A 143,832-nucleotide genomic window follows, 5' to 3' on the forward strand; every position below is an offset into this window, starting at 1 on the left:
TATCTGGGGTTCAATTCCTGTGTATACCAAAAACTGAATGGTGTCTTAGTCTGATGACAAAGAGCTATCATCATGAGTAAACACCACAAGTTGAAACTCTCTTAAAAAAAAAAATATATATATATATATATATTAATAAGTTCAAGATTAAAACTTTAATTTAAAAAACCTAATTATTACCAAAAAAAATAAAGTTTAAAATTAAAATTTTAAACATTAATTAGGGATAAATTATAAACATGTAATTACATTCCCCTTCTTGAGATTTGATGGAATGATCCAAAACATAAGAAGGGAAAAACACTTTTTCCTTAACATCCATTTAACCAAATTATATGTATTAAATTGATATTAAAAATGTTGTATATTAACCAGTCCTTAAGGCTTTTAAAGTTATCATTTATTTCAAAATTAAAATCTATTATTTTAAAAATATTAAGTATGAGTTTTAGTTCTACCTTCTCTCTTTTTTTCTTTTTTTTTTCAAAGGGTTGTGGATAGATTTGTCTTTTCAAGTCTTTAGAGATTTAATAAATTTTATTACATTTTTATTTTAAATTTATAAATTATATTTTTATTAACCATGATTAAATTTTAGTAAAGAGAATTTTATAGGAATCTAAAATATTTTATTATTAATATTTAAAAAAATTGTTTTATTTTTTTCAAACCTCGGGAAGTGAGCTTCGTTAACCCCAAACAAAAGGTGATTGCGCTACTTGAACGGTTTTAGAAAAAAAAAAAAAAAAAAAAAAAAAAAAAAGCGCACCAACTCCGAAATCTCCTGTATTATTTGTTGTTTGACTTTTCATTGTCTCTCCCACCATATTTTTGTTCTTCCTCACTCTCTTTGCAGCTGAACGCCAAACCCAAACCCAATTCAATTTCAACCTCACTCGCTTTCATCTTCGAAGATAGGCCCGTCAACAGCTCTTCAGTTTTACGCACTGAAAACTATTTCTTGTTTCCTTTTTTCTGGTTATCTTTTAATTTGGTGGGTTTTTTTTTAACCGGCGGGAGTGACTGAAACTTTTGGTCATTGATCCAATTGCTTCCATTTACTTCTATGGAAACTCAAACAGCTTCCTCCTCCTCCTCCTCCTCCTCTTCTTATTGGAAATACGATGTGTTCCTTAGTTTTCGCTTTAAGGACGTCCGCATGGGTTTTATCAGCCATCTCTTCGCTGCTTTGGAACAAAAGGGTATTATCAACTACAGAGACGACGAAAACCTTCCGCGTGGAAAATATATTATACCAGAACTCTTAAAAGTAATAGAAGAGACCAAGTTTGCAGTCGTCGTTCTCTCAACAAACTCGGTGTGGTGCTTGGCTGAACTAGCAAAGATTGTTGAATGCATGAAACAGAACAGGTTGACAATTTTACCAGTCTTTAGCATGTGAATCCCTCTGATGTACGGAACCAGATGGGTATTCTTGCTACACGGAAACGGACTTTTGCTGAAGCCTTTGCTGAGCATGAAAGAGATCCCAATGTTAAAATTGAGGATTTGCAAGCATGGAAAGCTGCTTTGAAAGAAGTCGGCAATATATCTGGATGGCATGTACAACAACACAGGTAACATTTTACATTTGTATTGACTGCTTTGTTCACATTATTATATCAATATCGTAATTTTCCACAAAATTACTCCGATTGAAAAAGAGAAAATTTTTAATTTGTCCATGAATATTACTATGACTTAGGAAATTATACGCTCAAGTTGGACTTTGGTCGAAGAACCTTTGCTTAGTTTGAGGCATGGTAGTCTGTTACTGAATTAACATTTATTTTTATTTTTATAATCATATAAACTTTTGTTGATAAAACAAACTTCAAGACCTGAAAATATCCAGTACAGAAGCCAAGTCTTGAGAAATGGAGAGAACAAAATGTGGGGGACCTCTTAGAGGATCAAAACAACCCAATACAAAATTAAGCAGAGACCAGCAAGCTAGAGCATGTGCTGCTCTAATGGTCTCTCTGCTTCCCGAACAGAAAGATACAACTTGGTATACAATCTGCATTCTATAGTGAATTGCCGAGTCAAGGAAGCTTCGCTTTTTATAGTAGGCCCTAGTGCCTGAAGTCAAATGCTTGCCTTCCTTCAGCTTAGAATGTCTAATACCTATTATCTGAGAAGTGTAGCAGGAGTCAGACTAGGCCAGTATCAGGACAATGCGTTTAGACATATATTTAATCAATAGGCTTGTGATTTCCAAAGTTCGTAATATCCAAGGTATAATCCCATATATACTTCTTTTTGTGCTAGATATCTCATTCAGTCATACCCATATCATTTTTAATCAGCACTTTTCTATTGTTATCAAGTGACATTATTAACAAAAATTAGATATCAACAAGCTAAATATTTCCAAAAGGAAAACTCTGTGAACACCTTCTCTATGAAGAAACTTCTAGTCATTTTACCTCGAGAATAATCATTGGCATATATTTGGAATAATAGATGCATCTTTTTTTTTTATTTTTTTATTTTATCATCTGGGTCTATCTTCATAAAAACTTAGATTTTCTAGAAAAAAAAATACCTCAAACATGAATACCTATTACCTCCAAAGTTAAATAGAATATGAGTCAAATCAATGGTCAAGATAAAAATACCGTACTATATAAGGTAGTGTTAAAACTAAGAATATAATAAGTATTTATAACAAATCAGGAATATTGTAAAATTTGAGGTCAAATCACATTTTGGAATTAAACAAATGGGAGACACTTTTTCAAAATTATAAGTTTTGGATTTAGGGTGCGTTTGTTTTGCATTTTGGAGCGCAGCGTATGCATCTGGCTTCTTTTTTTTTTTTTTTTTTTTTTTTAACCAGTGCCTGGTGTACTATTCATAGGACATGAATAATTCATCAAGGCAAATGAACAGAAAATGGAATATATTTTTTTTATTGTTTTCAGTTTTTAGTAAAATAAGCAGTATTCAAACGCATACTTAAATGGATATTGTTATGATTTTCAACCATCCATGTCCATGACTATGACAAATATTACTATGACTAACAATGACTAATCTTTTTAACCTCAATTATTATCTCACTAATTTACATTTCTTGTAGAATTTCTTTGGCGAACGATTAAAATGTTTTGGACAAGTAAATAGGCCATAAGCGTAAATATATAGTAAATAATTCAATTGGTGCATTTGTTCCTTTTTCCTATTGTGAAGATTAAAGAAAAAGGGGAAAAAAAGAAAAAAAGAGTATGAAAATTAAATCCAAGAAACATACAACAAAAGACTTATTAAAATTAGGCACACTCTCAACTCATTAAACTATTATAGTTAGAAGGAAACATGTGGTTCTCACTTGGACTGTATGACACCAAACAAATCAAACCTCAATTACGATGCTATATTAAACACTTTTCAAATTTCCCATTTGCTACTGAACGAATCTAAGATTGTATTTTGAATGTTTTGTCTCATGTATTTATGCTATACTATACTGTCATCAAATTTATTGTTATGCTATCTTCATTGTAGTTCTGAAGCAGAAGTTATCCAAGAAATTGTTCAAAGGGTACTTGGAGAATTGAATCTTATATTATCAAGAACTAGTTCCAAAGATCTTAAGCTTGTTGGAATAGAATCCCGTGTGAGGGAAGTGTTGGATTTATATGTAGATGAAAGGTCGGGTGGTGTTCGCTTTGTAGGAATTTGCAGGATGGGTGGAATTGGTAAAACAACTCTTGCTGTAGAAATTTTTAAAAGAATTTCGGGTAGCTTTGAAGCTAGTAGCTATATTGCTGATGTAAGAGAAAAAACTGAAAATCAACATCTAGTTTCATTACAAAAACAACTTCTTTCTAATATCTTTATGGAAAGTGAAATAAAGATATGGAATGTTCATGAGGGGGTCAATATCATAGGGAATAGATTACGTGGTAAGAAGGTTCTTATTGTTCTTGATGATGTTGAGGACCAAAAACAATTAGAAGCTTTGGCTGGGAACCTTGATTGGTTTGGTCCAGGGAGTAGAATCATTGTAACAAGTAGAGATAGCCAATTGTTGAAAATATGTGGTGTGAATTACATATATGCAGCAAAGGGTTTGAATCCAGATGAAGCTTTGCAACTCTTTAGTTTGAGTGCTTTCAAGAAACCCCATCCCAAAGAAAATTATGTGGATTTGTGTATGTATTTTGTGAATTACACTAAAGGCCTTCCTTTAGCTCTTAAAGTTTTAGGTTCTTTGTTATTTACCAAAAGCATTGATGAATGGGAAAGTCTCATAGATAAAGTAAAAGTGGAACCTGAAAAAAAAATTTTGGACATTCTTCAAATAAGTTTTGATGGGCTAATGGAAACCCAAAAAGAATTATTTCTAGATATTGCATGTTTTTTCAAAGGAGAGAACAAAGATTGCATAAGAGAGACATTAAAAAGTTTTGGTTACCATCCAGACTACAATATTGGTGTTTTGATGGACAAATCGCTCATAACCATTAATGAAAATGGAGCTTTGTGGATGCATGATTTACTACAAGAAATGGGTCAAGATATAGTTCGTCGTGGATCTAAAGAGCTTGGTAGACGTACTAGGTTATGGCTTTATGAGGACGTCCTTCATGTATTGAAGAATAATACTGTAAGTTGACTTATCTAGACCTAAACTTAGAAAAGTACATATATTCTTACAAATTCTTCTAAGGATCTCCAATTATTCTAATTTCATTAATCTTGGTTATTAGGGAACAAAGGTAGTTGAAGGCATAATGCTAAACGCACCTATTCAAAAAGAGGAGCACTTGGGTGCTGAAGTCTTCTCAAAGATGAAAAAAATGAGATTGCTTAAAGTGGGTGATATGGGTAATGTGAAACTTCCGCAAGGCCTCAATTGTCTTTCTAATGAGTTACGCATTTTAGAATGGCATGGATATCCTTTGAGTTCCATGCCAACCAACTTCCAACCTAATAAGCTTGTTGAATTGAAAATGCATTGCAGCAGCATCAAACGAATATGGAATGGAATTATGGTAAGATTCACTTATTCAATTTTGTATTTTATTCCTTTTCATTAAGGCTTGAGTTTATTTAATTTTTTATTGGTTTATAACAGATTTTAGATGAGTTAAAACTCATTGACTTGCGTAACTCTCAAAACATGATTGAGACCCCAAATCTAAGTGGAGTCCCAAATCTTAAGCAATTGATTCTTCAAGGTTGTACAGCACTGTCTAAGATTCATCCATCTCTTGGAAATCTCAAACAGCTTATTCGATTAGATCTGTCTGGTTGCAAGTGTCTTGAAAGCCTTCCTCACAAGATCAACTTGGAATCTCTTGAAGTTATTATTTTTTCCGGCTGTTCAAGACTAAAGAAGTTTCCAGAGGTTGTAGGAAATATGTCATGTTTGTCTGAACTTTATTTAAATGAGACTGCTATAAAAGATCTACCATTGTCAGTGGAGCGTTTAACTGGCCTTGTTAAATTGGATCTAAGAGACTGTAAAAACCTTTCAAGTCTTCCGAATGCTTGTTATAGTTCGATGTCTCTAAAAGTTCTCACTTTATCTGGCTGCTCAAAACTTGAAGAACTACCAGAAAATTTGGGGAATCTCAAATGCTTGGAGGAGTTAGATCTGAGTGGATCTGCTATAAAAGTGCTACTTACATCCATCAAACTCTTAAAAAATCTCAAAGAACTGTCTCTTCGTGGATGTAAAGGGCTATCATTTAAATCTTCAAATAAACTCTTCAGGTTTTCTTTCATGCAACCGAGAAGAAGTCCAGATCTCATGGCCATGTTAGAGTGTTCTTTATCAGGCTTATGGTCCTTGACCAAACTGGACCTAAGTCATTGCAATCTTCAGGCAATTCCTGATGCTTTTCATTGCTTGTCGTCCTTGTCAATATTAAATCTAGAAGGAAATGAATTTATTTGGCTTCCTAAAAGTATGATTCAACTATCAAATCTACAAGATCTTTTTCTGCGTGGTTGCTCGAATCTTCGATCATTGCCAAAGCTTTCATCAAACATTAAGTATATTGATGCAACACAGTGTACCTCACTGGAAACATTATCATTAGGATCAGAATATGATTTCGGCCAGCACTTCAGCTTCTGAATTGTGTCAAATTGATTGAGAATCAAGGCTACGGTTACATGTCAACAATGCTAAGTCGTTATTTTATTAATGACAAGGTCTCTCTCTCTCTCTCTCTCTCTCTCTCTCTCTCTCTCTCTCTCTCTCTCTCTCTCTCTCTCTCTCTCTCTCTCTCTCTCTCTCTCTCTCTCTCTCTCTCTCTCTCTCTCTCTCAGTTCCAAGCATCTTTATTTGCATATTTCAGTCTTGTGAAGTTCTAAGCATCATTATTTGCATATTTCAGCATTACTATGGGCAAGACAGATTGGCACATTATATCTATGTTCCTGGAGCTGAAATTCCGAAATGGTTTAGACACCAAAATGTGGGGGCTTCAGTGAGTCTGCAAATGCCTTCAGATTTTTGTAACAAATTGATGGGAATTGCTATGTGCATTGTTTTCGTATTCCGCCAACATAGTCCATTTGAGTCATTTGACCAACTTGATTTTGAAGATTTGGGGCATAATAAATATACACATAAACTTTCATGTTCCATTAAATTTAACAATTACGAAATTTTTGGAGTGGCCGATGGTTTTTCCGAAGAATTTGGTAAGATTGAACCGTATCACCTTTGGCTGCAATATTTACCCTCTCAATTCTTTCACAAGGATTGGGAAAAAGCATCGAGTAAAAGCGATACTAATGGATTCAGTGATATTAAGATTGAATTTAAAACCTGGGGTCTAGGATTGGAGGTTACAAAATGCGGGGCCCGTTTGGTATTCAAGCAAGATGTTGAAGATCTCAAACAAACTATGGTTGGGTCTAGCAGCTGCAGCATCACTCCTTACAAGGATGATTTTGACGATTCAGCCAGAGATACCATAATTAAGGGAAGCCATGATGACTATGATGGGAAGGGGCTGGAGAAGGCACCGCACCCAAAGTGGATACAGTAACCTAATCTAATTGAAAATTGGATTGGGAATTTCAATTCATGCACACAATAACAAGGAAACTCAGACAAAGAGGCCAATGGCTGTGATGGTGATGGAGTGGAACTGGGTTCAGCAACTCAAAAACTGAAAGATTCCAGGAAGGTCACCAGAAAGTATGTTATTTTCAACTATCTACTTTTCTCGGGTGTTTTCCTTTTCTTTTCCCAGAAACTGTCTTTTTTTCTTCTTTTTTTTCTTGGTACACATTTTTTTCTTGTATGTGACTATTTCTGTGTCTGGCTGCAAGGAAACTTAAGGAAAATTAATGTAGAAAGGGTAAAGAACTTTTGAATTCTATCTTGTTTTGATGTTTTAGTTTCGGGCAATTGTAATGCTTGACTAATATGAGCTGAAATAGTGGCGCCAGACTTAGTTCTTAAGTTCTCAACGCTCTGGGTTCCCTTTGGAACATATAAATTTTGTTCTCTTATCCCATATTTTTCATAGAACCTGAAAGAGTGACAAAATGCTGGTGATTTTTTCCTATGGTTTTGTTTTCAGAACACATAAGCACGGCTTAAGCAAGCCAGTTGTGTTTGACTTTGCTGGCAATTTCTTTCCTTGGAATAAAATGCATTTTCCCCCAATAAAATAGGAGGAGCTTATTGTGGGTTATGTTGTTTTGTATAAATGTTTTCTAAAGGTACCAGTTGGAGCTAAGCCAGAAAGCTTTGGATGAGAATATAATTGTGTATTTGGGAAGAGGTTGTGGTAAGACTCACATTGCTGTACTGCTTATACACGTGCAAGGTCACTTGATAAGGAAGCCCCAAAAGAACATATGCGTCTTTTTTGGCCCTATTGTGGTTCTGTTTTGGCAGGTAAGCTAATTTATCTTTTTTTTTGTAATTTAATGTTCGATTTTTGGTAGGATTTAATTTGAGACATTTTTTTTAAGCTTATATGGCTGGAACATTGCACAATAACAAAGTGGTGTGCTTTTTGGCTTGGCTGTAGTGGTAGGTGTGTAGGCTGTGAAAAGGGGGTTGGGCTGTTGGTTTTTAGTGCCAATGTATGCAATTTCTCATCATGATTCTAGATTTTAAGATGGGCCTTCTTGATTCTATGTGTTTCTAGTTCACCTTGGGAAGGAGTTTGGCATTTAATAAATAGAGTGTTGATTATTCTTTGAACTCATTTGTCCTTGATAGTGCAGAAGTGTGGGCTTACTCTTCTAATGTTATGTAGAGTTTAAGCAAACAATAAGGCATTGGTGGCCTCTTTATTTGATAATTGAGGTCTCTTTTGTTAGTTAATCTATATATATATATATATATATATAAGCAAAGACCTCATGTGGAAAAGCATGAGATTCTGCCATGTAGAGCTTTGAATAAGTAGTTTCTCTACAATAAAAACATTAATTGTCATATTTACTCTTTCCACAACCTCTCCTCTTCAAGTCTCTTAGGATGCCCGAATGTCTCCTCAATTACACAAACTCATAGCTTTTTACCTCTTGCTCAATTCTTTTCTGTTTCAATATCCTCTCTTTCCCATACTTCTGGTCATATTCTGCCAAAACCCATATTGCCATAGTTCAATCTCAGTCTTAAAGGAATGACTTCAATGGGCAGAAGTTTTCTCCACAGTTGGCATCAATTTCACCAGGTCCCGAAATCCCTCCGTCCCTCTTCTATAAAACTTAAAAAAATGTTATGCTCTTCTCTTTCTCAATGTGTTTTGAAAATAATAATAATAATATCAGATTATGAGCTTTCAGAATCTCAGGGACTCCACTGGGGAGGCTTTTCTGTTGTACGTCAATGAGGTTTTACTCAATCTATATATATTACTACCTGTATTCCATGTTTGTTTACATAGAAAGTGGGCACCTCATTTTTGCTGAAAATTTTCTATGTAATCTTTTAATGTTGTGAGTGATTCTAGGAATATAGGACTGACTCAGAAGATAAGCCTCAAGCCAAATGGTCGACTTGACAAGGTAAAAAAAGAACCTACGTTTAGGTTTTTTATTTTATAATTTTTAATGGTATATATATATATATATATATATTTTTTTTTAAAGTATTCATTAAGAAGCTTTTTTGAAACAAAGAAACACATTGTTTGTTAATATGCAAATCCACATCCTGATTTCGGTAAATACAAACGGATTGGATTGAAGCCTAACACACAATCTACTCATGTCGTATAATAAGCTGAGATTGTGGGTTGTTGTGTACTACTATTGTGTAGGGGAGATAAAAATTAACTGAGGAACCATCAAACAAATATTAAAATTATCAGGAAAGATGTAAAGGTTCAAGTTGAGTATTTTTGTTGGGTAGTTGTCCAAGGCTCCAAGCCTTGGCAGTGAGCCAGTGATCTGCTCAGTATTTGAGTGGGTTAATTGTGTTTTTGTAAATACATAATATGTTCATGCCATAAAATCAATTTTTATAGCCAAAATAGAAATTCCATTCATTTTATGATACATAATAATCCATAGATAGAGTTCAATCTTCTTCTACTTCTTTCTTTTTTTCTTTTCTTTTTTTTGAATGTCCTAATGCCTCAAATCCTGGATCTCCTTAAAAAAGACAAGATGTAGTTCATGCTAATACTGTTCCATGTTTTGACACAATATTTATGCATAGAATATACTACATGAGTTTTCCCTTTTGTTGAATAGTTACCTTATTTCATCTGTATGCAGCAATAGGAATAATTTTTATTAGTTTTCCTTTACACTAAAACACTCTTACATGTCTTGTAGCTCTTTTTAAACATCATTTGCATGTTGTGCCCATCATGAAGTGATCAAACTTTACAACATTGGTTTTATTACACAGGTACACATTTCAACACAAAATTAGTTTGTAAATGAGTACATGGACATAAGAGGCAATGAAGTTTTTGTATTTGATGGTGCACGATGTGACATATCTAGCATATATCATACTAATAAATTTAATGGTCTAATTTATCAAGGACTTCTTTTATTTATTAATTACATATTACTTTGGAAAATTTCATAAATCCAAATTCGTATTTTCATCTCTCTAATGTGTTCTTCTAAAAAATAAAACTCTCTAATGTGTCAATTGTTATATAAGACAAATCTTTTTCAGTATCTCTTTTTTGTCCCCCTTTTTGGCTATATAGGGTTACTAGATACATGTGTAAGTTTCCACTTTTACAAATATATGAAAAAGGTCTTCTTTGTAAAATCTAGAACTTTGCTAGACACTATACAACATGATTTATGAAAGAATTTCTAATAGACAAGTATACTGAAAAGAATGATCACAGTTCTTGGTTTTTTCTTCATTTTTTATCACGTCTCTTTTTTGTGCTTCAATCTCAATAGTTGAATCTATGTAGTTCTTCCTGAATTTTTATGAGTTCTAAGTATATCTTTTACTGAAATGAAAGAACCTGTGTTCCTCTTTGCACATAATGTATTGGGAAGTGCCAAAAAGGCAAGTAAAAGAAATTGATGGAACAAATTGGCACTTCACTTGGAAAATGTGGTATAACTATCTGGTTGGTTGGAAATTATTTAGTTCTGAAATCAATGGGGAAGGTGGGACTCATAATGGGAAACATCCGCATGTACAATAAATTTGGGAACACCTTTCGATACAACTAGATTGACAATTTCTTGGGTTTTTGAAGGAACATTTGATAGAACACACATATTTTTGCTAAATAAAATTTGATAGAATATAATTACTGCTTAAGTGTGTGTATGATTGGCATAGCTCTGAGTTAAGGCCGTAATATGGTTGACTATGAAAGAAGCTTATAATGGGGTTAATGTGAATGATCTTCATTCTATGTATCTTGGGTTCGTGCTTACTATTTTGTTACTCTATATGTATCTTGGGTTTTAGGGTCGAGCACACCACACATGCTGAGAAGTGTCCAATGCAACAAAAACGGTCCAAGGGTAAGAAGAAAGCTAAGAAAGGAGATAAACTTAGTGAGATGACAAAGGCTATCCAGAGCTTTACTGAACTACCAAGGGCGAAGTTTATAGCTGGGCAGGCAAAGGCAAGTGGTAGCACTAAGCACGTGGGTGAATCTGCTGGCACTGATGATAAGGTCTCTCTTGAGAAGGCTATTGCCACACTCCATGGGCACAAAGACCTCGACGATATGACCTTCTTCAAGGTACAAAAGAAACTCTATAATTGCGAGGCTAGGATTTTCTTCATGACCGTGCCAGATAATAGGAAGAAAGCCTGGATGGAGTTCATTGCGAAGGAATCTGATTGAGTTGTGGTTGTGCTCGATGTGGTGTTTGTTTGTTTGTAATAACTTGGAGACATTGTTTGTAGTTGCTATATGTTTACACAACAATGTTGTGCTTTGGTTGTGATTCTCTTTATGTGTGTTTTGTTTTCAGCCTCTTTATGTTTGTTTCCAGATAATTTTGTGTAACTACATATTTGTTATATGGTTCACAGCAGATTATGTCAGACAACTCAAATTGGTGCAACACTGAATGTATGTAAATGTATGGTATTATAATGGTAGTTGTAACCTGTGTTTGAGAACTTACTAGCTGATGTGTAATTATTGTCGCTACCATGTTTTTGTATATTGTAGGGCATAATAACCTGGATGAGAGTGGTTATAAATTGCTTTCAATATTCAACTGAAATTGTCCAATGGCGAGTCTGTCGAGTATTAAGGGCAGTTCATGTATTTGAGAACATTATAATTAAGCTAGATGAAAATGCACATGAGCTCCCTCAAGAACTTGATGTAAAAGAAAAGTACTATCTATGGTTCAAGATATAGAAGCATTTTATTATGTATGTCATAATAGTGTCACTATGTTTACTATTGTATTTGGTTATGATAGGACTTCAACTACATTTTGTTATGTTATTGGGCATGTATAGGAGATATCAATGGTACCCATGACAGTGCTTGGGTTCCTGCTGTGAAAGCGATGTCATGTAGGAGAAGGAAAAATGAAATTATATATAGTATGTCGTGTGTGCATGTAATTTTAATATGCAATTTACACATGTTGATGTTGAACGGGAGGGTAGTGTTAAGTTGTTAATGACTCGAGAGTGATCCTAAACATGGCACGAGTTTAAGTTCTTATATAAAATGACATTATTTTATATGAATATAAAAGTAACTTTGTTCCAGGGGCGGAGCCACGGGGTCGAGAGGGACAACTGCCCCCTTCCCCCCTCCCGACTCCTCCTAAAAGACCTTATAGTTGCTAATATTCAGGAATATTCTTCTCTATTCGAATGCTCTTTTTTTTTTTTTTTTTAGTGAAATCTAGTCACCTGTTTAGAAAAGAGAAAAAAGTCAGCAGCAATTTTGGTGTTTATATTTATTTTTTTTTAATTTTTTCACTCCATTTTTTATTTAGTCACAATATTTCAATTGATGAGTCTTATATTTCTTACACAAATTATTATTATTAAAAAAAGCCTTCATGGTACCAAATCCATAAAGCCTCCAATGTCTTTTTTTTTTTTTTTGGTTCTATATCTCTTGTAAATTCAGTTTCAAAATCTAGATTTCTGTTTTAAATCAATCACATACATTACTATATCAATTTTTGTAAGTTTTATGTAGTAAAACTTGTAGTGTTTTTAGCAATTTTTCTAATTTTAAACACTGTGAAGCCAAATTTTAAAAACAATCAATGTACTGCAATGTGTATACAATTATACAATACAACTTTGCACGTATAAATATTGCTATATTCTTAATACTTTTAAATTGATTTATTTCTCTCAATTTGTTGAGGAATCAAATTAGATGTCTAAGCTTAATATATTTATACCAATCTCTTACTTTGATTATTAAAAACTATGAATTGGTTAGTTTTGTTTCTTTAGTTTAATGATATGAAATATATACTTTTAGTGAATTGAAATTACAGAAAATCCTAAGCGCAATAATAAGTCTAGATCAAATTTTAATTGAAATTAGGTAGATTTTGTATGACAATTACATTGGTTTATCTATTTTGTTATTAGTATAATTAATATTTTTCAGGTTTTTTTTTTTTTTTAATATTGTCTTTTAATCTTGCTCCCCTTGAAGTGAAATCCTAGCTTTGCCACTACAGGTTGTTCCATGTAGGATCATATTACCTTGTTGATTTAAGGTTACCCAATGGTACATTTCCTCTCACCACACAAAATATTTAGGTACCATGTTTAAGAATATCGAGGGAGGAACAGGCAACTTGCCAATAATGCTGTTAAAATTAAATTGTTCAATTATAGACGCTCTTCAATAGGAATGGTTATTGCATGATGCTTTGAGGTGCTAAAGGCACATTTTCTTATTTTAAACGCAATCCTCTGTTTTAAGCCAATAAAATTGCCTCTCATCATAAGTTTTGCATAATTTTGTATGCATATATAACCGCTTAGATGTTTTGCTTATGTGTGGGAAAAAGCTTAATGAGGGACAAGCAACGATCACAACTTATTGTTGAAAATTCTTTTGATGCAATGCTAATAAGAGGTGAAGGCGTGTACAAAACTTCAATCAAGAGGCATGTAGAGAGATGGGCTAGTTAAAGGATGACATCACTGAGGTGATGTGATACACTTTGCGTTGTCACTCTAATCTTGGAAACATGAAATTTGTTTTTAAAAAAGTAATGCGTTGACAAAATTTTCATAATTTTTTCATAATAAATCATAGATGGTAATTTGTTGATTCTAATTTGAATCTGTAATTGAAATTACTTTTTTGCTTATTAGTAATAGCCAATAACAATCTATTGCTATGGATCTATTTTGAAAGTATTATAAAAATGTTGTGAACATAGAATTTCTTTTGTTTTTTGGATGATGCATCACAATATAGTTTGTATTCACCAATTTTGTACATGGAACTTTTCTACAATTTGGCTCGAATGCACATTTAGAGCTATGTTTTTGTACATGGACCTTCTGCAAACAAACTAATTGTGCATTTCTAATCTACTATCAATAAGGTGAATGAGATAAATGAAAGTTAGTTTTGCATAACCATATTATGCTTAATATTGTACATTATTAGCAATTTAGGTCTCAACAAAAACCATCCATCTTGATTTCAAACATTTTGAAAATCAATTACCATAATCAGCTGACTATTAGTTTGGTACTGCGATAGTTATTTCCTGTAATCATTCTGAACTAAACTCTAAAACACAAGCTATGAAGATGAAAACATAAGCTCTATTATAATTTATAAGAGTTCTAAACTAAAAAATGCGGCTCAAGAAATTTAACCTAGTCATTCTCGGAATCAAACAAAAATAAAAAATAAAACTAAATTCATATTTTCAAGAGCCAAAAGACAAGTTGCTGTTCCAAAATGAGTTATATTTATACATGACTCGGAATAATTATTCGATCAAAAGAGGATCTAATATTTGCAAAAGTTCAAACCATCAAAGGATCTCAAGGGCGCGTTTTTGAACCAAGAACCAAGGATTTGGAACAAAGGAAATTTGGGCTTTCATTTATTGATTGAACCCAGAAAATTTATGCCCTTGAGTATTTATTCAAGGAACCTGATAGGTCATACCAGCACACCTTGGGTCACAATTTATGATTCTCCATTTTAATTCTCGATGGTGGAGAATTTAATCAGCAATCTCGTGCCTCTTACTTTAGTAGCTGATTTCTCAGCCTTTTAAGAGACTATGCTTTGGGTGTCAAGTCTTTATGATGTCTATGCCTGAAACATAAGACACTTGCACAAGCATATAGGAAACTTCAGGCATTCATTGACTTAGATTTATAAACAAAGTTGATTAGATGCATTAGTTAATTTTTTTCATCTTTATTCTTTGTTCTATATGGTATTTTATTCTTTTTATACGGACAAATTTGCATACATTGTGAATCCTGAAATGAGCCTACCATATGCTTCAATTTTTTTCCGTCTACATTGCAAGTAGAATCTGTCGGGATTATTGCTTCTGATCTGCACATCAAATTTGCAAGATCTTCGAAAATATTTGGCTGTCACTTGTTTTTAGTGCACAAGTTTTGATGAACTATGTTTGAATATTCTCTAGCTTCCTATGCAAATGCCATTGGCCGACATTTGCTTGATTTGTTATGCAATAAATTTGCTATTTCTCTAATACTGAATGGATTCTTGTGTGGTAATTGATAATTTATGACCACCGTGCTGGCTTGATGCTATGTTGCTTCTATCCGGTGAATATAAATAATTGGTTAGTTAAAGGCAGAGGAGAGCACTAATGAGAAACAAAAGTCAATTAATTAAGAGTGGTGTGGTGACGATTTGTGCGTACTAAGTGCATTAAGTAAGTGTGTAATAGTCTTTTCCAATTAATTAATATTCATCACGTGTGATATATATGATTGGTTAGGGAAAGATGTCGATTTGCTTCGAACCACACAACAGTGTTACAAAAAATGGGTACTCTCAAAAACTAAGGGAAATTTTCTATAACTTGGTGACCAAAGCCGACTGCCTAGCTAGCTCTTCGTGCAGCCGAGAAAGACATGGTGGCTTGATCAAGTAGTTGCTTGGGAGAATAGTGGAGTAAGCAAATTTTGTTGTTTATTGAGATTACCAATAGAAAAAACTAAAATTGGTGGCAATGACTAAACAAGGAGTAATAATGTCATTAAAAATCTTTGAATCTACATTGATATAGAACACAAAAAGAAAATTACAATGCTTGTTTTTTTTTTCTAAGAACAATTTAGAGAAAAAAAGCACACACCTTGGTTCTAAATTACATTCTTCAAAATGTAAAATTACGTAAATAAATAATAATATAGAACTGATAATCTAAGATTAGGGGCTATCTTATGGAAATGGAAAGTGATTACCCACCCATTTCATCCGATCAAAAATCAGTCTTTTATGAACATTTTTTGTTTTTCTTTGTAAAAATAAAAATTATATATATATATATATATAGTTAGGTTCAAGTTACACCTAGTGTAACTCTAAGTAATGTTACATCATCCAATAGCTTGTTATTGAATTAATATTTTGAAAATCCAACCGTTGAATTACATGTTTTATATGTTCTTAACATGCATGCCAATTTTCATATTAATTGGATGATATTTACCGTTCGATCCATAAACTCATATTTTATGCATTATTTTAAACTACAAAAATTTGAATTTTAACAATTAATTGATGACATGGATATTAATTTTTGATTAACTTAAAATTTTGCAGGCATAAAGAATACACAAAGATAATGTAATCTAATAATGTATTTGTCAATATTTGCATCCAATTAAAAAATATTGAGTGGTGTAACATTGTTTAGAGTTACATCATGTGTAACTTGAACCTAACTCATATATATATAAATATATATATATAAAAGAAAAGGGGAAATTACACTTTGCCGACCTATGGTTTGCTCTAAAAACACTTTTTCTACCTGTAATTTAAAAATTAACACTTTGCTCACCTAAGGTAAGCTCTGTTTGTCTCTCGTTACTTATCTCTGTTAAAAAGGCATTATTGCACTTAAAAAGTGCATGTCCCATGCCATATGTATTTTTAAATATTTTGTAGAAAATAATCTCATGTGTTATATATAGATTCTCAATATATATCTGATCTTATAAAAAAAAAAAAAAAAAAAAGATTCTCAATATATATAAAAAAAAATTATATATAATGCTTATTCTATGTCATAATATTTTGAAAAAAAAAAAAAAAAAACTTCAATTGTTATAAAATTAATATTTAATTATTGCAGATTGTTAGAATTAATATAATCAAGAAAACAAACCAACTACTTGAGTGAATTGATAAATATATAATTATTTTCATTAATTTAAATAAATAATTATTTCTTATTAGCTTATAACTTCATATATATGCATGTGATATATTTGCACATAAGCATAATTAAATGCGTATTAAAATTTTACTGAGTTTATTTAAACAAATGTATAAAAATTTATTTAAATTGTTATCAATGAAATTCTCAACTTTAGTCCAACCACTATTTGTATAATAATAATAATTGTAGGGATAAGGGCCCAAAATTGTATATTAGGCCTTGGGTTTTGGCCGAGGACGTTAATTGGTCCGAGGACGAATAAGCAATGGTGAGAGTGTTAAGTTCAAAGTCCCATAATTAACCTGCAAGTGGAAAGGTTGGGAAAGGTGGTCCGAGGAGGATTGTTTCCTTGGATAAACGAAGCACAGATCAAATGTATATTCTATCACTCAAAGTGACCTTCTAGGAAATTCCACTGAGAGTGACGTGCATTATGAATGTACTGGAAGAATGAGAGTTAGGAAATATCTAAGGAACATCTGCTGCCACCGCATTGAATGCCTTACAGCTAATTTTCTGGCCGCATTTATATGGAAAAGACCCCTGAACAGTGTTGCTTTGACTATCATAACTCACAAAAGGCCTGAGAGGGTATCTGATGGGACAAGTACTTAAGTAGTGGCTCAAATGATCAACAAGTGTAGGATCAAGATCGTCTAAAAGGAACTATATAATGTAAAATATTCTCCACGGATTGGGGATCAGAAATTTGTAATAGAAAGCACTGTAGCAACTTGAACCATATATGTAACAATTTTCAATCAATATATACTAGAACAGGTCTTCTCGGATTAAGCCAAGGACAAATTTACTTAGAGTACTCCAGTCCATCTCTGTTTAATTATCTTATGCAATCTATTTAACTGTTATCACATTCATCAGAGCTTAGTTTTCTAACCTACTCTCTACAAATTCATTGTATTGGGTTTATTAGGCTTGGATCCAATCATACTTTGGGTTTAGGGTCCAAAACGCGCCCTTACAATTTTTTGGGCTACATGGTAACTCACGGGGGAATTGAGGTTAACCCTGATCAGATTAAGGCAATTAACAGTTTACAACCACCTCGGAATCCCAAGGAAATCCAGAAGCTAACTGGAATGACTGCTGCCTTGAACTAGTTTATCTCTTGGTTAGCAGATAGATGCAAACCTTTCTTCCTGTTGATGAATAAGTGGAAGGGATTTGAGTGGACCGAGGAGTGTGCTTTGGCCTTCCAGCGGCTTAAGGAATATCTCTCTCGACCACCTATCATGTCCAGTCCTGAGATGAATGAGGTCCTGTTTGCTTATATTATCGTGGCCCCTAATACTGTAAGCTTGGTGTTGGTACGAGTTGATAGTGGCATACAAAGACCAGTTTATTATGTGAGCAAGTCATTACATGAGGCCAAGGTCCATTATCTACCACTGGAGAAGGCCATTTTGGCGGTGGTACATGCTACATGTAAACTGCCCCATTACTTCCAAGCACACACAGTTGTTGTCCTAACTCAGCTTCCACTCAGAGCTCTGCTCCAAAGTGCTGATTACACAAGGAGGATTGCCAAGTGGGGTATGATCCTAGGGGTTTTTGACATCAAATACATGCCTCGTACCTCTGTTAAGGGCCAGGTCCTCGTAGATTTGGTGGCCAAGTTCGCTGAATCCCTATTTGAGAAAAAGGTAGAAACACAACACATGGATGGAAAATCAGTTGGTACAATCACCTTGCAAGAACCTTTATTCTGGAAGGTATATGTTGATGGTGCAGCGAATCAAAGGGGATTCAAAGTGGGGGCTAGTTTTGGTCTCACCTGAGAAAATTACCATTGAGAAATCACTAAGATTGGGATTCTCGGCCACAAACAACGAGGCTGAGTATGAAGCTCTACTGATGGGAATGACCATGGTTCAAAGAATGGGTGGAAAAGCAGTAGAGATGTTCTCAGACTCAAGATTGGTTGTTGGCCAAGTGAGGGGAGAATTAGAAGTGAGAGATGAGAGAATGCAAGGGTACCTGAGTCAAGTTAGACATTTGCAATAAGGGTTTGAATCTTTCAGCTTATTGCATATCCCTAGAAGTGGAAACACACATGCTGATTCCCTAGCCACACTTGCAATCTCCTTAATGCAGAGCTTACCTCGGATCATCCTGGTAAAGGACTTGTACAAGCCCACTGAGGTAAAGAGAGAGGTGGTCCATGTTCACCAAGTTAGAGTAGGGCTTAGTTGGATGGACCTCATAGTACTATTCTTGAAGGAGGATATCCTGCTCGAGGAGAAATTAGAAGCTGACAAGGTACGTAGAAAGGCCCCTCAGTTCTGGCTGTCTGAGGACCAAAAATTATGCAAACGCTCATTTTCTGGGCCATACCTACTATGCACACACCCTGAGACTTCAAAACTACTCCTTGAGGAGTTACATGAAAGGATTTATGGAAGCTACATTAGAGGCAGATATTTATCTCATAGAGCCATCATTCAGGGATATTGGTGGCCAAACATGTAAAAGGAAACACAGGAGTATGTAAAGAAGTGTGACCAGTGTCAAAGATTTGCACCAAACATACACCAACCGGGGGGAGTTCTTAATCCTTTGTCCAGCCCTTAGCCATTTACTCATGCTTGGACATTATGGGTCCTTTTCCCAAGGCGGCAGGGAATAAGAGATACTTGCTAGTCGGCGCGGACTATTTTACTAAGTGGGTTGAAACTAAACTCTTGGCAAATATCAGGGATGTAGATGTCAAGAAATTTGTTTGGAAAAACATTGTCACTCGTTCGGGGTCCCTCGTACCCTCATCTCGGATAATGGCCTTTAATTCGATAGCAAAGCTTTCAAGAGATACCGTTGCGATCTTGGAATTACGAATAGATATTCCACCCCAGCTTATCCCTAAGGGAATGGACAAGTCGAGGCTGTCAACAAAGTCATAGTAAACGGACTCAAGAAGAGGTTGGATAATGTGAAGGGAAAGTGGGTGGAAAAACTCTCACATGTCCTATAGACATATCGAACCACACCTCGCAGGTCCACAGGGGAAACTCCCTTTTCAATGACTTACGGAGTCGAGGCTGTTATTCCTTTAGAGACTAATTTCCCAACAATGAGAACAAGTTCTTTCAATCCAAGCGATAACAACGAATTGCTAGAAAAGAGCTTAGACTTGATTGAAGAAAGAAGAGAAAATGCCATGGTTCAGTTGGCATATTACCAACACAAGCTCAAGCAAGGGTATGATGCCAATGTGAAGCTGAGACTACTAACACCAGGAGACTTGGTATTAAGAAAAGTTTTGGGTACTGCTAAGAACCCAGTCTGGGGAAAGCTAGAGCCTAATTGGGAAGGACCATATCGCATCACCTTTGTGATTGGTATAGGAGCATATTTTCTTGAAGACCTCAATGAACATGTGATACCATGCCGTTGGAATGTAAACAACTTGAAAATGTATTATTATTAATAAAAATTTCCTTTGTCATATTCTCATTTATTATGAAATACATTGTACTTCCCATTATCATTTATCTAAGTGTTAAACAGAATCTTAGTCATGCTTGGCTCCTTGGACCACATACTTTGGAAAAATTAACACTTTATGACATCTTTCTAAGTATTAAGCAGAACCTTAGTCATGCCGGCTCCCCGAACCACATGTTTTGGATAAATTAATATATAATGACATCAATCTAAGTGTTAAATAGAACCTTAGTCATGCCTGGCTCATCGGACTACATGCTTTGGGTAAATTAATACTTCATGACATCTATCTAAGTGTTAAACAGAATCTTAGTCATGCCTGACTCCTCGGACCACATGCTTTGGGTAAATTAACACTTCATGACATCTATTTAAGTGTTAAATAGAATCTTAGTCATGCCTGGCTCCTCAAACCACATGCTTTAGGTAAATTAACATTTCATGACATCTTTCTAAGTGTTAAACAGAACCTCAGTCATATCTGTCTCCTCAGACCACATGTTTTGGGTAAATTAATACTTTATGACATCTTTCTAAGTGTTAAACAGAACCTCAGTCATGCCTAGCTCCTCGGACCACATGTTTTGGGCAAATTAACACTTTATGACATCTTCCAAAGTGTTAAACAGAACCTCAGTCATGCTTGGCTCCTCGGACCACACGCTTTGGGTAAATTAACACTTTATGACATCTTCTGAAGTGTTAAACAGAAACTTAGACATGCCTGCCTTAGTCATGCCTGACTCCTCGAACCACATACTTTGGGAAAATTAACATTTTACGACATCTTTTTAAGTATTAAGCAGAACCTTAGTCATGCCTGACTCCTCAGACCACATGCTTTAAGTAATTAACTCTTCATGACATTTATCTAAGTGTTAAACAGAACCTTAGTCATGTCTGGCTCCTCAGACCACATGCTTTGGGTAAATTAACACTTCATGACATCTTTCTAAGTGTTAAACAAAACTTCAGTCATGCCTGGCTCCTCGGACCACATGCTTTGGGTAAATTAACACTTTATAACATCTTTCTAAGTGTTAAACAGAACCTCAGTCATGCCTAACTCCTCAGACCATATGCTTTGGGTAACTTAACGCTCTGTGACATCCAATTATTTTCTTAAGTATCAAAACAGATCTCAGGTCCTACCCAACTCCTCGGATCACTGGTTTTAACTAAGTTAAGGTTCTTAGACATTTATGTAAGTGTTGAACAGAGTGAAGGCTGTTTGCCCTGTTTACTTTTTACAAGGAATATTATTCATCTCCATAATACGTAGTCTTCCCTATAGAAGGTCCAATTCTCAGTAAAAGTATGTCATCATGCTCTTTATTACTGGTACTTGTTTGATTTATATAAATTATCAATAATGCGTTACTATTAGCTTCTATTAAAGAAAGAATAGCAACAGTTCAACGTTGTGTGCAATATTATCAAACTTGAAGACATGCAAAGGGAAAGCACATATAGTAAAAAGTAGAGTCTTTTCATTGATCAAAAGAGGGTACATTATAATCAATGGTGAACACCACAACCAAAAATACACGGAAAGATGAAGTTAAAAAAAAAAGAGGGGGCCCTATGACTGTGACTTTTCTCGGAGAGGGTATTCCTTGTGATTAACCGCCCTAGATTTAGTATCCCCAGCCTTGGACTTGGACTTTGCTCATTTGGCTTTGGAGACCACATCCTTAATGGTGAGAGCATCCTCGAAGGGATTGGCTTCGATTGGTGGTTGAACCCCCTTGTCCTTACCCTCATCCCCAGGCCGAGGACCCCCTATAGCATCCTCCTTATTCTTAACAGCTCCTGTTGGGACCTTAGCACCCAGAGAGGGGGCTTAGATGGTGAGGGGCTGCTTAGGAGTAGGAAGGGGAAGGGCAGCAGGAGGAGGGAGCATTGTTGGATATTCTCTGATATCCTTTGGGAAGAAGATATTCTCCGCACTCCTCAGTTCAGAGGTGGCAGGAACTCCTGCTTGGTTGAGCGCTTCTACCCATACCTCAACGCAGTAATCCCTGCACACCCCAGCCACCTCCTCATCCAGCCTTGTCTCTGTGTCTAGCACCCCACGTTCATAGGATGTTGCCTTTTTAGCCTCAGCAATGTCCCTGGCCACCCGAGCTACTTCTTTAACCTTTTGCAACTCAGCCCTGAGATCCAATACTAGCTGTCTCTGAATGGCCAGATTTATCTCAGTTATATAGAGCAGTTTGTGCTGGTCCTCGACCTAAGTCTCGGCATTCTTCAGACCTGCCTTAGCACTTAGATGGTCCCTCTCTGAGATAGTCACACTTTTGGTGAGCTATTTATTCTGCTGTACAGCAGCCCTCAATTTCTTATCGGCCTTGGCATGGAGATTACCTTCTACTTTAGCCTTGTTCCACGCTTCCTTGACCCATTCTTCGGCCACGGCCACCTCCTGAATAGCTTGCACATGGACAATAAAGGGATAAGTAAAAAAAAAAAAAAATTATTTATTGTTAATAAAGATTACCAAGAAACTTACCATGCCCAAACCCCTCCTCAAGGATAAGAAGAGCTCCGGCCACCTCATGCGCCTTAGAGCATCCATATCCTTGGGGAGAAGGAGAGGATGCTCCAACACCTTAGCTTAGGGTTCCAAGCTGAATGGCGCACCTCAGCTGAGTGCTCAGCTCCCCTATCTTTCGCCAAGAAGGACCTCCCTCTCTCCCTTGTCGTCTTTTATAGCTTAAAGCCCTTCTTAGGGAGCAGCTCCCCCTCCTCCACAAGCTCTTTTTCCTTCCTCTTCTTCTTCAAGTCTGGGTTAGGAAGTAGGCCGAGCGGATTTGGGAGTGGGGGAAGGGGAGCATGGGGAGGAAGCTGGGTTTGTGGGGCCTCTTTAGATGATAACCCTTTATTTCTCCCAGTTACTAAATCTTTTTAGGTCTCTCCTCTGATTTAGGGCCATCTTTTCCTCTTTTTCAGAACTGGTTTCAACCAAGGCATCTACAAGTCTTGGAGAATTGGCCGCGGAGACTCTATCAAGCTCAGCTTCAGAATCTGAGGGCTTCACAGGCCTTTCTAGCGCCTCTCCTTCCTCAAAGCAGAATTGGTCGAACTCGGTCTCGAGGGACAGACGCGAAAAGGTTGTTTCCTCCCTTGAGGTAGCTACTTCTCGAGGAGAGCGTTGGAGGGGTAGTTCAATTGGTGAGAGGTCTCTCCAAGCTAAAAAGCCAGGCACAGAAACGTCTATGCAGACTAATCTGGGGTCACCGGCTCTTATTGCTTGGCTCGCATCCTAGTATGCTCTTGACAGAGGCTCGTAGTTGAGAATCAAGTGGATAGCTTACAACTGCCTGCCTTCACTTATAAATATCTCCGACCTTAGCAGCTTGTTAAGACCCGGAACGTTGACCAGGCTAAGTCTCAGAGCAACGTGCCCTTTATCTACAAAAACATCCGAGGAGGAAATTAGAGTTAGATCAATAAAAATTAATGTCAGAAAAAGGCGAAGTGCTAAAGCTGAAAGGAAGTAAAGCTAGAAGGGCTAAATCCCTTGCCGAGGGACCTAATCCTAAGATACCCCACCTGGGTCTCCCTCCCGAGTTAGGCAGTGAAGATTGTCGTGCCAATCCCGGAGACGATCAGGTAATCATCCTTCAAGCCTTTGTTGGACTTAGGTAGACATGATACCATTCTAACAGTGTCAGGCCGGGACTTGAGATAAAATCTCGCGCTGGCAAGGAAATGACACTCGTACATGTGAACAACGTCGTGCCATGTGAGCCCTAAATTCATCTGCTCTTTCAAAGCATCTACACTCCCTAAAACTCTAAACAGTTTGGGAGCACACTAGTAGGGGACACAATCTGTGGTTGATCAAGTAATCTCTGGTTACCCTACCCATGGGAAGTGTCATTCCTCCCTTTATGAAAGCGATCATAAGAATGACAACTTCACCCTCTCTTCTATCTGTAAGAATTTGGTCTGGGGCACAATATTGCAGGGCTACTCCCTGCAAAATGTGGTACCTAGCCCTAAAACCTTCCATACCGGCATCAGAATCTACCAGGTGCTTAAATCTACCCATCTGGTTAAGCTAAAGGAAAGTGGGTGAAGTTTTTGAAGAAAGGAGACGAAGAATGGAGGGCCGAGGAGATTGGCCGAGGAGAAAACAACCTAAAAAGTAAAAAAATAAAAACTTATGGGAAAGAGAACGAGTGACACTATGGGAAGTTCTTGAAAGATTGAGAGTTCTTGAGAGTTTGAGAGTTCTTGTAAAGTGAGAAAGAATGAGCCCTTCAGGTGCCTTATATAGGAGGAGAAATTCTGCGTAAAAGTCGAAGAGAAATGTCCATTGTAGGATCTACTCCTCACCGTTGGATGCAGGGAACAAAGCGCCGCCTAGAGCAGGTAATGACGCATCACGGGCTTCAAAGCGTTAGTAACAATTATAGGGCATGCAAAACGGTCCCACATGTGTAAACCAAAGAAATGGATGACCTTAACTCTTAACAAATCAAAACCCCACTTTTTCTCCTTGAACAAGAGGAAAAAACCTAAGTTTTAAGGGGCTATTGTAAGGATAAGGGCCCAAAATTGTATATTGGGCCTTGGGCTTTGGCCGAGGATGTTGATTGGTCCGAGGACGAATAAGCAATAGTGAGGGTGTTAAGTTTAGAGTCCCATAATTAACCTACAAGCGGAAAGGTTGGGAAAGGTGGTCCGAGGAGAATTGTCTCATCAGATAAATGAAGCACAGATCAAATGTATATTCTATCACTCAAAGTGACCTTTCAGGAAATTTCATTAAGAAGGATGTGCATTATGAACATAACGAAAGAATGGGAGCTAGGAAATATCTAAGGAAAAACTGCTGCCACCGCATTGAATGCCCTGTCGCTAACTTTCAGGCCGTATTTATATGAAGAAGACCCCTGAACAATGCTGCCTTGACTACCACAACTCATGGAAGGCCTGAGAGGGTGTCTGATGGGACAAACACTCAAGTAGTGGCTCAAATGATCAACAAGTGTAGGATCAAGATCGTCTAAAGGGAAATATATAATGTAAGAGATCCTTCATAGATTGGGGATCAGAAATTTGTAATAGAAAGCACTGTAGCAACTTGAACCATATCTGTAACCATTTTCAATCAATATATACTAGAACAAGCCTCCTCGAATTGAGCTGAGGACAAATTTACTTAGAGTACTCCAATCCATCTTTGTTTAATTATCTTGTGAAATCCATTCAAACTGTTATCTCATTCATCAGAGCTTAATTTTCCAACCCACTCTCTACAAATTCATTGTATTGGACTTATTAGGCTTAGATCCAATCATACTTTGGGTTTAGGGTCCAAAACGCGTCCTTACAATAATAATAATAATATATAAGAAAAAATTGATAGCAAATGTTACTAATTTCTTATTATGCTAAAGCTTAGTTTATGTTGATTTAAATTTGGTCTAAATGGGAATGAAACATAAACTAAATTCTAAGTCCAACATAAATATAAATTCTATTTTTATTATTATTATTTTTAATTTTCTCCAATTCTCATTGTCAATAATCACATCAATATCTTGTCAATCACAAACAAACCTTTCTTTCATATTTTTCTATTTTTTAATACTTTTTGACTTATGCACTATATTGGTCACATAGCCAAAAATTAACCAATCAATCCAATTTCACATAGAAGTAATACTTATCCTGATACACCACGCCTAACATGCATGAATCCATGACAGTATGATTCACATAACGTCCTATACCTAAATGAGTTTTGGTGGCAAACTTCGAGCTTGTTTGGTTATGTTGTTTAAACACAGTTTTAGTTATTTAAATAATACAACACGTATTTTTACAATATTTTTTCACTCACTCGTATTTTCACAACTCTTAAACAATGTTATTAGAACAACATTACCAAACGAGCCCTTCATTTTACCACTAGAGTGATTCATCAAAAGAGGGTTTTGAAGCGCAATTGTGCCAGAATGTCTTGTCACAATATTATGGGGAAGATATGAAATATAAGAGCATTCACATCAAAGAGAGAACTAGAGGGAGGTGAAAGCATAATTGATAAGGATTAAGAGCTGGCGCACCAGACCAATGCCCTGGAAATGGAATTTTTTTTCTAAATAACAATAAATATTAAAAAATTTAGTTAATTGTCATATTTCAAAACAATATTGAAAACTAGCATCTCGAGTGTCTAAAACTCGAGTTCCAAGATAAAAATCGAGTTTTTAAGTCTCGATTTGTATGTGAATTAGTTTAAAGTGGGAAAAAATTAAGTTGAAAATCGAGTTTTAAAGACTCGATTTCCATAAATTGAATAAAAACGCCGCTATAGGTCTATAAAACGTCACTATAGGGCTTAAAAACGCCACTATAGGACTCCATAAATCTGTACTTAAGAAAAAAAAATTTCCAGGAAAACGCCGCTATAGGGCTTTAAAACGTCACTGAAAGGCTTAAAAACGCCACTATAGGTGAAATTTTTTTCGCATGAAACTCGAGTCTTAAAGACTGGAGATCTATGAGGCCTTTTTCTAATATGGATCTCGAGTTTCTAAAACTCGAGATGCTACTTTCCTTTATTGTTTCAAACGTTGCCTAACTAACTATATACAATTCTTTTGCATTGCTGTTTTGCACATTACCTCCTTGGAAATGCATTCTAGTTTTGATTTTTTTTTTTTTTTAACTTACTTTTAAAATATTACAAGTCAATTATGACTTTTTCTTATACACAAAAAGACACAAAATGTTTCTTAAATTTATAAATGGACAAATTACAATTTATTCACCTGTAATTTGGCCGAAATTTAAGTTATTTACTTATAGTTTGAAATTTGACATTTTATCTTCATAAAGTTTAATTGAAATTTAATTTACTTACCTATTGTTTAAAATCTCATTATAAAAGTATTCTGCTAGATATTTTTGATCTTATATTTTTATATTTTTTGTATTTTTGGAAGAAAGATACGTAAAAGTAAAGTAAAATTATATATTTAACCATATTTTTAACATAATTATATTACGAAACTATGTATACTACAATACTCCTTCAAATGGGTAAAATGTTAAATTTTTTTTTAAGAGAGTTTCAACCTATAGCGTTCACTGAACCTCAGATATCTTTTACAACCATCAATAATTTTATCAGTTGAGCTAACTGAATCCCGTTAAAATGTTAAATTTTCAAATAGCTAAAGTGTTACTTAAATTTCGGTCATTTGAACTCTTTAAATTTAAATTTTGTATATAGAGGTTCGAGGTTTTGTTTGGTAAGTAAAAAGCCCTTTTGGAATCTTTCATTCCTTAAGAGTTCTTGAAAACACAAAGACAAAGGGTTGATCGTTGAATTGGAAAAAATGTGGATCTAGAATTCTGCTCAGACGTTCACCATCATCTCTTTTTCACATCCAGTCCCCATAATTTTCAACTGAACGTCAGAGCAGAGGTAGAAGAGATGTGGGATCGGATGGAGGAGGGTATTAAGCAGCTTTAAGCCACGGATTTTATGGAGGAAGGGAAAATCTCTTTCTGGAGCTGAATGGTTTGAGTTGTGATTTTGTAAGAGAGGTAGGACTTTTTTTTTTTTTTTTTAATGGATAAACTGTTTGGGTTTGAGAGAAATGAAAGAACGGCAATTTTATTTCTGTCGTAAAAAAAATTAGTAACTTTTCAAATTAGTTTTTCTTCTCCAACCTCCAACACAATGCTTTCTTAAAAAATTCAAATTAAGAGAGATGTTGAAAATTACTTTGCAATTTAATAGAGAGAATTCTAGATGATAATAGGCTTGTTGATATTTTCAGGACTGGTTATTTGTTTTTAGAATGCTAGTTCTGTTCAACTATAAATATGTATTGCTGTAAGCCTTTTTTTTTTTATCAAGAACCAAAAATGATAAAAGTCCTGTATTTTGTGTAGGTGCAGCAGTTATCTAAAATTTTAATTTCTTGCATACCCATCTTACTTACTGCAATTGCCAAAGTCTTTCACCATGGGAAGAAAAAGCAAATCCCATTCCGACCCAACAACCAGCATGACCAAGAAGAAGGCCAAAGCAGTAAAAGAAGATGAAAAAGTTGGCGGCACTGACATTATCTCAAAGCTACACCCAAATATTGTGACAGACATTCTGTCACGACTGCCCTTTAATACCGTATTAAGCTGCAGGTGCGTTTGCAAGACATGGCTACATCTTCTCGTGGACCCCAGTTTTGCTCAATTGTATCACACAAGAGCACACCCCTGCATCATCCTCCAACCCACATATAAACCCCGTAAGCAACACCTCTACGCTGTTCATTTTGACAATAGAAATCGTGTGCGTAAGTCTAGCACTAGAGTAAAGTTTGCCACCAAAACTCATTTATGTATGGGATGTGATGTGAAACTTAGTTTGCTTGATTCATGTAATGGGTTGATCTTGCTAGGTGATCAGTGTCATTATCATGACTTTGTGAGATTGGATCAATTCTATGTGTGTAATCCTATAATGGGTGAGTTTATCATAATTAAGCATAAGCCTGGTATCAGCCTAGCATCCTGTTATGCGTGTCCTTGTCTTGGCTTTTGTCCCAAAACTCAAGTATACAAGGTGGTTCTATTGTGCAGACCGTATGAAGTTGAAGTTAGTAACAGCATGCTGTCTCTTGTGTACACACTTGGAGTGAAGGGTAATGGTCTTTGGAAGAGTGTTAATGTTGAAGATGATTTGCACTATCAGCCAAGAATTACTACTTTTCTCAATGGAATTATTCATTGGGTTGTGGAATCCATTTCTGTAACTCAGTTTATATATTCCTTTGATGTGGAGGATGAGTGTTTTCGATTGGTTCCACCACCTCCTGAGTTTGTGTCACCTGAGCAAACTATGTGGCCAAAGTGGAATATTAGTCTTGGGGTGTTGGAAGGTTGTCTTGCCATTTGTGAACATGCTAATGATGTGTACTTTCACATATGGGTAATGAAGGACTATGGTGTCCAAGCGTCTTGGACTAAGGCATACACCATTGATGCGGGAGATGAAAGAGAATTATTATTTAATATTATTTATGTTTGCAAGTCAATTGTATTTTTATGTTTTAGGTCCTAGTAGTTTATTGGGCTTTTAGTATTTTAATTTAGAAGTAAGGTTATTTTTGTAATAAGGCAATTAGGGTTTCCTAGCCAGCAAGGGTATTTTTGTAATAAGGCAATTAGGGTTTCCTAGTCAATTAGAACTAGGGTTTAGTAATCCTTTATAAGCAACCTATTGTACTCCTTGAGGAGATAGTTGATATTTTGATGAATGAAAACAATGGCCGTTTGGTCTTTCTTTGGTCTGGTGCTGACTCCAGGTCTACCCTAGGTGCTGACTCCTAGTGGTTTCCCCGCTTGGTGCTGACTCCAAGCAAGGCCTAGGTGCTGACTCCTAGGTCATATCTTTTATTTTTCCGTTATTTCAATTTTGTTCTGGTTGTCCTGCGTCAGTTTTGGTATCAGAGCAAACACCGATCTGTTGAAGCATCACCACCGCAGGAAAGAGCCAGAAAATATCACCCAAAAAAAAAAAAAAAAAAAAAAAAAAACCAGATTTTGAAGCCAACCAGAAACCTCTAGTCCAGAACCCACAATCAAGTTTCCAAATCCCTTGCAACCACAAAGAGAGAAAAAAAACCACGTCAAGACCCATCGGCAACCTCGACTCACCACCGTTGAGATTGACCCACCAGCCGCCGAAACCCACAGACCAGCACTTAGCCGCCGCCGACCCATCAGCCACTGCCGCCGAAAACATCTTCACCTTCAACTACCGCCACTGAGGACGTTGACCACCACCGATGCCAAGACCCAAGACATCGCGCCGCCACTCCTCTATGATTCAAGCCGCTGCTGTCTTCCCTGTCTTCGCGCCACCACAGCCGTTGATCCCTAGCACCGCGTCCATCACCAAGCCTCTTTTCAGTTTAGAGAATGTTGTCTCTTTTCGTTCCTATGGTTTCCTTTTTTTTTTAAAGTCTGTCCTGTAGTTTGCGTTCTTTTTAAGTCTATTGTTTGCTTTCTTTAAGTCTGTAGTTCCTTAAGTCCAGCAGTGTATTTTATTATTTTGCAAAAAAAAAAAAAAAAAAAAAAAAAAAAAACCAAGCAGAGTCCAGGCCTGTGACAGACCAGTCCAAGCCCAGTTCCAGCACTACCTGTCCAGAGAACATCACAGCAGCCCAGGTTCTTGTTCCAGCTCCAAACTATTTTTTGACGCACTATTTTAGAGAATCATGGAAATATTAGAAGCACCTTATTTTGATGGTTATGAAGCTTATCCACGAGATTTTATCAACTGGATGAATGGGATGGATCAATTCTTTGAGCGGGCAAATTTTGCAGATAACATAAAGGTTAGGTATGCCAAGTCGAAGTTAATAGGTAAAGCACAGAGGTTTTGGGAGAATCTTGAACGTTTCCGTTATATGGATTATGAACCTGCCATTACTGTGTGGGAAGATATGAAAGAAAGGCTTTGTGATGAGTATTTGTCACCATACTATCGAGCTAAGTATCTACCCCGATCTCAGTGTGGTACTTTTCAAGTTGAAGCAAATGCGATGACTCCTCATCCTCATCCCATATCATGTCCTCAATGCACTTTTGAACAATCTACCAAGGAATTATCTACCAGGAAAGTAACGGAATTAACTGTAAAGCTCATGAAAGAGATTCGAGACAGGACTGCTCAGATGAAGCAAATGAAGACTCAACCCGATTCAATTGGGAAACCAAAGATAATTGATCATAATGAACTTATTACTACCCCCATAGAAGAGAACATTGATGGTGATATCTTGGTCGTGGAGAATCCTCCAGCAACACCAAAGCCTAATGTTGACATAGACGTACATGCTTCGACAAGTGTTGCTTTAACAAGCGTGCAAGGAAATGAATCTATTGAAGAACAGCAAGGTGAAAAGATGGCGCCTAAAGAGAGTATTATGTTAGAGGGTGCACATGATGTGAAAGTTGAAGTTGTTGAATGTGCTTCTAATCAACCCTCCACAGTCCTTGAAGATCTACATCTTGGTGAAGTTGAAGAGGTTGAAACCAAAGTGCTTCCTATGACTCATAAGGTTCAAGAAGAGATTATACTGATTCCACACATTGATTTTGTTGTTCCAAATGAGTTTGATGCGGTGGAATTCAAGGTTTTTCTTTTCCCTATGCTCCCTAAGGTGATTTCAAACTTGAAGCAAGTGTTGTTTGTCAGCATCCTAATCCTTCAATGCTTTAAAACTCGAGGTCGAGTTTTCTCCAACCAGAGGAGAATGATGCGGGAGATGAAAGAGAATTATTATTTAATATTATTTATGTTTGCAAGTCAATTGTATTTTTATGTTTTAGGTCCTAGTAGTTTATTGGGCTTTTAGTATTTTAATTTAGAAATAAGGTTATTTTTGTAATAAGGCAATTAGGGTTTCCTAGCCAGCAAGGGTATTTTTGTAATAAGGCAATTAGGGTTTCCTAGTCAATTAGAACTAGGGTTTAGTAATCCTTTATAAGCAACCTATTGTACTCCTTGAGGAGATAGTTGATATTTTGATGAATGAAAACAATGGCCGTTTGGTCTTTCTTTGGTCTGGTGCTGACTCCAGGTCTACCCTAGGTGCTGACTCCTAGTGGTTTCCCCGCTTGGTGCTGACTCCAAGCAAGGCCTAGGTGCTGACTCCTAGGTCATATCTTTTATTTTTCCGTTATTTCAATTTTGTTCTGGTTGTCCTGCGTCAACCATGGACATCACGATGGAAAAAATAGCGCGTTTATTGCCCATTTCACAAATCCTAGGGTTGTGCCACAATGGTGACATCTTATTCACATTTCAAAATAGGAATTTGGTTTCTTTCAATCCAGCAAACTCAAGTTTCAAGTTACATAGGATTGAAAACCTATACTACTTTAATAATGTGCTTCCTTATATTCCCAACTTTTCTTCACTTAGGGATATAGCAAGAGGAGAACCACTGTTCAATGCCACATTGAGGTAATAAACACTTTCTATTTGGTGTGTTCAATTGGGATTATAAAGCAGTCTAACTAATTGCAACCCCTAATTTTATTATACTTGTCTTGTATTGTTAAGAAAATATTTGTGACAACTTGAAAGATTCAAATTTTCCTATACAAAAATTGCATAATTGCAAAAATGCAAGTTTGTTATTTATTTTTTGGCTAACTAAAATGCAAGTATGTTTTTCTATCTTTTAATCCAAAAAAAATGCGAGTATGTTTGGTTTGCTTCTATGTGTGGTGAATATAAAGTGCACTAATAGGCACAATTTCGACTAATTTATTTTCAAACTGTAGAGATTCGGACTTATTTCTTTTATTGCTCTAGATATATCTTTTAACTGAAAATAAGAACTTGAGAATGATATGATTTGTTTGATGGGAACACAACCACATGTGTAGATTATGCCCAAACAAGTAGGAATATGATAAATTCATTTTTATTGCAGTTCTCAGTAAATTTTATCATATATATTTTGTACCATTCTATAACTTACACTGTTGATATGCATTTAAAATACAGAAACTGAAAATGTAATTGTTTGGTCAAGCCCTAAACTAGACAGCAATGCATTTAAGATTTTGATGTGCTGCCATATTCAGCTTCCACCTTAAAGTGCTTATATGATTTGTGTTCTCAATCAATGATTTGTACTCAAATATGCTTTCCTTGGTTTGGCAGAATTTAATTGTATCAGTAAGCTATGGTCTTTTTTTCTTCCTTGGATGTGTTTGCTTTCAGAGCGTTACTAAGATCATAATTTTCTATTGGAAAAAAGGTGAGATAAAAAAAACGTAACTTTTTTTTATAAGCAAAAAGAACCTGGCATATTAATGATGATTCTAAATTTAGTTTTGTAAGAACACAATTCTCAAAGTAGAAAAAGGCTACCATGTACTATAACTACTTAACTAGCCACTTTTTTGATAGGTACCAGGTAGATAATGCGGGAAGGGGAAGTGAACTACTTAACTAGACACTCATTAGAACATTATTCAATTGATGAAATTCATCTATACAACTGTGAGGGTTTACATTTGAAGGATGAAGATAGAAGTACACAGTATAGCACAAAGATCAGTAGTTCTTTTTGTTCCTCTTTATACATGATTATAAGAATAACTCAAACAGCATTCTGCTGGCTTTAAAATTTGTTTCACCAACCTTTCAAGGCTTCAAGGGGCATTAGTAGGTTATGATGCACAAGCTTTGGTCTGTAAGAACATACAGCCACTACAGTCTATTTTCTTGTCAAACTTGTAATTTTTTCAACTTATAAGATAGGGTGGTGACAGGTTGGGCTGGTTGGAGCATATCAACACCACATTGACGAGTCTGTTTAAAGAATGACGCAACCTTCTAACACATTGACTGAGTTTGTGTAAACACATGTCAACTGGTTTAAGTCTTCTCTATTTGGCCAGTTTTACATTTTGTTGACAAACTAGGGAAAAAGCAACAAATTAGACAATGATCTAATAAGTTAATATTTAATCTTTATGGGTAAATTTTAGTTATCACTTATCATTTTCATTTTGGTTTTCTTACCCCCATGATCTAAAAATTAAATTATTTGAGTTTATTATTATTTTAGAATATCAATGATCTAACCAGGCAATTTAGTACAACACCTCGTATCCTAACCCAACCTACCATCGTTTCTACTTTGACTGCAACGTTGTTAGATTTTGGGGGGGGGGGGGGGGGGGGGGGGGGTTTAAATTTCATAATAAGGATGTTTTGGTCAGTTGACATATTTGAATAGTTTACACTCAAATTTAGCTGATGTTTGGTTACTCTGGCTTCTATTAATGAGCTCCAATATGGGATTTTTAAATATGGATGGGCCTCCTAGCATGATGGAGAAAAGAAACTGGAATTGTTATATTACTTTGGTTAATTTTCATATTTGGTTGGTCTAGTATCAAAGTTAGTTAATGTTTGGTTATGAATCCCGCACTTGATTCTTGTTTGGGTTTGGTGTGAATCTTCTTTAATTTTAGAAGTTATGGTTCTTCCATGTTGTTCTTGGATTTTGTTCTACATAAGCAAGTCTTGTTAAGACAAATGTTGAATATCTTTTGTTATTGAAAAGTTATTCATGTTATCCTTTCCAGGTGAGACTCCTAGAAGACCTTAGTTAGATTTAAGGATTTGTAATTCTTCCTCTTCTTTTTCCTTGGCACCCTGTAACCAATTTTAAACCCCATCAACCCTTAAAATTCCCATATACTAAACTCTTAAAATTCTGGTCAGACTTTCTTTTTTCTTAAACCTGGGGTTTCTTTCTTTATTGTAAGCTCAAACTTTACTCTTTTTGTTAATCTTTTAAAAACCTGAATACAATATATTTTTGTAATCATTTCCTGCCATTATGGGGTTAGGAGGGCTTGAGCTTTCTCAGACCTCCAGCTTTTTGGAGAAAGCTTCGGCTGCTTTGAGAAACAACCCAAGGCTGATTCACAAAATCTGCCTAAAAAGTCCAAGCTGTGTTACAAAATCAGCAAACAGCTGAAATGCCCATGGGTTACAAAACAGCCTGCAGATAACTTCTTTTTAAAAAAAAAAAAAAAAAAAAAAAAACCCTTAAGAACCAATGTAGAAGCCTCAGGAAATGAAGCCGAATTCCTCACCCAAGCTCCTCCAAAACCCCAAAAATAGCTGCTTTTCAAAGAAGTCCTACAGTTGTTTCCTTTGAAATTTGTTTGCAAGTTTTCGGCCTCAAAGTTGATCTTTTTTCACCCTAAATTTAAATTTTAAAACATACAAACTCTCTATCCACCATTCAGAGAATAAAATCATAAATTTGGGCCAAGTCTAAACCACTTAATTGATTAACCTCTGATTTTAAGGCTTTCCACCAACAACATCTTTTCTGGCATATAATGCACCAGATTTAATACAACACACTTTTTTCAACCAAAAAATCCAGGCTTTTGTAGCTAACCTTTGACTACAAACCACTAAAGTATAGGAGTTTTTATAAAGTGCTTATTTTGTTAAACAAAATCCTCCCAACCAATGCTTGGAGAAGGATCTCTTTTGGACAAGATTAAGAGAAATCTGCTTTTTGCAGCAGGCAGCCATTCTATATAATCTTCACCATTTATTTTCAGGTGCGCCCTTTAAACAGCTCCCCAACCTTCAAAAGCATCATAAAAGGAGCTGCATGTTGGAATATCTGCTATTCTTGCTGATTTAGCATTCAATAATCCCTAAATCCTTACATAAATGGAAGCTGTCATTTCTTAGCTTCAATGGTTTTCCCCTTGTGCAAATATCACTCATTTATGGGTGTCTGCATATAATCTGTTTTTAAGAAGCACTTTGTGGACCTTTTGACCACTAAATAAGGAGCTTTGATAATCAATAGTTCCAATTCAATGAATTTTATTACCTGTAAAAAAATCAATAGTTACATTTTAAGAAGTCCCATCCTATATTGTGCAAAAAATTTATCCTCTTGAAATAGTAGGAGCCTCATATTTGTGGTCAGACAATCCAAGGTTTTGCATATTTTGTAATGAGTCCAATGTGTACTATTGGGGTATAGGTGCATCGGTGATTAGGTGTTATTCATGTAATCTTATAGTAATTTTTGTAAAGAATCAAGAGGTGTGTAGTTAGTTAGTTAGTTACAAGATTAGCTAGTTAGTTGTAAGATTGCAAATGGTGGAGCCAAGTTAGTTACAAGTTGTTAGTTGGTTATTTTGGTCAATAATCCTTGCAAGTAAGTTGAGCCAATATTCTCACTTTTGTCTCCTAGATTCTCTCCTCTCCTTTCACTTCCTCTTTGAAGGTGCCTACCTCAAATTAAGTCAATTCAGTAGGTTCATTACATAATATTTTCTACTCTTTTTGTCAATTCTTTGGAAAATTCAAAAGGAAAAAGAGCAAGACATCATCAACAAAACATCAGATACTAAGGCCCAATTTCTTGACTGTTGGTGAAATTTAAACCTTACTTATGTCTAGTGCCCGATATCAAAATTGTAGATAAGTATTCCACTCTCAAAGCAAAAAGTTGAGGTGATATGGTTGACCTTGTTTAGGGCCCTTCCACCCTTAGAATGTCAAGCTTCATTTGATTGAAACAGAGCCACAATGTAGTTGCACAATATATGATACAAAAATATGTGCCCTTCAGTATTTCTTCAATGAATTCCCATATAATGGAGTCATAGCAGCATGCCATGGAGACACAATCTTCTTGTGATTTTCCACGCTAACTCTTGATGATAAAGAATTGTATCAGCTATTTTTGTGGCTCTTACAATGATGCTTGAGCTTCAGCATCTGATTTCTCTGCCTTTCAAGAGTGACTCAACTTTGGGCCTTTGGTGGTCAAGTCTATAGGTATTAAAAAAATATCATGTTGCTTCTTTTTGTTATGTCTTCATCTGATACATGGGAAACTTCAGGAATGAAATGACCCAAATTTATAAAAAAATTTGATTGGATGCATTAATTAATTTTATCATTTTATTCTTTAGTTCAGTATAGTGTTTTATGTTTTTTTATCCAAACATATTTGCATGGACTGTAAATCCTGAAATGAGCTTATCATATGCTTCAAGCATGAAATTATTTGTACTATATATATGTATTCCCATTTTGTATTATTTGATGCCAACCTTGAACTATTTTGGTGGAAGGGATACATGTCTGAGGGCTAGCGGAGCTTGAAGCCATTTTTGGTAGACAGGATTTGGGTTAGTATAAATGTATACATGCATAATGAAGATTGTGAGTATGTTAACAACATAATAATTTTGGTTTAATAGAATTCACTGAAGGTAACAAACTTTTTATTATATTAATATTGAAAAAAGATCAAAAACCAGGTTACACTAGATGTCTATATACCTGGAGCAACAAGAGCATAAAATAAAACAAAAGACAGAAAATACAAAGTTAATAATATCTCAAAGAATCCAAGGAATCTAGGATCCCCTCAATAGAAAATGCCATAGATGATGAAGTCCATTCAGAAAGAGTCCTCATCAGATAATACTACTTCAACTTCCCCACACTTGAATCCATTCCCTCAAAGCAACGAGCATTAAGCTCTCTCCAAAGACACCATATGAGACACAAGGGAGCTGCTTGCCAAATCCCACCAACCCCATACCTTCCTATCCACCCTCTCCAACATGCAAGCAAATCATACACTGCCCAAGAGACAACAAAGATACCAAACAACATAGACTACTTCTTCCAAGGCACATGATAATGTAAGAATAAATGATTCACATCCTCCCCAATCTTCTTACACATAACACCACCTCATAACAATGATGCCCCTTCATCTGAAATTATCAATTGTTAAGACCCTCCCTAGAGCCACACACCATGAAAAGAGAGCCACTCTCAGTGGAACCCGAACTTTCCAAATGCTTCTCCACGGGAACGCTACACTCCCCCCCTCCCCCTCTCTCAAAACCTTATAGAAGCTCCTCACTTGAAACCTTGTAGTGGGTGAAGGTGTTCACACCAATTCACCAGCCTCTCCAAGTCTAACCTTAGTGTCATAAAGATCCTCTAAAAATTGCATCACAGATTCAACTTCCCAGTCTTGTATTGCTCGATTTAACACAGGATTCCAAGAACACTGACCTTTAAGAATCTCCTTATAACCTACGACTGTGACTTTTTATTGTTTCTCGAAAGTAAAAATAAATGGGATGTCTCTCCTTAAACTAGTCTCCACTCTCCCCCCTGCCATCCATCATGCCTGAAACGCACTTTAGTATCCATACCACAGAAAAACCACATTAAATTATCCCAACCATGCCTAATATGCTTCCACAACCCCACCCCATTTGGCCCCCACACCTCACCTGTACACCAGTACCATCCATTGACGCCATATATGGATTCTATAACCCGTCTCCATAATGATGCATTTTCAATTGCATAGCACCATAGCCACTTACACGAGCCTGATTAAATATCATCATCTTCTTTATCCCCAAACCCCCATGGCATATAGATGCACGACAGGTATTCCAATTGGGGAACAGCCTATTTATGAAGATGAAATCTTCCTTGTTAGAGTTTTCTTGTAAGTTGCGTCAACTCTGTTGCCTATTTTTAACATTTGTAGCAAACAATTTTATCTTTTTAATCCTCTGGAGGATTTTCATCACCTTGCTATTTGATTTAAGTGCTTTCTGCAGTAATTACAGTGAGATAAAAAGTTGCTTTTATTTTGACAGCATATATAATCACATTTGTAGTTGAAAATGTGTGATTGATGAATTTTAATTATTTACGTCTTAAAATTTTTACTATGCATAACAACACTACTCCGATGGTGATGGAAAACATGACATTTGGGTTGTAAAGGTAAGTTATTCATTTTCTTGTGTTTGTGTTTATGGTTTAATCTTCTTGACAAAGGTTTCAAGGCATGAGTTCTGGATCCTAAGTTATGGAATGGAAACACTGTTTTCAATTTGTCTGGGTTTAGTTTAGTTGGTTTATATAAAAATGTAGACTGTACTCCTCTAGATAAAAGGGCCTCCTTTTCTTTTTTTAATTTTATTTCATAGGAAATTTTAATGAAAAAATACATGAATAATTGGTTGGGCTGCCATGTTTTTACTTTTATTTTTCCTATTTGTTTTTCTTTATTCTTAAAGTTTCTGCCTACTTGTAGGTAGAATCTACGAAGATTATCAACTTCTGATCGCCACATCAATTTGGAAGATCTTCATAAATATTTTGCATCACTTTTGGAGCAATATATTTTGTTACAGTATATGGATACTCTCCAGCTTCCTGTGCCAATGAGGCAATGACATTGCCAGACACATGTATGACCACTGTGTTTGCATGAACTCAATGCTAAATTATGCTAATTTGGATTAAATATGACATCTATATAGTTTCTTTTGCTGTAATCATTTTCAGTAACTCTCGATTTTCTTATGTAAATGAAAATAGCATGCAAATCCATATTATTTATGAGATGTATTTTGAGCTAGTCATATAGGTGAGCTTCATCACTGTGTTACCGGATTCACCGGCTAAGAAAGAAAAATTCTGCACTGAATCGCCATTTCACTTTCAGTGTCAAGTTTTAGATACTTCCTAGTTCCTATAGAAGGACGCTTGGTAGAATGATGAGAAACAAAAGTTTTAGATACTTTCTACCCCATGAATATAATTGATTGGTTAAAGGCAGAGGAGAGCACTAATGAGAAACAAAAGTCATAGTTGGTTAATGTGCATTGTAGACTGGGTGACGCTGACGTATATGCTTGGTTAGAGAAAAATGCCCATATAGGTATTAAAGAAACTTTCAAGAATGTGGTCTTAGAGAAAATACTCACAAAAAATTTAATGCATGTGGAATATACTATTGGTGATTTGTTGTGATGGTTTGCACAACAGGGTGAGACCAAATTTGGAAGTGACAAATTTATGTACAATCGCCAAGTCTCACACTTTGAAACCTATCTTTGAAATTTCAACAAGACTTAGTTTATTTGTATCAAGAATGCATGGTGATTATAGTCTAGTAACTTAGCATTATAGTGTGATCAAATGAGAGTTGAAAGTCTAAAGGTTGATCACGACATAATATGTGGTCGCTCAGACCTCTTGCTGGTTATATCGCTTTTCTCATGTGAGGAAAAAGACCAAATTTATTTACAATGGCCACGTAAGCTAGGTTTTTCACTTAAACTTTCATTCATTCTTTTCTCTTTTCCTTTTCCTTTTTCTTTTTTTGGATAGATATGCTAGATTTTTAATGTATGGCTACTACTCCATGATAATTGTTCTTTATTATTAGATATATTGATAATATAAGATTTTATCAATTAAGCTAACTGTAACCTACTTCTTAATTGCACCATTCTTCTCTCTTTCTAGTTCTTCCTGACATGAATTTCCTTGTGGGTTTCTTTAATCTCTTTTCTCGCCAACTTCAATTCCAAATTTTATTTATTTCACTCATTCTGCTCCACCTTACAAGGAGTGTTTTTAACTAAAGTACTAAACAAAAATATAGGACTCCCCCCTCTTTCAAGATTATATTAATTTTTTTTTTTTATTATAGTCATTTTCTATGATTTAGTTAGGAAAAAGAGTTAATTAGACTCTTCCCAAGCAACCATTTCTTTAAAAAAAATTCTAAATTAATGGATAAAAAATCGATTCTTAAATAAATATTAAAAAAAACTAACTAACTAACTAACTAACTAACTAACTAAAAAGGTTGGTAAAACAAAGTAATAGATATTGTAGGGTCACGTTCCGCGACGAACCGCAGTAGTGTTGGGTTCGCACGTGAATGGGCCCAAACAATATCATTTGTAGAGAGTGGATTCGAAAGGCTAGGCCTTAGTTACCCAGCGGTGGTTTTGGTGGTGTTCATATGTGATTTAAGTGCTTTCACCCTTGGAGTCTTTCTTCTGGAGGTAGACTGGAAGCCCTTCTTTTTTGGCCAGTCATCCCAGCCCCCCCTCCAGATTACTTATTTTTTCTTTTATACTAGCCTGCGTTCACTTTCCTTCGTCCACGTGTAAGGTCAACCTTTCCAAGACTAATACTTGTCCCGTCAGTCCAAGTCCAAAGTTGTTGGGAGTGGTTGATAAAGCTAAAGGATAAGGCTCTGTTAGGCGCAGAGCTATGCATGGGGAAGGTAGTAAGGGCAGCCTTTCCTAGATATTTTAGATTTCCTTTCAAGTATGTCCCTTTACCGTTTTGTCCCTCCTCTTGGTGGATCTTTGGGTCAGCCAAGGACTGCACTATCCTCGGCTGCTTCTCCGGGCCAATTGGGCCTTATTATTCTTGAGCTCGGGCCATGACCTTTTTTCGGCTTAGGCCTTTGAACTCCCCATCAGCAAGTGGGCCTGGCCCATTAATTATTGGGCCTCACAATAGCCCCTCAAAACCCTGCTGTCCGATATCCTGGTTGGAGAGGAGGGTTTTGATAATACCGAGCATTTATTATGGCTCATTTAATTCAGCCCTTGACTAACGCTGGCGACTCTTCACCTGACCAGGGAATGTACCGGTCTGCAAGAGATTCCCCTTAATTTGCGCATGATGCTCTTATGCCGTTTGGTTATACGAAGCGCGTCTTTAATATCTTCCTTTTACGAGACTTCCCAGATTCAACGGTTTTTGATGGCGTGGGGGAATGAAACGGACGCATTCATGTTTGCAGATTTTCTTGGAGATCTGAACACATTAAGTACTCTTCTCTTCGTCCCCTATATAAAGAGAAGAAACAAGGGTTGTTTCTCCCACAGATGAATCCCTTTAACCCCGCCAAAATTTAAAAACCTCAGATTCCTTCCTGAGTTTACTTTTACTCTCCGGTCATACTTTAACCTGAAATATATTCTCCATAGAAATAAGCAATGAAAAAACCATTCCCCTCCCAAAAACACCGTGTTCTAATGAAGCTCGAAATGGCTCGGTCAGGACAAGGATGGCGGAGACTCAAAATTTGTCTCGCCTTTCTTTCAACCAAAATCCGAAGCAAGGACTCGTCACGTCACACTTTCGGCGTGACTGAACCGAGGACACACATCATCATTACTACCCGCTCTCTCATAAGCATACCTAATATGGCCCCAGTGTGTTAGGAGTCAGGACTGGGGCAGGGACTAAGTGTCCCTGCTTCTTCCTCTCTTCATTCACTGGCACCTCCTTCTGCCTCTCTTTCTCCCTTCTCATCTTTTCCCTCTTCTTCTCCTCCTTCTTTTACTCATGTCCTCCATCTTCCTCATTCATCTCCTCCATCTTCTGCTCATGTCCTCCATCTTCCTCATTCATCTCCTCCATCTTCCTCATTCATCTCCTCCATCTTCTTCTTCCTTGTCCTTCATTTTCTTCTTCCTTCTCCTTCAACTTTTTCTAAAGAAAGTTCTTCTATCAATAGGAGCAATACTGCGGCAGAGATTGGAGGGACTTTGAAGACAAGTTTAAAAGACACCTGACTGTTTACTTATCTGTATTGCAAATACTATTGTTGCTTCGGTAGTTTACCTTTTGTATAGGCTTGTTTAAGCCCCTCTTTGTACGTTGTAATAATTTTTCATATTAATAAAAATTGTTGTTGTCTTACTTTGCATATTCTGTTTTTATGTTTTTACAAGTTTACAAGCGCTGCTCGGCACAATAGTATAGCACTTGAACCAATGACAACTAAGGCCGAAATACTTGCTAATAAAAAGATGTCACCATAACTTTAATAGCATTATTTGACACAGCAATGCCTATCTGGGAATAACGATACTTACCCAAAACAATGCCGACATTAGAACTGGATGCTCTATGTGGTGTGGGATATAATCATCCGAAGACATATTTCCCGCAAGAATGAACAACCCCCGTAGGCTACCAAATAGTGGGGTGTCTCGCCATCATCCTAACACTTTTATCGGCCTTAACATTTTAAAGTATTTGAGCCGAGGGCTTTCCCCATTTGAGTAGTGGGCGTCCCAATAGGTTTGAGTCCGAGGACTTCACAACGCCTTGGTTCTGTCCAAAACCTAGTTTTGTCACCTAGGCAGTTGGTTTCCCCATTGGCTTGAGTCCGAGGACTACACAACGCCTTGGTTCTGTCCAAAACCTAGTTTTGTCACCTAGGCAGTTGGTTTCCCCATAAGCTTGAGTCCGAAGGTCGTAGTTCAGTTTCTCCCTCTCCTCAGGTATTTCGCGAGGTACCGAGCAGGAGGCTATCCTCGGCAACGGTTATTCCTCGGCGTGGGCCATTGTCCCTGGGCCCCCATGCAGAATGGGCCTGGGCCGCAAATTCACTAGGCCCATAACTTAAAGGGTATTTGTGTAGTTTTTGGTCACGCAATACTTTTTGGCGTCCCAATGTTCGAGGTGCACCTTCCCGAGACTCCTTTAATCCCATGGTTGCAGGTGGCGTTGGAGATTGAGCCAGAGCCATCTTGTCTGTAGCGTTCCTTGGGACGCTGCGTGAATTAAATGCCACCACCTTATCTCTTTAAATAAATAGGAGAGAAAGTTGCTTCACCTACGCACCAATTCTTCAGTTTCCTCCCAAATCACAACTCTCATATCCAGTGCTATCCCCCCTTAGCATAACATGTTTGAGGCGAGGGTTGGGGAGAAGAAACTCTCTCCGCCACAGAGGCGCCGTGTCCTCCTGAGACTCAGAATGGTGAGGTACGGGCAAAGGAAGCATAAATTTAAGAGAGTACTCCACTTCGACAGAGGGGAAAGGGTGTTTCTCCCTCTTCTAGTCAAAATCCGAAGCAGGTTCTGTTCATGCCAGAATTTTGGTGTGTCAGAAGAAAGATTCTCCGCCATCAGCGTCTCTGCCCTGTCGCAGGCAAATTTTTGGTGAAGGCTTCTCAACTTCCAGCTCCCTGCACCTTTCCTTCAGCGGTGTGAGGCTCAAGTTGGGTTTCTTTTGCTGCCTGAGTTATGGGCATATAAAGGCATTGAGGAAGAACAAGGTCTTGGAGCAGTAGCTAACCTCTCCTCTGATCCACTTCCTCAGCTTTATCTTATTTTCTTGTATCTTTCTTTCTTTTTGGTTATGTGGTTAGCTTTAGAAGCTAACCTCTCGTCTGTACTGCCTCTTCTGCTTTGTTTTATTCTCTTGTATCTTCCTTTCCAATTATGTAGTGAGCTCTGACATAAGCTGATTCCAGCTTTTCATTGTACGCTGTACTGTTTCTTTGTTTTAGTGAAAATGGAAACTTATTTACTTGTTTTGAATACTGTTCTTTTGGCAACACCACTTTGTGAATGAGTGTGCTCCATGTGTTTGTTTCTTCTCGGCGATATTTAAAGCAAGAACCCGTGAAAAACAATCCAACTAATTCTAATTTGCCGACACTACCAGGCACAATAATAACAATTCATAGTAAGTTGAACTTAGGAAACTAACCGAGATAATGGTTGAACGTTCTGTAATAAGTGCGAGAATACTGTCTAAGAACGACAAATTCTAAATAATTCATCCAAGGGGGTGACCGAGCATTGAATGACTTCGCTTATGCTTTTGGAAACATGTTGCCCCATTCCGTACTAGTTCCTTTGGTGTTGAGGATCTGAGGGCAAACTAGAGAATCCATGTAGCTCAGGAATTAACCCAATTGTTAATGGAGAGTTTTCCTCGGGGAGATTCTAAGGTCCACGTAACGTAGTTTTTCCTTTTAAATAGTTGGTTTCCCCAGAGGCTTGGGTCTGAAGACCATACAAGGCCTTGGTTCTGCCCAAAACTTGTATTGTCTTTGTAAGTAGTTGGTTTCCCCAGAGGCTTGGGTCCGAGGACCATACAAGGCCTTGGTTCTGTCCAAAACTTGTATTCTCTTTTTAAGTAGTTGGTTTCCCCAGAGGCTTGGGTCCGAGGACCATACAAGGCCTTGGTTCTGTCCAAAACTTGTATTTTTCTTGTAAGTAGTTGGTTTCCCCAGAGGCTTGGGTCCGAGGACCATACAAGGCCTTGGTTCTGTCCAAAACTTGTATTCTCTTTTTAAGTAGTTGGTTTCCCCAGAGGCTTGGGTCCGAGGACCGTACAAGGCCTTGGTTATGTCCAAAACTTGTATTCTCTTTTTAAGTAGTTGGTTTCCCCAAAGGCTTGGGTCCGAGGACCATACAAGGCCTTGGTTCTGTCCAAAACTTGTATTCTCTTTTTAGGTAGTTGGTTTCCCCAGAGGCTTGGGTCCGAGGACCATACAAGGCCTTGGTTCTGTCCAAAACTTGTATTCTCTTTTTAAGTAGTTGGTTTCCCCAGAGGCTTGGGTCCGAGGATTATACAAGGCCTTGGTTCTGTCCAAAACTTGTATTTTTCTTGTAAGTAGTTGGTTTCCCCAGAGGCTTGGGTCCGAGGACCATACAAGGCCTTGGTTCTGTCCAAAACTTGTATTTTTCTTGTAAGTAGTTGGTTTCCCCAGAGGCTTGGGTCTGAGGACCATCCAAGGCCTTGGTTCTGTCCAAAACTTGTATTCTCTTTTTAAGTAGTTGGTTTCCCCAAAGGCTTGGGTCCGAGGACCATACAAGGCCTTGGTTCTGTCCAAAACTTGTATTTTTCTTGTAAGTAGTTGGTTTCCCCAGAAGCTTGGGTCCGAGGACCATACAAGGCATTGGTTCTGTCCAAAACTTGTATTCTCTTTTTAAGTAGTTGGTTTCCCCAGAGGCTTGGGTCCGAGGACTATACAAGGCCTTGGTTCTGTCCAAAACTTGTATTTTTCTTGTAAGTAGTTGGTTTCCCCAGAGGCTTAGGTCCGAGGACCATACAAGGCCTTGGTTCTGTCCAAAACTTGTATTCTCTTTTTAAGTAGTTGGTTTCCCCAGAGGCTTGGGTCCGAGGACCATACAAGGCCTTGGTTCTGTCCAAAACTTGTATTCTCTTTTTAAGTAGTTGGTTTCCCCAGAGGCTTGGGTCCGAGGACCGTACAAGGCCTTGGTTCTGTCCAAAACTTGTATTCTCTTTTTAAGTAGTTGGTTTCCCCAGAGGCTTGGGTCCGAGGACCGTACAAGGCCTTGGTTCTGTCCAAAACTTGTATTCTCTTTTTAAGTAGTTGGTTTCCCCAGAGGCTTGGGTCCGAGGACCGTACAAGGCCTTAGTTCTGTCCAAAACTTGTATTCTCTTTTTAAGTAGTTGGTTTCCCCAGAGGCTTGGGTCCGAGGACCATACAAGGCTTTGGTTCTGTTTGGTTCTGTCCAAAACTTGTATTCTTCTTTATTTATTTATTTTCCGAAGGTTAGCCTGATGTTTGAAGCCCCTAGACTTGTCCATGCCATTGACACTGCAAGGCGTAGCCCCTAGTGGGAACTTATGTTGGCATAACAACACTGTGTCGTCGGTCATAAAGGCATCCTCATAGACCCTTGTTCGACAGAAACTCAACTTCACCACCGCTCGAGCTAACGCGCAAGCCTTCCCCACAGACGGCGCCAATTGTAGGGTCACGTTCCGCGACGAACCGCAGTAGTGTTGGGTTCGCACGTGAATGGGCCCAAACAATATCATTTGTAGAGAGTGGATTCGAAAGGCTAGGCCTTAGTTACCCAGCGGTGGTTTTGGTGGTGTTCATATGTGATTTAAGTGCTTTCACCCTTGGAGTCTTGCTTCTGGAGGTAGACTGGAAGCCCTTCTTTTTTGGCCAGTCATCCCAGCCCCCCCTCCAGATTACTTATTTTTTCTTTTATACTAGCCTGCGTTCACTTTCCTTCGTCCACGTGTAGGGTCAACCTTTCCAAGACTGATACTTGTCCAGTCAGTCCAAGTCCAAAGTTGTTGGGAGTGGTTGATAAAACTAAAGGATAAGGCTCTGTTAGGCGCAGAGCTATGCGTGGGGAAGGTAGTAAGGGCAGCATTTCCTAGATATTTTAGATTTCCTTTCAAGTATGTCCCTTTACCGTTTTGCCCCTCCTCTTGGTGGATCTTTGGGTCAGCCAAGGACTGCACTGTCCTCGGCTGCTTCTCCGGGCCAATTGGGCCTTATTATTCTTGAGCTCGGGCCATGACCTTTTTTCAGCTTAGGCCTTTGAACTCCCCATCAGCAAGTGGGCCTGGCTCATCAATTATTGGGCCCCACAGATATTACTCAAAACAAAAGTAAAATATTATTTTGGTTTTGAAACTTTACTAAAAGTTTGTTTTTTATCTCTAAACTTTAAAAAGTTTTTTTTTCATCTTTAAATTTTGTAAAGAATTTTTTTTAATAGTTTAGAGACAAAAATAGGATGAAAAATAAACTTTTGATAAAGTTTTTTAAAAAAAAATTTAATAGTTTAGGGACAAAAAAGAAAATTTTCAATAATTTTAGTACGAAAAACGAACTTTTAAAAGTTTAAGGATAAAAAACAAAATTTTGATAAATGTTAGGGATCAAAATATTACATTGCAAATATATATATATATATATATATATATATAAAAATGCAAGTGTACGCCTACAACTCATAAACAGGGCCGGCTGAACCTATAAGCGACTTAGGCGGCCGCCTAAGGCCCCCACTTGTAAGAGGGGCCCCAAGTAGTAATAACATAGTATATAATATTGTGTTCTCATCTGAAGAAAAAGAAAAAGAAAAAAAAAAAAAACCGTTTCTCACACTGAAGTCACCATATCTTTAGGTTGCAGAAGAAAAGAGGCCCGTTTCTCATTTAAGCCGTTTCTCACTGAAGTGACATGAAGGCTAATGCAGTCACCGTATCTTTAGTTTGCAGAAGAAAAGATCACAAAACACCCGTTTCTCATCTTGAAAAAAAAAAAATTGCCCGTTCCTTACATTGAAGTGACATGAAATCTCATCACCAAATCTTTAACTTGCAGAAGAAAAGATTACAAAAAGCAAAAATCTTTAGCTTGTAGAAGAAAATATTATAAAAGGCAGAAAGAAGAAAAAAATCGCCCACTCTCTGACTCTCTCCAGTCTCCATCTTGATTCAAAAAAACAAAAAACACTCTTTTTTTTTTTTTTGTTGACTTACTCATCAATTGGTGTTGGCAACAGACTTGATGTGTTCACAGATCTTCATTTCAGGTTCCTTTTTTGTTTTCTCCTCCTTTGCCTCTTTCGTCTTCTTCATAGTTTGCTGTTTTTTTTTTTTGGTTGAAGAGGAGTTTGCTCAGCTCTGCTATTGCTCATTGCTGCTGAGTAAAGAGCACAAGCAGTTGCGGCAAGAGAACAAACAAAGAGACTAAAGGATTTTACTTTACAAAAAGTGAAAAAGAGAAATAGATATCTCTAGAAGGATGATCCGGACCCTTAAGATATCTCTAGAAGGATGATCCGGACCCTTAGATTTCACTTTACAAAAAGTGAAAAAGAGCTTAAGTGGCTTCTAGAGAAAGCCTTACACGTTTTGCTTTTTGCTTTTTGCTTTTTTTTTTTTTTTTTTTAAGAAATCAGATTTTTTTAGTGTGATGCCGTGATGAACTTTTAGTCTTAGTGAATGAGTAAATCAAGTTGAGTTCTACATATTTTGTTAGTGGACTAGTCTTAGTGGATCCAATCAAGTTAAGTCTTACACATTTTGCTAAAAAAAAGGTTTATTGCTATACAAAAAAAAGAGTATTGATAACAAAATTATAAATTTAGAATAATTTACTTTGTATTAATATTAATTTTAATTTTTTTGTGCAGGTTTAAAGTGTAAAGTGATCATATTAAGTAAAGCTACAATTGTGCTTTTTATAAACCAGGTTCTATTGTTTTATACATTAAATTTATATTATTCTAGTTAAATTGTAATTTTTTTATTATTATAGATTGTATTTCATTTATTCATAAATATTTTTTAATTACAAATATCTACTAGAAAATATCCATCCGGATATGAAAAACTAAAAAAGAAAAGACAAAGAGAAGAACTAATTGAATCTCAAAAAGGAGCTATGGACAAATTTATTACTAGTAAAAAACAAAATCTTGCAGAAAATTTGAGTGAAAGTTTCATAAATGAAGAAGAAATTCATCAAAAAGAGTTAGAAGATAATGAAAATATACAACAAAATGATAATAATGAAGGTGGTCATGATAATGTTCAAACATGTAATGTCACCATTCTTGATAATGAAGCTCAAAATAATTTAGAGGAGAGTGAAAATATTAATGATCAACCTAATTATATTCCTACAAATATTTTTGATCCAAGTCAATGGAAAACTATTGATATAAAATTAAGAGATTTGTTAGTAGAAAATGGTCCAATAAGAGTTGATGATCTAAACTTTCCTATAGATAAGAACTCTAGACATTTTTCTACTATGCATTATATTCGAAAATTACCAAATGGAGAGAAACATGATAGAAAATGGTTAGTGTATTCGAAAGACCTAGATAAAGTATTTTGTTTTTGTTGCAAGTTGTTTAATTCAAAATCTAATACAAATCAACTAGCTAATGGAGGAACTAAGGATTGGAAAAATATTAGTTCTATTCTTAAAAATCACGAAACAACCAATGAGCATATTACTAATATGAATACTTGGATTGATTTAGAACTAAGATTATTGAAGAATAAAACAATTGATAAAAATGTCCAAGAACAAATTAAGAAAGAGAAAGATCATTGGAAAAAAGTGTCATTAAGAATAATAGCGGTGGTAAAAAATCTTGATAAAAATAATTTGGCATTCCGAGGAAAAAACGAAAAGATCTATCAAGAAAATAACGGAAATTTTTTAAGTATAATTGAAATGATTGCAAAATTTGATCCAATAATGCAAGAACATGTTCAACGCATTCAAAATGGTGCAATCCATAATCATTATCTTGGACATAATATACAAAATGAAGTGATACAATTATTAGCAAATGAAATTAAAAGTAAAATTATAAAAAAATATTAAAGAAGCAAAATACTTTTCAATTATACTTGATTGTACCCCCGATGTAAGTCATCAAGAACAAATGACTCTCATACTAAGATGTGTGGATATTTAAATAAGTCCGATAAAAATAGATGAACATTTTGTGGAATTTTTAAAGGTAGATGATACTTCTGGAAAAGGTCTTTTCAATGAAATTATAAATGCAATAAAAAATCTTGAACTTGATATTAATGATGTACGTGGACAAGGATATGATAATGGGTCTAATATGAAAGGGAAAAAACAAGGGGTACAAAAAAGAATTCTTGATATAAATCCTAAAGCATTTTACACACCATGTGGTTGTCATAATCTCAACCTTGTCCTATGTGATATGGCTAATTCTTGTCCTAAAGCTATTTCTTTTTTTGGAGTAGTACAACGAATATACACACTATTTTCTTCTTCCACAAAGCGATGGAAAATTTTACAAGATAATGTGACAGGTTTAACTCTTAAGCCATTGTCACAAACACGTTGGGAAAGTCAAATTGAAAGTGTGAAAGCAATAAAATTTCAAGTTCTAGAAATAAGAGATGCTTTGTTACAATTGGCAAAAACAAGTGAAGATCCCAAAACAAAAAGTGAAGCTGATTGTTTAGCAACATATGAGATTGAAAGTTTTGAGTTTTTGCTAGCTGTGACTATTTGGTATGATATATTATTTGCTGTTAACTCTGTTAGTAAAAATTTACAATCGAAAGACATGCATATTGATGTTGCTATAGATCAATTAAAAGGTCTCATGTCTTTTTTAAAAAAATATAGAGAAGATGGATTTACATCTGCTATGAGTTCATCTAAAGAAATTGCAAGCAAAATGGAAATAGAGCCTATATTTCGTGAAAAACATATAATTCATAGGAAGAAACAATTTGATGAGAATGTCAATGATGAGACAACACAATCCGCCGAAGAATATTTTAGAATTAATTATTTTTTATATATAGTAGATCAAGCTATTTTTTCAATTGAAAGTAGGTTTGAACAATTTCAAATATATGAAAATATTTTTGGTTTTTTATTTAATTTTGAAAAACTAAAATCACTAGATAATGATAGTTTGAAAAAAAATTGTCTTAATCTTGAATGTTTTCTCACACATGAAACTTATTCTGATATTAATGGCTTAGATTTATATTCAGAACTAAAAGTTTTAAAAGAAGTTTTGCAAATAAATGATAACTCTTCAATTAATGTACTAAATTATATAAAGAGGCTAGAATCTTTTCCAAATACATGTATTGTTTTTAGAATATTACTAACTATACCTATTACAGTTGCTTCCGCAGAAAGAAGTTTTTCAAAATTAAAATTAATAAAATCCTATTTAAGATCAACTATGTCACAGGAAAGATTAAGTGGATTAGCTATATTATCAATTGAAAAGGAAATGTTAGCGGAACTTGAATGCAAAAATTTAATTAGTAATTTTGCCTCTCAAAAAGCAAGAAAAATAAATTTTAATTGAAAAAAATATATTAATTTATAATAAAATGTCCCGTTTAAAACTTTCGCCTAGGGTCCCCAAATTCGTTGAGCCGGCCCTGCTCATAAAGCCAACAACTCAAAGAAATAGTATTTAATTAAGACAACGTCGTTCCGTTTAAAGACACTTTAGAGACATGCGTTTAACAACAACACCATTTTTGTGTAAAGAAGATTGATATGAGTTATGACAATGTCGTTGTGTATACAGTTTGGGATCAGTAATTACTCTCCACATAATTCGGATATTTGTTTTGGGTTTTGGTAACTAATTATTAAATATTTTGGAGCGATTTTATAAATACATTTACCTTTTTCATTTTTCCCTCTCCAAACTTTCTCTCTTAGATTACTTTGTTTTCTTACACTTTCTCTCTCTTTTTCAGTTTCTCTCTTACTTTCTTGCTTTCCTTTTAGTTTCATCAATAGCCCTTTTTTTAATTTTTTTTTTTTTTAAGGTTAAACTAGTTTGGGTTTGAGAGAAATTAGTAACTTTTCAGATTAGGTGTTTTTATTTATTTGTGTCAGCACCTAATAATGTATTTAGGTTGCCTACATATCTTTGGTGGGAATCAAGCTAATTCGTAGTTCTCAAATTGTGGTTTTAGATTTAAAATCCTCAAATATGATTTTGTCCACTTTGAATGGTAGACATTTAAGTCAAATACTTGGTATTTAATTAAGCATTGACTTAATTTTATTTTTTGGTGAGATAATTTATTTTAATCTCAAGGATAAGTCAAGGACCCATGTTTTTATGGAAATTGAACCAAAGACTCTTTTTGAGAAATTGAATGTCCAAACAAATTTCTTTTTCTTTCATTGCTTCTTTGTAGGAATTTTAACAAGTAATGATATTTTGATTGAAGTCCCAAAATTAATTAAGGGAAAGAAAACTCATTTGAAGCAATTTTATCTTTATGAACATTTTTAGAGATTGAGAATTGTAAATTTCTCTCAAATTAATTTTATGATCATTTTATTTTGGGAATTCAAAGTTCCAATTTTGGTTGAGGAATTAGGAATCCCAAATACTCCATTGAATTAATTTGAAGGAGTTAAAAACTCCACTCTTATTTAAAATAATTTGGGATGTCAAGAACTCTATTAGATCATATTATTTTAAATTTGTGAAGTCAAGAACTCCAAGTTGTTTAGTTGGTGGAATCAATGACTCCCTTTGAATTAATTTTAAGCAATTAGAAACTCTTCTCCATTAATAAAATAATTGATAACAGTGGAGTGGAGTCAAAAGATTCCATTAACTGTTTAAATATTGTTGAAGAGACAAAGACTCCAATATTTAATTTGGTAGAGTCAAGGATTCTATTGAATTAATTCATAATAGTAGAATCAAGGATTTCACTAATTTAATTTAAAATGGTAGAGTCAAAAACTCCATTTGTTTGTTTGATTTGTAGAGTCGAGGACTCTATTAAATTAATTCATAATGGTAGAGTCAAGGACTCTATTAATTTAATTCAAAATGGTAGTGTCGACGACTCCATTAAACGAATTTATAATGGTAGAGTTAAGGACTTTATTAATTTTATTCATAATGGTGGAGTCAAGGACTTCATTGATATATTTGACTTGGTAGAGTCAAGAACTCCAATATTTGAATTGGTAAAGTTAAGGACGTCATTGAATTAATTCATGATGGTAAAGTCAATGATTCCATTGATGTATTTGATTTGGTAGAATCAAGAACTCTAATATTTAAATTGGTAGAGTTAAGGACTCCATTATTTTTCTCTTTTTAATACCTTTTTTATAGGTTGTGGCAGACAACTCCACATATTTTGAGGTTTGGTTTGGAGTTTGTTTTATATACTTTATTTTAATTTTTTTTTTTTTTTTTTTAGTTTCAATACCAATTGATGAGATGATGTTGATATCCCAATTCAATATTGCAAATCGATGATGTCCTATACTTTACCTAAACCAATTCAATGTCAATCAATGTTCAATTGTAAAATGTCAATCAATGTCCTGTAAAAAAGTATAGGATTGAAAAGCTACGTTGCTTCCGGGCGATTCCTTATATTTCCAACTTATCTTCACTAAAGCATATAGAAAGAGAAGAACTTGAATAAGATTGAAAAATTATATTACTTTCGGGCACTTAACTTATATTTCCAACTTATAAAAGTTGAATTAGTTCAATGCCGAGATATCCTATACTTTACCTGAACCAGTTCAATGAAGGATTATGGTTTGTGTACGAGAGTGTTGGACTAACGGATACACCATTGAATTCACGATGATACTCTGGAGCATTTCGTGCATATTTCACGAATCCTAGGGCCGCACCACAATAGTGAGATCTTGTTATTACTTGACAATGAGAATTTGGTTTCTTTAAATCCAGCAAACCCAATTTGCAAGTTTCATAGGATTGAAAAACCATATTGCTTTTGGGAACTTCCTTATATTTTCAACTTATCTTCACTAAGGGATATAGGAAGAGGAGAACTTGAACCAATTCAACGTCAATCGAGTTCATAAGCACTTTCTATTTGGTGTCTTCAATTGGGATTAAAGCAATCTAACTGACTGCTAACCCTAATTTTGCTATGCTTGTCTTGTATAGTTAGGAAAATATTTTGGACAAGTTGAAAGATAACTATGATTATGATTGTCCTATACAAAAGTTTTGTAATTGCAAAAATACAATTTTTTCTTTCCCTTACTAAAATGCATGTATATTTGGTATGCCCTTGTGTGTGATGAATATAATGAAGGCGAAAACCACATTTTCATGTGATTTTTACTTTGGTCTCTATCTCTTATTTTCACCACTTTTAGTCCCTATTTAGAAAAATGCGTTCTGTTTTAGTTCCTACCGTCATCTTACTTACAGAAAATATCTACGTGGCAAATGGAGTGTGTACTATTAGCACACTAAAAGCTTACATGATCATTAAAATAATAAAAAGAAAATTTATTTGCATTTTTAAAAATACCACGTCAGCAATTTAATTTTAAAAAAAGCTACATCAGATAAAAATAAGAAAAAAATTTCTAACCTAATTATTTTTTTTTAAAAGAAAAGAAATTAGTTAATTTTTTTTTCTTTTTTTTTTTGGAAGAACATGAAGAACTTAGAACTCAGTGGTCTTCATTTTCTTCCCCAACTAAGCTTGCCCAAAAAATTAAAAATTTATTTTTCTTTTCTTGCATTTTCTTAGCCACTAAACCCATAAAATCACTCAAATTTACAAAATAAAAAGACATGCACATAAAAATTTACAAAACAAAACACAGAGACATTCAACAATTACACAAAGCCATTCAACAAGATTTTCTTATGCTTTGAAACCAAACACAATAAGAAAACACAAACCAAACACAAAACTCAAACCAGACTCCCTTAATATTCTCAAACCTTCCTCTCTCTCTTCCAAAACTCTCACAACTCTTTCTAACTCCATGGCCGGCCTCTCTGATCATCTCCACTGCTGTCGCCACTAAAACTGATGGTGGTTTATCGCCTCACCACCTCCAACGGACCCACTTTCACGATTCGCTCAAGTCTCTCTCTAACCACCTGTGACCAACCCACTCTCACGAGTCGTTGTCTCTCTCTCTCAGATAGGCAAGTTTCTCTCTTTCATCTCTCTATCTCTCAACTCAGTGGTGTAGATCTGGGTTTGTGGGTTGTGGGCTTGTGAGTTTTGTTGATCTGGGTTTGTGGGTTGTGGGTTTATGAGTTTTGCTGATTTGGGTTTGTGGATTTATGGCGGATTGGTGTACTTATCTGTGGCGGATTTGTGGGTTCATGGGTTTGTGAGATTTGTTGATCTAGGTTTGTGGGTTTGTGGCAGATTGGTACACTGATCTGTGGTGGATTTGTGGGTTATGATTCCAAAGGCTGGGTTTGAGAGAATGGTGGGATTTGGAGGATGGTGGAGATTGGTGGGTTTCCAAGTTGAATCTGATTTTGTGTTTCGATGGATTGGTGGGTTTCCAACTTGGAGATTGGTGTTGATTTTGTGAACAAAGAGGATGCAGGTCTTTTGATTTTAGTGGGTGTATGTTGGGTTAAAATTCCTGAATATGCAGATCTGTTTCTGGGTTTGATTGTTCGTGTATGTTGATTTCTAGGTTTTCAATTTTGGTGGGTGTATGTTGATTATTGTTTGATCTAAGTGTTGAATTTTGATTTGTTTGGTTACAAAGAAAGTATTGGAAAGGCAAAGAAAAGAAAAGACAAGAAAATAGGAATTAATTTACTAAAAACATGAAGAATATGAACTGTAAGAACACGAAGAACACAAAGATGATCTTCCAACAAAATAATGAAAAGAAAAGAAAATTTTATTTTAATTATTAATTATTATTTAAATAATTAAATAATAACTAAAATTTTATTTTATTTTAAAATAATTAAAGAAAAGAAAAAAGAATGATGTGGTTTTTTAATATTAAAATGATGATGTGGCATTATTTAAATGCCAAATTAAAATTTATTATTATTATTTTAATAGACACGTAGGCGTTTTGAGTACCAACAGTGCATTCCGTCTGCCACGTAGATATTTTCTGTTAGTAAGATGACGGTAGGGACTAAAACCGAACGAAGATAGGGACCAAAGTAGGAATTGCATGAAAATGTAGGGACAAAAATGTAGTTTTTGCCTATAATGAACATTGAGTATTGAATCCCTTGGTGGTTATGTAGCTTTTCTCAATTGAGAATGAGTTGAAGCATTTTCTAGGTATTAATTGTCATGATTCAAGAAAATATTAGCTGCATATATTCTAAAAGGACTACTCAATTTACAATTGAGGCTCTTCATACAATTGAGAATTTAACAAGAAATAAGTTGGAACAACAACAATCTGATGCCTTCCCTTGTTCAATTGTTCTTGTTTACCTATATGATATATTTTTTAAAAAGTGAACATCTTTCATAGGACCAAGCAATATGAAAGGTGATTTCACCATAGCAGGACCTATCACATTGATGAGGAAGGACACTAGAAAAATATGAGATTTTTTAATGTTTGTATAAGAATTATACATGGCGTGCCTTTATACATACATATAGTGAAAGGACAGAGTAGAACCATACAATAATTTTACAACAGTACAAGGTGAGTACAGTGTATATATACACGAAATCTAGGCAACTATAATTTGGGGCTTAGCTCTTTGACTTATTATATTGTAATATTTTTTATTAGAATAGTTTTTTTTTTTTTTTTTGGTTGCCGAAATGTCTTAGGAAATGATGAATATAATCTTGTGCTAAATCTAGCAATAGATCTAAGTGTCTTAAAATCAAACAATTAGTCATTATCAATTAAAACTGAAGTTGTTTCTCCAAAAATAAAAATAAAAACTAAAACTGAAGTAGTGCATGCATTACCAAAAGCATAAAGGAAAAATCAATGAAAAAACAAATAATGTGTCATTATGCGATTTTGCTTTGACACAGGTCACATGGTACGAAAATAAAGAAAAATAATAATCATGTTATTCATTTTATTTTGTATAAAATTTAGCTTAGAAAAGATGGGAGAAGATAAAGGAAATTGTAGCAGGTTACCGCAACAAGGGATTTGCTCCCTCACAAGTCACAACTAAAAGATAATTATTTTTTAAGAATCAACTACAATATAATTCAAGCCAATTAAAATAATAACAAAGTCATATAATAAGGGGAATTGCCCTTGCAAAAGTAAATGAATGAATGAAGTCGATTAAGCAAAAGTGAAGCTCATAATTATCATATTTATTGTAACATTACTCTTTTTTTATAATTTATTTATATCAAAAAGATAGGAAAAACCCTCCATTCATAAAAATAATAGTAATAACAAGAAAACCCCGAAAATATAACAAGTAATTATGAAATACTATTTTTCAAAGTAGATAGAGTGTTGAATAATCTGTTAGATATAATAATTAGGATAAATTGCAAATTACACTCCTAAAATTTAGGAGTGTTTGAATTTTACACCCTAAAGTTTCAAAATTTGGATTTTACCCCTTGAAGTTTAGGGTGTTTGGATTTTACACCTTGATATTTTAAAATTTTAATTTTACCCCCTAAAGTTTGGGGGTGTTTAGATTTTACATCCCCAAATTCTGAAATTTTAGAGTATAATAAAATCTAAACACCCTCAAACATTAGGAAGTAAAATTCAAATTTTGAAATGTCAAGGTATAAAATCCAAATACCCCCAAACTTTAGGAGGTAAAATCCAAAATTTAAAATTTCAGGATATAAAATCTCATTACTCCCAAACTTTAGAAGCGTAATTTGCAATTTACCCAAATAATTATTTATATTGTGAAATTAATAAAAATACGAAATGAATATTCTCATTATGATATATATCACATTCTTACGTCTTCACCAATAAACATTTGTCTTTTGATTCTTTTAAGAAATGATAGAAAAGTGAAGAATGCCTTCGCTTTGATGAGAAGGAAGATGAAGAGAAATGAATAAGTATAGAAATATAATTTTCTATTAATTCCCTATTTTCATTGATATAAGGTGAGGAGTGAGGACTAAATAACACCACATTTCTTCAGCATATATTACATAATTAATAATTTTATATTCAAAAATATTAATGGATGCCTAAGAACATTAATGGTTTATGAACTATTTTTAAAAATAGTTTATAAAAAAATGATAAAACAATTTGTAGGGATGATAGGCCAGTATTATATATTGGGCTAGGGGCCCGGTCCGAGTACGCCTAATAGTCCGAGGACGGGTAAACACTATTATAGAAGTCGGCATAGGTGAATAAAGAAAGGGGTTTGGTCATGAGGGTCCAAGAAGGTGGTTCGAGGAGGAATGCTTCCTTGACTGAGCAAAGCAGAGGTTAGAAGGTGCAGTCTGCCATCAAGAGAAACGTTCCGGGCAATTCCACTGATAAAAATAAGTATTAGGAAGGAACAGGATAAAGGGAAGTTATGAAATATCTAAGAGAAAGCTGCTACTATTGCATTGAATGCTCTACAGCTAACTCTCTAGCCGTATTAATGAGGAAGTGATACCTGAACAGTAATTTTCAACCTGAACAGTAATTTTCAGCCTTACAGCTATTACCAAAGACTTCAGGAATGTGCTGATGGGACAAAGATCAACATCAGCAATCTAATCTATATGTGGAGGGTGAAGATACAAGGGAGAAGAGAGTATAAAATAGAAGGGAGGCCCTAAGAGAAAGGGATCGGAGATTTAAGAGAAGAATACAGTAGCAATAAGAACTATACTTGTAATCAAATTCAAGAATTATATACAAGAACTGATCTTCTCGGATTGTACCGAGGACGATTTTCTTTAGATAAAACCAGTCTATCTTTACTCTATTGTCATTTGAATCTACTATAATTGTTACCTAACTCATTAGAGCCTAGTTTTCCAACCCATTCTCTACAAATTTATTGTATTGGGCTCTTTAGGCCTAGATCCTTTTACCTTTTGGGCTTAGGACTCAAATTACGTCCTTACAATTAGTGCCATCTATGGGGAATTCTTGTGTTGTAGTGAGTTTAACGTTCAATTATGGTAGGTTCAAGTCCGAACTGAGAGGAATCCACGGGGCTCAACATCAAGATCATTTCCTTAATCTTGAGCAGAGAAGGGACCAAGAAATTAGTATGCATATCACCCATACCAGTAGGAGCCACTCTCGAAGTGGGAGTCATGTCTCTCATGAAGAAAACACTAGAGCCATGCAACTAGAGATTGATCGTTTGAAAAGGAAGTTGCGTTGCGAACGACGAAGGCGAACTCCCTTCAATTCTGATTTTTCTTTCGATGATAAGGAGGATGGTAGTTATAGACCTAGGTTAAGGACTCCCCCTAGTGAATCTTTCTCGTGTGATGAGGATTACCACCGTGAGCGTATGAATAAGAGCCCATCTTGCAAAGGCCTGGGAAACAACGTTATAAGCAAGGCGTTAAACCAAATTTCCAGGTCTCCTTTCACACGTAAAATTGAAGGAGGAAAACTTCCTCGACAGTTTACTCAGCCAATGTTCACCGTGTACAATGGTCAAACAAACCCTGTAGAGCATGTAAGTCACTTTAACCAAAGAATGGTTGTCCACTCCAGGAATGAGGTCTTAATGTGCAAAGTGTTCCTATCCAGTCTAGGGCTTGTGGCGATGAGATGGTTTGATAGCCTGGGAGCAGGTTCTATAGATTCCTTTAAGAAACTCACCTGGGCATTTGGATCTCGTTTTATTACGTGTAGTAGGGTTCCTCGGCCTTTAGATTCCCAGTTATCTATGACCATGCGAGAAGGGGAGACCCTGAAAACACACTCAGACAAATACTGGGAGATGTTCAATGAGGTAGATGGTGGCTTTGATGACGTGGCCATAAGAACTTTCAAGGTCAGCCTACTTGCTGAGCATGGTTTGAGGAAGTCTTTGACTAGGAAACCTATTAACAGTGTATGTCAACTTATGGACCGAATTGACAAGTATAAACGGATCAAGAAGGACCAATAACAAGGGAAAGGGAATGCTAAGTTTATCCCTTAGAAGGGGAAGGATTTTAGGTTGGACAAATATAATAATAATCGGCCCCGAAGAGACTTTGCTAGTCAATCGGGGTTGACCACTATTCAAATGGTTAGCACAGTGTTCCAAAAGCCAGTATACTAAGTCTTGGAAAATATCAAGAACAAGTCATTCTTTAAATGGCCAAATAAGATAGGAGGAGACCCTATAAAGCGCAACCAAAACCTTCATTGCCAATACCACCAAAACCGATTTCACACCATTGAAGATTGTAGAACTTTGTGGAGTCACCTGGAGCAGCTGGTCAGAGAAGGGAGGTTAAAACAATTTTTGTATCAGCCCAATGGGCAAGGGGGCCAGGCAAGATTGGGATCTCGAAGAGATGTTCCTTCGAGAGCCCCTTTGGGCACAATTAATGTCATCCTCGCTGCTATAAGGAGGACTGGTTCTCATCCCTCTAGAGTGATGTCTGTGGCTTGGCCACCTACCGAGGACTCTATCCATAAGCCGAAGAGGGCTAAGGTGGAGATCCGATCAGCATTGAGCTTCTCAAATGAGGACAAGATTGGAACCCATACAGCCACATGATGATGCCCTGGTGGTCACCCTCAGGATAAGGGGGTATGATGTAAAGAGGGTGTTGGTGGATCAGGGTAGTGGGGCAGAGATTATGTACTCTGATTTATACAAGGGGCTAAACTTGAAACCTGAGGATTTGACAGATTATGATTCACCTTTGTTAGGCTTTGATGGGAAGGTTGTTATTCCAAGGGGCCAGATTAGACTACCCGTGCAAGTAAGTTCAGAGGTGGTGGAGGTGGATTTTATTATGGTTTATGCTTATTCTCCCTAAATAGCCATTATAGCACGACCTTGGCTTTATACCATGGGGGCTGTTTCTTCCACCCTCCACTTGAAAGTGAAATATCTGTCCGGGGATCAGATTGAGGAGCTAGTTGGGAGCCAGTTTGTGGCTAGGCAGTGTTTGGTAGCTGTAATTATGCATCAGCCTGAAGCCGAGTCCTCGGCCTTTACTGATAGGGGTTTATAGCAATTAAGGACTCCAGTGTTACCCATGGATGAGACAGCAGAAGGGCCGAAGTGTGAGGAGTTGGAGAAGATTGTTGTATATGATGATTCATAAAAGTTTTTTCAAGTCGGAGCTTAGTTGCCTCCTCAGGAGAAGGAAAAGCTGATAGAGTTTCTTAAGAGGAACATTGACGTGTTCGCATGGAGTGCTTACGAAGCTCTTGGAGTGGATTCAAACTCATCTGCCATCATTTGAATGTCAATTCGTCCGTTATCCCCAAAAAGCAACCACCTCGGCGATCATTTAAAGACCATTCTGATATTGTCAAAAACGAGGTGATAAAACTTAAGCAAGTTGGGGCTATTAAAGAGGTGTTTTACCCTAAGTAGCTAGCCAATGCCGTGGTGGTGAAAAAGAAAAATGGAAAGTGTCGAGTATGTATGGACTTCATAGATTTGAGCAAGGCCTGTCCAAAGGATCTTTTCCTTATGCCTTGGATAGACCAGCTAATGGATGCAACTATAGGCCATCCTCGGATAAGCTTTTTGGATGCCTTCAAGGGATACCACTGAATACCACTAGCTCTAGGTGATCAAGAGAAGATAGCTTTTTTCACTCCTACTGGAAATTCCCACTACAAAGTAATGCCTTTTGGATTGAAAAATGCAGGGTCTACTTATCAGAGGATGATAACCAGGATGTTCGAGCCACAATTGGACAAAAATATTGAGGTTTATATAGATGATATGGTGTTGATGAGTAAGGTGGTGTCCGAGTATGTAGGAGACCTTGGGAATATGTTTGAAATACTAAGGAAACATAAACTGTGTCTTAATGCATCCAAGTGCTCCTTTGGCGTGGGATCAGGAAAATTTCTTGGCTATATGGTCACTTATCGTGGAATTGAGGTCAACCTGGTCAGGTTAAGGAAATTCACAGTTTACAACCACCTCGGAATCCTAAAGAAGTTTAGAAGCTAACAAGAATGACTGCTGCCTTGAACCGATTTATCTCTAGGTCAGCGAATAGGTGCAAACCTTTCTTCCAGTTGTTGAATAAGTGGAAGGGATTTGAGTGGACCGAGAAGTGTGTCTTGTCCTTCCAGCAACTTAAGGAATACCTTTCTCGGCCACTTGTTATGTCCAGGCCTGAGGTAGATGAGGTCTTGTTTGCTTACATTGTTGTGGCTTCCCATGCGGTAAGCTTGGTGCTGACACGAGTTAACAATGGTGTGCAAAGGCCAGTTCACTATGTAAGCAAGTCATTGTATGAAGCAGAATTTCGTTATTTACCACTAGAGAAGGCTATTTTGGCTGTAGTATATGCTACACGTAAACTCTTTCACTACTTCCAATCCCACACAGTTGTTGTTTTAACCTAACTTCCGCTTCGATCACTACTTTGGAGTGCTGATTTCACAGGGAGGATTGCCAAATGGGGTACTATCTTAGGGGCTTTTGATATCAAGTATATGCCTCGCACCTCCATTAAGGGCCAGGTCCTCGCAAATTTGGTGGCCGAGTTCGCTGAATCCCCATTAGAAGAAGAGGTAGAAAAGCAGGACATGGATGAAAAATTAGTTGGCATGGTCTCCTTGCAAGGACCTTTATCCTAGAGGCTATACGTTAATGGTGCAGTGAATCAAAGAGGATCTGGAGTAGGGCTAGTTTTAATATCTCCTGAGAAGATCACTATTGAGAAATCCTTAAGATTGGGCTTCTCAACCATAAACAATGAGGTTGAGTATGAGGCTCTATTGGTAGGATGACCATGGTTCAAAAAATGGGAGGAAAGTCCGTGAAGATATTCTCAGATTCAAGATTGATTGTAGGCCAAGTATAGGGAGAGTTAGAGGCCAGGGATGTGAGAATGCAAGAATATTCAAATCGGGTTAGGCACTTACAATCAAGGTTTGAATATTTCAACTTGTTGCAAATCCCTAGGAGCAAAAACACGCATGTTGATTCTTTGGCCACTCTTGCAACCTCTTTAGCATAAGGCTTACCTCGGGTTATCCTTGTTGAAGACTCGTGCAAGCCTACTGAGATAAAGAACGAGATGGTTCATATCCATCAAATTAGGGTGAAACCTAGCTGGATAGACTCCATAGTACTGTTCCTTAAGGAGGATATCTTGCTCGAGGAGAATTCAAAAGCTGACAAAGTGTGAAGAAAAGCTCCTTAGTTTTAGCTGTTTGAGGACTAAAAGTTGTACAAGTGCTCTTTTTCTAGGCCATATTTGCTATGCATACACCTTGAGACATCAAAACTACTCCTAGAGGAGTTACATGAAGGGATTTGTTGAAACCACACCAGAGGCATATCTTTGTCTCACAGAGCCCTCATTTAGGGATATTGGTGGCCGAACATGCAGAAGGAAGCACAAGAATACGTGAAGAAGTGTGACCAATGCAAAAACTTTGCCCCAAAAATTCACCAACCAGGGGGTGTCCTTAATCCTCTGTCCGGCCTTTGACCTTTTGCTTAGTGGGGTTTGGATATTGTAAGGCTTTTCCCTAAGGTAGCAGGGAATAAGAGGTGGTTGCTGGTCGGTATGGATTACTTCACCAAATGGATTGAAACTGAACCATTGGCAAATATTAGAGACGTGAATGCCAAGAGATTTGTTTGGAAAAATATTGTCACTCGATTTAGGATCCCCCATACCCTCATTTCGGACAATGGTCTTCAATTTGATAATAAGGCCTTCAAGAGGTACTGTTGTGGCTTGGGAATTACGAATAGGTACTTCATCCGGCTTATCTACAGGGAAATGGATAGGCCAAGACTGTCAATAAGGTGATAGTTATTGGACTCAAGAAGAGGTTGTATGATGCAAAGGGAAAATGGGTGGAAGAGTTGTCGCACATCCTTTGGACATATTGGACTACACTTTGTAGGTCAACAGGGGAGGCACCCTTTTCAATGACTTATGGGGCCAATTGTTATTCCTCTGGAGACTGGATTCCCAACACTGAGAACGAGTTCTTTCACTCCGAGTAACAATGATGGGCTGTTAGGGGAGAGCTTAGAATTAATTGAAGAGTGAAGAGAAAATGTCATGGTCCAATTGACATATTATCAACATAAGCTCAAGTAAGGGTATGATGCTAATGTGAAGCTACGGCTGTTAGCGACTGAAGACTTGGTGTTAAGAAAGGTCTTGTGTATTGCAAAAAATCTAGCATGGGGAAAATTAGGGCCCAACTAGGAAGGGCCATATCGCATCACCTCGGTGGCTAGAATAGGTGTGTATTATTTTGAAGATTTAGACAAAAATATTGTACCACACCCCTGAAATGTAAATAACCTAAGAATGCATTATTATTAATAAAAGTCTTTTCTGCCATATTTTCGTTTATTACATTATACTTTTTATTATTTATTTGAATATCAAACAAAACTTTAGTCATATCTGGCTTCTCGGACCATATACCTTGGGTTAATTGATATTTTCATGACATTTTTTTAAGTGTTAAACAGAACTTTAGTCATTCCTGGCTCCTTAGACCATATACTTTGGGTAAATTAATACTTCATGTCATTTTTCTAAGTGTTAAACAGAACTTGAGTTATGCCCGGTTCCTCGGACCATATACTTTGGGTAAATTAATACTTCAAGTCATTTTTCTAAGTGTTAAACAAAATCTTAGTAATGCTTGGTTTTTCGAACCACATACTTTGAGTAAATTAATACTTCATGTCATTTTTCTAAGTGTTAAACAAAACCTTAGATATATCTGGTTTCTTGGATCATATATTTTGGGTAAATTAATACTTTTTATTATTTTCCTAAGTATTAAACAGAATCTTAGTCATACTTGGCTTTTCGGACCACATGCTACTTTCTATTATTCGTTTAAGTATCAAATAGAACCAACCGTGCTAAATAGCAGAGACCTTCATGGTAGCAATTTGAGCTAATGGACATTCGTGGGCATCACTTAAAGCATTTGTAAGTATATCAAGTATATTGATTATCTATTTGAGAATTGATTGTCCCTCCAGTCCTTTAAACTTACTAATAAGTGAGGGATTAAGAGGAGTCAGACATGTATGGATACTCTACCATTGTGTATGTTTTTGGGAGTAAAAGATATGCCTTGTTGAGATTTCAACACATTATCATTTACAAAGATAGCTAAGTGAAATTGTGTCTCATTTTCATATTGGTTAAGTGTTAAATAAGATAGAAACCATATCAAGACTTGTATGAATATCATAAGAGTAAAGGAAATGTTCATAATTTTCATTAATTTAAGCCTTAGAAAAAGGCAAATTAGTTACAAAAGATCAGATTGATTACAAATCTTGAACATAAACAACAGTTAAAAAAAAAAAAAAAAAAGACAACTTAGGGCTTCATTTTTATTACAAGCTTGTCTTTCAAAGTCTTGCCAGGCTAGGTGGAGGCTGTCGTGGAGGATGCTGGACCCTTACCCCTGAGGTCCTCCTTGGTAGATATTGTAAGAGTTGCTAGAACAATCTCTATGTTGTGGGAGACCTCCTTTTCCTTGGATGGGTCCTTAGGGTTAGCTGGGGGCTGGATGGCATCATGGGCCACTTCCTTGGTCACCTCGGCTGGCTTCTCAGCTACCTCAAGCAGCTTTGCCTCCTTAGATGGGCTTTGGACTGAAGGAGGAGCTCTGGTTGGGCTCTCCTTCCTAGTATATGCCTCCTTGGAGCGCGACTGGCTGGAGGGTAGAACACACTTTCTGCTCTCCTAAAGGTAGAGAAGGCCTTAACCCTAGCTTGGTTGAGGGCCTCGTTCCACACTTGGAGGCAGTAGTACCTATACACCTCTGAGACCTCAGCCCTAAGGGTTTCTTCAGTCTCTGCCACTCCCACTTCATACCCATCTTGCTCCGCTTGATCCTTGGCCTTCTCGGCCTTCTTTAGTTTATTTGACAGAGTTTTTACTTGATCTTTGGCAGTGGCAAGATTGGCCTCGGCTTGGTAGAGTTGCTTGTGTTGGGCCCCAGCTTGCTTCTCTACCCCATCCAAGGCTGCCTCAACACTTTTCCTGTCTCTTTTAGCCTGGGTCAGCTTGGTGGTTAGCTCTTGGGACTTTTTATCCGCCACCCTAAAAGCCTCCACGGCAGTTATGCACCTTGCTTCTTCATCCTTCATTATCCTATGAGAGGTGTTTACTATTTCCTCGGCTCTGTGTGCAGATTGGACAGCCTTTTAAAAGAAAACAAAGAAATATATATATATATATATATATATATAAATGAAGGTTAGAGAAAACAAGGACAAGTATGAATAATAAAAAAAAAAAAAGGGAGAGAGAAAGAGAGAGCAGTTAGGAAACTAACTAGGGCAAGGTCCTTCTTCAAGCTAAGGAACACCTCGTGCTTCCTCATCGACCTTAGGTCGACCATGTCTTCTGGCAGTAACAAAGCCTGCTCCACAGTATCAGCTACATATCCTGCCCTCCCTTGTTGAAAATTTCTGAACAAGGCATCAGCAAGTAAGGGCACTTCATCTAGAATTAGGGCAAGAGTCTAGGCAGGGGTCCCAACTTGAGAATCACCCCTCCTATCTACTAGGGTCTGCGTTAGCCTAGCTTGCTTGGCACCCTTCTGGAGCTCGGCCTCCTTAGATAAGGGGCCCTTCCCTCCTTCCACCACTTCGTGGCCTTTTTGATCTCTTTTTCTTTTGTGATCGACAGGGTTAGATCGAAGAGGTTGAGTGGGCGGAGGGGGAGGAAGCTTGGCATGAATGGTCTTCTCTGGCACCTTGCCCCCAACTTAGGACTCTATCACCTCCAGAAGACCAGCGTTGGGCTTAAGTTGTATCTCCATAGCTTCTGGAATAGAAGGATCTCCTTGCGTCTAGCTTACTTGGGAATGAGAAATCTCTGGGGATTCAGGTCGGTTGAAGACCTCGAAGTCGTCCTTGGATTCGTCCTCGGAATCAAGCACTTCAACTGTTTTCTCCTTTTCTTCTTCTTCATTGGTGGCTGGCTGAGAAAGGGGTTGCTTCATCCTCGCCCTTACATTCAAAGATTGGTTCTACTTTCAGTACACCCTGTGGTCCCGGACCTGGGTTGAGGAAGCCCGGCACAGCAACGTTGATCAAATGCAGGCGCGGGTCCTTTGCTTTGATTACGTACTTCGGCGCTTGGAAACTTGATGAGAGGGGGTTGTAGCCAAGTATCAAGTGTGCAACTCTTAATTGACCGTCACTATGAACAAACACCTCAGCCTTCAGTATCTTGTCTAAACTTGGTTGGTTGACAAGACTAAAATTGGGAACAACAGTGTTCTTATCTGCAAAATCATTTTGTAAACAAAAAACATCGTCAACAAAAAATGGCACAAATAAAAGGAAAAAATTTAATTGCAAGCATAAACATAAGTAAATGGATACAAAACATATCAAGGGGAAAAGAGGAGACTTTCAAGTAATAAACCTAGACTTAAAGTCCCACTTGGTTTCCCTTCTCTCGTCGAGCAGGGGAGGCCATCGTGCCACTCCCCTGAAACAATCAGAAAATCTTTATTCATGCCTTTGTTGGAGTCAGGGAGGCATGAAATGAGCCTAACCTCAGGGTACCTAGTTTTGAGGTAGTACCCCTGTCCTTTTAGGTGGTGAAGGTTATAGACCCAATTGACATCGTGATGGGTAAGGTTTAGGCCCATTTTCTCATTAAGGGTGTCTACGCTTCCTAAAATCCTAAACATGTTTGGGGCACATTGGGTAAGGGCTAATCTATGAACCCTAAGGTAATCCCTAGTGAATGTGCCCATGGGGATTCTCATCTCTCTCTCTATAAATCAATCATCGGGATTACTACTTCTCCCTCCTGCTTATTAGTGTGCCAGTCCCCCTCTGTATAATATCTAATGAAGACTCTTAGCAGGATCCTGTACTGAGCTTTAAAGCTCTTTATACCCTCCTCGGAGTCTACCAAATAGGCAAATCTACCCATACTTGAAGGAGGGATGAAGGTATTAAGATGGTAATGGGGAAAATAAGAAGGCCGAGGAGAAAAGGACACGGTGAAAAGAAAAGTAGAAGGAAAAGTAAATGAAGAGGTTTAAAATAAAGACTTACATGAAGAAAGGAACTCTCCTCAAATTGGCTCTTGATATTTGTAAGGGCACAAGTGAAAGGAGTAAGTGCACGAGAGAAGTGAATGAGTGTTCGAACAATATTTGTATTAGAGAGAAGGACAAGTGGGAAAATTCCTACCCAAGTTCCAATAAAATCCCCAACCGTTGGATCTGCATCGTACCATAAAACATGGAGAACATGGAGCCGCAGAAATTTAATGAAGGCGCGTCTCAGATGCCAAAGCGTCAGGAGCATGCATTGGGCAATTAAAAAGATGCCTACGTAGATAGAGATGATGTGTAATAAGGTATGGGATAATTGTAATGATATTGAAATCCTCATTTCTGCCCGAGGAGCAAGAGAGGAGAATTTCGAGGGGCTATTGTAGGGATGATAGGCCCAATATTATATATTGGGCCGAGGGCCCGATCCGAGGATACCTAGTAGTCTGAGGACGGGTAAACACTATTATAGAAGTCGGCATTGGTGAATAAAGAAAGTGGTCTAGTCATGAGGGTCTAAGAAGGTGGTCCAAGGAAGAATGCTTCATCGATTAAGTAAAGCAAAGGTCAGAAGGTGCGGTCTGCCATCAAGAGTAATGTTCCGAGCAATTCCACTGATAAGGATAAGTATCAGGAAGGAATAGGACAAAGAGAAGTTACGAAATATCTAAGAGAAAGCTGCTATTACCGCATTGAATGCTCTGCAGCTAACTCTCTGGCCGCATTAATGAGGAAGTGATACCTAAACAGTAATTTTCAGCATTACAGCTACTATCAAAGACTTTAAGAAGGTACTGATGGGATAAAGATCAACACCAGTAATCTAATCTACACGTGGAGGGTGAAGATATAAGGGAGAAGAGAGTATAAAATAGAAGGGAGGCTTTGAGAGAAAGGGATCAGTGATTTAAGAAAATACTGTAGCAATTAGAACTGTATTTGCAATCAAATTCAAGAATTATATACAAGAACTGATCTCCTTGGATTGTGTCGAGGACGATTTTCTTTAGATAAAACCAGTCTATCTTTACTTTATTGTCATTTGAATCCACTATAATTGTTACCCAACTCATTAGAGCCTAGTTTTCCAACTCACTCTCTACAAATTCATTGTATTGGGCTCTTTAGGACTGGATCCTTTTACCTTTTGGACTTAGGACTCAAATTGCGTCCTTACACAGTTAACTTTTTAAACTTTTTTCTATATTTCCTATGAAACTAATGAAAGGAGTATCAAAACTTTTATAAAATTGTTTTTTAACAATTGTCCTAAAAACATTTGTTAAGATGAGCCTTTTATATATAGAATGCAATTTTTGAAATATATATATATATATATATATTATAAAGTAATCCACCAACAAAAATGGAAAAAGTGAAAGCTGAAAAAAAAATTTTGAAAAGTGCAACATAAGACAGCATGTTGTTCGGTTGTTGCCATCTGTCATGTTAATAGACGAATTTATAAAAGCAGTCGGTGATGACGAGATGATGGTGAGGCCATGATTGTCCCAATTCATATTCATTCACCCCATTCTATTTCTGGTGACAAAATTTATTTCATTTCCTATTTATGTACATCTTCTTCTCTCTAAGCTATCCATCTTCACGTGCATTCATATATTATTTTGAAACAATACAATACAATACAATCCAATAGTTTTTTTTTTTTAGAATTCTAAGTATTTTAACACATACACAAGAAGAGAGAGGAGAAGGTTTCTTTGGTTTTAAACCTCTATAACTCATACTCATTTTCTAATGTGGGATTAACCCACTATTTTTTTTTTTTTTTTTTAGAATACTAGTATTTTAACACACACACACACACAAGGGGAGAGGGGAGAAAGTTTTAAAGAAACTAACAGTGGTGTATATCTAAAAGAGTCCAACTCTTGGATACACAGCACAAGTTTTAAACCTCTATAACTTACACTCATTTTCTAATATGAGATTAACCCACTTTTTTTTCTTTTGAGAATACTAAGGGTACGTTTGGTACACTGAATGTGGATTACAATAGGAATGATAATCTTTATTACTAGGAATAAAATGTGTTGTAATGGAATAACTAAACCTATTAATTAGTTTGGTTGTGAGTTGTAACATTAGAATAAAACTTATGATCTATTTAGGAAATATCTCATTCATACAAATATATTTCCTAGAAAATAATATATTTTAAATTTTTGAGAGATGAGTTATTTTTTGATGATTTTTTATTTCCATAATTGTTAGCTGGATATGGAAAGTTTATTTATTTGAAAATATATTAATATTAGAAATTATTACATCTACTAAGAAATAGCTATTACAACTCTTTTAGAGAGGAATAGTTATTCTTCATTTTAAAGAATAGCTATTTATAATGAATGACTATTTCTTGTAATAAAAATATAATCAAACTATTGAATAGCTAAATCTTAGGAATAACTATTACATTATAGTGCTTATTACAATTTACCAAACGTGCCCTAAGTATTTTAAAACACACACACACACAAAAGAGGAGAGGGGAGAAGATTTTAAAGAAACTAAAAATTGTATATATCCAAAAGGGTCTAACTCTTAGATGCATAGCAGGTTTTAAATCTCTATAACTTATACTCATTTTCTAATGTGGGATTAGCTCAACTGGTAATGTTTCTGATTGTTGAATAAGAGATCTAGGATTTAATCACCGTCTACACCTAAAACTGATTGGTGTCTTGATCTGATAATAAAGAACTATAATCAGAAATAGACGCCATATTTTGAAACTCTCTCTAAAAAAAAAAAAAATTGATGGTACAATACAATAGTTAATACTTTGATAAGAATTTTTTTTTCTTTCCATCTTTTACAGACTTAAATTTTTGGGAAATTGTTGTTGTGCACACAATACACACAACACTTACTATATTTAAAACACAATTTCATTTATAAATTTAAAATAGTAAACACAATTACACAGTTTAGTTGAAATCGTATTTTAAACCCAAGGTTTTAATTAATATATAGCATACAAACTGTACACACTACGCCAATGTGTAATTAACAATGATCTAAACTTTTGGGTGCCGTAAGAGCCTTTGTTTTCTCTGATTTTTTTTTAAGGTTCTGTTTACATTATCAAAATTTATTGTTTTAGAATAAAAGGCTCCTCATTGAAATTAACTAGGCCTCTTTGTTTTTTTTAATAGGTCCATTCTAGGAGTCTTTTGGGTTAAAATTGCAAATTTTAAAGTTAATTTGCGTTATAGCTACTGTTCGAAGTTAATTGGGGAACTGAGGAGAGAGATTGAATTTCGGCAATGGCGTTGCCGAAATTCAGCCAAAAAAGCAGGAGAGAGAATAAGGTTACCGAAATTCAATCAGAAAGCAGGAGAGAGGAGAGAGAATAATAAAAAAGTAGGAGAGAGGAGAGAGAATAACTAAAAAGCAGGAGAGAGGAGAGAGAATAACCAAAAAAAAAAAAATTTCCCCCACAATTTCGGTAATGCCATTGCCGAAATTGTTGGGGAAATTTTTTTTTTTCCCCACAATTTTGGTAACACAATTTCGATAATCCCATTGCTGTTTTCTCTTTTTTTTTTTTTTTTTTTATTTACTTACATTTACGGCAACGCTATTGCCGAAATAAGGGGATTGCCGAAAATGTGAAAAAAAAAGAAAAAAAGGAGAAAAGGATTACGGCAACGGGATTGCCGAAATAGGAAAAAAAAATTCCCCTGTTTCGGCAATACCATTGCCGTAAATGTAAATAAAAAATAAAAAATAAAAAATAATAAAAAAAAAAAGAGAAAAGGATTACAGCAATCCCATTGCCGTAATAGGAGGAAATATCTATTTCAGCAATAGCGTTGCCGTAAATGTAAATAAATGTAAATAAATAAATAAAAATTGCGGAAAAATAATTTCCCCTATTTCGGTAATAGCATTGCCGTAAATGTAAATAAATAAATAAAAAGAGAAAACAGCAATGGGATTGCCGAAATTGAGGAAAAATTAAATAATTTTCCCCTATTTCGGCAATAGCGTTGCCGTAAATGTAAATAAATAAATAAAAAAAAAATAAAAAAAAAAAGAGAAAACAGCAATGGGATTGCCGAAAATGTGGGAAAAAAAAAATTTTCCCCAACAATTTCGGTAATGCCATTGCCTAAATTGTTGGGGAAAATTTTTTTTTTCCCCACAATTTCGGTAATGCCATTGCCGAAATTGTGGAGGAAAAAAAAATTTTTTTTTTCCCACAATTTCGGTAATGCCATTGCCGAAATTGTTGGGGAAAATTTTTTTTTTCCCCCCACAATTTCGGTAATGACATTGCTGTTTTTTTTTTTTTTTTTTTTTTACATTTATGGCAACGCTATTGCCGAAATAGGGGGAAATTATTTAATTTTTCCTCAATTTCGGCAGTGCCATTGCTGAAATTGTGGGAAAGAAAGGAGAAAAGGATTACGGCAATAGCGTTGCCGTAAATGTGAGAAAAAAAAAGTACAAAAGAATTAAAAATAAAAAATAAAGGAGAAAGATATAAAAAAGTACACATATTATTCTTTCAATATATTTTTGACTGAACTAGTTTGGTTTGTCACGTTCTTTTAGAAATAGATAAGGATAGATTCAAGTACACTGGTACATTGAATCTTTTTCTAAAATGCACGCTGTAAACAAAAACAAAAAAAAGTACATAGATTCTTATAGAACGAAAAAATGACTGATGTGCACGCTGTAAACAAAAAAAACAAAGAAAGTACGGATTCTTACCATAGAAAAGAAAAAATGATTGATGTGCACACTATAAACCAAAAAAAGTAAAGAAAGTACCTAAATTCTTACAATATAGAAGAAAAAAATTATTGATGTGTACACAGTAAACCAAAAAAGCAAAGAAAGTACATATATTCTTACACTACGGAAAAAAAAATGATTGATGTGCACGCTTTAAAAAAAAAAACAAAGAAAGTACATAGATTCTTACATTTACATGTACGTTGTAAACAAAAAAAAGCAAAGAAAGTAAACCAAAAAAGACAAAGATTCAATCAACCAATCACCTCAACTCCTCATCTCATTTGATTTTTATTCTCTGCAAAAAATATATTTTGCCACATCTAAATCTTTAACGTGATTCTTTTTTGTCTACTCCTCATCTCATCTCACCTCATCTCCATTCTTTTTTGTCTACTCCTCGTCTCATCTCCAACATGATTCTTTTTTGTCTACTCCTCATCTCAATATATAGACACACACAGACACAAAATAAATAAACGTACACCCCAATCTAACTTGCAGTGCTAGAAAACATCATAGCATATGGAATTAGTACCATGTTCTTTCAAATAATACAAACTAACAATATGGTCCAACTCCTAAAAACATAATTAAAAAAAAAAAAAAAAAAACAACAGTCCAACTAATCCATTGAAGTAGATTGAATACTTATGTTGGGTCATTCAGTTTAGCCACTAGTGGAGCCAGCCACAGTTCGAGTGGGGCATGTTCTTCTATTATGGCCTTCTTGCCTACAGAGACTACACAATGGCCTTGGTTGATGCTCTGCCCCTTCGTCCATTTCATTTCGAAGTCGAGTTGTTCTTGGTCGACCTTTTTCACGGCGCAACTTGACATTAGGATACAAGACCGGGAAATTAGGCTCATTCCAATGTACACTGTCCTGAACTATGCGAAATCTAGGTGCATAACAAGCAACTTGTTCTTCCAAATGGTAGCAACGGTCGATATATCGCATTGCAGAGATGCCTTGATATTTACACACGGCAATGACATGTGAGCACGGAATCTTATAAACCTGCCATTTTTGACAACTACAAGTGTTCTGCCTCAAATTTACCTCATGACGATGATTACCCCTATATGCAGAGTTAGGGTTTATTGGTGTTCTGACTTCAAACAGACCATCTTCATGACTGAACACGGTAACTGAATGCTTTGGTGCCTTTTTTTCCCATTTATTGAATTTATTCTTTGCATAGGTTGTAATGCGTTCACCGGCAGTAACCTCTGCACATGCCTTAGTATACCGATCGGCAAAGTAGGCGACACAACAATAGTATGTAAGTTCAACTAATGCAGTTATGGGCAGATTTCTAGCACTCTTTAGAATTCCATTGAAGCTTTCAGACAAGTTTGTGGTCATTGCCCCATAACGATGTCCACCATCGTATGCTAACGTCCACTTTTCCACTAGCATTTCCCTTAAATACTTCTCACCATCTGCACTTAATTGAGTAATTCTATCCCTGGTGATTTGATACTTTCGTAACTGATTCTCCATGCCTGCCCACATTACCATAGCCTTCAAGTTTTTATTCCCAATTTGTTGATTGAAATTGCTAGCCACATGGCGAAGGCAAAAACGATGATACCAACGTGTTGATTGACATATAGTCCGTATCGCTGCCATTATACCAGGATGACGATCAGATATGACACATAACCCTTCTCGATTAGTGGAAAAAGTCTGTTGTCACCATCCCAAGTTGATGCAATCAGTAACGTACCTTTATACTTACCATATAGGAAAGTTCCATCTATACTAATCACTGGCCTACAATGTTGAAAACCTTCAATTGATGGACCAAAAGCCCAGAACACTCTCTCGAATATCGCACAGCCTGGCATAGTAGCAGGTATTGTTCTCCAAATAACCCTGCTGTCCGGGTTTGAATCAGTCAAAGCTTTCAACCATTTTGGCAATAATTGGTAAGATTTGTCCCAATCACCAAACGCTCTACCAATTGCTTTCTCTTTTGCCTCCCACACCTTGAAATAAGAAGGCCTGTATTGGTACTTATTGTAAAGAGTCTGTTGAAGTGAAGCAATCTTTATGGTTGGATCATTTTTGACAACATCCCTCAACTCTTTCTCAATAACATGGGTGTCTAATTGCTCGTGATCTTGTGTGAGCGTAGACTCTGTACATGTGTGTGGACCATTGTACTTCCTAACCTCAAACAACCCATATGTAGCCCGGAAGCATGCTCGAAGACGCCAAGAACAATTTTTGCACCTTACAGACCAACATTCTGGATCTGACTCTCTTACACAAAATGTTTGGTTCCTCTTGATGTGATAGCGTTTAACAGCAACTTGTAGTTCATCCTTATCGACAAAAAGCAAGCCCACATAAAACTCTTGGGTAGGGTCCCAAATACTCTGAGTGGGCTTTTCAAATGGTGGGGTTGGATCAATTATATTATCCCACGTGTTCTGTGAAAAGCTTAGTGATGAAGGTTGATGGACTCCCATAGTTGGACTGCTTTCATGATTACCTTCATTTGGAGGCTCCTATTCATCTCCAATATCATCAAGGACCTCATCGTCATCAAGTTGGTCATCACTATCCATAGTCCGCATCCTTTCTGATAATGTATGGACCGCATTTTCAGTAGTAGCAGCCATGCGATGTGTATCATTAGGATCATTAGCAGCTCTCTGAGAGGCGGTTTGGTCATACTGAGCTTCAAACTCAAAACAAGTAGTCTCTTGTGTGACATGCTCAGTTGGATTATCATAGTCAGCATCACTGTTGGAAATTAGCCGAGAAGGAACATGTTGGTCCTCAGTTGCAACATGGGTATATGGAGAATGATAGTTAGCACCGCCAATGTTGATTGGAGAATGAGCCGCATCTTGAGAATAATGACCAATATGAGTGGCATATGGATCATGGAAGTGCCCGCCATGTGAATAACTAAACGATGCACTCGGTCCTTCGTTGGCATATCGAATGGGGAAAACATCTCGGTGGCTTCTTATAGGCTCTACACCCACGTATAACTCTGCACCTACAAATCCATATTGGCGGTCTAACATATCGAATATTGCATTGACACCATTATCATCTGCTACCAAAACTTGCTGGTAAGTCACAGGATGTGGATGACATTGAAATGGAAATCTATACCAAATAGTCAATTTTGAATCTTCTCTGTTTATATGAAGCGTGGATGCTACTCTATCACATAGATCTTCAAATGTAACACCCCGGCTTAATGGAAGCATAGAAGGAGGTGGCCCTTCATAATAAACCCCATTTTCTCCATGTTTAATTATTCCACCGGAATGGATGAGAAAAATGAACAACTTTTCTGCCATCTACAGTAAAGCATAATAATAGTATTAATAAATTAACACAACACAACCATTACAATGCAATACAAGAAGGTAATCCATTAAAAATATTCACTGATAATAATAGTATTAAACATACGTGTATATTATAGGCTAACAAACTAAGTATTTCTTTAAGGAAATATACGTCAATTTTGAAATTTAGGCAAGAATTCATGAATAAATAATTTAAAACATATCATACAAATCAGTTCATGTTGCAAAACACATAATACAGAAACAAGATTTGCATGAACAAATAATTTAACAAAAAAAAGATTTTCATGCTTAGCTATGCCCCTAAAACATATCAACATGAATATTATAAAAAGAAAAGTAACTACTTAAGAAATATAACTCACCTTCTAAGAGATAACGAACGGATAGATATTTGCAAGTGTTGTTACTTATAGTTGTTTGGAGAATATATGGCACGCATGATTTGAAAATGGTTGGTAAAATTATGAGGGGAACAAGAGTGGAGAAGAAGGTTGATGGAATTTATAGGGGAAAAAGAGTAGAAAATAAGAACGGTGGAAATTTCAGTGACATTAGTACTGTTTAAATAGGATGCAAGTTTCATATCAGTTAAATTCAGTGACATTATAGGGTACTTTTACCATAAAAGAACATGACAAACAAAACTCCTTCGGTCAAAAAAGTACTGAAAGAATCTCTGCAATGTCACAAATACTGAAAGAATCTCTGCAATGCCACTGCAATGCCATTGTACTTGAATCTATCCTTATAGGGTTTTTTTTTTTATATGTGTACTTTTTTATCAATCTCTCTCCACTATTTCGGCAACAAAAAAATACTGAAAGAATCTCTACAATGCCACAAATACTGAAAAGAATCTTTGCAATGTCATTGTACTTGAATCTATCCTTATAGGGTACTTTTTTTCATATGCGTACTTTTTTTTTTTTATATCTCTCTCCTCTATTTCGGCAATGTCATTGCCACAAACCAGATGAGATAAGGAGTTGAAGTGATTGGTTGATTGACTTTTTGTTTTATTTTTTTTACTTTCTTTGCTTTTTTTGTTCACAGCGTGCACGTAAGAATCTATGTACTTTCTTTACTTTTTTTTTTTTTTTGTTAACAGCGTGTACATCAATCAATTTTTTTCTTCTATATTGTAAGAATCTATATACTTTCTTTGCTTTTTTTTTTTTGGTTTATAGTGTGCATATCAATCATTTTTTCTTTTCTATTGTAAGAATCTGTATACTTTCTTTGTTTTTTTTTTTTTTTTTTTTGTTTACAACGTGCACATCAGTCAATTTTTTTCTTCTATAAGAATCTATGTACTTTTTTTTGTTTTTGTTTACAGCGTGCACTTTAGAATAAGAATCAATGTACGAGAGGCTGTGGAGAATAAGAATCTATGTACTTTTTTTTGTCTTTGACACTTTTACGAGAGTTTGGAAGAGAGGCTGTGGAGAATGAAAATAAAAATGTACACCACAGTAGCCATCATGCAAAGGAAAAAAGATTTACCAAAGGAAAAATGTACACATTTCTTGTTTTCACAAAGGTCTTACGGTTAGTAGTATAATGTGCTATGTATACTATTTAGGCATAATATTTTTTGCTACAATGATGCATAAATAATGATAATACTTTAATATATTTTTAATAAACAGTCATTTTACATTTATTAGTGATTGCGACGATGAGGTACATTCAATTTTTGTTGCGTTCCACAACATGGAGGATGCCTATTTTCTCGTTGTGGGTACCTTCGTGCTTGCACAGGACTTCTCCCCATGCGCCTCGGCTGTGTTCTAATGTCAACCTCCGTTTGATAATTACCATAGTCATCATCTTCATTATCTGAAGACACCTCCATCTCTTGGGTATCTTCTGCATCTTCCCCACTATCCTCATTTGAGGCATCTTCCTCAGAGTCTGTTACAGAGGCCTCTTCTTCAGAGTTTGGAGCACATACCCATGTATTTTGTGGTGTGCAAAAATCACCAACATGAGGGGGTGGTTGGGAAGGTTGTGGTGTGCAGAAATCATAGTTGTACTGGCTATCTTGGCCATAATTGTATTGCCCAGCATCAGATGGAGGTGGCGATGGGTGATAGGAGGGAGGTGTTGAATTAGGTTGGGGATAATGGTCATAGCTAAACAAACCCTCAAATCCTTGTCCTATGGAAGTGGATGACCCAATTTGTTGATATAAATTCATGCAATACTTGTTGACAGTAATTGGATTATACTCACTGAAGGTGGTTGGCTCATTACCAGCAAATGTTGATGGCCCAGCTTGGGTAGAGCTGTACATATTGTGTTGTGCGGAGGTAGATGGTCCGGCATCATCATTTCGGCATTGTCCACGTTGTGCAGAGGTAGATGAGTGGGTTTCAGTATAGGTTTGCGGTTGTCTTCCTTGGCGCCTTTGTCGTCGCCCGAAGTTTGTCACCCTTTCAGTAGGGACGGAGGAAATATTTGCTTCCATTGATAACTTCAGTCGAGTAAGGCCCTCTACTATTGGTGGAAGGACTTGCTGTGCTGTGAGATCATTCCTCTGTTGATTTGCAACAGCTAAATTTAACATTTTATTAACCTCAGTTTGCTGCCGCAGAAAAAGGAAAATAACATTTATTAGTGCAGTAATATTGAAAAAGTGAAAATAATAATTTGTTATCAATATTAGTGCAGTATTTGGATGTGTAAATAACTTGTTATCAATATTAGTGCAGTATCCCTTAAAAAGCTAAAATAATAACCTGGTATATATGGGCAGTCGCCTCTGGTGTTGTGAATAGGTGACCATTTTGCTGGTACCATGTTGCGTAGTCCACACTTGAATCAAAATGGTCATCTCCAACTAGAAGTTCAGCTCGCATATTCCAACACTGGTAGTATTGGTTATGCTGCCTTCTCCAATTGACAGTGGACTTTCCTGTCAACTTTACACAATGCACAGATTTATCCAAATTGTCTGTAGGCCACCTTGGACATCTTTGCAACAACCCAAACTGTTGCATGACTCTTTCTGGGTGGTAATACTCTACAATTTGGAAGCACAGCAATGGCGCTGTTGTAGTCCATATATTTCTTTCTGCAAGACACCATGGATGCATATAGTTATCGTATGGTGTCCAAACAACCTGCAATTCCAATTACAATAACTATGTTATAATCAATCAAGACAATAATATAACTAGTAAATTAACCATTGATGCATTGTGATATATTACCTGTTTATTATTATGTGTATCGTGATTAGAACGGTATGAACGCAAAACATGCGTTGGTGTATGAGTGAATGTTCTTTTGGTATCCCACCTATACACAATTAATGATTGTCATACAATATTTAGAGTTTGGAAGTATCAAGGATTACAAAATTGTATAGAAATAAAAAGTAAATATTATACCTGCAACCGTATGGGTCGTCGCCATTTAAATTTGTTGGATTTATTGGAATTGGGGTCAGATATGGAAGATGCTCCCACGCCCATAATTGTAATATGAAAACAGGACCTGCAATCTCCGTGCTTTTTTTAATAGCAGCAGTACACAGCTCTTTATAAAGGTAAGCTAGTGTAGCACTACCCCAGCTATATTCCCCAGCTACACCAAAGTCGTCTAACAGCTTGAGAAAGCAGCAATGCAATCTACTTTGGCTCTTATTTCCAAATAGTAAAGCCAAAACCTGAAACATGTATGCCCTAGCATGCTGTTGGGTTGTTATAGCATTGGCACCCTCTGATAGGTTTGAGAATGTATCCCTTACCCATGTTATTTTAAGGCCACCAAATTTCAATGCTGTTTCAGGTGGTGTCACCCCAAGTAAATTACAACATTCTGTACTCCAAGTCAAATGTATTGGCCCGCACACTGCATTGCCATCAATAGGCAATCCTGTAAGGATTGCTATATCCTGTAGAGTTATAGTCATTTCACAATTAGGTAGGTGAAATGTATGGGTACTACATTGCCATCGCTCTACCAAAGAAGTGATAAGACTCCAATCAATATCTATATGTGGTAGGCGGGTAACACGGTATAATCTACATTGATGCAAATATGGGGCGATACGCTCGCCTAACTGCAGGAGGGGTGCAAACGATTGAGGTCGCACTCGTAAGGTGGAAACCTGAATTTTTTTTAAAAAAAAAAATATACAATGTTATATTGCTAATATATAAATTATTTTCATGTAAATTGAATAATTGTATATATTATTTGGACATTAATAAATTTGGATCTTGCAACGTACATTGCCTTCCATTGCATCATTAGAGATGTGGTATTGTTGCTCCATTTCAAATATATCTACAACAAAATTGAAAGAAACTCAAATAAAAGATTTATGAAGCAAAATTTTTAATAATAATAATAATAATAATAATAATAATAATAATAATATTAATAGTTTTAGCAAAAATAATCATACACACAATAATTAGTATTAACTATAATTGAGATGCTTACCACAATTGTGATGCCAACTAAAAGAGTGAGAATTATAGAGTGATACTTACAAAAAAAAAAAAAAAACACACAATCAGATAACCATAAAAAATAATTCATTAATCTAAAATTTGAATAACAAGAGCAACAACAACAACAACAACACCAACAATTATCATAATCATAGGCATACAAATAATATTAATTACAATTACAAATACATAATATTTTACAATGTATTAGCTTCTAATATTTACAAAGCACATGTTTATATAATAATAATAATAAATTTGTTAATTTCTAGAGCTATAAGTTAATAAGCAAAGCAAAAAAACTTACATTAACAAAAAACTTACAATCCTTAGTTGTGGCACACTGAAACAAAGTAAAAGAATAACTTTGCAGCCTGAGGAATTGTGATGAGATGCAATTCTACTTCGCACTTCCCTTCTCTTTTATTTCCAATTGAACAATAAAAAGACAAAAAAGAAAGATTTAGGCGTGGTAAAGTTTATTTTCTGCAGAGAATATAAGTCAGATGAGACGAGGAGCAGACAAAAAAGAATGGAGATGAGGTGAGATGAGATGAGATGAGGAGTAGACAAAAAAGAATCACGTTAAAGATTTAGGTGTGGCAAAATATATTTTTTGCAGAGAATAAAAATCAAATGAGATGAGGAGTTGAGGTGACTGGTTGATTGAATCTTTGTCTTTTTTGGTTTACTTTCTTTGCTTTTTTTTGTTTACAACGTACATGTAAATGTAAGAATCTATGTACTTTCTTTGTTTTTTTTTTTAAAGCGTGCACATCAATCATTTTTTTTTTCCGTAGTGTAAGAATATATGTACTTTCTTTGCTTTTTTGGTTTACTGTGTACACATCAATAATTTTTTTTCTTCTATATTGTAAGAATCTAGGTACTTTCTTTACTTTTTTTGGTTTATAGTGTGCACATCAATCATTTTTTCTTTTCTATGGTAAGAATCCGTACTTTTTTTGTTTTTTTTTGTTTACAGCGTGCACATCAGTCATTTTTTCGTTCTATAAGATTCTATGTACTTTTTTTTGTTTTTGTTTACAGCGTGCATTTTAGAAAAAGATTCAATGAACCAGTGTACTTGAATCTATCCTTATCTATTTCTAAAAGAACGTGACAAACCAAACTGGTTCAGTCAAAAATATATTGAAAGTGTACTTGAATCTATCCTTATCTATTTCTAAAAGAACGTGACAAACCAAACTGGTTCAGTCAAAAATATATTGAAAGAATAATATGCGTACTTTTTTTATATCTCTCTCCTCTATTTCGGCAATACCATTGCCACAATTCTTTTTTTCTCACATTTTCGGCAATTAGATTGTCACAAAAATTTTTTTCCTATTTCGACAATACCATTGCCACAATTAATTTGTCACAAATTTTTTTCCCCCTATTTTGACAATACCATTACCACAATTTTTCTTCTTTTTTTTTTTCCCACAATTTCAGCAATGGCACTGCCGAAATTGGGAAATTATTTTTTCCCACATTTTCGGCAATCCAATTGCCGTTTTCTCTCCTTTTTATTTTTATTTTTTATTTTTAATCCTTTTGTACTTTTTTTTTCTCACATTTACGGCAACGCTATTGCCGTAATCCTTTTCTCCTTTCTTTCCCACAATTTCAGTAATGGCACTGCTGAAATTGAGGAAAAATTAAATAATTTCCCCCTATTACGGCAATAGCGTTGCCGTAAATGTAAAAAAAAAAAAATAAATAAAAAAATAAAAAACAATGGCATTACCGAAATTGTGGGGGAAAAAAAAAAATTTTCCCCAACAATTTCGGCAATGGCATTACCGAAATTGTGGGGGAAAAAAAAAAAATTTTTCCTCCACAATTTCGGCAATGGCATTACCGAAATTGTGGGGAAATAAAAAAAAAAAAAAATTCCTCCACAATTTCGGCAATGGTATTACCGAAATTGTGGGGGAAAAAAAAAAATTTTCCCCAACAATTTCGGCAATGGCATTACCGAAATTGTGGGGAAAAAAAAAATTTTCCCCAACAATTTCGGCAATGGCATTACCGAAATTGTGGGGAAATTTTTTTTTTTTTTTTCCAAAAATTTTTCCCCCACAATTTCGGCAATGTCATTACCGAAATTGTGAGTGAAAATTTTTTTTTTTCCACATTTTCGGCAATCTCATTGCTGTTTTTTCTTTTTATTTATTTATTTATTTATTTACATTTACGGCAACGCTATTGCCGAAATAGGGGAAAATTATTTAATTTTTCCTCAATTTCGGCAATCCCATTGCTGTTTTCTCTTTTTATTTATTTATTTACATTTACGGCAACGCTATTGTCGAAATAAGGGAAATTATTTTTCCAAATTTTTCCCCAATTTTTATTTATTTATTTACATTTATTTACATTTACGGCAACGCTATTGCCGAAATAGATATTTCCTCCTATTACGGCAATGGGATTGCTGTAATCCTTTTCTCTTTTTCTTTTCTTTTTATTTTTATTTTTATTTTTTATTTACATTTACGGCAATGGTATTGCCGAAACAGGGGAAATTTTTTTTTCCTATTTCGGCAATCCCGTTGCCGTAATCCTTTTCTCCTTTTTTTCTTTTTTTTTTCACATTTTCGGCAATCCCCTTATTTCGGCAATAGAGTTGCCGTAAGTGTAAATAAATAAATAAATAAATAAAAGAGAAAACAGCAATGGGATTACGAAATTGTGGGAAAAAAAAAAAAAAAATTCCTCCACAATTTCGGCAATGGCATTACCGAAATTGTGGGGGAAAAAAAAAATTTCCCCAACAATTTCGGCAATGGCATTACTGAAATTGTGGGGGAAAAAAAAAAATTTTGGTTATTCTCTCTCCTCTCTCCTGCTTTTTGGTTATTCTCTCTCCTCTCTCCTACTTTTTTGTTATTCTCTCTCCTCTCTCCTGCTTTCTGATTGAATTTCGGTATCGAATTCTCTCTCTTGCTTTTTTTGGCTGAATTTCGGCAACGCCATTGCCGAAATTCAGTCTCTCTCCTCAGTTTCCCAATTAACTTCGAACAGTAGCTATAACGCAAATTAACTTTAAAATTTGCAATTTTAACCCAAAAGACTCCCATTCTAGAGTGAGCCAGGTCGGCTAAATCTTGTAATCCTCATCATAAATTCTTAACTTTTTTTTTCCTCTTTTTATAATTTTTTTTGCTAGTAGTCTCGATGTCTAAATCCACCTGTTAAAGTTGCAATGATTCTTATATAATTTTTTTAAATTATAAAGGGTATTTTGGTCAATTAATTTCGTTGTTGGTGCCCTTATTATTTTTTTTTTTTTGGGGGGAAATTGGTGCCCTTATTATATAGCGTAGATTTTCTAGGTAGCTAATTGCGAAAGAATATGCTGTGAAAAATTCGTTAACACAGATTCATGATGAAAAAATATCTAAGGTTATAGCCGTCTCATGGAATACAACTTTATAACATACTACGTAATAGATTTTTTTTTTTTTTTTTTTTTTAACTAGAAATATTTGTCTCTTTAGGAATTACGAGTATTTTTAAGTAATATGTATTGCTTAGTACATTCATTGTATTTGAAAGTGACTTGTAAATTTTTTTTTTCAATAATTAAGTGAAAATAAAGCCTTGGATACTAAAGGAATATATTTTTTCTATTTATAAAAATTAAAATTTTGTTGCTTAGCATATTATAAGGCACATTTTAAAATCAAAGATGATTAAGAAATTGTTTTCCACTCCTTGAAATCTCTCCTTTGTGATTGCAGGACCCTGTTAAATGACTTTCTCAACATTTTAGATGATAATAGACTTGTTGATATTTCCAGGACTAGTTATTTGTTTTTAGAATGCTAGTTCTGTCCAACTATAAAAATGTATTGCTGTAAGCCCGTGAGCCAGTTTTTTTTTTTTTTTTTTTTAATATCAAGAACCAAAAATGATAAAAGTCCTATATGTTGTGTAGGTGCAGCAGTTATCTAAATTTTTTATTTTTGCTTACCCATCTTACTCGCTACAATTCATAGGAAGAAAAACCAAATCTCATTCTGACCCAACAACCAGCATGGCCAAGAAGAAGGCCAAAGCAGTAAAAGCAGATGAAAAAGTCGGCGGCACTGACATTATCTCGCAGCTTCACCCAAATATTGTGACAGACATTCTGTCACGACTGCCATTTAAAAATGTAGTTTTACTTGGTTTATATAAAAATGTAGACTCTGCTTCTCTAGATAAAAGGCCTCCTTTTCTTTTTTTAATTTTATTTCATAGGAAATTTTAATGAAAAAATACATGAATAATTGGTTGGGCTGCCATGTTTTTACTTTTATTTTTCCTATTTGTTTTTCTTTAATCTTAAAGTTTCTGCCTACATTGTAGGTAGAATCTACGAGGATTATCAACTTCTGATTGCCACATCAATTTGCAAGATCTTCATAAATATTTTGCATCAATTTTGGAGCAATAAATTTTGTGCCAATGACATTGCCAGAAACATGTATGGCCACTGTGTTGGCATGAACTCAATGCTAAATTATGCTAATTCGGATTAAATATGACATTTATAAGCTTATTCACAAATACATTATTATATTTAAGTGTGACTTGCTTAATAGTCTAGCTTAAATTTGAATTGTTTGGTAAACATAATAATATAAATTTTTTTCCCCAAAATATAGCTCGAATTATTCATAAACAATTTAGTTCACTTATGACAAAGGTAAAATTTTATTTACTTTTTAATTTTATAGAAAAATATTATTGGTAATGCTTTCAAAACACTATTTTTTTTTTCCCTAAAATTTCCTTGTAACATTCTGAAAGGGATAAAGTCAAACCCGGTAACCTAAGGAAAGTCATAATTGCATCGTAATATTTTAAAAGAGAAAAAATTAAAATCAACTTGCAATGTCTTGTTATATTATTTAGTTAAGTCATAATTGCACTGTAATAGTATTTTAAAAGATAAAAATTCAAAATCAATTTGCAAAGTCTTGTAATACCTATATTACTTAGTTATAGGCTATATTTGGATCGTATCTTAATCCTTATCAATTCCAACCCAACAACCACCATGGAGAACAAAGCCAAAGCAGTAGAAAAAGATGAACATTATTTTTAGAAAAGCATACATACATATATATATATATATATATATTTATGTTTATATAGACTTGAGATTGAATTTTGTATATTTGTAAATGAGTTTATATTATATCAAATTATTATTTGTAGTGTTAGAGATATATTAGCTCATTAGCATAGGCCTAAGCCTAATTCTACTTTGTGTGCAAGCCAAGTCTCCTGCTTGTACTAGAAGTCTCTTAGTCTAGGGTTTAGTCTACTATATATACACATATTATGATTCATTGTAACACAGGATTTGTACTACATTCTAATATATTATTGATGTAGCCCTTTAGGGTTTCCTCCGTGGATGTAGGCCGTTAGGCTGAACCACGTAACTCTCGTGTGTTACTATGTTCTATACTTTATGCTTTCGCTTCCGCATCCATACTAGCATATTCAACATGGTGTATCAATGCTAATATTTAACATGTAGTTTATTGATAATATAAACAATCAATTAGTAGTAAAAACTATATAATTTTTAACAACAAAAGGTTGATGAATCTTATAAATTCATTAATGAAAATCATTCTATCTCATTAACACAAATAATTTAATTTCAACTATAATTTAGTTATTGATTATTAACATAGATTTGTAAAGGAGTTAAAAATTTTAGTCATGGTTTTATCATATAGAGGGGAAAAAAAATTATTCAAGTAGCTTTTAAGCAAGCCCCAACTTGTTCAACAAAGAAATAAACCCAAGCTTGAATATGTAATTTATTTGGGGATGAGTTCAAGCTCGATTCATATTCAAAATAAAATTAAATCAACAATCCTGAACTTTCAATACTTAGTGAACTAAATTGGTAATAATGTTTTTTCTAAAACATTTTTTTTATAGGAGTTTTTATTTATTTATTTATTTTCATTTTTATACATTATGTCAACTATTTGTTAGTTGTTTTATAGGAGGCTAAACCTTAACTAACCATATACTAAACCATGGTTACTAGACTCATAATACAAGTAAAATACTTTACTTGCACAACAAGTAAAATAGTTTTACGTGTAAACACCAAAAGCTTTAACAATATTTTCCCACATAACAAAATCAATCCAATTTGATTGAAATTCAACATATTATCATATCCAATATTCAACCATATACCAATACAATCTAGCACTTGCAAATCAACATTGACCTTGTCATAACACATGAAATAGATACGATCCTATAAATAAAATAATTAAAAAAAATTATATTTCATAATTTTCGATATCCCATTCAAAACAGGGTTTACATCAAAAAATAGTTTTACGAAACAATGGTAGTTACTCTATATATTGTCTTGAAAGTCCTAATTATAATATTTTATTAAGATAAAAAATTTATAAGAAAAAAAAATCTATGCCAACTAGATTAGCACTTATTCATCTTAACTGAATCTATGTTTAGGTTTTCAATCACCTCTCTTGTTATACATTAATTTCGCAAAACAATGTCTAGGGAGTCTAACAAGATACAAGTTGCTTGGATGCAAAAGTAATCAATTTCTACATAGTGAAGTATATGTTGGTAATTTCATAATGAATCTGCTAAAGTAATTTAGTTTTGTATAATGAATCTTCCATGAAAGATTCTGCATAATGAAATTACCAAAAGAACAATAATATTCATAATTATGGGTATTTATTCTTCATTGTCAATTCCTAATGAAATTTGCACAGATCTCTAAAATTGAACAATAATACCATGATTATAATAAAATGTGTAGAAATAACAAAAATCAATGGCAACAACTAAACAAGTAGTAATAATAATGTTATTAAAAAATTTTGAATTTACATTGAGATAGAACATGGGAAAAAAATTACAACGCTTAGTTTTTTTTTTTTTATGTATAATGTAGAGAAAACCAGGGTTTATTAATGTCCAACCACAATAACGTAATACAGTAATTATTTTAATAATTAATTAATAGAAAAATAAATAAAATAAACATGTAATATTAGCAAACTTCAAAGATTAGATAGGCATTCTTGTATTTTATATTTTTTTAGCAAACAGTAATACTTATTAAAACGTACCGAAAATAGTAACACTAGTGTTTTAAACCGAACTTATAATACATTAAATAATTAGAGTACAACTACAAAAAGACCTAACATTTTAAAATATAAATATTTCAACTAATTATTATACTAATATAATAATAAAAATTCTCCAAATTTAAACCATAGTTAAAAAAATCAAATTAAAAGTTAACCCGACTGAAAGATTGGTTCACTAGTTCAACTGATGATTCGTTAGTTAAACCATAGGTTTATTAATTAATTAAAAAATATATTTTAATTATAATTATAAAAGCAACTAAAATAAAATTAAAATACTCTATTTAGGTAAAATAATAAAATTATAACAACAAAAAAATTACATCATAGACAGAAAGTTAGAGAATATAAATAAATAAATAAAATAAATAAACACATTATACATGTAAATCATCCAATAATTAGTTATTTCTTTCTAATTCTTCATGACATGAACTTCCTCCCTAATTTTTTTCGATTGATGTCAAATCCAAATTTTGTGTAATTCACTCATTCCACATTTCGACGTACTAAAACAATTTATTACAACAACTCAGCCCTGTGCTTCGAAAAACAACTTCTCCGTGGACGAGCTCAACATCTGAGAACAGAGAGGGAAAATGATGAGTTCAATTATCATTGCTGTCTCAATCCATACCCATCACGCCTGAGGTAGAAGAGAATCAGCTGTCGATCTTTTTCACGCCCAGTTCCCACAATTTTCAACCGAACTTCTGAGTAGAGGTAGAAGAGATGTGCGGATCGGATGGAGGAGGGTATTAAGAGCTGAATGGCTTGAGTTGTGACTTTGTAAGAGAGGTAGGACTTGATTTTTTTTTTTTTTTTTTTTTGGGGATAAACTGGTTGAATTTGAGAGAGAAATGAGAGGAGTAATTTTATTTCTGTCGTAAAAAAATTAGTAAATTTTCAGATTAGTTTCTCTTCTCGAACACATATAATGAGCAAATGCTTTCCTAAAAAAATTACAAATTGAGAGACTTGTTGATATTTTCAGGACTAGTTCTATTCAAATACAAATATGTATTGCTGTAAGGCTGTAGCGATTATGCATAAGAGAAATTTCAGTTTTTTGTATCAAGAACCAAAAATTATAAAAAGTCTTGCTTACTGCAATTGCCAAAGTCCTTCACCATGGGAACAAAAAACAAATCCCATTCCGACCCAACAACCAGCATGGCCAAGAAGAAGGCCAAAGCAGATGAAAAAGTCGGCGGCACTGACATTTTCTCACAGCTTCACCCAAATATTGTGATAGACATTCTGTCACGGCTGCCCTTTAATACCCTGTTCAGCTGTAGGCGCGTTTGCAAGACATGGCTACATCTTCTCGTTGACCCTAGTCTCGCTCAATTGTATCACACAAGAGCAGACCCCTGCATCATCCTCCAATCCACAAACAAAAACCGTTAACAGCATCTCTACGCAGTTCATTTTGACAATAGAAATTCTGTGCGTAACTCTATAGTAAAGTTTGCCACTGAAACCCATTTAGGTACGGAATGTAATGTGAAACTTAGTCTGTTGGATTCATGCAATGGGTTGATTTTGCTAGGCGAGATGTATCGGTATCAACGTCACGACTTTGTGAAATTGGATCGATTATATGTGTGTAATTCTTTAACGGGTGAGTTTGTCATCGTTAGGGCTGGTATCAACCTAACATCTTCTCCCATGTGCCCTTGCCTTGGCTTTTGTCCCAAACTAAGTATACAAGGTGGTTCTCTTGTCCAAAAAAGGGTATGGAGCTGAAGTCAGTAACAACATGGTGACTCTTGTGTACACACTTGTGTACTTGTGTAGGGAATTTAATTGAAATCCCAACCTATGAGAAACAAAAAATAGAGAAAACACATGCCAAAGAAAGCAATCAAACACACAAGACAATATTTATGCGGTTTGGCAATTTACCTTCGTTCACAGAGTTGCAAAGATTTCATTATTATCAGGGAAAAAGAAATACAAGTTGTGGCTACAATTTTCTCTCACTCAAAAACACAGCAACACCACCTCTAAAAAACCCTAATCACTGTCTAAGATTGATCCATCTCTTGGAAATCTCAAACAGCTTATTTGATTAGATCTGTTTGGTTACAAGTGTCTTGAAAGCCTTCCTCACAAGATCAACTTGGAATCTCTTGAAATTATTATTCTTTTTGGCTGTTCAAGACTAAAGAAGTTTCCAGAGGTTGTAGGAAATATGCCATGTTTGTTTGAACTTTATTTAATCTGAACCAAGGTCAAACTCTAGGGTTTTATGATATAATTACCCCCCAAAAAAGAAAAAGAATACACACACACATATCAATCTTTCAACAGATAATCAAGGTTTATGCTAAAATCAGCCAGTGAGGACCATGTCCTGCCAATATGTCTCAAAATTTTTGTATAAAATCTTATCATCATCATCATTATTACAACTTATATAGAGGATTACAGATTACAAACCTCGTAAGCATTCACAAAACTTTCCTTTGATTGAAGTAAGCTTTGTATAATTCCCTTCAATTCCTTTTGCTTGTTCTCGGGTAAAGCATTGTCATTCTGAAGATAACTCACCTATTAAAAGAAAATTCCTATTACTAACAATAACTTTACATTTTTTTATCACAGGCATTTCATCGAGCAGGTTGAGTGCAAACCTTTCGTTCCTGCTTTTGCCGCAATTCATTGGAAGAAGACAACTCTGCTTGCAATTCCTGTAACTTTCTTCCATGTTCCTGATAAAGTCCTTAACCAATGCAAATGCACCTGCAATCACATTGAAAGCACGCAATACACAAAACCACAAATTCAATTTTGACATAGCATTTCAAATTCAAGAACAAAAACCACAAAAGTTCAAAATACTCAAAGCGAATAACAGAGTATGGATGAAATTCGATTCCAAGCAAAAACAAAATGATCATAAATAAGTTTTTAAAACTAGGAAGTAGAAAAAAATACCTAATCGAAGGGTTTGGATAGGGAAAAGTGTGAATATCTGAATGTAATAGTACCAGCTTGGTGAAATCAATTTGATGGCGATGATCTTGATGAGGAAATCAAAACGAAAATCATAAAAAACAGGAAAAAAAAAAAAAAAAAAAACCTACTCAAGAACTCTGTTTGGTTGCCTAGAAAATAATAGAAAAATAGAAAGGTTTTGAAATTGATTAATAGCCATGACCGCAAAGAGCTATGAGAGAGAGAGAGAAAATTTAATCGTAAAAAATACTGTACAATCTATATAAGTTCCGTATTTTAATTTTCAGCATTTTATAACTGTTGGTAAAATATTTAATTTATTTTTTCCACATTTATCCGACTATTGATATAACTTTTCTCTATTTATTTATTTTTTTAACACTTATTTCAACAGTTATGCTGACTGTGGATTTTTTTTAACACATGTTTCAACAGTTATACCAACTGTGAAAATAAAATTTTAAATTTCTTTACTTTTTTTAACAGTTGTGTATAATTGTAAAAATTTAAGGTTTTTATTAACAATTTTTAGTGACAGTAGATAAAAAAAAATGTTGAAAAAACTCCAGTGTGTTGTAGTGTATATATATATATATATATACATTGCACAACAACGAAGTGGTGTTCTTTTTGGCTTGGCTGAAGTGGTAGGTGTGTAGGCTGTGAGAAGGGGGTTGGGTTGTTGGTTTTTAGTGCCTATGTATGCAATTTCTTATCATGATTCTAGATTTAAGATGGGCCTTTTCGATTCTATGTGTTTCTAGTTCACCTTGGAAAGGAGTTTGGCATTTAATAAATAGAGTGGTGATTATTCTATGAACTCATTACTCCTTGATGGTGCAGAAGTGTGGGCTTACTCTTCGAATGGCACAGTGTTATGTAGAGTTTGAGCAAACAATAAGGCATTGGTGGCCTCTTTATTTGATAATTGAGATCTCATTCATCAATTAATCAATATATATATATATATATAAGCAAAGACCTCATGCGGGAAAGGATGAGGTTCTGCCATTTGAAGCTTTGTATAAGTAGTTTCTCTACAATAAAAACATTAATTGTCATATTTACTCTTTCCACAACCTTTCCTCTTCGAGTCTCTTAGAATGACCAAATGTCTCCTCAATTACACAAACTCATCGCTTTTTACCTCTTGCTCATTTCTTTTCTGTTTCAATCTTCTCTCTTTCCCATACTTCTGGTCATGTACCACCAAAACCCATATTGCCATAGTTCAATCTCAGTCTTAAAGGAATGACTTCAAAGGGCAGAAGTTTTCTCCACAGTTGGCATCAATTTCACCTGGTCCCAAAATCCCTCCGTCTCTCTTCTATAAAACTTAAGAAAAATGTTATGCTCTTCTCTTTCTCAATGTGTTTTGAAAAATAATAATAATAATTTTTTTTTTTTTTTTTTGAGAATCCACATCAAAAGATTTTATTCAGCTAAGGCTATGAAAATCAGCCTGAAGAACATCTGCAATCTCTGGTGGTACATCTTCCATCCAGACTTGTAATGACGAAAAAGAAAGTGCCCGCCTCGCAATCGAGTGAGCTACAGTATTACAATGCCTCCTTACATGAGAAAAAGAAATAATGGTGAAACTAGAGGCTAAGTACTGTATATCCTTGATAATATGACCGAACTGTGCAAGGTTATGAGAGTTTGACTTTAGAGCGTTCATGAGGATCTGTGAATCACCTTCCAGCACCCCCTTATTGAGACCAGTTTCCAACGCCAACTCCATTGCACGCCTGGCTGCTAAGGCCTCAACTTCAATAGCTGTACTAGGTAGTGGAAGTCGCTGAGCCAAGGAGACCATCACCTCCCCCTTGCTGTCCCTAATCACCACCCCTATTCCGGCCTGGTTTTCATCCTTGAAAAGTGCCCCATCAAAATTAATCTTGTACTGTTGGTGCGCTGGTGGCTGCCACTGCATTGAGGGTCTGTCCGTAGCTGCTGTTTCTGCATAATTATGCAGCAAAAATTCCTGTAACCTGTTTCGAGCTAATTGCACCAAGTTTGGTAGATTTTCACCTCTTTTCCCAACCCTCATATCATTCTGTCTCTTCCATACGGCCCATACAACCATAGCAAATAGTTCCGGATCCCTGTTCTCCGCCAAAATGCATCCCATAAGATCAACAAAACTCTTTATTTGCCTTAGACTGTGCTAGTTCCAAGCTTGTACCGAGAGCCAAATTTCCTCCAACTTCGGACAGAGGTATAGAGCATGGAGTGTGTCTTCTTGCTGCATCTTACAGTGATCACAGCAGTCATCATTTAACACCTTTCTTTTAACTAAATTCTGCTTCGTGGGGAGTGAGTTTTTCACAGCTCTCCAAACTAGATTTTTGACTTTGCTTGGCACGTTGAGACCCCATATCCCCTTCCACAGTGGCTTGAGCATCAAAGGATCGGACTGACCCGGTTGTTGATTCTGAAATTCCGTCTGCAGAAACTTATAACCCGACTTGACTGTGTATGCTCCATTAGCACTGTGAGGCCAAATTAGTTCATCCGGTTTCTCAGTGAGGCAAAGGGGAATGCTTTTCACCAATGTTGCCTCAAATTCCAGCAAGGTTTCATCAATTAACTTAGTCTTCCAGCATCTTCGTTCTTCATCAATCAAGCTTTGGACTTTTGCTTCAGCCAAAACATCTATCCGTGGAGATAAAACTAGTGCTGAATGTTTTTGTGGCAGCCACCTATCCCCCCAAATATGAGCTGACTTCCCATCTCCAATTCTCCAAATAGCCCCACGTTTAATCACATCTCTCCCTTTAATAATGCTCTTCCATGCATAGGATGTTGAGCTTGGACAAGTGGCCTCCATGACTGAACAATTTGGGAAAAACCTCGCTTTAAAAATCCGATAAAACAGTTAGGATTTATCATGTAGAAGTCTCCAAGTTTGTTTAGCGAGCAAAGCATCATTAAAACGGGACAAGTCCTTGAATCCCATCCCTCCTTGCTCCTTTGACTTACATAACTCTTCCCACCTTACCCAATGCACCTTTCGACTATCTCCTCGTTGCCCCCAAAAAAATTTCCGAATAAGAGCTTCAATGTCATGGCACAGAGTAACTGGTAGTTTGAAACATGACATAGTGTAGGTAGGTAAAGCTTGAGTCACTGCTTTAATTAAAATTTCTCTCCCAGCTTGTGATAAGAGCTTGCCTTCCCACCCTTGGAGCCTTTTCCACACTCTTTGCTTAATGTTAGCAAAGCTATCCTTCTTTTTTCGCCCTATGAAACTTGGCAATCCCAAATACTTCTCATATTGCTTGACCACAGGTACTCCAAGGGCTGCTTAAATTGAAGCTTGCATTTGATGGGAAGTGGACCTGCTAAAAAATAGAGTAGTTTTATCTCTATTTATTTGTTGCCCCGATGCTTGCTCATAAGTGGCTAGGATCTCCAAAAGCTTCTCACACTCATTAATTTTTGCCCTGCAAAAAATAAGGCTGTCATCTGCAAAAAGAAGGTGTGTTAGCTTCGGTGCACTTCTACAAATAGAAATACCCCTTATATCTCCAGTCTCCTCTGCTTTTCTCAACTAACCATGAAACCCTTCTGTGCATAATAAGAATAAGTAAGGAGACAAAGGATCTCCTTGGCGCAGCCCCTGTGAAGGTGTGATGTGACCATGTGGCTCTCCATTAATTAAAACGGAATAAGTAGCCCTTGAAATACATTGCATCATCAAATTTACCCAAGTGTCTCCAAAACCCATCTTCTTCATCAATTTCTCCATATACAACCACTCCACCCTATCATACGCCTTGCTCATGTCCAGTTTAAGTGCCATATACCCCGTCTCCCCTGAACTATGGTTCCTCATATAATGGAGGGTTTCAAAAGCCACCATAATATTGTCAGAAATCAATCTATCCTTCACAAAAGCACTTTGTTGTTCCGACACTAGGTTGGGAAGAATTTTCTTCAACCTGTTTGCCAAAACTTTTGAAAAAATTCTGTACAAAACGTTGCTAAGACTTATAGGGCGATATTGTGAAATATATTCAGGACTATGAACTTTAGGGATTAAAGTTATGAAAGAATGACATAAAGATGGAGGGAGATTACCCGAATTAAGGAGATACAGAATATCATCAACCACATCATTACCCACCAAAGACCAATAATGTTGGTAGAAAATGGGTGGCATTCCATCCGGTCCAGGTGATTTCAGGGGAGCCATCTGCTTAAGAGCTGTCTCTACTTCTTCTTTTTGGAACTCTGCCAACAAATCATTGTTCATATCATCTGTTACAACTCGGGGTATTTGAGCCAAAATCTCATCAAAATTCTCTAGGTTTTGGGAAGTGAAAAGAGCCTGGTAAAACTCCAACACAATCCCTTCCATTTGGTTAAGATTAGTGCACCATTGGCCTTCATTATCATACAACCCCTTGATGTAGTTTTTCCTTCTTCGTTGTGAGGCTTTGCTATGAAAAAACCTCGTATTCCTGTCCCCATCTTTTAACCATTGCACCTTAGCCCGTTGCCCCCACATCTGTGCCTCTTTATCAAGGAGTACATTTATTTCTTTCTCCAATTTCTTCATCAGTAACACCGAACCCCCACTGCAAGCTACTCTCTCGGCCTGAGCTAGTTTTTTCCTCTTTTGTTCCAACTCCCGTCTCACATTCCGAAAACAAGTCTTACTCCATTTGGTTAGGCTTTTCCCGCATTTATCCACTTTTTTTATCACTCTCTCTCCCTTGTGACCGTCTCCTCCCTGCTGCCATACCGCCTCAATTGTTGCCCCACACCTCGGTTCACTCATCCACATCTGCTCAAAACGAAAAGGCCTCTGTTGCTTACAGTCCATTCCATCCGGATTGATTAACAAAGGCTTATGATCTGAAGTGGTAACATCAAGATGATGAACTTGTGTATCTGGAAACAAAGAAAACCACTCATTGTTAGCCACTGCCCTATCTAATCTCTCCCATACTGTGAAATTTTCATAATGCTTATGCCATGTGAACTTTGATCCCACAAACCCAAGGTCCATAAAACCACACTCATCCAATACATCTCTAAAAGCTTGCATCTGACTATGAGCTTTTTCGGAATCTCAGGGACTCCACTGGGAAGGCTTTTTTGGTATACGTCAATGAGGTTGTGCTCAATCCATATATATTACTACCTGTATTCCCTGTTTGTTTACATAGAGAGTGGGCACCTCAAAGATTTTTGCCGAAAATTTTCTATGTGATCTTTTAATGTTGTGAGTGATTCCAGGAATATAGGACTGACCCAGAAGATAAGCCTCAAGCCAAACGGTCGACTTGACATGGGATAAAAAGAACCTACGTTTAGGTTTTTTATTTTATAATTTTAATGGTATAGTTTTTATTTATTTATTATTATTTTTTTTTTTTAAGTATTCATTAAGAAGCTTTTTCGAAACAAAGAAACACATTTTTTGTTAATATGCAAATCCATATCCTGATTTCTGTAAATACAAATGGATTGGAATGAAGCCTAACACACAATCTACTAATGTCGTATAATAAGCTGAGATTGTGGGTTGTTGTGAACTACTATTGTGTATGAGAGGTAAAAATTAACTGAGGAACCATCAAACAAATATTAAAAGTAACGTAGGTTTTATAAACAAAGCCCAAAAAAAATAATCACAGACCTCTACATTTCATACTTATACCTTTTTTATTTTTTAAAATAAAATTCCAACATCAATTTCTTTGTTCCTTTATGAGAGATGATCCACGTCCAAAAATTCTATGTAGTATATAATCCTATCCCAGATGTTAACAAAAAAATATTCAAATTATAAATTCATTAAATTTTCCAATCACATGGTTAGTAGATTAACCATAAAATCAATTGAAAAAAAAAATGTTAGCAAAACTTGAAAACATTTAACGAAAATGAAGATAATATTCATGTAGATGAAAGGATTAATGGATTAGCGGTAAATTAGATGGAAAAGAAAGAGCTAGAGGAATTTGAAAACAAAACTTAATTAGTAATTTTATATCTTTAAAAGTAAGAAAAATTGATATAAATGAAAAATATATATCAAAAGTTAAATAACATTTTTAAATTAATATTTATATACAAGGAAACTTAAATGAATAAATTAATATTTAAATTAACAAAAGTTGATAAAAAAACCTTAATTGAATAAATCTGAAACTTAAATGATTGAAATGAATGAAAGTAAAGTTAATGGTATATTTGTTTGGAAGTGAAATAGGGTAGATGGAAAACTTCGAAGAAAAAATAAGAAGAAAAACTTTTTTGAGGTGTGTTTGGTTAAGTGGAAATGAAGGAAAATATATAGTGGAGTCCAAGTGTTTTTTCCCTTGGGCCACCAAAATATTTTATCCCCAAAATGGGAAGAAAATTAAATGGAGATGTATTTTTTCTTGATTTACAAAAATGTTCATGTTCATGTGAATATGAGCACTTTTTTTCTTTTTTATTTTATCCTGGGCAATAACGTTGCCTCTTTTTTCTTTTTCTTTTTTTCTTTTGATTTCCTAGTGCCTAGGCTGCCTCTTCTTCTTTTTTTATTCCTTTTTTTTATGAAAGTAACATTCTCTCTTTTTTTCTATTCTTTTTTTTTCTTTTGATTTTCTAGGGCCTAACGTGATAGTTGTTTTTTTTTAAACTAGACATGATTTTTTTTTTTACATGATTTTTATTTTTTTAATAAATTTGGGTGATTGCTCTTTTTATTTATTTTATTTTTATTATTTGTCACTTTTTTGTTTTAATTGAACATCATTCTTTAACTAAAGTATATGAGTAAATTTATTCAAACTCATTTTTTTTATCCATCCACTTTTTTACTTCCAACTAAACAAAAAAGAAAGAAATTAAAATTTTTTCTATCATCCCACTTTTTCACCCCTCCAATCAAACGGACCCTAAAAGACTAAAATGAATTCATGTGAAACATAGAGGGTAAATTTTGCATTTTAACCTCATATTTAATTTAAATATGTATTTAATTTAAATATGTATTTAATTTATATATATATATATATATATTGTGGCAGGTAAAAAGTAAAACTAAGAAAATAAGCTAGCATTAATCGTATTACTGTTTGCTCACACAATTAATTTTTAGAGGTGGAATGCAAGGCCAACCTTTAATTACCCATTACGTGATAGAAATTAAGAATCAGACCAGTCTCCTGTGTGTGGTAACAATATTTAACTAGAAAAAGCCCTGAAATGACTAAGTGTTCGTCCTTGGGTTTGGTCCGAGGAAGAGGTTACAATTGGATAATCTCTCTCTATTTTCTCTTTTCTCTTTTTCTTCCCAAAAGAGCTCCCCCCAATCCAGGTGTTTCTTGGCTTTATATAGTTTAACCAAAGTGCATCTAGACTTTACATTTGGAGGGTTAGGATTAGGCTTTCCTGATACTTGTCCCATCAAAACTTTGCTAGAAGATTTTTATACTAGGATGTGAGTTGTGGAGCACTATTTATGGTCATTTCCCCATTAATGCGGTCAACTAAGTGGTTGTAGTGTATTTAATGAAGAGGAGATGACTACTTTGTCATTCCTTTTTCTTCTCTTTCTTGTTCAACGCCAAGTTACCCTTGTCCACCCTCGAATTGCGTCGTGCTCCCTCTAACTCTGACTCTTGGCGTTCTGAGGTTAGGTAGATGTCCTCGATACCCTCGCCAGTTATGGTTATTCAGCTTTTGTATGAGTTAGGTGCATACTTTTCAAGGATATCCTGCCAATATTTCCTGAGGTTTACCTCCTCACGATTGCCCTTACCCACTTCATCAGTTGCTTGGGTCCTCGTCCTCACACACACACACACACACACACACATATATATATATATATATTAATGTGAAGGAGGACCAAGTGAGGGAAGCAAGATGATGAATTTTGTCGATCCCTAAAAATCAGGCGACTAGGGGCTTGTTAGGTAGGAGGATTTTTATCTTTATTTTCAACATATTATAAAAAAATTTCAAAAAATTGAAATTGAAACTAGTTTTCAGATAATAATTTTTACATTATACATGTTTGGCTCCTACTTTTAAGAATTTTTTTCAAAATACTGAAACTATATTTAGGAGACCATTTCTATTTTGAGATTAGTATTATTTTTTTTTTTTTTATAATGATAAGTTTCAAATTTGAATTGTGAGAATTTCTTGTGATAAAGATAAGTCCTTTAATTTAAGAAATAGAGAGTTTGAAAAAAATTGTAGGGTCCGCTATTTTCAATTTATTTACAATTATGACATTAAAAACATATTAATAAGTCCAAGATTAAAACTTTAATTAAAAAAAACCCAATTATTACCAAAAAAATAAAGTTTAAAATTAAAATTTTAAACATTAATTAGGGATAAATTATAAATATGTGATTACATTCCCCTCTTTTGAGATTTGATGAAATGACTCAAAATGTAAGGAAAAAAACACTTTCCTTTAACATCCATTTAACCAAATTATATGTATTAAATTGATATTAAATTTTATATTTTTATTTTAAATTTATAAATTATATTTTTATTAACCATGATTAAATTTTAGTAAAGAGAATTTTATAGGAATCTAAAATATTTTATTATTAATATTAAAAAAATTGTTTTATTTTTTTTCAAACCTCGGGAAGTGAGCTTCCCCCCCCCCCCCCCCCCCCCCCCCCCCCCACAACAAAAAAAAAAAAACAAAAGGTAATTGCGCCGTGTGATGTGAACGGTTTTAGAATAAAAAAAGAAAGAAGGGAAAGAAAAAAAAAATGCGCACCAACTCCAAAATCTCCTGTATTATTTGTTGTTTGACTTTTCATTCTCTACCCAATTCTCATCCGGATCTTTAATCTCACCATTTTTTTGTTCTTCATCCCTTTCTTTGTAGCTGAACGCTAACCCAAACACAATTCAGTTTCAACCTCACTCGCTTTCATCTTCGAAGATAGGCCTGTCAACAGCTCTTCAGTTTTACACACTGAAAACTATTTCTTGTTTCCATTTTCTGGTTTTCATTTAATTTGGTGTTTTTTTTTTTTTTTTTTTAACCGGCGGGAGTGACTGAAACTTTTGGTCATTGATCCAATTGCTTCCATTTCCTTCTATGGAAACTCAAATAGCTTCCTCCTCCTCCTCCCCTCCTTATTGGAAATACGATGTGTACCTTAATTTTCGCGGTGAGGACACCCGCAATGGTTTTACTAGCCATCTCTACCATGCTTTGAATCAAAAGGGTATTTTTACCTTCGTAGACGATATACTTCGGCGTGGAAAAACTATTTTAGCAGAACTCTTAAAAGTAATAGAAGGGTCCAAGTTTGCAATCGTCGTTCTCTCAACAAACTACGCTTCTTCGACGTGGTGCTTGAATGAACTAGTAAAGATTGTTGAATGCATGAAACAGAACAAGTTGACAATTTTGCCAGTCTTTTACCATGTGAATCCCTCTGATGCACGGAACCAGATGGGTATTCTCGCTAGACGGAACCGGACTTTTGCTGAAGCCTTTGCTGAGCATGAAAGAAATCATGTTAACATTAAGGATTTGCAAGCATGGAAGGCTGCTTTGAAAGAAGTCGGCAATATATCCGGATGGCATGTACAACAACATTGGTAACATTTTACATTTGTCTTGACTTCTTTGTAGTTTGTTCACATTATTATATCAATATCGTAATTTCCCACACTCTAAAATTACTCCGATTTTCTTGTGGATTAACTTGAACCAGAGAAAAAAAATTAAATTTGTCCCTTTTATGTATATTATGACTTAGGAAATTATACGCTTAAGTTGGACTTTGGTTGAAGAACCTTTGCTTAGTTTGAGGCATGGTAGTCTGTTACTGAAATAACATTTTTTTAATTTTATTTTTTATATTCACATAAACTTTTATTGATAAAACAAACTTCAAGACCTGGAAACATCCAATACAGAATCCAAGTCTTGAGAAATGGAGAGAACAAAATGTGGGGGACCTCTTAGAGGATCAAAACAACCCAATACAAAATTAACCAGGGACCAGCGAGCTAGAGCATGTGCTGCTCTAATGGTCTCTCTGCTTCCCCAACAGAAAGATACAACTTGGTATTCAATCTGCATTCTATAGTGAATTGTCGAGTCAAGGAAGCTTTGTTTTTTATAGTCGGCCCTATTGCCTCAAGTCAAATGCTTGCCTTCCTTCAGCTTAGAATGTCTAATACCTATTATCTAAGAAGTGTAGCAGGAGCCTGACTAGGCCAGTATCAGGACATTGTGTTTAGACATATATTTAATCAATAGGCCTGTGGTTTCCAAAGATCGTAATATGCAGGGTATAATCCCATATATACTTCTTTTCGTCCTAGATATCTCATTTAGTCATACCCATATAATTTTTTATCAGCACTTTTCTATTGTTATCGAGTGACATTATTAACAAAAATTAGACATCAACAAGCTAAATATTTCCAAAAGGAAAACTCTGTGAACACCTTCTCTATGAAGAAACTTCTACTCATTTTGCCTCAAGAATAATCATCGGCATATATTTGGAATAATAGATGCATCTTTATTTCTTTCTTTTTTTTTTTTTTCCCATCTGGGTCTATTTCCATTATAAATTAACTAGAACTATCTTCATAAAAACTTAGATTTTCTAGAAAAAGTTTTCTTCAAACATGAATACCTATTACCTCCAAAGTTAAATAGAATATGAGTCAAATCAATGGTCAAGATAAAAATACTGTACTATATAAGGTAGTGTTAAAACTAAGAATTTAATTAGTATTTATAACAAATCAAGAATATTGTAAAATTTGAGGTCAAATCACATTTTGGAAATAAACAAATGGGAGACATTTTTTCAAAATTATAAGTTTTGGATTTAAATGGCTATTGGTATGATTTTCAACCATCCATGTCCATGACTATGACAAATATTACTATGACTAACGATGACTAATCTTTTTAACCTCAATTATTATCTCACTAATTTACATTTCTTGTAGAATTTCTTAGGTGAACGATTAAAATGTTTTGGACAAGTAAATAGGCCATAAGCGTAAATATATGGTAAATAATTCAATCGGTGCATTTGTTCCTTTTTCTTTTTCCTATTGTGAAGATTAAAGAAAAAGGAAAAAAAGGGTATGAAAATTAAATCGAAGAAACATACAACAAATGACTTATTAAAATTAAGCACACTCTCAACTCATTAAACTATTATAGTTAGCATGTTTTTCTCACTTGGACTGTATGACATCAAACAAATCAAACCTCAATTACGATGCTATATTAAAAACTTTTCAAATTCCCCATTTGCTGAACGAATCTAAGATTGTATTTTGACTGTTTTGTCTCATGTATTTATGCTATACTATACTGTCATCAAATTTATTGTTATGCTATCTTCATTGCAGTTCTGAAGCAGATGTTATCCAAGAAATCGTTCAAAGGGTACTTGGAGAATTGAATCTTATATTATCAAGAACTATTTCCAAAGATCTTAAGCTTGTTGGAATAGAATCCCGTGTGAGGGAAGTGTTGGATTTATATGTAGATGAAAGGCCGGGTGGTGTTCGCTTTGTAGGAATTTGTGGGATGGGTGGAATCGGTAAAACAACTCTTGCAGTAGAAATTTTTAAAAGAATTTCAGGTAGCTTTGAAGCTAGCAGCTATATTGCTGATGTAAGAGAAAAAACTGAAAATCAACATTTAGTTTCTTTACAAAAACAACTTCTTTCTAACATCTTTATGGAAAGTGAAATAAAGATATGGAATGTGCATGAGGGGATCAATATCATTGGGAATAGATTACGTGGTAAGAAGGTTCTTATTGTTCTTGATGATGTTGAGGACCAAAAACAATTAGAAGCTTTGGCTGGGAACCTTGATTGGTTTGGTCCAGGGAGTAGAATCATTGTAACAAGCAGAGATAGCCAATTGTTGAAAAGATGTGGTGTGAATTACATATATGCAGCAAAGGGTTTGAATCCAGATGAAGCTTTGCAACTCCTTAGTTTGAGTGCTTTCAAGAAACCCCATCCTAAAGAAAATTATGTGGATTTGTGTAGGTATTTTGTGAATTACACTAAAGGCCTTCCTTTAGCTCTTAAAGTTTTAGGTTCTTTGTTGTTTACCAAAAGCACCGATGAATGGGAAAGTCTCATAGATAAACTAAAAGCGGAACCTGAAAAAAAAATTTTGGACATTCTTCAAATAAGTTTTGATGGGCTAATGGAAACCCAAAAAGAATTATTTTTAGATATTGCATGTTTTTTCAAAGGAGAGAACAAAGATTGCATAAGAGAGATATTAAAAAGTTTTGGTTACTATCCAGACTACAATATTGGTGTTTTGATGGACAAATCGCTCTTAACCATTAATGAAAATGGAGCTTTGTGGATGCATGATTTACTACAAGAAATGGGTCAAGATATAGTTCGTCGTGGATCTAAAGAGCCTGGTAGACGTACTAGGTTATGGCTTTATGAGGACGTCCTTCATGTATTGAAGAATAATACTGTAAGTTGACTTGTCTAGACCTAAACTTAGAAAAGTACATATATTCTTACAAATTCTTCTAAGGATCTCTAATTATTCTAATTTCATTAATCTTGGTTATTAGGGAACAGAGGTAGTCGAAGGCATAATGCTAAACGCACCTATTCAAAAAGAGGAGCACTTGGATGCTGAAGTCTTCTCAAAGATGAAAAAAATGAGATTGCTTAAAGTGGGTGATATGGGTAATGTGAAACTTCCACAAGGCCTCAATTGTCTTTCTAATGAGTTACGCATTATAGAATGGCATGGATATCCTTTAAGCTTCATGCCAACCAACTTCCAACCAAATAAGCTTGTTGAATTGAAAATGCATTGCAGCAGCATCAAACGACTATGGGATGGAATTATGGTAAGATTGACTTGTTCAATTTTGTATTTTATTCCTTTTCATTAAGGCTTGAGTTTATTTAATTTTTTATTGGTTTATAACAGATTTTAGATGAGTTAAAACTCATTGACTTGCGTAACTCTCAAAACTTGATTGAGACCCCAAATCTAAGTGGAGTCCCAAATCTTAAGCAATTGATTCTTCAAGGTTGTACAGCACTGTCTAAGATTGATCCATCACTTGGAAATCTCAAACAGCTTATTCGATTAGATCTGTCTGGTTGCAAGTGTCTTGAAAGCCTTCCTCACAAGATCAACTTGGAATCTCTTGAAGTTATTATTCTTTCCGGCTGTTCAAGACTAAAGAAGTTTCCAGAGGTTGTAGGAAATATGCCATGTTTGTCTGAACTTTATTTAAATGAGACTGCTATAAAAGATCTACCATTGTCAGTGAAGCATTTAACTGGCCTTATTAAATTGGATCTAACAGATTGCAAAAACCTTTCAAGTCTTCCAAATGCTTGTTATAGTTCAATGTCTCTAAAAATTCTCACTTTATCTGGCTGCTCAAAACTTGAAGAACTACCAGAGAATTTGGGGAATCTCAAAGACTTGGAGGAGTTAGATCTGAGTGGATCTGCTATAAAAGTGCTACCTACGTCCATCAAACTCTTAAAAAATCTCAAAGAACTGTCTCTTCATGGATGTAAAGGGCTATCATTTAAATCCTCGAATAAACTCTTCAGTTTTCCTTTCATGCAACAGAGAAGTCCAGATCCCATGGTCATGTTAGAGTGTTCTTTATCAGGCTTATGGTCCTTGACCAAACTAGACCTAAGTCATTGCAATCTTCAGGCAATTCCTAATGCTTTTGACTGCTTGTCGTCCTTGTTAATATTAAATCTAGAGGGAAATGAATTTATTTGGCTTCCTAAAAGTATGATTCAACTATCAAATCTACAAGATCTTTTTCTTTGTGGTTGCTCGAATCTTCGATCATTGCCAAAGCTTCCATCAAACATTAAGTATATTGATGCATCACAGTGTACCTCACTGGAAACATTATCATCAGGATCAGAATATGATTTTCGGCCAGCACTTCAACTTCTGAATTGTGTCAAATTGATTGAGAATCAAGGCTACGGTTACATGTCAACAATGCTAAGACGTTATTTTATTAATGACAAGGTCTCTTCCTCTCTCTCTCTCTCTCTCTCTCTCTCTCTCTCTCTTTTGTGAAGTTCTAAGCATCATTATTTGCATATTTCAGCATTACTATGGGCAAGACAGATTGGCACATTATATCTATGTTCCTGGAGGTGAAATTCCGAAATGGTTTAGACACCAAAATGTGGGGGCTTCAATGAGTCTACAAATGCCTTCAGATTTTTGTAACAAATTGATGGGAATTGCTATGTGCATTGTTTTTGTATTCCGCCAACATAGACCATTCAAGTCATTTGACCAACTTGATTTTGAAGGTTTGGGGCATAATAAATATACACATAAGCTTTCATGTTCCATTAAATTTAACTATTGCGAAATTTTTGGAGTGGCCGATGGTTTTTCCGAAGAATTTGGTAAGATTGAACGGTATCACCTTTGGCTGCAATATATACCCTCTCAATTCTTTCACAAGGACTGGGAAAAAGCATCGAGTAAAAGCAATGCTAATGGATTCGATGATATTGAGATTGAATTTAAAACATGGGGTCCAGGATTGGAGGTTACAAAATGCGGGGCCCATTTGGTATTCAAGCAAGACGTTGAAGATCTCAAACAAACTATGGTTGGGTCTAGCAGCTGCAGCATCACTCCTTATGAGGATGATTTTGACTGTTCAGCCAGAGATACCATGATTAAGGGAAGCCATGATGACTATGATGGGGAAGGGGCTGAACCTAGTGGAGAAGGTACCTCTAATGATGTAGACGCACCACACCCAAAGTGGATACAGCAACCTAATCTAATTGAAAATTGGATTGAGAATTTCAATTCATGCACGCAATAACAAGGAAACTTAGACAAAAAGGCCAATGGCAGTGTTGGTGATGGAGTGGAACTGGGTTCAGCAACTCAAAAACTGAAAGATTCCAGGAAGGTCACCAGAAAGTAAGTTATTTTCCACTATCTACTTATTTTCTCGTGTGTGTTTTCCTTTTCTTTTCCCAGAAACTGTCCTTTTTTCTTTTTTCTTTTTCTTGGTACACATTTTTTTCTTGTATGTGACTACTTCTCTGTCTCGCTGCAAGGAAACTTGAGGAAAATTAATGTAGAAAGGGTAAAAACTTTTGAATTCTATCTCCTTTTGATGTTTCAGTTTCGGGCAATTGTAATGCTTGAATAATATGAGCTGAAATAGTGGTGCCAAACTTAGTTCTTGAGTTCTCAACTCTCTGGGTTCCTTTTGGAACATATAAATTTTGTTTTCTTATCCCATATTTTTCATAGAATCTGAAAGAGTGACAAAATGCTGGTGATTTTTTCCTATGGTTTTGTTTTCAGAACACATAAGCACGGCTTAAGCAAGCCAGTTGTGTTTGGCTTTGCTGGCAATTTCTTTCCTTGGAATAAAATGCATTTTCCCCTGAGAAAATAGGAGGAGCTTATTGTGGGTTATGTTGTTTTGTATAAATTTTTTCTGGAGGTACCAGTTGGAGCTAAGCCAGAAAGCTTTGGATGAGAATATAATTGTGTATTTGGGAAGAGGTTGTGGGGAGACCCACATTGCTGTACTGCTTATACACGAGCTAGGTCAATTGATAAGGAAGCCCCAGAAGTACATATGCGTCTTTTTTGGCCCTACAGTGGTTCTGTTTTGGGAGGTAAGCTAATTTATCATTTTTTTTTTTTTTGGTAATTTAATGTTCGATTTTTGGTAGTATTTAAGTTTGAAACATTTTTTTTAAGCTTATATGGCTGGAACATTGCACAATAACGAAGTGGTGTGCTTTTTGGCTTGGCTGTAGTGGTAGGTGTGTAGGCTGTGAGAAGGGGGTTGGGCTGTTGGTTTTTAGTGCCTATGTATGCAATTTCTCATCATGATTCTAGATTTTCAGATGGGCCTTCTTGATTCTATGTGTTTCTAGTTCACCTTGGGAAGGAGTTTGGCATTTAATAGAGTGGTGATTATTCTATGAACTCATTACTCCTTGATAGTGCAGAAGTGTGGGCTTACTCTTCTAATGGCGCAGTGTTATGTAGAGTTTAAGCAAACAATAAGGCATTGGTGGCCTCTTTATTTGATAATTGAGGTCTCATTTGTCAATTAATATATATATAAGCAAAGACCTCATGTGGGAAAGCATGAGGTTCCGCCATGTGGAGCTTTGAATAAGTAGTTTCTCTACAATAAAAACATTAATTGTCATATTTACTTTTTCCACAACCTCTCCTCTTCAAGTCTCTTAGGATGCCCGAATGTCTCCTCAATTACACAAACTCATAGCTTTTTACCTCTTGCTCATTTCTTTTCTGTTTCAATCTCCTCTCTTTCCCATACTTATGGTCATATACCACCAAAACCCATATTGCCATAGTTCAATCTCAGTCTTAAAGGAATGACTTCAAAGGGCAGAAGTTTTCTCCATAGTTGGCATCAATTTCACCAAGTCCTGAAATCCCTCCGTCTCTCTTCTATAAAAAATTAAAAAAATGTTATGCTCTTCTTTTTCTCAATGTGTTTTGAAAAAATAATAATAATAATAATATGAGATTATGAGCTTCTTTCAGAATCTCAGGGACTCCACTGGGGAGGCTTTTCTGGTGTACGTCAATGAGGTTTTGCTCAATCTATATATATTACTACCTGTATTTCCTGTTTGTTTACATAGAAAGTGGGCACCTCATTTTTGCTGAAAATTTTCTATGTGATCTTTTGATGTTGTGAGTGATTCCAGGAATATAGGACTGACCCAGAAGATAAGCCTCAAGCCAAATGGTCGACTTGACAAGGTAAAAAAAAGAACCTACGGTTAGGTTTTTTATTTTATAATTTTTAACGGTATAGTTTTTTTTTTTTTAAGTATTCATTAAGAAGCTTTTTTGAAACAAAAAAACACATTGTTTGTTAATATGCAAATCCACATCTTGATTTCTGTAAATACAAACGGATTGGATTGAAGCCTAACACACAATCTACTCATGTCGTATAATCAGCTGAGATTGTGGGTTGTTGTGTACTACTATTGTGTAGGGGAGATAAAAATTAGCTGAGGAACCATCAAACAAATATTAAAAGTATCAGGAAAGATGTAAAGGCTCAAGTTGAGTATTTTTGTTGGGGAGTTGTCCAAGGCTCCAAGCCTTGGCAGTGAGCCAGTGATCTGCTCAGTATTTGAGTGGGTTAATTGTGTTTTTGTAAATACATAATATGTTAAGGCCATAAAATCAATTTTTATAGCCAAAATAGAAATTCCATTCATTTTATGATACATAATAATCCTTAGATAGAGTTCAATCTTCTTCTCCTTCTATTTTTTTTTTTTTTTTTTGAATGTCCTAATGCCTCCAATCCTGGATCTCCTTAAAAAACACAAGATGTAGTTCATGCTAATACTGTTCCATGTTTCGACACAATATTTATGCATAGAAGATACTACGTGAGTTTTCCCTTTTGTTGAATAGTTACCTTATTTCATCTGTATACAACAATAGCAATAATTTTTATTAGTTTTCCTTTACACTAAAACACTCTTACATGTCTTGTAGCTCTTTTTAAACATCATTTGCATGTTGTGCCCATCATGAAGTGATCAAACTTTACAACATTGGTTTTATTACACAGGTATGCATTTCAACACAAAATTAGTTTGTAAATGAGTATGTGGACATAAGAGGCAATGAATTTTTGTATTAGATTGTGCGATGTGACATATCTAGCATATATCACACTAATAAATTTAATGGTCTAATTTATCAAGGACTTCTTTTGTTTATTAATTACTTATTACTTTGGAAAATTTCATAAATCCAAATTCGTATTTTCATCTCTCTAATGTGTTCTTCTAAAAAGTAAAACTCTCTAATGTGTCAATTGTTATATAGGACAAATCTTTTTCAGTCTCTTTTTTTTGTCCCCCTTTTTGGCTATATAGGGTTACTAGATACGTGTGTCAGTTTCCCCTTTTACAAATATATGAAAAAGGTCTTCTTTTCCCATCAAAAAAAAGAAAAAGAAAAAGGTCTTCTTTGTAAAATCTAGAACTTTGCTAGACACTATACAACATGATTTATGAAAGAATTTCCAATAGACAAGTATACTGAAAAGAATGATCACAGTTCTTGGTTTTTTCTTCATTTTTTATCACGTCTCTTTTTTGTGCTTCAATCTCAATAGTTGAATCTATGTAGTTTTTCCTGAATTTTTATGAGTTCAAAGTATATCTTTTACTGCAATGAAAGAACCAGTGTTCCTCTTTGCACATAATGTATTGGGAAGTGCCAAAAAGGCAAGTAAAAGAAATTGATGGAACAAATTGGCACTTCACTTGGAAAATGTGGTATAACTATCTGGTTGATAGAATATAATTACTGCTTAAGTGTGTGTATGATTGGCATAGCTCTGAGTTAAGGCAGTAATATGGTTGACTATGAAAGAAGCTTATAATGGGGTTAATGTGAATGGTCTTCATTCTATATATTTTGGGTTCGTGCTTACTATTTTGTCACTCTATATGTATCTTGGGTTTTAGGGTCAAGAGCACACCACACATGCTGAGAAGTGTCCAATGCAACAAGAATGGTCCAAGGGGAAGAAGAAAGCTAAGAAAGGAGATAAACTTAGTGAGATGACGCAGGCTATCCAGAGCTCTACTGAACTATCAAGGGCAAAGTTTATAGCTGCGCAAGTGGTAGCACTAAGCACGTGGGTGAATCTGCTGGCACTGATGATAAGTTCTCTCTTGAGAAGGCATTGCCACACTCATTGGGCATAAAGATCTAGACGATATGACCTTCAAGGTACAAAAGAAACTCTATAATCATGAGGCTAGGATTTTCTTCATGACCTTGACAGATAATAGGAGGAAAGCCTAGATGGAGTTCATTGCGAAGGAATCTGATTGAGTTGCAGTTGTGCTTGATGATGTGTTTGTTTGTTTGTAATAACTTGGAGACATTGTTTGTAGTTGCTATATGTTTACACAACAATGTTGTGTTTTGGTTGCGATTCTCTTTATGTGTTTTGTTTTCAGCCTCTTTATGTTTGTTTCCAAATAATTATGTGTAACTACGTATTTGTTATATGGTTCAGAGCAGGTTATGTCAGACAACTCAAATTGGTGCAACACTGAATGTATGTAAATGTATGGTATTATAATGGTAGTTGTGACCTGTATTTGAGAACTTACTAGCTGATGTGTAATTATTGTCGCTGCCATGTTTTTGTATATTGTAAGGCATAATAACCTGGATGAGAGTGGTTATAAATTGCTTTCAATATTCAACTGAAATTGTCCAATGGCGAGTCTGTCGAGTATTAAGGGCAGTTCACGTATTTGAGAACATTATAATTAAGCTAGATGAAAATGCACATGAGCTTCCTCATGAACTTGATGTAAACGAAAAGTACTATCCATGGTTCAAGATATAGAAGCATTTTATTATGTATTTCATAATAGTGTCATTATGTTTACTATTGTATTTGGTTATGATAGGACTTCAACTACATTTAAATTATGTTATTGGGCATGTATAGGAGATATCAATGGTACCCATGACAGTGCGTTCGTTCCTGCTGTGAAAGCGATGTCACGTAGGAGGAGGAAAAATGAAATTATATAGTATGTCATGTGTGCATGTAATTTTAATATGCAATTTACACATGTTCATGTTCAACGGGAGGGTAGTGTTAAGTTGTTAATGACTCAAAAGAGTGATCCTAAATATGGATTTCCTTGGTTTGAATTTTTTTAACCTGAGTTTAAGTTCTTATATAAAATGACATTATTTTATATGAATATAAATGTAACTTTGTTCCAGGGGCGGAGCCAGGGGTTGAGAGGGGACAACTGCCCCCTCCCCCCCTCCCAACTCCTCCTAAAAGACCTTATAGTTGCTAATATTCAGGAATCATAAACGTTTTGCCCCGGCACGGTAAAAACAAAAAATTCTTCTCTATTCAAATGCTTTTTTTTTTTTTTTTAGTGAAATCTAGTCACCTGTTTAGAAAAGAGAAAAAAGTCAGCAGCACTTTTAGTGTTTATATTTTTTTATTTAGTCACAATATTTCAATTGATGAGTCTTACACAAATTATTATTATTAAAAAAAGCCTTCATGGTACTAAATCCGTAAAGCCTCCAATGTCTTTTTTTTTTTTGGTTCTATATCTCTTGTAATTTCAGTTTCAAACTCTAGATTTCTGTTTTAAACCAAAATTTTAAATCAATCACATACATTACTATATCAATTTTTGTAAGTTTTATGGAGTAAAACTTTCAGTATTTCTAGCAATTTTTCTAATTTTAAACACTGAAGCCAAATTTTAAAAACAATCAATGTACTGCAATGTGTATACAATTATACAATACAACTTTGCACGTATAAATATTGTTATATCCTTAATACTTTTAAATTGATTTATTTCTCTCAATTTGTTAAGGAATCAAATTAGATGTCTAAACTTAATATATTTATACCAATCTCTTACTTTGATTATTAAAAACTATGAATTGGTTAGTTTTGTTTCTTTAGTTTAAGGATATGAAATATATACTTTTAGTGAATTAAAATTACTGAAAATCCTAAGCCCAATAATAAGTCTAGATCAAAGTTTAATTGAAATTGGGTAGATTTTGTATGACAATTACATTGGTTTATCTATTTTATTATTAGTATAATTAATATTTTTAAGGTTTTTTTTTTTATTTTTAATATTGTCTTTTAATCTTGCTCCCCTTGAAGTGAAATCCTAGCTCTGCCACTACAGATTGTTCCATGTAGGATCATATTACCTTTTTGATTTAAGGTTACCAAATGGTACATTTCCTCCCACCACACAAAATATTTAGGTACCATGTTTAAGAATATCGAGGGAGGAACAGGCAACTTGCCAAGAATGCTGTTAAATTAGGTTGTTCAATTATAGACGCTCTTCAATAGGAATGGTTATTGCATGATGCTTTGAGGTGCTAAAGGCACATTTTCTTATTTTAAACGCAATCCTCTGTTTTAAGCCAATAAAATTGCCTCTCATCACAAGTTTTGCATAATTTTTTATGCATATATAACCGCTTAGATGTTTTGCTTATGTGTGGGAAAAAGCTTAATGAGGGACAAGCAACGATCACTACTCATTGTTGAAAATTCTTTTGGTGCAAATGCTAATAAGAGTTGAAGGCGTGTACAAAACTTCAATCAAGAGGCATGTAGAGAGATGGGCTAGTTAAAGGATGACATCACTGAGGTGATGCGATACACTTTGCGTTGTCACTCTAATATTGGAAACATGAAATTTGTTTTTAAAAAAGTAATACGTTGACAACATTTTCATAATAAATCATAGATGATAATTTGTTGATTCTAATTTGAACTTGCAATTGAAATTACTTTTTTGCTTATTAGTAATAGTCAATAACAACCTACTACTATGGATCTGTTTTGAAAGTATTATGAAAATGTTGTGGATATAGAATTTCTTTTGTTTTTTAGATGATGCATCACAATGTGGTTTGTATTCACCAATTTTGTACATGGAACTTTTCTACAATTTGGCTTGAATGCACATTTAGAGCTATGTTTTTGTACATGGACCTTTTGCAAACAAACTAATTGTGCATTCTAATCTACTATCAGTAAGGTGAATGAGATAAATGAAAGTTAGTTTTGCATAACCATATTATGTTTAATATTGTACATTGTTAGCAATTTAGGTCTCAACAAAAACCATCCATCTTGATTTCAAACATTTTGAAAATCAATTACCATAATCAGCTGACTATTACTTTGGTACTGCGATAGTTATTTCCTGTAATCATTCTGAACTAAACTCTAAAACACAAGCTATGAAGATGAAAACATAAGCTCGATTATAATTTATAAGAGTTCTAAACTAAAAAATGCGGCTCAAGAAATTTAACCTAGTCATTCTCGGAATCAAACAAAAATAAAAAATAAAACTAAATTCATATTTTCAAGAGCCAAAAGACAAGTTGCTGTTCCAAAATGAGTAATATTTATACATGACTCGGAATAATTATTCGATCAAAAGAGGATCTAATATTTGCAAAAGTTCAAACCATCAAAGGATCTCAAGGGCGCGTTTTTGAAACAAGAACCAAGGATTTGGAGCAAAGGAAATTTGGGCTTTCATCTATTGATTGAACCCAGAAAATCTATGCCCTCGAGTATTTATTCAAGGAACCTGACAGGTCATACCAGCACACCTTGGGCCACAATTTTCCTATGATTCTCCATTTTAATTCTCGATGGTGGAGAATTCAATCAGCAATCTCGTGCCTCTTACTTTAGTAGCTGATTTCTCAGCCTTTTAAGAGACTCTGCTTTGGGTGTCAAGTCTTTATGATGTCTATGCCTGAAACATAAGACACTTGCACAAGGATATAGGAAACTTCAGGCATTCAGTGACTTAGATTTATAAACAAAGTTGATTAGATGCATTAGTTAATTTTTTTCATCTTTATTCTTTGTTCTATATGGTATTTTATTCTTTTTATACGGACAAATTTGCATACATTGTGAATCCTGAAATGAGCCTACCATATGCTTCAATTTTTTTTTCGTCTACATTGCAAGTAGAATCTGTCGGGATTATTGCTTCTGATCTGCACATCAAATTTGCAAGATCTTCGAAAATATTTTGCTGTCACTTGTTTTTAGTGCACAAGTTTTGTTGAACTATGTTTGAATATTCTCTAGCTTACTATGCAAATGCCATTGGCCGACATTTGCTTAATTTGTTATACAAGAAATTTGCCATTTCTCTAATACTGACAATGGATTCTTGTGTGGTAATTGATATATATGACCACCGTGCTGGCTTGATGCAATGTTGCTTCTATCCGGTGAATATAAATAATTGGTTAGTTAAAGGCAGAGGAGAGCACTAATGAGAAACAAAAGTCAATTAATTAAGAGTGGTGTGGTGACGATTTGTGCGTACTAAGTGCATTAAGTAAGTGTGTAATAGTCTTTTCTAATTAATTAATATGCATCACGTGTGATATATATGATTGGTTAGGGAAAGATGTCGATTTGCTTCGAACCACACAACAGTGTTACAAAAAATGGGTACTCTAAAAAACAAAGGGAAATTTTCTATAACTTGGTGACCAAAGCCGACTGCCTAGCTAGCTCTTCGTGCAGCCGAGAAAGACATGGTGGCTTGATCAAGTAGTTGCTTGGGAGAATAGTGGAGTAAGCAAATTTTGTTGTTTATTGAGATTACCAATAGAAAAAACTAAAATTGGTGGCAATGACTAAACAAGGAGTAATAATGTCATTAAAAATCTTTGAATCTACATTGATATAGAACACAAAAAGAAAATTACAATGCTTGTTTTTTTTTTCTAAGAACAATTTAGAGAAAAAAAGCACACACCTTGGTTCTAAATTACATTCTTCAAAATGTAAAATTACGTAAATAAATAATAATATAGAACTGATAATCTAAGATTAGGGGCTATCTTATGGAAATGGAAAGTGATTACCCACCCATTTCATCCGATCAAAAATCAGTCTTTTATGAACATTTTTTGTTTTTCTTTGTAAAAATAAAAATTATATATATATATATATATATATATAGTTAGGTTTAAGTTACACCTAGTGTAACTCTAAGTAATGTTACATCATCCAATAACTTGTTATTGAATTAATATTTTGAAAATCCAACCGTTGAATTACATGTTTAATATGTTCTTAACATGCATGCCAATTTTCATATTAATTGGATGATATTTACCGTTTGATCCATAAAATCATATTTTATGCATTATTTTAAACTACAAAAATTTGAATTTTAACAATTAATTGATGACATGGATATTAATTTTTTATCACCTTAAAATTTTGCAGGCATAAAGAATATACAAAGATAATGTAATCTAACAATAGATTTGTCAATATTTGCATTCAATTAAAAAATATTGAGTGGTGTAACATTGCTTAGAGTTACATCAAGTGTAACTTGAACTTAACTCATATATATATATATATATATATATAAAAGAAAAGGGGAAATTACACTTTGCCGACTTATGGTTTGCTCTAAAAACACTTTTTCTACCTGTAATTTAAAAATTAACACTTTGCTCACCTAAGGCAAGCTCTATTTGTCTCTCGTTACTTATCTCTGTTAAAAAGGCATTATTGCACTTAAAAAGTGCATGTCCCATGCCATATGTATTTTTAAATATTTTGTAGAAAATAATCTCATGTGTTATATATAGATTCTCAATATATATCTGATCTTATAAAAAAAAAAGATTCTCAATATATATATAAAAGAATTATATATAATGCTTATTCTGTGTCATATATTTTGAAAAAAAAAAAAAAAAAACTTCAATTGTTATAAAATTAATATTTAATTATTGCAGATTGTTAGAATTAATATAATCAAGAAACCAAACCAACTACTTGAGTGAATTGATAAATATATAATTATTTTCATTAATTTAAATAAATAATTATTTCTTATTAGCTTATAACTTCATATATATGCATGTGATATATTTGCACATAAGCATAATTAAATGCGTATTAAAATTTTACTGAGTTTATTTAAACAAATGTATAAAAATTTATTTAAATTGTTATCAATGAAATTCTCAACTTTAGTCCAACCACTATTTGTATAATAATAATAATTGTAGGGATAAGGGCCCAAAATTATATATTAGGCCTTGGGTTTTGGCCGAGGACGTTAATTGGTCCGAGGACGAATAAGCAATGGTGAGAGTGTTAAGTTTAGAGTCCCATAATTAACCTGCAAGTGGAAAGGTTGGGAAAGGTGGTCCGAGGAGGATTGTTTCCTTGGATAAACGAAGCACAGATCAAATGTATATTCTATCACTCAAAGTGACCTTCTAGGAAATTCCACTGAGAGTGACGTGCATTATGAACGTACTAAAAGAATGGGAGTTAGGAAATATCTAAGGAACATCAACTGCCACCGCATTGAATGCCCTGCAGCTAATTTTCTGGCCGCATTTATATGGAAAAGACCCCTGAACAGTGCTGCCTTGACTATCATAATTCACAAAAAGCCTGAGAGGGTATCCGATGGGACAAGCACTTAAGTAGTGGCTCAAATGATCAACAAGTGTAGGATTAAGATCGTCTAAAAGGAACTATATAATGTAAAATATCCTCCATGGATTGGGGATCAGAAATTTGTAATAGAAAGCACTGTAGTAACTTGAACCATATATGTAACAATTTTCAATCAATATATACTAGAACAGGCCTTCTCGGATTAAGCCAAGGACAAATTTACTTAGAGTACTCCAGTCCATCTCTGTTTAATTATCTTATGCAATCCATTTTAACTGTTATCCCATTCATCAGAGCTTAGTTTTCTAACCTACTTTCTACAAATTCATTGTATTGGGTTTATTAGGCTTGGATCCAATCATACTTTGGGTTTAGGGTCCAAAACGCGTCCTTACAATTTTTTGGGCTACATGGTAACTCACGGGGGAATTGAGGTTAACCCTAATCAGATTAAGGCAATTAACAGTTTACAACCACCTCGGAATCCCAAGGAAATCCAGAAGCTAATCGGAATGACTGCTGCCTTGAACTAATTTATCTCTTGGTTAGCAGATAGATGCAAACCTTTCTTCCTGTTAATGAATAAGTGGAAGGGATTTGAGTGGACCGAGGAGTGTGCTTTGGCTTTCCAGCGGCTTAAGGAATATCTCTCTCGGCCACCTATCATGTCCAGTCCTGAGATGAATGAGGTCCTATTTGCTTATATTACCGTGGCCCCTAATGCTGTAAGCTTGGTGTTGGTACGAGTTGATAGTGGCATACAAAGACCAGTTTATTATGTGAGCAAATCATTACATGAGGCCGAGGTCCATTATCTACCACTAGAGAAGGCCATTTTGGCGGTGGTACATGCTACACGTAAACTGCCCCATTACTTCCAAGCACACACAGTTGTTGTCCTAACTTAGCTTCCACTCAGACCTCTGCTCCGAAGTGTTGATTACACAAGGAGGATTGCCAATTGGGGTATGATCCTAGGGGCTTTTGACATCAAATACATGCCTCGTACCTCTGTTAAGGGCCAAGTCCTCGTAGATTTGGTGGCCAAGCTCGCTGAATCCCTATTTGAGAAAGAGGTAGAAACACAACACATGGATGGAAAATTAGTTGGCACAATCACCCTGCAAGAACCTTTATTTTGGAAGGTATATGTTGATGGCGCAGCGAATCAAAGGGGATTCAAAGTGGGGCTAGTTCTGGTCTCACCTGAGAAAATTACCATTGAGAAATCATTAAGATTGGGATTCTCGGCCATAAACAACGAGGCTGAGTATGAAGCTCTACTGATGGGAATAACCATGGTTCAAAGAATGGGTGGAAAAGCAGTAGAGATGTTCTCAGACTCAAGATTGGTTGTTGGCCAAGTGAGGGGAGAATTAGAAGTGAGAGATGAGAGAATGCAAGGGTACCTGAGTCAAGTTAGACATTTGCAATAAGGGTTTGAATCTTTCAGCTTATTGCATATCCCTAGAAGTGGAAACACACATGCTGATTCCCTAGCCACACTTGCAATCTCCTCAACGCAGAGCTTACCTCGGATCATCCTGGTAAAGGACTTGTACAAGCCCATTGAGGTAAAGAGAGAGGTGGTCCACGTTCACCAAGTTAGAGTAGGGCTTAGTTGGATGGACCTCATAGTACTATTCTTGAAGGAGGATACCCTACCCGAGGAGAAATTACAAGCTGACAAGGTACATAGAAAGGCCCCTCAGTTCTGGTTGTCTAAGGACCAAAAATTATGCAAACGCTCATTTTCTGGGCCATACCTGCTATGCATACACCCTGAGACTTCAAAACTACTCCTTGAGGAGTTACATGAAAGGATTTATGGAAGCTACATTAGAGGTAGATCTTTATCTCATAGAGCCATCATTCAGGGATATTGGTGGCCAAACATGCAAAAGGAAGCAAAGGAGTATGTAAAGAAGTGTAACCAGTGCTAAAGATTTGCACCAAACATACACCAACCGAGGGGAGTCCTTAATCCTTTGTCCAGCCCTTGGCCATTTGCTCATGCTTGGACATTGTGGGCCCTTTTCCCAAGGCAGCAGGAAATAAGAGATACTTGCTGGTCGGCACAGACTATTTTACTAAGTGGGTTGAAACTAAACCCTTGGCAAATATCAGGGATGTAGATGTCAAGAAATTTGTTTGGAAAAACATTGTCACTCATTCAGGGTCCCTCGTACCCTCATCTCGGATAATAGCCTTTAATTCGATAGCAAAGCTTTCAAGAGATACCGTTGCGATCTTGGAATTACGAATAGATATTCCACCCCAGCTTATCCCTAAGGGAATCAACAAGTCGAGGCTGTCAACAAAGTCATAGTAAACGGACTCAAGAAGAGGTTGGATAATGTGAAGGGAAAGTGGGTGGAAAAACTCTCACATGTCCTATAGACATATCGAACCACACCTCGCAGGTCCACAGGGGAAACTCCCTTTTCAATGACTTACGGAGTCGAGGCTATTATTCCTTTAGAGACTAATTTCCCAACAATGAGAACAAGTTCTTTCAATCCAAGCGAAAACAACGGATTGCTAGAAAAGAGCTTAGACTTGATTGAAGAAAGAAGAGAAAATGCTATGGTTCAGTTGGCATATTACCAACACAAGCTCAAGCAAGGGTATGATGCCAATGTGAAGCTGAGACTACTAACACCAGGAGACTTGGTATTAAGAAAAGTTTTGGGTACTGCTAAGAACCCAGCCTGGGGAAAGCTGGAGCCTAATTGGGAAGGACCATATCGCATCACCATTGTGGCTGGTATAGGAGCATATTTTCTTGAAGACCTCGATGAACATGTGATGCCATGTCGTTGGAATGTAAACAACCTGAAAATGTATTATTATTAATAAAAATTTCCTTTGTCATATTCTCATTTATTATGAAATACATTGTACTTCCCATTATCATTTATCTAAGTGTTAAAGAGAATCTTAGTCATGCTTGGCTCCTCGGATCACATACTTTGGAAAAATTAACACTTTATGACATCTTTCTAAGTATTAAGCAGAACCTTAGTTATGCCGGCTCCCCGAACCACATGTTTTGGATAAATTAATATATAATGACATCAATCTAAGTGTAAAACAGAACCTTAGTCATGCCTGGCTCATCGGACCACATGTTTTGGGTAAATTAACACTTCATGACATCTATCTAAGTGTTAAACAGAATCTTAGTCATGCCTGGCTCCTCAAACCACATGCTTTAGGTAAATTAACATTTCATGACATCCTTTTAAGTGTTAAACAGAACCTCAGTCATATCTGTCTCCTCGGACCACATGCTTTGGGTAAATTAACACTTTATGACATCTTTCTAAGTGTTAAACAGAACCTCAGTCATGTCTGGTTCCTCGGACCACATGTTTGGGCAAATTAACACTTTATGACATCTTCCAAAGTGTTAAACAGAACCTCAGTCATGCTTGACTCCTCAGACCACACGCTTTGGGTAAATTAACACTTTATGACATCTTCTGAAGTGTTAAACAGAACCTTAGACATGCCTGCCTTAGTCATGCCTGACTCCTCGAATCACATATTTTGGGAAAATTAACATTTTACGACATCTTTTTAAGTATTAAGCAGAACCTTAGTCATGCTTGACTCCTCAGACCACATGCTTTGAGTAATTAACTCTTCATGACATTTATCTAAGTGTTAAACAGAACCTTAGTCATGCCTGGCTCCTCGGACCACATGCTTTGGGTAAATTAACACTTCATGACATCTTTCTAAGTGTTAAATAGAACTTCAGTCATGCCTGGCTCCTCGGACCACATGCTTTGGGCAACTTAACACTTTATGACATATTTCTAAGTGTTAAACAGAACCTCAGTCATGCCTAGCTCCTCAGACCATATGCTTTGGGCAACTTAACGCTCTGTGACATCCAATTATTTTCTTAAGTATCAAAACAGATCTCAAGTCCTACCCAACTCCTCGGATCACTGGTTTTAACTAAGTTAAGGTTTTTAGACATTTATGTAAGTGTTGAACAGAGTGAAGGCTGTTTGCCCTGTTTACTTTTTACAAGAAATATTATTCATCTCCATAATACGTAGTCTTCCCTATAGAAGGTCCAATTCTCAGTAAAAGTATGTCATCATGCTCTTTATTACTAGTACTTGTTTGATTTATATAAATTATCAATAATGCGTTACTGTTAGCTTCTATTAAAGAAATAATAGCAACAGTTCAACGTTGTATGCAATATTATCAAACTTGAAGACATGCAAAGGGAAAGCACATATAGTAAAAAGTAGAGTCTTTTCATTGATCAAAAGAGGGTACATTATAATCAGTGGTGGACACCACAACCAAAAATACACGGAAAGATGAAGTTAAAAAAAAAGAAAAAAAAAAAAGGGGGCCCTATGACTGTGACTTTTCTCGGAGAGGGTATTCCTTGTGATTAACCACCCTGGATTTAGTATCCCCAGCCTTGGACTTGGACTTTGCTCATTTGGCTTTGGAGACCACATCCTTAATGGTGAGAGCATCCTCGAAGGGATTGGCTTCGATTGGTGGTCGAACCCCCTTGTCCTTACCCTCATCCCCAGGCCGAGGACCCCCTATAGCATCCTCCATATTCTTAATAGCTCCTGTTGGGACCTCAGCACCCAGAGAGGGGGCTTGGATGGTGGGGGGCTGCTTAGGAGTAGGAAGGGGAAGGGCAGCAGGAGGAGGGAGTATTGTTGGATCTTCTCTGATATCCTCTGGGAAGAAGATATTCTCCGCGCTCCTCAGTTCAGAGGTGGCAGGAACTCCTGCCTGGTTGAGCGCTTCTACCCATACCTCGACGCAGTAATCCCTGCACACCCCAGCCACCTCCTCATCCAGCCTTGTCTCCATGTCTAGCACCCCACGTTCATAGGATGCTGCCTTTTTAGCCTTAGCAATGTCCCTGGCCACCCGAGCTACTTCTTTAACCTTTTGCAACTCAGCCCTGAGATCCAATACTAGCTGTCTCTGGGTGGCCAGATCTATCTCAGTTATATAGAGCAGTTTGTGCTGGTCCTCGACCTAAGTCTCGGCATTCTTCAGACTTGCCTTAGCACTTAGATGGTCCCTCTCTGAGATAGTCACACTTTTGGTGAGCTCTTTATTCTGCTGTACAGCAGCCCTCAATTTCTTACCGGCCTTGGCATGGAGATTAGCTTCTACTTTAGCCTTGTTCCACGCTTCCTTGACCCATTCATCGACCACGGCCACCTCCTGAATAGCTTGCACATGGACAATAAAGGGATAGGTAAAAAAAAAAAAAAATTATTTATTGTTAATAAAGATTACCAAGAAACTTACCATGCCCAAACCCCTCCTCAAGGATGAGAAGAGCTCCGACCACCTCATGCGCCTTAGAGCGTCCATATCCTTGGGGAGAAGGAGAGGATGCTCCAACACCTTAGCCACCTAGTAAGTGTGACCTCTCTGGAACTCCCTTAAGGTGGAGTTCCAGGGCAATGGTGCACCATCCAACTTTAGCTTAGGGTTCCAAGCTGAATGGCACACCTCAGCTGAGTGCTCAGCTCCCCTATCTTTCGCCAAGAAGGACCTCCCTCTCTCCCTTGTCGTCTTTTGTAGCTTAAAGCCCTTCTTAGGGAGCAGCTCCCCCTCCTCCACAAGCTCTTTTTCCTTCCTCTTCTTCTTCAAGTCTGGGTTAGGAAGTAGGCCGAGCGGATTTGGGAGTGGGGGAAGGGGAGCATGGGGAGGAAGCTGGGTTTGTGGGGCCTCTTTAGATGATAACCCTTTATTTAGTTACTAAATCTTTTCAAGTCTCTCCTCTGATTTAGGGCCATCTTTTCCTCTTTTTTAGAACTGGTTTCAACCAAGGCATCTACAAGTCTTGGAGAATTGGCCGCAGAGACTCTATCAAGCTCAGCTTCAGAATCTGAGGGCTTTACAGGCCTTTCTAGCGCCTCTCCTTCCTCAAAGCAGAATTGGTCGAACTCGGTCTCAAGGGACAGACGCGAAAAGGTTTTTTCCTCCCTTAAGGCAGCTACTTCTCGAGGAGAGCGTTGGAGGGGTAGTTCAACTGGTGAGAGGTCTCTCCGAGCTAAAAAGACAGGCACAGAAACGTCTATGCAGGCTAATCTGGGGTCACCGGCTCTTATTGCTTGGCTCGCATCCTGGTATGCTCTTGACAGAGGCTCGTAGTTGAGAATCAAATGGATAGCTTGCAACTGTCTGTCTTCACTTATAAATATCTCCGACCTTAGCAGCTTGTTGAGACCCGGAACGTTGACTAGGCTAAGTCTCAGAGCAATGTGCCCTTTATCTGCAAAAACATCCGAGGAGGAAATTAGAGTTAGATCAATGAAAATTAACATCAGAAAAAGGCGAAGTGCTAAAGCTGAAAGGAAGTAAAGCTAAAAGGGCTAAATCCCTTGCCGAGGGACCTAATCCTAGGATACCCCACCTGGGTCTCCCTCCTGAGTTAGGCAGTGAAGATTGTCATGCCAATCCCGGAAACGATCAGGTAATCATCCTTCAAGCCTTTGTTGGACTTAGGTAGACATGATACCATTCTAACAGTGTCAGACCAGGACTTGAGATAAAATCTCACGTTGGCAAGGAAATGACACTCGTACATGTGAACAACGTCGTGCCATGTGAGCCCTAAATTCATCTGCTCTTTCAAAGCATCTACACTCCCTAAAACTCTAAACAGTTTGGGAGCACACTAGTGGGGACACAATCTGTGGTTGATCAAGTAATCTCTAGTTACCCTACCCATGGGAAGTGTCATTCCTCCCTCTATGAAAGCGATCATAAGAATGACAACTTCACCCTCTCTTCTATTTGTAAGAATTTGGTCTGGGGCACAATATTGCAGGGCTACTCCCTGCAAAATGTGGTACCTAGCCCTAAAACCTTCCATACTGGCATCAGAATCTACTAGGTGCTTAAATCTACCCATCTGGTTAAGCTAAAGGAAAGTGGGTGAAGTTTTTGAAGAAAGGAGACGAAGAATGGAGGGCCGAGGAGATTGGCCGAGGAGAAAACAACCTAAAAAGTAAAAAAATAAAAACTTATGGGAAAGAGAACGAGTGACACTGTGGGAAGTTCTTGAAAGATTGAGAGTTCTTGAAAGATTGAGAGTTCTTGAGAGTTTGAGAGTTCTTGTAAAGTGAGAAAGAATGAACCCTTCAGGTGCCTTATATAGGAGGAGAAATTCTGCGTAAAAGTCGAAGAAAAATGTCCACTGTAGGATCTACTCCTCACCGTTGGATGCGGGGAATAAAGCACCGCCTAGAGCAGTTAATGACGCATCACGGGCTTCAAAGCGTTAGTAACAATTATAGGGCATGCAAAACGGTACTCCCACATGTGTAAACCAAAGAAATGGATGACCTTAACTCTTAACAAATCAAAACCCCACTTTTTCTCCTTGAACAAGAGGAAAAAACCTGAGTTTTAAGGGGCTATTGTAAGAATAAGGGCCCAAAATTGTATATTGGGCCTTGGGCTTTGGCCGAGGATGTTGATTAGTCCGAGGACGAATAAGCAATAGTGAGGGTGTTAAGTTTAGAGTCCCATAATTAACCTACAAGCAGAAAGGTTGGGAAAGGTGGTTCGAGGAGAATTGTCTCCTCAGATAAATGAAGCACAGATCAAATGTATATTCTATCACTCAAAGTGACCTTTCAGGAAATTCCATTAAGAAGGATGTGCATTATGAACATAACGGAAGAATGGGAGCTAGGAAATATCTAAGGAAAAACTGCTGCCACCGCATTGAATGTCCTGTAGCTAACTTTCTGGCCGTATTTATGTGAAGAAGACTCCTGAACAATTCTGCCTTGGCTACCACAACTCATGGAAGGCCTGAGAGGGTGTCTGATGGGACAAACACTCAAGTAGTGGCTCAAATGATCAACAAGTGTAGGATCAAGATCGTCTAAAGGGAAATATATAATGTAAGAAATCCTTCATAGATTGGGGATCAGAAATTTGTAATATAAAGCACTGTAGCAACTTGAACCAACCTACCATGGTTTCTACTTTGACTGCAACATCGTTAGATTGGGGGGGGGGGGGGGGCTTAAATTTCATAATAAGGATGTTTTGGTCAGTTGACATATTTGAATAGTTTACACTCAAATTTAGCTGATGTTTGGTTACTCTTGCTTCTATTAATGAGCTCCAATATGGGATTTTTAAATAGGGATGGGTCTCCTAGCATGATGGAGAAAAGAAACTGGAATTGTTATATTACTTTGGTTCATTTGCAAATTTGGATGGTCTAGTATCAAAGTTAGTTAATGTTTGGTTATGAATCCCGCACTTGGTTCTTGTTTGGGTTTAGTGTGAATCTTCTTTAATTTTAGAAGTTATGGTTCTTCCATGTTCTTGGATTTTGTTCTACATAAGCAAGTCTTGTTAAGACAAATGTTGAATATCTTTTGTTATTTAAAAGTTATTCATGTTATCCTTTCTAGGTGAGACTCGTAGAAGACCTTAGTTAGATTTAAGGATTTGTAATTCTTCCTCTTCTTTTTCCTTGGTACCCTATAACCAATTTTGAACCCCATCAACCCTTAAAATTCCCATATACCAAACTCTTAAAATTCTGGTCAGACTTTCTTTTTTCTTAAACCTGGGGTTTCTTTCTTTATTGTAAGCTCAAACTTTACCCTTTTTGTTAATCTTTTAAAAACCTGAATCCAATATATTTTTGTAATCATTTCCCACCATTAAGGGGTTAGGAGGGCTTGAGCTTTCTCAGACCTACAGCTTTTTGGAGAAAGCTTCGGCTGCTTTGCGAAGCAACCCAAGGCTGATTCACAAAATCTGCCTAAAAAGTCCAAGCTGTGTTACAAAATCAGCAAACAGCTGAAATGCCCATGGGTTACAAAACAGCCTGCAGATAACTTCTGTTTTTTTAATATTAAAATAAATAAATAAATAACTAAAAACCCTTAAGAACCAATGGAGAAGCCTTGGGAAACGAGGCCTAATTCCTCACCCAAGCTCCTCCAAAACCCCAAAAATAGCTGCTTTTCAAAGAAGTCCTACAGTTGTTTCCTTTGAAATTTTTCTGCAAGTTTTCGGCCTCAAAGTTGATCTTTTTTCACCCTAAATTTAAATTTTAAAACATTTTTTTTTGATAAATAACGTAAGAATATTATTAATAATAAAAATTGCCAAACCGAGTACATTGGGGATGTACTATGGGGGCACAAATCAAGAAACAAAAGAACAACGGTCAAGAAAAATAGAAAAGGAAGAACAAGAAAAATGAGAAAAAACCACACTCCATTCAAAGAGCGTGCGTAAGAAAAAGGATTTAATCTCCAGCAAAGAGCATTCGCAACCCTCAAAGTTTCTAGCATTCCTTTCACGCCAAATGCACCAAATCAAGCAGTGAGGCACTAATTTCCAAACATCAATGTGACGATGTCGTGCAAACTTTCCTTCCCAAGCCTCAAACAACTCAAGAACAGTATGAGGCATAACCTATTGAATACCAAACAAGCAGAAAACCAAAGACCACAACTCCCAAGCTATGGAACAATGAAGTAGAAGATGATTCACTGACTCCCCACACCTCTTACACATATAGCACTAGTTAAGCACTATCACTCGCCTTTTACGAAGGTTATCTGTTGTTAAGATCTTACCTAAGGAAGCAGACCAAGAAAAGAAAGCTACCCTTGGAGGAACCTTCGATTGCCATATCATTTTCCATGGAAAGGAAACAAGATTAAGAGGGTAGAAGGAACTATAATAACCTCTAACCTCAAAACCTCTATTCTTTGCAGGCTTCTAACAAACCTTATCTAGGCCAAACCCCCGCACTGACGAAAAATATACCAACTCCATAAACCGATCAACGGCTTCTTCTTCCCAATCTTGTGGTGGACGACGAAATTGCACATTCTAGTGAAATCTCCCAGCCGACCAACCCATAACTTCAACCACCGAGGAATCTTTTGACCTACTAAGACAGTAAAGCTCCGGAAAGGCCTCTTGGAGGGTACAATCCCCACACCACACATGCTTCCAAAATTTTACTCTAGTACCGTCCCCCACATCATAAACAAGAAGTTTAGAGAAGTTCAACCAGCCACTTCTAATGTATCTCCACAAGCTGACCCCATAAGGACTTGTCACCTTCTTCGTACACCAACCACCCCATATGTTCCCATATTTTGCCTCTATAACCCTCCTCCATAAAGCATCAGTCTCCGAGCCATACCTCCACAACCATTTACCTAGTAAGGCAGAATTAAAGGTACCCAACCGCCTAATACCCAACCCCCCAACCTGCAAAGGCCTACAAACCTTGGCCCAATTAAGTAAATGAATTTTAGGTTAAAATTTTTAAAACATACAAACTCTCTATCCACCATTCAGAGAATAAAATCATAAATTTGGGTCAAGTCTAAACCACTTAATTGATTAATCTCTGATTTTAAGGCTTTCCACCAACATCATCTTTTCTGGCATATAATGCACCAGATTTAATAAAACACTCTTTTTTCAACCAAAAAATCCAGGCTTTTGTTGCTAATCTTTGACTACAAACCACTAAAGTATAGGAGTTTTTATAAAATGCTTATTTTATTAAATAAAATCCTCCCAACCAATGCTTGGAGAAGGATCTCTTTTGGATAAGATTAGGAGAAATCTGCTTTTAGCAGCAGGCAGCCATTCTATATAATCTTCACCATTTATTTTCAGGTGCGCCCTTTAAACAGCTCCCCAACCTTCAAAAGCATCATAAAAGGAAGCTGTATGTTGGAATATCTGCTATTCTTGCTGATTTGGCATTCAAATAGTCCCTAAATCCTTACATAAAAGGAAGCTGTCATTTCTTAGGTTTAATGGTTTTCCCCTTGTGCAAATATCACTCATTTATGGGTGTCTGCATATAATCTGTTTTTAAGAAGCAAATATCACTCATTTATGGGTGTCTGCATATAATCTGTTTTTAAGAAGCACTTTGTGGACCCTTTTGACCACTAAATAAGGAGCTTTGATAATCAATAGTTCCAATGCAATGAATTTTATTACCTGTAAAAAAATCAATAGTTACATTTTAAGAAGTCCCATCCTATATTGTGCAAAAATTTTATCCTCTTGAGATAGTAGGAGCCTCCTATTTGTGGTCAGACAATCCAAAGTTTTGCATATTTTGTAATGAGTCCAATGTGTACTATTGGGGTATAGGTGCATTAGTGATTAGGTGTTATTCATGTAATCTTATAGTAATTTTTGTAAAGAATCAAGAAGTGTGTAGTTAGTTAGTTAGTTACAAGATTAGCTAGTTAGTTGTAAGATTGCAATGGTGGAGCCAAGTTAGTTACAAGTTGTTAGGTGGTTATTTTGGCCAATAATCATTGCAAGTAACTTGAGCCAATATTCTCACTTTGGTCTCTTAGATTCTCTCCTCTCTTTTCACTTCCTCTTTGAAGGTGCCTACCTCAAATTAAGTCAATTCAGCAGGTTCATTACATAATATTTTCTACTCTTTTTGTCAATTCTTTGGAAAATTCAAAAGGAAAAAGAGCAAGACACCATCAGCAAAACATTAGATAGTAAGGCCCAATTTCTTGACTGTTGGTGAAATTTAAACCTTACTTATGTCTAGTGCCCGATATCAAAATTGTAGATAAGTATTCCACTCTCAAAACAAAAAGTTGAGGTGATATGATTGACCTTGTTTAGGGCCCTTCCACCATTAGAATGTCAAGCTTCATTTGATTGAAACAGAGCCTCAATGTAGTTGCACAATATATGATACAAAAATATGCGCCCTTCAGTATTTCTTCAATGAATTCCCATATATTGGAGTCATACCAGCATGACTGGGAGACACAATCTTCTTGTGATTTTCCATGCTAACTGTTGATGATAAAGAATTGTATCAGCTATTTTTGTGGCTCTTACAATGATGCTTGAGCTTCAGCATCTGATTTCTCTGCCTTTCAAGAGTGACTCTACTTTGGGCCTTTGGTGGTCAAGTCTATAGGTATCAAAAAATACCATATTGCTTCTTTTTGTCATGTCTTTGTCTGATACATGGGAAACTTCAGGAATGAAATGACCCAAATTTATAAACAAATTTGATTGGATGCATTAATTAATTTCATCATTTTATTCTTTAGTTCAGTATAGTGTTTTATGTTTTTTTTATCCAGACATATTTGCATGGACTGTAAATCCTGAAATGAGCTTATTATATGCTTCAAGCATGAAATTATTTGTACTATATATATGTATTCCCATTTTGTATTATTTGATGCCAACCTTGAACTATTTTGGTGCAAGGGATACATGTTAGAGGGCTAGCGGAGCTTGAAGCCATTTTTGGTAGACAGGATTTGGGTTAGTATAAATGTATACAGGCATAATGAAGATTGTGAGTATGTTAACAACATAATAATTTTGGTTTAATAGAATTCACTGTAGGTAACAAACTTTTTATTATATTAATATTGAAAAAAAGATCAAAAACCAGGCTACACTAGATGTCTATAACTGAAGCAACAAGAGCATAAAATAAAACAAAAGACAGAAAATACAAAGCTAATAATATCTCAAAGAATCCAAGGAATCTAGGATCTCCTCAATAGAAAATTCCATAGATGATGAAGTCCATTCATAAAGAGTCCTCAGCAGATAAAACTACTTCAACTTCCCCACACTTGACTCCATTCCTTCAAAGCAATGAGCATTAGGCTCTCTCCAAAGACACCACATGAGAAACAAGGGAGCTGCTTGCCAAATCCCACCAACCCCATACCTTCCTATCCACCCTCTCCAACATGCAAGCAAATCATATACTGCCCAAGAGACACCAAAGATACCAAACAACATAGAATACTTCTTCCAAGCCGCATGATAATGTAAGAATAAATGATTCACATCCTCCCCAATTTTCTTACACATATAGCACCACTTCATAACAATGATGGCCCTTCGTCTGAAATTATCAATTGTTAAGACCCTCCCTAGAGCCACACACCATGAAAAGAGAGCCACTCTCAGTGGAACTCGAACTTTCCAAATGCTTCTCCATGGGAACGCTGCACTCCCCCCTTCGCCCTCTCAAAACCTTATAGCTCCTCACTTGAAACCTTGTAGTGGATGAAGGTGTTCACACCAATTCACCAACCTCTCCAAGTCTAACCTTAGCGTCATAAAGATCCTCTAAAAATTGCAACACAGATTCAACTTCCCAGTCTTGTATTGCTTGATTTAACATTTGTAGCAAGCAATTTTATCTTTTTAATCCTCTGGAGGATTCTCATCACCTTGCTATTTGATTTAAGTGCTTTCTGCCGTAATTACAGTGATATAAAAAGTTGCTTTTATTTTGACAGCATATGTAATCACAGTTGTAGTTGAAAATGTGTGATTGATGAATTTTAATTATTTACGTCATAAATCTTGTACTATGCATAACAACACTACTCCAATGGTGATGGAAAACATGACATTTGGGTTGTAAAGGTAAGTTATTCATTTTCTTGTCTTTGTGTTTATGGTTTAATCTTCTTGACAAAGGTTTCAAGGCATGAGTTCTGGATCCTGAGTTATGGAATGGAAACACTGTTTTCAATTTGTCTGGGTTTAGTTTTACTTGGTTTATATAAAAATGTAGACTGTGCTTCTCTAGATAAAAGGCCTCCTTTTCTTTTTTTAATTTTATTTCATAGGAAATTTTAATGAAAAAATACATGAATAATTGGTAGGGCTGCCATGTTTTTACTTTTATTTTTCCTATTTGTTTTTCTTTATTCTTAAAGTTTCTGGCTACATTGTAGGTAGAATCTACGAGGATTATCAACTTCTGATTGCCACATCAATTTGCAAGATCTTCATAAATATTTTGCTTCACTTTTGGAGCAATACATTTTGTTAGAGTATATGGATACTCTCCAGCCTCCTGTGCCAATGACATTGCCAGAAACATGTATGACCACTGTGTTGGCATGAACTCAATGCTAAATTATGCTAATTTGGATTAAATATGACATCTGTATAGTTTCTTTTGGTGTAATCATTTTCAATAACTCTCGATTTTCTTATGCAAATGAAAATAGCATGCAAATCCATATTATTTATGAGATGTATTTTGAGCTAGTCATATAGGTGAGCTTCATCACTGTGTTACCGGATTCACCGGCTGAGAAAGAAAAATTCTGCACTGAATCACCATTTCACTTTCAGTGTCAAGTTTTAGATACTTCCTATAGAAGGACGCTTGGGTGAATGATGAGAAACAAAATTTTTAGATACTTTCTACCCCATGAATATAATTGGTTGGTTAAAGCAGAGGAGAGCACTAATGAGAAACAAAAGTCACCGTTGGTTATTGTGCACTGTAGACTGAGTGACGTATATGCTTGGTTAGAGAAAAATGCCCATATGGGTATTAAAGAAACTTTCAAGAATGTGGTCTTAGAGAAAATACTCACGAAAAATTTACTGCATGTGGAGTATACTATTGGTGTGATGGTGTGCACAACAGGGTGAGACCAAATTTGGAAGTGACAAATTTATGTACAAGTCTCATACTTTGAAACCTGTCTGTGAAATTTCAACAAGGCTTAGTTTATTTGTATCAAGAATGCATGTTGATTATTGTCTGGTAACTTAGCATTATAGTGTGATAAAATGAGAGTTGAAAGTATAAAGGTTGATCACGACATAATATGTGGTCACTCAGATCTCTTGCTGGTTATATGGCTTTTCTCATGTGAGGAAGAAGACCAATTTCATGTACAATGGCCACGTAAGCTGGGTTTTTCACTTAAACTTTCATTTATTCTTTTATCTATATCTTTTATCTTTTCCTTTTTTTTGGATAGATGTGCTAGAATTTTAATGTATGGTATCCACTTCATGATAATTGTTCCTTATCATTAGATATATTGATAACAAGAAGATTTAATCAATTAAGTTAATTGGAACCTACTTTTTAATTGCACCATTCTACTCTTTTTCTAGTTCTTCTTTACATGAATTTTCTTGTGGATTTCTGTAGTCTCTTTTCCCACCCATTTTAATTCCAAATTTTATTTATTTCACTCATTCTGCTCCACCTTACAAGAAGTGTTTTTAACTAAAGTACTAAACAAAAATATAGGACTACCCCCTCTTCCAAGATTATATTAATTTTTTAAGTTTTTTTTTTATTATAATCATTTTCTATGAATTAGTTGGGAAAAATAATTAATTAGACTCTTTCCAAGCAACTATTTCTTTAAAAAAAATTCTAAATTATTGGGAAAAAAATTCAATTCTTAAATAAATATTAAGAAAAAACTAACTAACTAACTAACTAACTAACTAACTAAAAAGGTTGGTAAAACCATACAAATATTACTCAAAATAAAAGATAAAATATTATTTTTGTTTCGAAACTTTATTAAAAGTTTGTTTTTCATCCCTAAACTTTAAAAAGTTCATTTTTCATCTTTAAATTTTGTAGAGTTTTTTTAATAGTTTAGAAACAAAAATTGGAATGAAAAATAAACTTTCGGTAAAGTTTAAGGAAAAAAAAAAAACATTTTAAATAGTCTAGGGACAAAAAAAAAATTTCAATAATTTTAGTACGAAAACAAACTTTTTAAGGTTTAAGGATATAAAAAAATTGGTAAATTTTAGGGATCAAAATATTATTTTTTACACACACATATATATACCTCCGCGATAATTAATTAAGACGAGAAAGTCATTCCATTAAAAGACTAGTTTCACTTGGCAAGTTAGGTGTCTAACACCTTCCCATCTTGTAATTTTGTCTCTGAACTTAGATTGAGGGTTATAGATTAGTTAATTATCCATGTAATTTTACATTTTAATAGAATGTAACTAGGTTTAAAGCTGTGTACCTTTTTTTAGATTGTACTTAGGACAAAAGGCCTTGTAATTTCTATTTCAATGTAAATTCATATTCAAAGTTATTTAATATAAATGTGTATTATTCATAAGGTTTTCTTGTTTTTCCTGTAGGGATGAAAAACAGCATTGTTTTTATCATAGTAAACTCAATGCTGTATGCCTTAGCCCATGACACTTGAACACCATAGTCCTTCATTACCCATATGTGAAAGTGTCTTCCATCATTTTTAGGACTTTTCACAAATGGCAGGACAACCTTCCAACACCCCAAGACTGATCCCCAACTTTGTCCGCTCAGGTGACTCAACCTCAAGAGGCGGTGGAACCAATTGAAAACACTCATCCTCAACGTCAAATGAATATATATATATATATATATATATGTATGTATGTATGTATGTATACTGTGGTACAGAATGGGATGTCACAACCCAATGAATAATCCCATTGAGAAAAACACAGTCTGTTGTCTCACCATACACATCATCTCCAACATTAACTCTCTTCCAAACATTATTGCCCTTCACCCCAAGTGTGTACACGAGTTGGCTCTCGATTACTTTCCCCATATCCATAATATTCATTCGGACAAGAGAACTACCTTATACACTTGGGTCTTGGGACAAAATCCAAGGTGAGGACACCAAAGAGAGGGTGTAAGGTTGATATCAGGCCTAATTATGACGAATTCACGTGTTATTGGATTACACACAAATAACTGATCCAATTTCAGAGAGACATTATACTTATAATAATGCACCTCGCCTATTAAGATCAACCCATTGCACGAATCCACAAGATGATGTTTCCATAATACCCAAAACCAATGTTTTTTAGTGGCAAACCTCACTCTAGCACTGGAGCGAATCACGCAGCTACTATAATACTATTGTAAAGATGGACCGCGTAGAGGTGGTGGTCTTTGACTTTGGATTGGAGGATGGTCCAGTTGGAGTTTACTCTTGTGTGGTACAATTGAGTGAAATTGGGGTCCTTGAGAAGATGGAGCCATGTCTTGCAAACAAACCTGCAGTTGAATAGGGTTTTGAAGGGTAGTCATGTCAGAATGTCTGTCACTATATTGTGGGGGAAGATGTGAGATATAGTCTTCTTCATCTTCTTTCAGTGCTTTGGTCTTCTTTCTAGCCATGCTGGTTGTGGGGTTGGAATGAGATTTGCTTCTTCTTCCCATGGAAAAAGTGAGGACTTGAGAGAGGTGAAAGCGGAAATGATGAGGATTGAGATAGGCCTTGGATGCATTTTAAAAACTCTGATAGCCTCTAACTAATTCTAATATAGGTTTTGACTGAGGCCACTGGATCCAAATATTCCTAGGTGATAATATAGTTGCTAACTGATCCAAATAACCCTAGTAGTGTAGGTGGTTTGTTATTTGTCAAGCTGATCTTGCCGTGTATAACAAGACGCCGCAAACTGGTTTTGAATTTTTTTCATTTTAAAATATTAAGACGTAATCATGACTATTTTTGGTTTTATTGGTTTTGACTTTGTTGCAATTAAAAAAGAAATAAGGGTACATATGTGAGTATTACCAATAATATTTTTCTATAAAACTGAAAAATCAAATAAAAATTTTAGTTCAACCTAAAAAAAAGTTTCAGCTATTTATGAATAACTATTTTTCATGACTATTTTTAAAATATTAAGACGTAATCATGACTATTTTTGGTTTTATTAGTTTTGACTTTGTTGGAATTAAAAAAGAAATAATGGTACATATGTGAGTATTACCAATAATATTTTTCTATAAAACTGAAAAATCAAATAAAAATTTTAGCTCAACTTAAAAAAAGATTTAGCTATTTATGAATAACTAGTAAGTTACTTGTGTGATGCATGAATAATGTTGTAATATTTTATGTAAAATGGTTTTGGAAAATGAATATGTATTATAGCATAATTGTTATAGAACTTTATTAGTAATAAGTTTATTATAAAAACAACAATTATAAATTGCACACACATATTCATTATAATTATTGAATTGAAGTAATGTGAAATTAAAAAAAAAAAAAAAAAAAACTTTGGGGAATATTATAGATTAAAAGTTGATATAAAATGTGTCTTTCTCTTTCTTCCTAATTCTAAAACAAAACACACATTTCAAACACTCACAGTCAATCACATCATTTACAAAACCTACAAATCCACAACTTCCAACTTTAATATCAAAATCGTAATTACCGTTGTCACTCGATATAAATTGCAAGCCCCCCTTTTTTGGTTGTAACCAACTCATATAGTTTAGGATTAGATGAAACAACAATATTAGAGCTTGGTAGGTGGCATCAAAAAATTAAAGGTAAATGATATCGTTTTTTATTTGTGTGTATTTGGCATGGAATGATATAAAGGGTTATGAGTGGGTATATATAAAGGGGTAGAAGTGTAAGAGATGAAAAAGGTAAATTAAAATGCCAAGAGTTTTGTGTGTATGTGTGAGGGATGAAAGTACTGAAATATTGAACCAAATGATACAAAGAATATTTATTTTTAATTAGAAAAGTCTTGAAACATTGAACCAAATGAAACAAAAAGTAAATATTTAATTTGTTCTTATCTCTGATGTGACACTGAGAATATTTCAATTCACTTTGTATAGAATGCGCCACTTGGCAAAACCTCATGCTTTCTCACATGAGATCTCTGCTTTTATATATATATATATATATATTGATGATTGATGATTGATGATTGATTGATTTGAGCTTACTTAGCTTGGAAAAAAATCCTTTTTTTTTTTTTTTTTTTGGTGTGTGTGTAGCAAACAAGGCAAATTCAAACTCAAGTTAAGCTCAACTATTAAACAAGTCAAACTTAAATATGATAATGTGCTTGTGAATAAGATCGTAAACCTGAGACTCATTTGAAGTTTATATAATATTAAGTGTTCATATTTATACTTATCTAAAACTATATTTATATAGACTTGAGATTATATTGTGTAAGTTTGTGAATAAGTTCATACGATATCAACTTTTATTGGTAGTTTATTGATAATATAAACAATCCATTTATAGCAAATTTATTTAATTTTTAACAACACAAGTTTGATAAATCTAATTTTTATAAATTTAAAGGCAAAAATCATTCAATCTAATTAACTTAAATAATATAATTTCGACTATAATTTAGTTATTAACAATTAGAATAGATTTGTAAAGGGATCAAAAATTTCAAAATGGTGTATTACCAAACAGTGGGAATTACTCTATATATTGCCTTGAAATTCCTATTTATAATTTGTAATCAAGAAAAGAAAAAAAATTCCATGCCACCCAGGTTAGCACTTCTCCATCAAAACAGAATCTACATTTAGATTTTAAAATATCACGCCTCTGTTATAATACATTGATTAATTTAGCAAAACAATATTCAAGGAGTCCAAATTAAGATACAAGTTATTACTTGGATGTGAACGCAATTCATTTATGTATAACGAAGCATATGTTGGAAATTTCATTATTAATTTGAGAAACTAATTATCCAGTTCTGTATAATGAATCTTTCGTGAAAGTTTCTACGTAATGAAGTTACCAAAAGAACAATAAAATTCAAAATTGTGGTTCTTTATTGTTCATTGTCAGATTCCTAATCAAATTTGCACGGGTCTCTAAAAAGTGAACTATAATTATAACGAAAATTGTAGAAAAAACTAAAATTAGTGGCAATGACTAAACAAGGAGTAATAATGTCATTAAAAATCTTTGAATCTACATTGATATAGAACACAAAAAGAAAATTACAATGCTTGTTTTTTTTTTCTAAGAACAATTTAGAGAAAAAAAAAAAAAGCACACACCTTGGTTCTAAATTACATTCTTCAAAATGTAAAATTACGTAAATAAATAATAATATAGAACTAATAATCTAAGATTAGGGGCTATCTTATGGAAATGGAAAGTGATTACCCACCCATTTCATCCGATCAAAAATCAGTCTTTTATGAACATTTTTTTATTTTCCTTTGTAAAAATAAAAATTATATATATATATATATATATAAAAGGAAAATGGGAAATTACACTTTGCCGACCTATGGTTTACTTTAAAAACACTTTTCCTACCTATAATTTAAAAATTAGCATTTTACTCACTTGAGGTAAGCTCCATTTGTCTCTCATTACTTACCTCTGTTAAAAAGGCATTATTACACTTAAAAAGTGCATATCCCATGCCATATGTATTTTTAAATATTTTGTAGAAGATAATCTTATGTGTTATATATAGATTCTCAATATATATCTGATCCCAAAAAAAAAAAAAAAAAAAAAAAAAAAGAGATTCTCAATACATATAAAAAAAAATTATATATAATGCTTATTCTGTGTCATAATATTTTGGGGAAAAAAACTTCAATTGGTATAAAATTAATATTTAAATATTGAAGATGGTTAGAATTAATATAATCAAGAAAACAAACCAACTACTTGAGTGAATTGGTAAATATATAATTATTTTCATTAATTTAAATAAATAATTATTTCTTATTAGCTTATAACTTCATATATATGCATGTGATATATTTACACATAAGCATAACTAAATGCATATTAAAATTTTACTAAGTTTATTTCAACAAATGTATAAAAAATTATTTAAATTGTTATCGACAAAATTCTCAATTTTAGTCCAACCACTATTTGTATAATAATAATAATATATAAGAAAAAATTGATAGCAAATGTTACGAATTTCTTATTATGCTAAAGTTTAGTTTATGTTGATTTAGATTTGGTCTAAATGGGAATGAAACCTAAACTAAATTCTAAGTCCAACATAAATATAAATTCTATTTTTATTATTATTTTTTTAATTTTCTCAAATTCTGATTGTCAATAATCACATCAATATCTTGTCAATGACAAACAAACCTTTCTTTTGTATTTTTCTATTTTTTAAAACTTTTTTGACTTTTGCACTATATTGGTCACGTAGCCAAAAATTAACCAGTCAATCCAATTTCACATAGAATTAATACTTATCCTCTTACATCACGCTAGGCACGTTTGGTATGTGTGTTTAAACAATAATTTTTAATTTTTTTTAGAAATATGTATAGGTGAAAAAGTGTGTGGAAATAAATGTAATGTTGTTTAAAAATTAAAAACATGTGTTTAAATATATGTACCATGACACTACGTGTGTTTTAACATGCATGAATCCACAACACTGTGATTCACATAACATCCTATACCTAAATGGATTCTGGTGGCAAATTTTGGGCCTATTTAGTTGTATTGTTTAAATAACAGTTTTTATTATTTAAACAACACTACACGTATTTTCACAACATTTTTTTACTCACACGTATTTTTACAACATTTAAACAACGTTACTAGAACAACATTACCAAATGGATCCTTCATTTCCCCACTGGAGTGATTCAGGGGCGGCGTTAGAACCCCTTGGCCTGGCAATTTATATATATATATATATATATATGTATAATTTAAAAATAAATAAATAAAAATTGTTTTGACTCCCCTAAAATAAATATTTGAACTCACCCTCACCTTAAATTTTGTTTATATTCAGCTAAAATAAACTTGAATATAATCATTTTAATACTACTTTTACAATATTTTCACAATAAATTTATAACTTTATAATGGAGGTTAAGTAACAAGTTGTAACTAGTTTTTACTTTGACTCACAACTGACGTCACTTTTTTACCTTTCTTTTTTTGCTAATATATCACTTTTTTTTACCTACCTTTAACAACTTGTCACCTATATTTTGTTGTAAAATTTTTGTGTAAGTGTTATATCAACAGCATTACTCTTAAAATATTTAATTTTATAATAAAATTGTTTCAAAATTTTGCTTATTCATTAATAAATAAATAAATAAACATCTTATCTAGGACTTTGGCTTACTTTTCCATTGACAGCAAAATGAAGCTGTTTTTCCTTGCACTTTTCTTCCTCATCAGCAAAAAATTACACTATCATTCCAAACATCATATCTATATTTATATCTGTGATTATTTCCTCATTTTCTCTATCTCTCTTTCTCCGTTCTCTGTTTTTTTTAGCTTTTTTCTTTGTTTGATCAAGTAGTTTTCTTAACTTTTATCTCTGTTTGCTCCAATTCCAAGAGAGTGACCACATGTATAGGTAAAAAGTTATACACTTCAAAAGTAAAAATTTATATAAGTTTTTTTTTTCTTAGTTTCACATACTCCTAGTCCTACTCCTAGATTTGTTATTATTCTTCTTTATCCACACACATATACACTTACATTAAATTAAAGTAGAACTTCTATTCTATATCCCAAAAAAAAAAAAAAAAAAATTATTCTTCTTTATCATATATTTTTATTTAATTAATATTACATATAAATATAATAAGTTATTATGTATTTAATGGTTGTTGTCTTACTAATCTTTAAACTATTAATAAATTTTTTAGACTATTATATGATATAGCTGTATTGTATACTAAATTGTATTTATTTTGGATTATAGTATATAATATGGAAGTTGTGTATATATATATATATATATATAATTAATCATTTTATTTTTTAATCGTCTTATGACAAATTCCTAACTCCACCACTACTCACCCCCTAAAAAAAAATCTGGAGCCGCCACTGGAGTGATTCACCTAAAGAAAGTTTTAAAGGGCAGTCGTGACAAAATGTCTTGTCACAATATTGTGAGGAAGATATGAGATATAAGTCTTCCTCATCTTCTTTCAGTGGTTTGGTCTTCTTTCTGGCCATGCTTCTTGTTGGGTTTGAATGGGATTTGCTTTATCTTCTCATGGAAAAAGAGAGAACTAGAGGGAGTAAGAGCATAATTGATAGGGAGTAAGAGCTGGCGCACCAGACCAATGCCTTTTTTTTTTTTTTTTTTTTTGAGAAAGAAGTTAACTATTTTATTAACCAAAAATTGGCTAAATCAGCCTGAACACAATGGTGGATGTCTGGTGGTACATCTTCCATCCAGACAATTAAATCAACTTCCCTAACAGCCCTTCTAGCCAAAGCATGCGCTACACTATTCCCTTGGCGACGTACATGAGAAAAGCCAATAAATGAAAGAGTACTTGACAGAAGCTTAATGTCCTGAAGGATATGCCTGTGTAAAGCTAGAAACGGGTTTGGTTCATTTAGCTCCCTGCAAATCACTTCTGAGTCTCCCTCCAAAATTACTTTAGTAAAGCCAAGGTCCAGTGCAAAGTCCAGAGCTCTCCTCGCAGCCAATGCTTCAACTTGGGCCACCGTTGTTGGGAGTGGCAGTTGCTGTGCCATCGACGCCATAACAGCGCCGTCTTCATTCCTGATGACAACGCCAATACCAGCTCTTGCTTGCTGGGCAAATATTGCTCCGTCGTAGTTGATTTTGTAGAGGCCTTGGTCTGGTGGCTTCCATCTGACGTGATTCCTATGCTGAGGCGTTCCAACCGATTTATGGATGAGTTGGAACTCGTTCTTCCTGTCTTTTGATAAGGCGTGAATCTGCTCCAGAGGACATGCCGTTTCATTGAGTCGGACCTGGTTTCTTCTGTTCCACACAGCCCAGCTCGTGAAGGCCAGCAACACCACGTCCATCTCCTCTTCAAAGGCTCGTGTAAAGATTTCTTTTACACTTCTTCCTGACATCTCTGAGAGCCACCGCCATTAAGAATCTGCATTCCACATCACCTGCACATAAACACAAAAGAAAATAGCATGTGAACAAAACTCCTCCCCTGTTCTGCATATTTCACACCGACCCTCAGTGATGATCCGTCGACGACATAAATTTGCTTTCACCGGTAGCGCTTCTCTACAGGCTCGCCAAACAAAGTTTTTGATCTTGCTTGGGACCTCCAATCTCCAGATTTTCTTCCACAAACCATCGGCTTGCTCTGTTCTCTGAGGTTGTGTAGAATTCTCAAATAGAAACCTGTAGCCTGACTTGACCGAGTAGTTGCCGGATGGTGTAAAAGGCCAAATCAGCACATCCGATTGGTTTGTGGCATACAGGGGAATATTTTTTATGGTTTCAGCTTCTTGTTCATTGAAAACATGGTCAATGATCTCAGTTCTCCACCTTTTTGTTACCGGATTTATAAGCACCTCCACATTCGAATTTTCCTGTCCATAAAGAACCGGTGTAGTAACCTTGGCTGAAGATTTTGATGGCAACCAATTGTCCCCCCAAATCCTTATCTTCTTCCCATCTCCCACTCTCCAAATAGCCCCTTTTTGAATAACTTCCCTTCCTTTTAGAATGCTTTTCCAAGCATAAGAAGCGGAAGGGGAGTCCTTGGCTTCTAGGATGGAACATCTTGGAAAGAACCTAGCCTTAAAGACTCGGTAAAATAGGGATTTATCATCATGGAGAAGGCGCCAAGCTAACTTGGCAAGCATCGCCTCGTTGAACATTGTCAAATCTTTAAAACCTACTCCCCCTTGATCTTTATGTAGGCACAAATCCTCCCATTTAATCCAATGTATCTTTCTCCTATCTCCCCTTTGCCCCCACCAAAACTTCCTGATGAGAGTCTCAATTTCGTGGCACAAAGTAATGGGTAGTTTAAAGCAACTCATCGTGTAGGTGGGGATAGCTTGGATAACTGATTTGATGAATACTTCCCTTCCAACTTGTGATAAAAGCTTACCCTCCCATCCTTGTAATCTCTTCCAAATCCTCTGCTTCAATTGGTCAAAACTAGCTCTTTTATTTCTCCCTACCAAGGCCGGCAATCCCAAGTAATCTTCATATTGCTTCAACTCATGAACCCCAAGAGTTTCCATTATTTGCCTTTGCGTGTCGGGAGGGGTAGACTTGCTAAAAAGAGTGCAGTTTTGTCTCTATTCAATTTTTGCCCCGACACTGTTTCATAAGAGGAGAGAATATCCATCACCTTTTCACACTCCTGGGTGGTTGCCCTACAGAATAAGAGGTTATCGTCTGCAAAGAACAGGTGAGTTAATTTAGGGCCATTACGACAGATAGATACCCCCTGAATGTCACCCATATCTGTTGCTTGTTGAATCAATCGATGTAGTCCTTCCGAGCATAGCAGAAATAAGTAGGGTGATAGGGGGTCACCTTGGCGAATACCCCTACTTGGCCTGATATCGCCACTAGGTTCTCCATTGATCAAGATTGAGTATGTGACTGAGGTGATACATTCCATGACCAAATCTATCCACCAATCATTAAACCCCATCTGAGCCATCACCGCCTTCAGGAAGGACCACTCCACTCGATCATATGCTTTGCTCATATCAAGTTTGAGTGCCATGTACCCTGAACTTCCGGAGTTGTGATTTTTCATATAATGCAATGTTTCGAAGGCTACTAGGATATTATCTGTGATCAAGCGCCCTTTGAGAAAAGCGCTTTGATGTTCTGAGATAATGTTGGGGAGGACTCTTTTCAACCTGTTGGCAAGAACTTTTGAAAAAATCTTGTAAAGCACGTTACACAAGCTAATAGGTCTAAACTGGGTAACATACTCTGGATTCTTAATTTTAGGAATTAAAGTGATGAAAGTATGGTTTAGAGAGTTAGGAAGGGAACCTGAATTCAAAAAACCAAGTACATCATGGATTACATCACCTCTTACCAACTCCCAAAAATTCTGATAAAATAGTGGCGGCATCCCGTCCGGTCCAGGTCCTTTAAGTGGTGCCATTTGCTTCAAAGCCAACTCAACTTCCCAAGGTTGAAAATTTTTAGACAAACTATCATTCATTTCAGCTGTAACTACCCGTGGAATGGAGTTTAAATCAGACACTTCAATTTCTGGATTGGTGGATGAGAATAGTTGCTGAAAATAGTTCATGAACATTCCGGAAACTTCCTCTGGTTTTGTACACCAGATGTTTGACTGGTTTTTAATTCCTGTGATGAGATTCTTGCGCCTTCTTTGAGTTGCCCGACAATGGAAATATCGAGTGTTTTGATCACCATCTTTGATGTGCAAGGTGCGTGACCTCTGTCGCCACATTCTTTCCTCTTTACCCATTAAAGAATTGATCTCTTTCTTTAGCTCAATTAATTTGCTTGAATTTCCACCCTGGAGGACCACTTTTTCTGCCTTCATTAGTTCTCTTCTTTTTTTTTCCAATTGCTTTCTTACATTACCGAAGCTATCCTTGCTCCAATTTGTCAGTGCCGTCCCACATTTCTCAACCTTTCGGATCACCCTAGTGTTCCCTGCCTCTTCATAGTTAATTTGCCATACCCCTTCCACTGTTTCGCCACACCCCTTATCACTTAGCCACATTTCCTCGAATCGGAAGAGCTTTTTCCTCGGTGAGCAATCCAAGACCGACTGCTCAATCCAAAGAATTTTATGGTCTGAAGTTGTGCTGTCAATATGATGAACTTGAGTACCTGGGTGTTTGGAGAACCATTCATAAGACACCACAGCTCTATCTAGCCTCTCCCAAATCGAAATTCCGTTGTTGCAAAGTTTACTCCATGTAAAGGGAGAACCCTTGAAGCCAATGTCCATCAGTCCGCATTCATCTAGTGTGTCATGGAAGAGCTGCATCTGTCCTGGTGGTCTAGTCCGCCCCCCTAGCTTCTCACTCTGCTTTAGGATCTCATTGAAATCCCCGGCACACAGCCAAGGCAGTGAGTTTTGGCTATGAAGATTGCGGAGTAGCTCCCATGTTTCCTGCCATTTGTGAGTTTCTGGTTCGCCGTAGAATCCGGTAAAACGCCATGCTTCCTCTGTGTCCTTGTTGATGATAACGTCTATATGATTCAAAGAAGAAGAAACAACATCAATTAACAAGTCATTCTTCCAATAAAGAACCAAACCTCCACCTCTGTTAACCCTCTGAACAACAAATTTTTTGTCAAAACGGATCCGGTCTTTTACAAAATTAAGCCTAGCTTCATCTGCCAGTGTTTCGGCCAAGAACACGACAGTGGGAGCTTTTGCAGTCACTACCTCCGCAAGTTCTTGAACTGCCAGTTGGTTCCCAAGCCCCTTGCAGTTCCACACGATGCAACTCATTGCGCTTGGCGGGGCTGAAAATCAGCCTCCGCCATAACCGGGTAATTTTCTGCAACTCCATAAGAGACCAAGATTTTCTTGCGAGGTGACTCACTGAGATCAATGGCCATGTCAATGGGGTGTTTAGAGCCAATCGGATCTTCTGTGGTGGCAGCATTACCAGAAAACTCACAGACCAGTCGCTTCCATTTTGTCTGAGATGGTTTCTCCACGGACAGGGGAGCTTGGCTGTAATTAGTGACATCTTGGAGTGGACGTGCATGGGCCCTGTGACGTGGCATGTCTCTTGGTGGGGTCTCAGCATGCCCCTGGTTGAGTGCCAGCTCAGACTTAAGATTTTCAGAGTTGAAAGGCTGGGTGTGTACGTGAATAGGTGCAACATTTTCGGTATAACCCGAACTATTTTGCTGCTCGTAAATCCCCAATTCTGCGTCAATCTCATTTAATTGCTCCTCAAAATCAGTCCCCTGATTTCCGTGGACCTGGGCATCAGGAATGGAAGTTTCCGTTACTGACTCTTGATTATGGGGATTTGTATCTCTAATTTCCACAAAATCCGCTCCCTTGTCTGGTGTTTCCTTATCTGTATGGGCAGTGGGGTTTGACTTTGGGATCGATCCTGTCGCCATCGGAGTGGATTTCATCTCCCTCCGCCGTCGTGTAGACATGTTCTCCACCCTATCTTCATAGAAGCCGGAAACCCGAACCACCGTTTTCTTTGGCGAACCTGTCTGCGACGCACGAATCCACGATCCAAATTGTTGATCCTCTACCCTCAGTGTACCTTTGCTTTGGATCCAACTATCACAGTCCCTGTCACCATGGTCAAAACAACCACACCAGTAGCAAAAATTAGGCAAACGTTCATACCTGAAGCTTACCCATGTTTTTCCGCCTTCTTCGAAAGTAACTACCCTTCCTCTGCAGAGTGGCTGATATACATCTAGTGTGACTCGCACTCTAACATAGCTGCCTCCCTCACTGGCAGAGACACTAGTTGATCTATCAACCTGGCCTATCGCTTCACAAATATCTTCAGCGACCGATTTATTTCTATAGCCAATTGGAATATTATGCACTTGAACCCAGAATGATGCCTTGTCAAATTTCAGTTCTTCCAGAGGAGTTTGTCTCTCATATCTCTCCAAGACCACCAAATATTTATCGAAACTCCATGGTTCACTAGAGAGAACCCTATCCACATCTTCCTTGTTATCAAAAATAAATAGCGCCGTGTGAGACCCTTCCTTACTCACCGTGAAACCACTGTCCGCCTTCCATAGTGGCTTAAAAGTCCTTGCCACTGCATCCATATTCAAAGCCCGTTTTGTGAAAAATTGTGCTGCTATGATGTATTCCTTTGAGCATCTATCTTTTTTGAAACAAACATCATCTCCCTCCTTTTCGGAAAGAGATAG

General features: G+C 35.6%; 4 protein-coding genes and 1 long non-coding RNA gene across 18 annotated transcripts; 2 read left to right on the forward strand and 3 right to left on the reverse strand.

Annotated features, from left to right (window-relative positions):
* Positions 1–1,321: 1,321 nt before the first annotated feature.
* On the forward strand, positions 1,322–109,003 carry LOC126702768 (disease resistance protein RUN1-like). 6 transcript variants are annotated; one of them, XM_050401598.1, is made up of 9 exons: positions 1,322–1,577; positions 3,511–4,615; positions 4,719–5,003; positions 5,087–6,171; positions 6,357–7,168; positions 7,699–7,876; positions 8,946–9,000; positions 9,851–10,213; positions 108,500–109,003. In XM_050401598.1, the coding sequence occupies exons 1-4, from the start codon at positions 1,426–1,428 to the stop codon at positions 6,092–6,094; spliced, it is 2,550 nt and encodes an 849-aa protein (XP_050257555.1). In that variant the 5' UTR covers positions 1,322–1,425; the 3' UTR covers positions 6,095–6,171; positions 6,357–7,168; positions 7,699–7,876; positions 8,946–9,000; positions 9,851–10,213; positions 108,500–109,003. The 6 variants fall into 6 exon arrangements, with proteins under 6 accessions (XP_050257555.1, XP_050257554.1, XP_050257556.1 ...); XM_050401597.1 differs by lacking the exons at positions 9,851–10,213; positions 108,500–109,003 and adding exons at positions 9,775–9,850; positions 10,895–11,564; XM_050401599.1 differs by lacking the exons at positions 9,851–10,213; positions 108,500–109,003 and adding an exon at positions 10,895–11,564.
* LOC126703818 (uncharacterized) lies at positions 73,190–74,155 on the reverse strand. The gene has a single exon (XM_050402889.1). It carries the CDS (start codon positions 74,153–74,155, stop codon positions 73,190–73,192), a length of 966 nt encoding a protein of 321 aa, XP_050258846.1.
* Positions 74,155–75,000, reverse strand: LOC126703819 (uncharacterized). The gene has a single exon (XM_050402890.1). It carries the CDS (start codon positions 74,998–75,000, stop codon positions 74,155–74,157), a length of 846 nt encoding a protein of 281 aa, XP_050258847.1.
* Positions 88,449–90,686, reverse strand: LOC126702772 (uncharacterized). Of its 2 annotated transcripts, XR_007647847.1 has the most exons (4): positions 90,443–90,686; positions 90,139–90,247; positions 89,945–90,055; positions 88,449–89,321 (listed from the first exon to the last, which is right to left on the reverse strand). It is a non-coding gene; the product is annotated as an uncharacterized LOC126702772 (long non-coding RNA). The 2 variants fall into 2 exon arrangements; XR_007647846.1 differs by having other exon boundaries at positions 88,449–90,055.
* Positions 99,285–109,665, forward strand: LOC126702766 (TMV resistance protein N-like). 8 transcript variants are annotated; one of them, XM_050401589.1, is made up of 10 exons: positions 99,285–100,060; positions 101,846–102,950; positions 103,054–103,338; positions 103,422–104,504; positions 104,587–105,428; positions 105,964–106,141; positions 107,049–107,096; positions 107,216–107,270; positions 108,027–108,102; positions 109,010–109,665. In XM_050401589.1, the coding sequence occupies exons 1-5, from the start codon at positions 99,552–99,554 to the stop codon at positions 105,325–105,327; spliced, it is 3,723 nt and encodes a 1,240-aa protein (XP_050257546.1). In that variant the 5' UTR covers positions 99,285–99,551; the 3' UTR covers positions 105,328–105,428; positions 105,964–106,141; positions 107,049–107,096; positions 107,216–107,270; positions 108,027–108,102; positions 109,010–109,665. The 8 variants fall into 8 exon arrangements, with proteins under 8 accessions (XP_050257546.1, XP_050257548.1, XP_050257551.1 ...); XM_050401591.1 differs by lacking the exon at positions 107,049–107,096 and having other exon boundaries at positions 105,822–106,141; XM_050401594.1 differs by lacking the exon at positions 108,027–108,102.
* Positions 109,666–143,832: the final 34,167 nt, after the last annotated feature.

The sequence above is a fragment of the Quercus robur genome, chromosome 10, assembly GCF_932294415.1.
Source record: "Quercus robur chromosome 10, dhQueRobu3.1, whole genome shotgun sequence".
NCBI lineage: Eukaryota > Viridiplantae > Streptophyta > Magnoliopsida > Fagales > Fagaceae > Quercus > Quercus robur.

Bases quoted from the DNA above. Each gene is read 5' to 3' on its own strand.
- LOC126702766 (XM_050401591.1), top strand. From the start codon at position 99,552: ATGGAAACTCAAATAGCTTCCTCCTCCTCCTCCCCTCCTTATTGGAAA. The intron at 102,951-103,053 runs GTAAGTTGACTT...CTTGGTTATTAG, and splicing joins ATGTATTGAAGAATAATACT to GGAACAGAGGTAGTCGAAGG. The intron at 104,505-104,586 runs GTCTCTTCCTCT...TGCATATTTCAG, and splicing joins GTTATTTTATTAATGACAAG to CATTACTATGGGCAAGACAG.
- LOC126702768 (XM_050401598.1), top strand. From the start codon at position 1,426: ATGGGTATTCTTGCTACACGGAAACGGACTTTTGCTGAAGCCTTTGCT. The intron at 1,578-3,510 runs GTAACATTTTAC...TCTTCATTGTAG, and splicing joins TGGCATGTACAACAACACAG to TTCTGAAGCAGAAGTTATCC. The intron at 4,616-4,718 runs GTAAGTTGACTT...CTTGGTTATTAG, and splicing joins ATGTATTGAAGAATAATACT to GGAACAAAGGTAGTTGAAGG.
- LOC126703819 (XM_050402890.1), bottom strand. From the start codon at position 75,000: ATGGGAGTCCATCAACCTTCATCACTAAGCTTTTCACAGAACACGTGG.
- LOC126703818 (XM_050402889.1), bottom strand. From the start codon at position 74,155: ATGGCAGCGATACGGACTATATGTCAATCAACACGTTGGTATCATCGT.